At 44.1% G+C, this 144,179-nt stretch overlaps 2 protein-coding genes across 3 annotated transcripts in view; one reads left to right on the forward strand and one right to left on the reverse strand.

The window, feature by feature from the left end:
• Positions 1-2,655: 2,655 nt before the first annotated feature.
• On the reverse strand, positions 2,656-111,233 carry LOC117962945 (collagen and calcium-binding EGF domain-containing protein 1-like). 2 transcript variants are annotated; one of them, XM_058998393.1, is made up of 11 exons: positions 110,846-111,233; positions 109,554-109,634; positions 59,305-59,357; positions 36,810-36,944; positions 35,457-35,594; positions 31,583-31,698; positions 26,009-26,117; positions 25,181-25,320; positions 8,963-8,998; positions 3,562-3,597; positions 2,656-2,873 (listed from the first exon to the last, which is right to left on the reverse strand). In XM_058998393.1, exons 1-11 carry the CDS (start codon positions 110,950-110,952, stop codon positions 2,679-2,681), a joined length of 1,146 nt encoding a protein of 381 aa, XP_058854376.1. In that variant the 5' UTR covers positions 110,953-111,233; the 3' UTR covers positions 2,656-2,678. The 2 variants fall into 2 exon arrangements, with proteins under 2 accessions (XP_058854376.1, XP_058854377.1); XM_058998394.1 differs by lacking the exon at positions 35,457-35,594.
• A 22,517-nt stretch (positions 111,234-133,750) lies between these two features.
• LOC117429768 (paramyosin-like) overlaps positions 133,751-144,179 on the forward strand; it is a gene marked incomplete in the record, with an annotated part of 95,155 nt that continues 84,726 nt past the window's right edge. The window contains 2 exon segments of the mRNA XM_058999168.1: positions 133,751-134,286; positions 135,652-135,779.

Raw genomic sequence — 144,179 nt, forward strand, 5'->3', positions numbered from 1 at the left:
TGGCATAAAAGGAGGCCTCAGCCTCCCAGTAGAGGGAGAGTTCTAGAAGGAGAAGAAGCAAGAGTGTTTTTCTGTGTGTGCTGTTTCTGTTCATTTTTGGAAAACCAGTGAAGGCAACCAGCCTGGAAGCCGTATTTTTGTAAGTTTTGTTTTGTGCTTATTGTTTATTATTTCTGTTTAAAACCTTTTTGTTTGGCCCTCGTGCCGGTTTATTTTGTATTTTTGTGTATTAAAAAGCTTTATTTTTGAACTTCTCACACTGTCTCTGAGTCTCAACCTCTGTCATCCTGTCACACTTATATTGGTGACTCCATACAGTAGATCCCTTATATTGGTGACTCCATACAGTAAATCCCTTATATTGGTGACTCCATACAGTAGATCCCTAAGTGTTGGGGTCAAAGAATGTCAGAATCCATCACAACTGGATAAGCAGCGCTCTAGAGGTATCAGGGATATGATAAGCGGAGCTCTAGAAGTATCAGGGATATGATAAGCGGTGCTCTAGAGGTAGCAAGGATATGATAAGCGGTGCTCTAGAGGTAGCAGTGATATGATAAGCGGTGCCCTAGAGGTAGCAAGGATATGATAAGCGGTGCTCTAGAGGTAGCAGTGATATGATAAGCAGTGCTCTAGAGGTAGCAGTGATATGATAAGCGGTGCTCTAGAGGTATCAGGGATATGATAAGCGGTGCTCTAGAGGTAGCAAGGATATGATAAGCGGTGCTCTAGAGGTAGCAGGGATATGATAAGCGGTGCTCTAGAGGTATCAGGGATATGATAAGCGGTGCTCTAGAGGTAGCAGTGATATGATAAGCGGTGCTCTAGAGGTAGCAAGGATATGATAAGCGGTGCTCTAGAGGTAGCAGTGATATGATAAGCGGTGCTCTAGAGGTAGCAGTGATATGATAAGCGGTGCTCTAGAGGTATCAGGGATATGATAAGCGGTGCTCTAGAGGTAGCAAGGATATGATAAGCGGTTCTCTAGAGGTAGCAGGGATATGATAAGCGGTGCTCTAGAGGTAGCAGGGATATGATAAGCGGTGCTCTAGAGGTATCAGGGATATGATAAGCGGTGCTCTAGAGGTATCAGGGATATGATAAGCGGTGCTCTAGAGGTATCAGGGATATGATAAGCGGTGCTCTAGAGGTAGCAGGGATATGATAAGCGGTGCTCTAGAGGTAGCAGTGATATGATAAGCGGTGCTCTAGAGGTATCAGGGATATGATAAGCGGTGCTCTAGAGGTAGCAAGGATATGATAAGCGGTGCTCTAGAGGTAGCAGGGATATGATAAGCGGTGCTCTAGAGGTATCAGGGATATGATAAGCGGTGCTCTAGAGGTAGCAGGGATATGATAAGCGGTGCTCTAGAGGTATCAGGGATATGATAAGCGGTGCTCTAGAGGTAGCAGTGATATGATAAGCAGTGCTCTAGAGGTAGCAGTGATATGATAAGCGGTGCTCTAGAGGTAGCAGTGATATGATAAGCGGTGCTCTAGAGGTAGCAGGGATATGATAAGCGGTGCTCTAGAGGTATCAGGGATATGATAAGCGGTGCTCTAGAGGTATCAGGGATATGATAAGCGGTGCTCTAGAGGTATCAGGGATATGCATCTTCTGTCTGGGATTATAATGGTATTTCAGTGGTGTTTAAACTGTTCTGTAAGTTGTGTGCTTCCTCCATAACTATTAAAAACTCAATTCTGCTAAATTTAGAAATACTAAAAGAAACATAATCAACTCAGTAACAAACATTTTGACTGGAAGTCTTTTTCAATGTCTGTCTGTGATGGGCAAAGGGGGTGCAGTCTGTAATTCGATCTCCCAATGCTAGAGGGCACTGAGCCAGCCCAGGGTTTCCCTTACCAGGAATCGTGATATCTATCACACTTGGAGGCCACCATCTTGGTGAGGGAAGACAGCGCTAGTGTGCAGGTCTCTGCAACTCTAGGCAGCCATTATTATGGATACCTGCCTTCTCTGGGATTGGTGTTCGGCTGACTACAGGGGCAGAGCTCTGGGTACCAAAGGGAGTGCACTGTCTCACAGCCCTTAGCTCTTGGAGCTGGAAAGCAGCAGGAGACTACAGTGTGGGGCTTGTGTGTGCTGGGCTTGCTGTGCTTTGACTGCAGACTAAGCAGGTGGAAGGTACCTGTCGGACAGCAGGAAGCCACAGCGGAACCTTGTAGTGGTGACATAAACGAAGACAGGCCTCCACTTCACAAAGGAATGGCTTGGGGACCTTTTCTTTTTGTTTAAACCATCACACACCCGCCCTCACCTCGTCTGTCTGTGCCTATAATCCTGTTTGGTTTGGTTTGTTTCCTTTAAGGCTGTGTTGGACTTTGTTTATCTCTCTGCTCGTCCACCCACACTGTCATTGAATTTATTACATTTCTTTTATTTCTAAGTCTTGTGCTTCCTGTGTTTGCATTGGTGTTTGTACCTGCAGCTGCATTTTTTAAATTCCTCCTATATTTTGAAAGGAGAAAATTAATCTTAATATGTTACAAAATGAGAAAAACAAACACACTGAGAGTGCTTGAGAGAACTTGGGTAATATTACTCAGCTTTTGGGTCCAGTGTTGTAAAATTAACAGGCGTTTTACCTCTTCCAAAAAGTAGGAGCTGAACACTGGAGATAAAACTTTTGAAAATAAAGCACTAAGCCTCCCTGTCATGTGTTCAAACCAGACAGCAGTTTGTCCTGTCCTGAACCCCACTCGCTTGACCCCGCCTCCTTCCCAGCTGGGGGCATGGTCTCCAGTGCAATGCCCCACCTCCTCCCGAACGCTTTTTCTTGAAGGTCGATGATGTCATGGCGTATGTCGGCCATCATTAGTAGCAAGAAGTCGAAGGAGCCAGGAGGACCCTGGGAAAACAGAAAAGAAAGGGCAGCTCACTTAGCCTAGCCACACAGTCCGACTGCTTACACTTCCTGTGAACGGTGTGAGTTAAACATTGGACTAGCTGCATACCGTGCATACCCTAAAACAAACCAAGCTAAAATATTTGCTTACCAAATAGGAGGGGTGTGTCAATACTCATATTTTCAGAGTAATTCCCTTGTTTTAAGTTGTTAGGTATTCACTAAATGAAACAAAGCATGTTGATTACTCTGTTAATTCATTATTGACAACTTGACTAATTAATTAATTAAACAGGAATAAGTAAAGAGGCTGCAAGTACAAGAGGTCACAGAAAGGACAGCAGCGGTCAGCAGCTTTCTGGAAGATGTGAAGGCAGAGTTGTTAACCACAAAGATTCTTATGAAACAGGATTTCTCCTTTATGAAATTACGTTAAGGACTTCTACAGAACAAACTATATTTAGAAAAGGTCATTATAATTACAAAAGCAAAGACTCTTAGAACTAGAATTATTGCCTTATAAGGAAAGTGCACCACAGACCCCTACTTGTAAAAGACTATTTAAACCAAACAGAGCACAATGCTCTCAAACTGAGAAAAAACTTTCAAGCTCAGCTGTACATGTTAGTGTGTTTCTTTCCTTTCCAGGACAGGTTTGATTAGTGAAGTGCAATTTGAGAGTATGACTTACCGGCAGGCCTCTGGGACCAGGGAGCCCCCTTTCACCCTGAAGAAAATAGACAGACACCCGTCAGAAACAGCAGAGTCTGTAACCATCCTCCAGAGTAAAACCAGCCTGCTACACAGCTACCCACCCCCACAGACCTAGCCATTCCACCTCCTAATGAACCTGTCAGAAACAGCAGAGTCTGTAACCATCCTCCAGAGTAAAACCAGCCTGTTTACACAGCTACCCACCCCCACAGACCTAGCCATTCCACCTCCTAATGAACCTGTCAGAAACAGCAGAGTCTGTAACCATCCTCCAGAGTAAAACCAGCCTGCTTACACAGCTACCCACCCCCACAGACCTAGCCATTCCACCTCCTAATGAACCTGTCAGAAACAGCAGAGTCTGTAACCATCCTCCAGAGTAAAACCAGCCTGTTTACACAGCTACCCACCCCCACAGACCTAGCCATTCCACCTCCTAATGAACCCGTCAGAAACAGCAGAGTCTGTAACCATCCTCCAGAGTAAAACCAGCCTGCTACACAGCTACCCACCCCCACAAACCTAGCCATTCCACCTCCTAATGAACCCGTCAGAAACAGCAGTCTGTAACCATCCTCCAGAGCAAAACCAGCCTGCTTACACAGCTACCCACCCCCACAGACCTAGCCATTCCACCTCCTAATGAACCTGTCAGAAACAGCAGAGTCTGTAACCATCCTCCAGAGTAAAACCAGCCTGTTTACACAGCTACCCACCCCCACAGACCTAGCCATTCCACCTCCTAATGAACCCGTCAGAAACAGCAGAGTCTGTAACCATCCTCCAGAGTAAAACCAGCCTGCTACACAGGTCCCACCCCCACAGACCTAGCCATTCCACCTCCTAATGAACCTGTCAGAAACAGCAGAGTCTGTAATCATCCTCCAGAGTAAAACCAGCCTGTTTACACAGCTACCCACCCCCACAGACCTAGCCATTCCACCTCCTAATGAACCCGTCAGAAACAGCAGAGTCTGTAACCATCCCCCAGTGTAAAACCAGCCTGCTACACAGGTCCCACCCCCACAGACCTAGCCATTCCATCTCCTAATGGATTTAAAAACTTAGGTTCGGAAAGAAGGATTGCCCTCTATACACATTATGTCATCCATTTATGACCAGAGCCATATACAGTGCCTTGCGAAAGTATTCGGCCCCCTTGAACTTTGCGACCTTTTGCCACTTCAGGCTTCAAGCATAAAGATATGAAACTGTAATTTTTTGTGAAGAATCAACAACAAGTGGGACACAATCATGAAGTGGAACGAAATTTATTGGATATTTCAAACTTTTTTAACAAATAAAAAACTGAAAAATTGGGCGTGCAAAATTATTCAGCCCCCTTAAGTTAATACTTTGTAGCGCCACCTTTTGCTGCGATTACAGCTGTAAGTCGCTTGGGGTATGTCTCTATCAGTTTTGCACATCGAGAGGCTGAAATTTTTGCCCATTCCTCCTTGCAAAACAGCTCGAGCTCAGTGAGGTTGGATGGAGAGCATTTGTGAACAGCAGTTTTCAGTTCTTTCCACAGATTCTCGATTGGATTCAGGTCTGGACTTTGACTTGACCATTCTAACACCTGGATATGTTTATTTGTGAACCATTCCATTGTAGATATTGCTTTATGTTTTGGATCATTGTCTTGTTGGAAGACAAATCTCCGTCCCAGTCTCAGGTCTTTTGCAGACTCCATCAGGTTTTCTTCCAGAATGGTCCTGTATTTGGCTCCATCCATCTTCCCATCAATTTTAACCATCTTCCCTGTCCCTGCTGAAGAAAAGCAGGCCCAAACCATGATGCTGCCACCACCATGTTTGACAGTGGGGATGGTGTGTTCAGGGTGATGAGCTGTGTTGCTTTTACGCCAAACATAACGTTTTGCATTGTTGCCAAAAAGTTCGATTTTGGTTTCATCTGACCAGAGCACCTTCTTCCACATGTTTGGTGTGTGTCCCAGGTGGCTTGTGGCAAACTGTAAACGACACTTTTTATGGATATCTTTAAGAAATGGCTTTCTTCTTGCCACTCTTCCATAAAGGCCAGATTTGTGCAGTATACGACTGATTGTTGTCCTATGGACAGAGTCTCCCACCTCAGCTGTAGATCTCTGCAGTTCATCCAGAGTGATCATGGGCCTCTTGGCTGCATCTCTGATCAGTCTTCTCCTTGTATGAGCTGAAAGTTTAGAGGGACGGCCAGGTCTTGGTAGATTTGCAGTGGTCTGATACTCCTTCCATTTCAATATTATCGCTTGCACAGTGCTCCTTGGGATGTTTAAAGCTTGGGAAATCTTTTTGTATCCAAATCCGGCTTTAAACTTCTCCACAACAGTATCTCGGACCTGCCTGGTGTGTTCCTTGTTCTTCATGATGCTCTCTGCGCTTTAAACGGACCTCTGAGACTATCACAGTGCAGGTGCATTTATACGGAGACTTGATTACACACAGGTGGATTCTATTTATCATCATTAGTCATTTAGGTCAACATTGGGTCATTCAGAGATCCTCACTGAACTTCTGGAGAGAGTTTGCTGCACTGAAAGTAAAGGGGCTGAATAATTTTGCACGCCCAATTTTTCAGTTTTTTATTTGTTAAAAAAGTTTTAAATATCCAATAAATTTCGTTCCACTTCATGATTGTGTCCCACTTGTTGTTGATTCTTCACAAAAAATTACAGTTTCATATCTTTATGTTTGAAGCCTGAAATGTGGCAAAAGGTCGCAAAGTTCAAGGGGGCCGAATACTTTCGCAAGGCACTGTATATAGATTGGTAACTTATGGGTCAATTGATTCATTCGCATCCCTCCACCTACCCCAACTCCACCCTGGTATCTACCCCAACAAGGAGGTTTACTGTCTCATCCAGCAAGCCAGGTGATGGGCTCTCAAACCAACGGGTTTCAGGCAAGTATTAATATCTGTGCATCTCATAGGCATGAATACAATATCAATTATTCCAATTTCTGTTATGGGGGTGTCACAAGGCTGGCTGAGTGGTGACACGTCAGACCCGGAAGAAACAGACAGAGACAGCGAGGTTGGTGAAGCTGAGCGCTTGGTTGTGCTCAGCATTTAATAAACAAAACAAGAGAACAAAAAAACAGGACATGGCACTTACGCCAAAATAAATATATAAACAAAACGCACTAACACACAAAACAAGCAGACGAACATGTACCGTGCTGGCACTTCCAGCACGCTGTAGCAATTGTTATTTCACTTTAACTGTATTTCTCCTTTCTCTCTCTCCCGTTCTCCACTCTCGAACACCCAACCCCGAGTGAGTGAAAACATGCTGCTTTTATGCAGTTGTACCGAGACTCGATTGCTAGTCAATCATTCAATTGGAATCTCGGTACAACTGCACGTGAATTAATTAAGTGTACTCCCGTGACCACACATTACATTTTAACCAGCACGTGAAGTGATCTGTGCCATCCTCGTGCCTAAATACAATTATACATTTTTAAATACACGTGAAACACAGACCCGTTTATATCCCGTGTACCAATGACTATACACCAACATTAACACACGCACCATACAACACATAACACACAAATGCACACAGGGGCGGGGCACATTGCCACAGGGGGGTTGTCCTGATCTGCTGAATTCTGGTATGGCCATATAAATCACACCTATGTTTAGTGTACAACTGCTTCTTATAATACCATGCAGGGCAGTGAAGGCCTTTGCTTGAAGATACCCCGGGTTAGTGAACCTCATTGGGTAAGCAGGGTTCCTCTCAAGCACTGCCCAGCATTCTAGACTTGTGCCTGCTATACATTCACTAGGCAGACAGGGTGCCAGCATTGCCATTCCCTCACCTTTCACTGACACAAAGCCCATGTGTGGAAGGGTGGGGGAATTCACGGGAGACAGAAGATTCTACTTAAGAACACTGCACAGGTGTTATTTATTTATTTTAGCCCGCAGAGGGCGCTGTTGTCTGTGGCCTGTATACCGGCAACGGTAATCAGGTCCACAGGTTACCCACAGGTATATGCAGGCGCACTCACAGGTGCTCAAAAATAATAATGAAAACCAAAGGCAAAATGAAAAGGGAAAATAAAACACAGTAATAAAACTACAAAAGTGTTGCTTATGCAGTGCCCCCATTGCCGGTAAGCTGGTCAGCTCGGATCTCTGTCCTACGCTTCACAATTCACTATACACTGGGTGGCCAAGGTTCCCCTATCACTACACACGTCCCCTCGGGTACATAACGATATATTTTAATAAATGGTTTATTTAAGGCTGGCTGTCTTCCTCAGCCGTGCTTGTCTGATTTTATTCTCTCGCTCCCATCACTGGCGTTCCTGCCTGGTGTTTGTGTATGCTCGCCTCCTCATCTAGTGTCACTGGGTTTCCCCAGTCATGGCCACCCGAATGCACAACCAAGCTCAGTTCTTATGGGTCGAGCAACCCCCAAAGGCCCGCCTCTCAACCACTCAGAGAGAGGGAAAGCCAACACACCTTCCCCCCAACCTCTGTGTCATTACCATGATTGACAGGCAGATCTTACGAGGCTGCTGCCCCCTTCCTGCAGAACCACGCATGCGCCAGATTGTCAGCACAGATCTCCCCTGTTACACCATGTCTGTGCTGTACGTTCCTTACAGACAGACAGACACTTTAGAGGTTAGCACAGGCGTTGTTCTATCATACAGACTGTAGCTGGGGCCTTTAGTCTTTAAAGTGATTGTGTAGCAAACAAAAGAAATCCATAAACCTGCTGTGCTCTTCCATTCACTATATGAGTTAAATCTGCTATGCTCTTCCATTCACTATATGGGTTAAATCTGCTGTGCTCTTCCATTCACTATATGGGTTAAATCTGCTGTGCTCTTTCATTCACTATATGGGTTAAATCTGCTGTGCTCTTTCATTCACTATATGGGTTAAATCTGCTGTGCTCTTCCATTCACTATATGGGTTAAATCTGCTGTGCTCTTCCATTCACTATATGGGTTAAATCTGCTGTGCTCTTTCATTCACTATATGGGACTCAAATGTGCAATTCTGAAAGAAACATTTCATTTTCCTGTCAATACACAAGGTTAAAGAAATCTCTGTTTGCTTTCAGATTGTCTTACGCATTGCTGGCCTTTTCACCTGGAGAGTGAACTTGTCCCCCTCAGGACCTTCTTTCCTGTCATAAATGACTGGCTCCTTCCCCTTATGACTGATAGGTGATAAGATGTCCTTCCCCACCCCTAATGTAGTACCAGTGGTCATGTTTTAAAATGAAAATACATGAACATGAAAATACTGCACATTTGAGACCAATATAGCAACTGGGAGAACACAACATGGAAGATCTGTGAAATGATTTGTTAGTTACACGGCGGCTCTGTACAAACAAGACTTTTTACCTTCTGTCCATTTCCTCCCGGGGCCCCTGAAGATCCCTGCGGATAGAAGAGAATTTAATTTCCGTATCACTTCAGTATGAAATAGATGTTGACTCCGCCACTGAGCACACCCAGCATGTATTCAATTATTCACAAATGCCAGCCCTGCAGGTGTCTGCTTTGAGCTCACTGGACACAGGGTTGGATGTAGCTAGATTTCCTCCTTCTTATCCCGCGGGAGAGCCAGAGCCAATGCAGTGCTCCTTCTGGAGGCCCTAGTGAAGACTAAGCACCCCAACCTGTACTCCCCTGACTGTATGAGCCCCTGCACACCACATCGCTGTGCCTTTACCAGGGGAGACCCTCAGGGACCCCTGCACTCCCCTGACTGTATGACTTACCCTGAACACCACACAGCCGTGCCTTTATCAGGGGAGACCGTCGGGGACCCTTGAGCTCCCCTGACTCTGTGACTCACCCTGTACACCACACAGCCATGCCTTTACCAGGGGAGACCCTCAGGGACCCCTGCACTCCCCTGACTGTATGACTCACCCTGCACACCACACGGCCGTGCCTTTACCAGGAGAGGCCGTCGGGGACCCTTGATCTCCCCTGACTGTATGACTCATCTTGCACACCACACGGCCGTGCCTTTACCAGGGGAGACCCTCAGGGACCTCTGCACTCCCCTGACTGTATGACTCACCCTGCACACCACACAGTCGTGCCTTTACCAGGGGAGACAGGCATATTTTAGTATTTCAGCATTCAGTAATAAAATAAGCAGCCGTTTACAATTAACATAGTGCTTTGACCAGTCATCCCTCTCTACAATACTTATTTTCTTAATACATGCTTTTCCCCTAAAAAGGAAAACAAACTCTTCAACCACGACATGGAAGAAGATGAATTAAAGCAGGCTGCAGTCCTTGAAATTGTATTTCAATTAGTAATTAATTGCAATTAGACTCAATAAACAATTAGTAACCAAAGAACATACAAGTATATGAAAGTACTTTCCCTGTTAATGCTTAGTTTCCACTCCATGCGCTTTCAGAATGTCTCCTCCTTAACAGAAAGGGACACTGGAAAGCCTTACATTGCTGGAGATAAAGGGAGATTATAAGCGCACTGGTTTGGGGTCCTGTTTGAATCTTGGATGTAATTTGATCTTAAAATCCTCATCATACCAGTACTCATAAATAATCTCCACATGATCATATCCACCAAACATGACATTATGTTAAAGGAAACTGAAGAAATGGAAGTAAAAGTCAGAGAGGATGGTTTGCTTTCTGACAACTTGGTAAGGTAGTCAAAGATTAGGCCAATCAGGGTCTGTGAAACCAGTCAGTATGAAACCAAGCAGTGGTGGCTGCTGGCCAAAAAAAATGGGGAGGCAGAAAAAAGGCAGTTGATGTCCCCTTAAGCCTCCAGCAGCAGTAGAATCGTATTATTGTATTTTGACTGACAACACATTTCACATCATCTAACATTTTACCCCGATTTAGCAAGCCAGAAGAGAAAATAAAACAGTAGCCTATCATAGTTTATTGTAATAAACTTAACTGTTACACACTGCTAGCAAATGTTTAAAAATGCACTGCATGCAGCATTAATATAGCATTTCGATTTCACAGGGTGCGATTTGTCAAATTTCCAGGGGGGGGTGGGGGGTATAAAATACACAAACTATAAAAAAGTAGCAAAGCCTCTAGGCTATAGTAAAGATACATCACATTGATACAGCACTATTATGCTAACATCTGCCACCATGCTAATGTCATTGTCGTTTCACAGAATTGCTATACTGTATGCAACATGTTTGAATATCATGTACCAGGATGGCGTCAAGAATGAGACTCACAGTCAGAAAAAGCTGCAGCTTAAGTGCGGGTGCGCATGTTTAATTAACAAACAACAAAGACAAATAAACAGGGCCAGAGGGCCTAAATAAAGAGTCAAACAAGAACTTACAAGAGCCAGGCTGAGCTACATCTTCACTGGCTTTCCTTCTCCAAACACCACTCTCAAATAAAGGGTTTCTCCTTGCTTTTATACATGTGGCCACTCCCCAATTAGCATCATAGCTCCTGCCCTGCCACGTGCCTTCCCCTTGTGCAATGCACACATGGCCGCAATCTGCCACCTCCCCCCTTGAAACACCAACCCCTTCTCCCATTGTCTGGTTTTCTCCCTCTGGATTCTTGTGGGTGGGTTGGTGGGCCGGTTGGTTGGTTGGTTGTGGTGGAGGTGGTCCACTCGCCTCTTCCTTTGGCCATGGTGGTCCTGGGTGTTCTGTCAGGGGTGCCCGTTTAACCCCTCCTGTGACCCCTTGACTTTTGTAAGGGGATACGTTTAACTCCCGTGGTTACCCGAGCTTTTGTAAAGGGGTGCCCATTTAACCCTCTTGGCGAACCCTGAGCATCTGTGAGGGGGTGCCCGTTTAACCCCCTTTCTACCCCCTGACACTGGGCACTCCGGCGATGGCTCCCCTGCTCACCTTCCCCACACTGGAGATGGCAGTGGCTCCTCCCTCTTTGGCTCTGGAGATGGCAGTGGCTCCTCCCTCTTTGGCTCTGGAGATGGCAGTGGCTCCTCCCTCTTTGGCTCTGGAGATGGCAGTGGCCCCTCCCTCTTTGGCTCTGGAGATGGCAGTGGCCCCTCCCTCTTTGGCTCTAGAGACAGCAGTGGCTCCTCCCTCTTTGGCTCTGGAGATGGCAGTGGCTCCCTCTCTGGCACTCGGGTAGGCAGCACCTGCTTTGCTCACCTCCTCTTCACCCTGAAGGGGGCAGCACACCATAGGGTTGCCGAACTCTCCACAGACGAGGCACCAACCTTGGTCCTCCAGGCTACCAAATGTAGCAGGAAAAAAACTCTCTGGGCTCCTCCAATTAAAATCTGTGCTCAGATCATGTCATCTGCTACTGCTAGTACTGTGGTTAATAGCAGATAGAAGTTTATTTATAACTGAAACTTGCCTCCACGTACGCTCGCAGAGACATACTTTGTATTGCTAACATTGCTAAAAATACAAACGCAGTATAATATTTATTTTATATTAAGATACAACAAACCCTGTGCACACCAATCATTGTCAGTCTCCTAGGCAAAGAAACACCACACACTGAAGTATTATTTAACCATTTTATTCCATTCATTTGCATTTAGGTACCAAACGCTATTTGCATGCTGTATTAAGTTGGGCACTATTGGCCATCCGTTTAGCAATATTTTGAGATATGCGCATATGTCAGCTGTTAGAACATAAAGAATATAAGAAAGTTTACAAATGAGAGGAGGCTATTCGGCCCATCTTGCTCGTTTGGTTGTTAGTAGCTTATTGATCCCAGAATCTCATCAGCAGCTTCTTGAAGGATCCCAGGGTGCAGCTTCATTGCATTTTGTCTGTGTGATTACTTACACTATTATTAATGTATTTTTAAAATTGTAATCCCAAGGATGCCAGCCTTGCTTCGCCCAAGGATGCCAGCCTCGCTTCGCTCAAGGATGCCTGTAGCTCCGCATCGCTGGGGCTGCCTGTTGCTCCGCATCGCAGCAGGAAAAACTGTGGCCGGAACCCCACCAAGGGGAGCTGCCGGCCATGAAGAAGGGGAGGAGGTCGGGAGACCACCAACCCCAGCAGCATTTTCGCTGCCGGAGATCGTGGGGGAGGTCAGGAGACCTGCTCCCACTGCAGCAGTTGTGCTGCAGGAAGTGCTGTGGCCGGGGCCCCACGGGGGGGATCTGCCGGCTACGAAGAAGTGGGACGTCGGGGAACCACCTGCACCCGCAGCTTTTCCGTTGCCAGGACTGCCCTGGCTGAAGGTTATGCTGACAGCATTGCCAGTAGCAGCCTCGCTACTGGCAACATTGCCACCCATGAACCCCTTAAAGTCCCTGTTCTTGGCCCGGGACTTTGTGCTGGACTTTTGGGATTTTAAGGGGGAGGTGGCCGTTGAGGCCATGTGTGCTGCGCACAAGGGGGGGTATATGTGGCAATGTGTCCTGCCCCTGTGTGCATTTCTGTATTGTATGTTGCGTGGGATGTGTTAATGTTGGTGTATAGAGATGGCTGCACGGGATATAAATGGGTGTGTGCAGCACAAGTTATTTAAAATGTATAATTGTATTTAGGCACGAGGATTGCACATCACTTCACGTGCATTTAAAGTAATTAATATGTGAGCACGAGGTTGCACATAATTAATTCACGTGCTAGGATTCAAGTGAATAATTAATTAGTAATTGAATCCCGGCACAACAGCATATATAGATGCACGTTTCACTCACTCGGGGTTGTGTGTTCGGTGAGTGGAGAACAGGTGTGGAGAAGGAGAAAATAAAAAGTAAATATAAGTAAGTTTGACTCACCGTGTTTGTTTGTCTTTTCATCCACTGTTTTTGTTTGTCTATTTATTTTGGCCTCAAGTGCCGTGTCCTGTCTTCTGTTTTCTGTTTAAAACCTTTTGTTTGTTTATTAAAACACTGAGCGCTGCTGCAACTCAGTTACACACAGTACGTCTGTCTCTGTGATTCTTTCTGGTCTGAAGTCCTCCCTGCAGCTAGCCTGTCACAGAGACATATATATATATATATATATATATATATATATATATATATATATATATATATATATATATATATATATATTGTAGAAGGAATGCGGTATACAGAGGGTACAATAAAATAAATTAAGTAAAAAGAACGGTTGTACCATAACGAAAACGCTGAATAAGCGGGATGTATTAAGATGAATGTGTTGCTGGTTGTTTTTAAATCCCGTTGTGAGAAGTAAGGAATAGAGTGAACTACAGAACCCATAATCATTAGCGTGACCAGTCAATGCATACTGGGTAATTAACGCAGGTTTAAATTGACTGGCGAAGCTAATGAGAGGGGGGGTCGTAGGAACGGTGGAGAGTTCCGTGTTGATTGTAGAGACGGCGAAAGTCTACAGTATTAAAATTGTTGAAGTAGTTGGAGACGGCGTACGGTGGAAGATTTAAATTGAACAACGAAGCACAGTTCAGTTTATGAAGAAGGAAAGCTGTAAGCCTTCTTTTATTAACCTGAAGAGGCACTTCGGATTTATAAAAACAACCAGCAATTGAAACGTCTTTTAAGTTGGACGAAGTACAGAGGCTAGAAGGAAGGGTATGTAAAACCAGGTTTTGCATTGTTATTGATTCGCTGTTACCAGACAGACGGTCTGTGTTAATGTGGTAGAGGGAACTTGCATTCTATGTGGGACTGACTGTTACGTTTCCTTCGGTGCACCAACAACACTGAGGACACTGGTGGAAAATACCACACTGCTTGTGTACGCAGACAGTGCGCGTCTGTTCCTGTGGGACGTGAAGTAACAGCGTGTTTAATACTTTTAACTCAACGGAGTGGATTTACAATGCATATAAGTCAGTGACTGTTAAATCTCTGAGCTACGGGGAACAAAGGCTGAGAGGAGCAGAGATATTGGCGCACACGGTGAACAGTGGAAGGAAAACACCGTGTGCTTTATTTAAGTACTGTTTTATTAGTTGTAAGGATTGGTCCCTGGACGGTATACTTTTAACTTTAAGTCCTGCAGCATATGAAGGACTTCCACCAAGTACCAGGAGGGGCAGTCGTGTCCACCCTGCAGTGCAGGACCTCTGTAAACCAGGAGCAGCAGAGCTGAACCAACTTACTCACTGGAGGAGGGGTGGCCTGTCTGTACACTGCCTCTAGAGGGGACTTGAGGAAGTCTACGCAAAGCAGGAGTAAAGTAACTGTGGATTATAAGGGTTGGGAGTGCCCATTAGAAATCTGAACATACTCACCTTGCAGTTCCACGCCAGGAGGTTTAAGTGGACGGTGAGCGACGGACCTGAGACCAATCCTGAACTATATTACTTGTTGAGAACTTGACTGAGGGTCAGTCTCCAAAACTTGTATGATTTACTCCCTCAAGACTACAGGGACACTCTATGTTGTGTTGTGGATAAAGCAGAAAGAGCAGCAGCACAATAAAAGTCACTGTAGTTTTGCATTTCCTGTGTGGCATCCATCTGTTCACCCTGTTCTACACCTTCTGGCTATCCTACACATAATACGTAACTAATACCAACCGGTTACACGTGGTGGCAGCGGTGGGATTGCCAAAACTGCAGGATTCAACTACAGTACCCACCTGACCGTAGAACACCACTGAACCATGGCAAACATGGACGTCTTGCTACAGACCATGATAAACATGGCCAGTGCGCAACAGGAAGCTAACCGGTTGCAGACTGAACAGATACGTGAAGCAAGGGTAGAAAGAGTGGCTATTTTTCAACGCTTGGAACAAGTGGCTACAGCCCCTACTTCTTCTACTCCATCTGCAACCAATGCATCAATCAGGTCAACACATGTCCTGAACAAGATGACGAGCGGAGACGACATCGAGGCCTATCTCTTAGCCTTCGAGAGGACTGCAATACGAGAGGGCTGGCCACGTGATAAGTGGGCCGGAATTGTCGCACCTTTTCTGGTTGGAGAGGCCCAAAAAGCATACTTTGACCTGGCTCAAGAGGAAGCTGACAGTTACGACGTACTCAAAGCTGAGATCTTGGCCCGGGCCGGGATTACTACTGCTTTGAGAGCCCAAAAATATCATGCATGGAGTTTCAAGATGTCACTACCGCCAAGATCGCAAATGTTTGATCTCATCCACTTAGCCAAGCGGTGGCTAAAACCAGATGAGAACAGCAGTAACCAGGTTATTGATCTCCTGGTGATGGATCGATTTCTCAGAGCCCTTCCATCGCCTATGAGAAAGTGGGTGGGCCAAGGAGATCCAACTACACTGAATGAGTTTATCTCATTGGTGGAACGCCAACTAGCGGCCGAAGAGTTGGTGCGCACAACTGCGAACCCCAGTCCTAAAACTTCAGCGCCTGACCCGGTGGAAAGGAAGCAGCGAGTCTACTTCAAGACGGGTAAGCCCTCTACAAGGGGTAATGAAGAGCGGCATACAGTCGTGAAGGGACAAATGCAGGGGGCGGGGCGTGGTATAACATGTAAACGAGAGGGAGTTGATTACTCTTTTTACAAATGTTATAAATGCAATGCAATGGGTCACATTGCTAGGCACTGTCCGCAGACGGAAGAGCCTATGCAGTGCAATATGGGGCATCACTTTTGTGGTAGCATTGTAATACCAGGGAAGCTGGAAGGCAAAGCTCCCTATGTAGCAGAAGTAGGTATAAATGGAACCATAGTTAACGCTCTCATTGATACTGGTAGCTCATTAACTTTAGTAGCAGCAGATTTAATAGCTACAAACCAATTGGACAATAATTTCACCATAGGTATTACATGTATACATGGGGATGTGAAATGTTACCCCACCACTCTGGCTACTGTGTTATTTCAAGGGCAAGTGTACACTCTGAGAGTGGGTGTGGTGCGCAGTTTACCCCATCGTGTAATCCTTGGTAGAGATTATCCAGGATTCAAAGACCTGGTAACCATAAAGAGGGAATTGGCATGCCCAAAGCTAAAAGATACAGTAGGGAATACTACGGTTGAGAGTCTAGTAACATTGTTTCCATTTAGCGATGCATCCTTGTTTGAAGGGCCACGGCCCCATAAGATTTATAAGAGTCGTCGACAAAGACGCCTAGAAAAATGGAAAGTGTCACCAGGTAGAAATGTCTTGGTGGGAGAAGTTGGAAAAAGGGCGGGGAAAGGTGTAAGCACCCAGTGCTTCCCCAATGACATATTAGAGAAAACAGGTGAAGAGGTTGTGGAGATAAATGACAGTGGGGTAGATAATTGGTATGATACATTTTCTCCTTCAACCAGGAATTTTGGGCGGGATCAAGCGCAGGATCCCACGCTAATAAACATTAGAGAGAAAGTGGTTTCTATTAACGATGTGCCCGTGGAGAATGTAACTGTTAACCCACAGAGCATTATCTCATTAAAAATGACTTGTTGTATAGGGTTACGGTAATTAATGGTAATCAAGTAGAACAGCTGTTGGTACCCAAGGCATATCGTTTACTGGTGTTAAAATTAGCAAACAATCATTTGTTTGGTGCCCATTTGGGAAGTGAGAAAACATTACAACGTATAGTGCAAAGGTTCTATTGGCTAGGGATTAACAAAGAAGTAGAACGGTTTTGTAAATCATGTCCCGAATGTCAAAGAGCTAGCCCCAGACCTAGTTTCAGAGCTCCTCTACAGCCTATGCCTATTATAGAGGTACCCTTCGAAAGGATAGCTATGGATCTGGTAGGTCCGCTAAATAAATCAGCTAGGGGACATGAATATGTTCTGGTAATTTTAGATTACGCCACTAGATACCCTGAAGCGATTCCTTTACGGAACATGGCATCAAAAACCATTGCCAAAGAGTTAATCCAGGTATTTTCTAGGGTGGGAATCCCCAAAGAGATCCTGACGGATCAAGGGACCCCGTTCGTCAGTAAACTGATGAAAGATTTGTGTAAATTGCTGCAAATAAAGCCAATTAAAACATCTGTTTACCATCCACAAATGGATGGATTAGTCGAACGTTTTAATAAAACCCTTAAATCAATGTTAAGGAAGGTGATATCCAAGGATGGGAAAGACTGGGATTTACTGTTACCCTACTTAATGTTTGCAGTTAGAGAAGTACCCCAATCTTCCACAGGCTTCTCGCCATTTGAATTGTTGTATGGGCGTCAACCACGGGGAATATTAGACGTTGCCAGGGAAACGTGGGAGGAGCAAAACAAAGTAGGTAAAAATATAGTGGACCACATTATCCAAATGCAGGACCGGATAGATAGGGTACTCCCATTGTCACTAGTCACCTTAAACAGGCACAGAGGAAACAGGCAGTGCAGTATAACAAATTGGCTAAAGTTCGTCAGTTTAACCCTGGAGATAGAGTGATGGTCTTAGTCCCTACTCCAGAAAGTAAGCTCTTTACCCATTGGCAGGGACCTTATGAAATTATCGAGGCAGTGGGGCCAGTAAATTATAAGGTGCGCCAACATGATAAGCGTAAGAAGGAACAGCTATATCATGTTAATTTATTAAAGCCATGGGTAGATAGAGAAGCTTTAACAGTTGAAACTGGACAGGCAATTCGCAGTCCGGAGACACTCGTAGAAAATAATATGGAGAAAGATGGTAAAGAGGGTCAAATAAACTTAGGACCGGACCTTGCAGAAAAACAGGTACAAGAAGTACGTAGAATGGTACAACGGCACAGTGAAGTGTTCTCCTTAACACCGGGCCGAACAAGTGTTATAGAGCATGACATTGTGACAGCCCCGGGTGTTAAAGTTAGAGTCAGACCATAACGCATACCGGAAGCAAAGAAAGCAGATGTTCTGAAAGAACTAGAGTTAATGAAAACCCTAGACGTAGTCGAAGAGTCACATAGCCCATGGAGTAGCCCAATTGTCATGGTGGCTAAGCCCAATGGCACTTGGCGCTTTTGTAATGACTTCCGACAGTTAAACGCTGTATCAAAGTTTGATGCCTACCCCATGCCTAGGGTAGATGAGCTTATTGAGAGGCTAGGTAAGGCGAGGTATTTAACAACGTTGGACCTTACCAAAGGATATTGGCAAATCCCATTAACACCGGGTGCACGGGAGAAAACAGCTTTTTCCACACCGTGGGGATTATACCAGTATAAGGTAATGCCTTTCGGGTTGCATGGCGCACCGGCATCGTTCCAACGCCTAATGGATAAAGTTCTAAGACCTAATTTAGAGTATGCCTCTGCGTATATTGATGACATTGTCGTGTTTACAGAGTCTTGGGAAGATCATTTAAAAAAGGTGGAAGCCGTTTTGGGTAGCTTAAGGGACGCAGGTTTAACAGCGAACCCTGAGAAGTGTTATGTAGGCTTGAAAGAAGCAAAGTATTTAGGGTATGTGGTAGGTGGTGGTATTATCAAACCTCAGGTCAGTAAGGTAGAAGCCATAAAGAGCTGGCCAACCCCGCAAACGAAAAAGCAAGTGAGGGCATTTTTAGGTTTGGCAGGGTATTACAGGAGGTTTGTACCAGAATTCTCAACCATTGCAGCACCACTAACTGAGTTAACTAAAAAGTCAGCTTTGAATAAGGTTCACTGGACCACGAAGACGGAGGCAGCGTTCCGTGAGATCAGTAAAATATTGTGTAGTGAACCAGTATTAACGGTACCTGATTTTGCAAATAAATTTATCTTGCAGACAGATGCGTCTGAAATAGGACTAGGAGCAGTACTGTCGCAGATAAAGAATGGGGTAGAGCACCCAGTCATGTATTTAAGCAGGAAGCTCTTGCCTAGAGAGACTCGTTACGCAGTAGTGGAAAAGGAGTGCTTGGCTGTGAAGTGGGCAATTGAGTCCTTAAAGTACTATTTGTTAGGACGAGAATTCATCTTAGTCACTGATCACTCGCCGCTGAAATGGATGAAGGAAAATAAAGAACGGAATGCGAGAGTAACTAGATGGTTTCTAGCTTTACAGCCTTACAAATTCACAATTGAACATCGTAGTGGTAAGCAGAATGCCAATGCTGATGGCCTCTCTAGAATACATTGTTGGGGTAGTAAGGTCGCTCGAACCGGTAGGTTAGAGCTGAGTGGGAGGATATGTAGAAGGAATGAGGTACACAGAGGGTACAATAAAATAAATTAAGTAAAAAGAACGGTTGTACCATAACGAAAACGCTGAATAAGCGGGATGTATTAAGATGAATGTGTTGCTGGTTGTTTTTAAATCCCGTTGTGAGAAGTAAGGAATAGAGTGAACTACAGAACCCATAATCATTAGCGTGACCAGTCAATGCATACTGGGTAATTAACGCAGGTTTAAATTGACTGGCGAAGCTAATGAGGGGGGGTCGTAGGAACGGTGGAGAGTTCCGTGTTGATTGTAGAGACAGCGAAAGTCTACAGTATTAAAATTGTTGAAGTAGTTGGAGACGGCGTACGGTGGAAGATTTAAATTGAACAACGAAGCACAGTTCAGTTTATGAAGAAGGAAAGCTGTAAGCCTTCTTTTATTAACCTGAAGAGGCACTTCGGATTTATAAAAACAACCAGCAATTGAAACGTCTTTTAAGTTGGACGAAGTACAGAGGCTAGAAGGAAGGGTATGTAAAACCAGGTTTTGCATTGTTATTGATTCGCTGTTACCAGACAGACGGTCTGTGTTAATGTGGTAGAGGGAACTTGCATTCTATGTGGGACTGACTGTTAAGTTTCCTTCGGTGCACCAACAACACTGAGGACACTGGTGGAAAATACCACACTGCTTGTGTACGCAGACAGTGCGCGTCTGTTCCTGTGGGACGTGAAGTAACAGCGTGTTTAATACTTTTAACTCAACGGAGTGGATTTACAATGCATATAAGTCAGTGACTGTTAAATCTCTGAGCTACGGGGAACAAAGGCTGAGAGGAGCAGAGATATTGGCGCACACGGTGAACAGTGGAAGGAAAACACTGTGTGCTTTATTTAAGTACTGTTTTATTAGTTGTAAGGATTGGTCCCTGGACGGTATACTTTTAACTTTAAGTCCTGCAGCATATGAAGGACTTCCACCAAGTACCAGGAGGGGCAGTCGTGTCCACCCTGCAGTGCAGGACCTCTGTAAACCAGGAGCAGCAGAGCTGAACCAACTTACTCACTGGAGGAGGGGTGGCCTGTCTGTACACTGCCTCTAGAGGGGACTTGAGGAAGTCTACGCAAAGCAGGAGTAAAGTAACTGTGGATTATAAGGGTTGGGAGTGCCCATTAGAAATCTGAACATACTCACCTTGCAGTTCCACGCCAGGAGGTTTAAGTGGACGGTGAGCGACGGACCTGAGACCAATCCTGAACTATATTACTTGTTGAGAACTTGACTGAGGGTCAGTCTCCAAAACTTGTATGATTTACTCCCTCAAGACTACAGGGACACTCTATGTTGTGTTGTGGATAAAGCAGAAAGAGCAGCAGCACAATAAAAGTCACTGTAGTTTTGCATTTCCTGTGTGGCATCCATCTGTTCACCCTGTTCTACACCTTCTGGCTATCCTACACATAATACGTAACTAATACCAACCGGTTACAATATATATATATATATATATATATATATATATATATATATATATATATATATATATATATATATATATATATATATCTATATTGTGGGAACGCTTCCAGGTCAAGATCACGGACCAATGCTCTGTTGACATTCTCACAAGTACAACTATTAACCCAATATGGGTATACTCCTGAACAGTAACAGAGTTAGGTACAAACTTGGATCTTACTGCTTAAATTGTTGTTTTAATAAGAGAGATCTTTTAATTCAGCCTACACTTACTCTGTTTCAGTGAGTGGACTGGGAGTGCGAGTGACCTCATCATCACTCTGTTTCAGTGAGTGGATTGGAAGTGTGAGTGACCTCATCATTACTCTGTTTCAGTGAGTGGATTGGGAGTGTGAGTGACCTCATCATCACTCTGTTTCAGCGAGTGGATTGGCAGTGTGAGTGACCTTATCATCACTCTGTTTCAGTGAGTGAACTGGGTGTGCGAGTGACCTCATCATTACTCTGTTTCAGTGAGTGGATTGGGAGTGTGAGTGACCTCATCATCACTCTGTTTCAGCGAGTGGAATGGCAGTGTGAGTGACCTTATCATCACTCTGTTTCAGTGAGTGGATTGGGAGTGTGAGTGACCTCATATCACTCTGTTTCAGTGAGTGGATTGGCAGTGTGAGTGACCTCATCATCACTCTGTTTCAGTGAGTGGATTGGGAGTGTGAGTGACCTCATCATCACCCTGTTTCAGTGAGTGGATTGGGAGTGTGAGTGACCTCATCATCACTCTGTTTCAGTGAGTGGATTGGCAGTGTGAGTGACCTCATCATCACTCTGTTTCAGTGAGTGAACTGGGTGTGCGAGTGACCTCATCATCACTCTGTTTCAGCGAGTGGAATGGCAGTGTGAGTGACCTTATCATCACTCTGTTTCAGTGAGTGGATTGGGAGTGTGAGTGACCTCATCATCACTCTGTTTCAGTAAGTGGATTGGGAGTGCGAGTGACCTCATCATCACTCTGTTTCAGTGAGTGGACTGGGAGTGCAAGTGACCTCATCATCACTCTGTTTCAGCGAGTGGATTGGCAGTGTGAGTGACCTTATCATCACTCTGTTTCAGTGAGTGAACTGGGTGTGCGAGTGACCTCATCATCACTCTGTTTCAGCGAGTGGAATGGCAGTGTGAGTGACCTTATCATCACTCTGTTTCAGTGAGTGGATTGGGAGTGTGAGTGACCTCATCATCACTCTGTTTCAGTGAGTGGACTGGGAGTGCGAGTGACCTCATCATCACTCTGTTTCAGTGAGTGGACTGGGAGTGCGAGTGACCTCATCATCACTCTGTTTCAGCGAGTGGATTGGCAGTGTGAGTGACTTCATCATCACTCTGTTTCAGCAAGTGGATTGGGAGTGTGAGTGACCTCATCATCACTCTGTTTCAGTGAGTGGATTGCGAGTGACCTCATCATCACTCTGTTTCAGCCAGTGGATTGGGAGTGTGAGTGACCTCATCATCACTCTGTTTCAGTGAGTGGATTGGGAGTGTGAGTGACCTCATCATCACTCAGTTTCAGTGAGTGGATTACGAGCGACCTCATCATCACTCTGTTTCAGTGAGTGGATTGGCAGTGTGAGTGACCTCATCATTACTCTGTTTCAGTGAGTGGAATGGCAGTGTGAGTGACCTCGTCATCACTCTGTTTCAGTGAGTGGATTGCGAGTGACCTCATCATCACTCTGTTTCAGTGAGTGGATTGCGAGTGTGAGTGACCTCATCATCACTCTGTTTCAGTGAGTGTATTGCGAGTGTAAGTGACCTCATCATCACTCTGTTTCAGTGAGTGGATTGCGAGTGACCTCATCATCACTCTGTTTCAGTGAGTGGATTGGCAGTGTGAGTGACCTCATCATCACTCTGTTTCAGCGAGTGGATTGGCAGTGTGAGTGACCTCATCATCACTCTGTTTCAGTGAGTGGATTGGCAGTGTGAGTGACCTCATCATCACTCTGTTTCAGCGAGTGGATTGGCAGTGTGAGTAACCTCATCATCACTCTGTTTCAACAAGTGGATTGGCAGTGTGACTGACCTCATCATCACTCTGTTTCAGTGAGTGGATTGGCAGTGTGAGTGACCTCATCATCACTCTGTTTCAGTGAGTGGATTACGAGTGACCTCATCATCACTCTGTTTCAGCGAGTGGATTGGGAGTGTGAGTGACCTCATCATCACTCTGTTTCAGTGAGTGGATTGGCAGTGTGAGTGACCTCATCATCACTCTGTTTCAGTGAGTGGATTGGCAGTGTGAGTGACCTCATCATCACTCTGTTTCAGTGAGTGGATTGGCAGTGTGAGTGACCTCATCATCACTCTGTTTCAGTGAGTGGATTGACAGTGTGAGTGACCTCATCATCACTCTGTTTCAGCGAGTGGATTGGCAGTGTGAGTGACCTCATCATCACTCTGTTTCAGTGAGTGGATTGGCAGTGTGAGTGACCTCATCATCACTCTGTTTCAGTGAGTGGATTGCGAGTGACCTCATCATCACTCTGTTTCAGTGAGTGGATTGGGAGTGTGAGTGACCTCATCATCACCCTGTTTCAGTGAGTGGATTGGGAGTGTGAGTGACCTTATCATCACTCTGTTTCAGTGAGTGGATTGGCAGTGTGAGTGACCTCATCATCACTCTGTTTCAGCGAGTGGATTGGCAGTGTGAGTGACCTCATCATCACTCTGTTTCAGTGAGTGGATTGACAGTGTGAGTGACCTCATCATCACTCTGTTTCAGCAAGTGGATTGACAGTGTGAGTGACCTCATCATCACTCTGTTTCAGCAAGTGGATTGGCAGTGTGACTGACCTCATCAACACTCTGTTTCAGTGAGTGGATTGGCAGTGTGAGTGACCTCATCATCACTCTGTTTCAGTGAGTGGATTGCGAGTGACCTCATCATCACTCTGTTTCAGCGAATGGATTGGCAGTGTGAGTGACCTCATCATCACTCTGTTTCAGTGAGTGGATTGGCAGTGTGAGTGACCTCATCATCACTCTGTTTCAGTGAGTGGATTGGGAGTGTGAGTGACCTCATCATCACTCTGTTTCAGTGAGTGGATTGGCAGTGTGAGCGACCTCATCATCACCCTGTTTCAGTGAGTGGATTGGGAGTGTGAGTGACCTCATCATCACTCTGTTTCAGTGAGTGGATTGGGAGTGTGAGTGACCTCATCATCACTCTGTTTCAGTGAGTGGATTGGCAGTGTGAGTGACCTCATCATCACTCTGTTTCAGTGAGTGGATTGGGAGTGTGAGTGACCTCATCATCACTCTGTTTCAGTGAGTGGATTGGCAGTGTGAGTGACCTCATCATCACCCTGTTTCAGTGAGTGGATTGGGAGTGTGAGTGACCTCATCATCACTCTGTTTCAGTGAGTGGATTGGGAGTGTGAGTGACCTCATCATCACTCTGTTTCAGTGAGTGGATTGACAGTGTGAGTGACCTCATCATCACTCTGTTTCAGCAAGTGGATTGACAGTGTGAGTGACCTCATCATCACTCTGTTTCAGCAAGTGGATTGGCAGTGTGACTGACCTCATCATCACTCTGTTTCAGTGAGTTGATTGGGAGTGTGAGTGACCTCATCATCACTCTGTTTCAGTGAGTGGATTACGAGTGACCTCATTATCACTCTGTTTCAGTGAGTGGATTGACAGTGTGAGCGACCTCATCATCACTCTGTTTCAGCGAGTGGATTGGGAGTGTGAGTGACCTCATCATCACTCTGTTTCAGCGAGTGGATTGGGAGTGTGAGTGACCTCATCATCACTCTGTTTCAGCGAATGGATTGGGAGTGCGAGTGACCTCATCATCACTCTGTTTCAGTGAGTGGACTGGGAGTGCGAGTGACCTCATCATCACTCTGTTTCAGCGAGTGGATTGGGAGTGTGAGTGACCTCATCATCACTCTGTTTCAGCGAGTGGATTGGGAGTGTGAGTGACCTCATCATCACTCTGTTTCAGCGAGTGGATTGGGAGTGTGAGTGACCTCATCATCACTCTGTTTCAGCGAATGGATTGGGAGTGTGAGTGACCTCATCATCACTCTGTTTCAGCGAATGGATTGGGAGTGTGAGTGACCTCATCATCACTCTGTTTCAGCGAGTGGATTGGGAGTGCGAGTGACCTCACCATTGCTCCTCTCCGCCCCCTCTTGATGTGAGACAGGTCTGGGGTGGGTCCCATGGGTCCCATGTTTCCTCGTGGCCCCTGAGGGCCGGGCAGCCCCCTCACTCCAGGCTTCCCTCTCATTCCTGGTTCCCCTGGGCTTCCTGGAAAAGACAGAAAATGACCATGGTGAATGTACAGCTTTATACTACAGTATATGCACTCCCCTACACCAGTACTGAAATATGGCAATGCTATAGTGAAAGCATGGTACACCCAGGGATGGGCAAATAGTCAAGGAAACTATTTACATAGAAAATAGAGATACACAAATCAATGTCAAATGCAGTTCACTAAATTACAGATGTGTGTTACTGTAAATCTGTTAACCAAAATGACAGTATTTTTACTGGACGACAGCAGTAATGGAACTTAACTAAGAAAATCAAAGAGCACAGCTTAAGACAATAACTCGGGATTCAGAATAAAGAAAAGCTTGTTCACCTGAATTCCTGAGTGAACGAAGCAGAACCATGCATCTTGAATGTAGAACAGTTACTCATCAGGTAAATGCTCTGCCTGCCTCTGGTAATATGTACAGCATACTTGTATGCCAGACTCTCAAAGCTATTCAAATTGTCATTAGCGTGATTTTTTTCTGTAACAGATTACAGATTTACCATGGTTTTCCACATATGCTTTATCAATCTTCTCTGGACTTTACAATGCTTACCATGATTTTGCTATGCTTTATTACTGTTTGTTATGGTTTTGTTATGGGAAACTTTTCTAGGTGTAGCTTTGAGAATCTCGCCCCTATGTCTCTCCAGTGCCACAGCCTCCTGTTGGTACCTGGGGGTCCGCGGGGCCCAGGGGGGCCCTGTAGGCTCTCGGGACTCTTCCTGCTGTGTCCCCCCGAGATGGGCTTGCCACTGCTATTATCCATCCTGGGACACAGCATCTGCAGGGAGGGAGCTGCGTCAGCGATATTTGAAAATGATCACGATCATCACGGTTATCACCTCATCTGACCAGACAATTTCCAGAAACAACAACAGAAAACAATTGTTTTATTTAACAAACAAAATGTTGGAGGGAAAATGGACACTTGTGCTTTGTAATATTTGGAAACTTGGTTGTATTTCTGAAAAGAGAATCCGCCCCTCAATCAAATGGTAATTATCAAACCATATATATACCCCCTTTCATCCACGCCCTGTATCATTTGTTTTTGGTATTGTTTTGTTTGTTTGGTTTTGCGTTATGGGGGCATGTCGTTGTTCGTCTCTTACCTTTGCATTATGGATTTGACTTCTCCAATTGTAGACCCAACTCCATTCAGGCTGGTGTCCCGACAGGAATCATTTAACACGCAATCCATTTTACAACTCTGCAATCCTGCATTCTGCTGTGATCCTGCATTCTGCTGCGATCTTTCATTCTGCTGAGATCCTGCATTCTGCTGCGATCCTCCATTCTGCTGCGATCTTTCATTCTGCTGAGATCCTGCATTCTGCTGCGATCCTCCATTCTGCTGCGATCTTTCATTCTGCTGAGATCCTGCATTCTGCTGCGATCTTTCATTCTGCTGAGATCCTGCATTTTGCTGCGATCTTTCATTCTGCTGAGATCCTGCATTCTGCTGCGATCCTCCATTCTGCTGCGATCTTTCATTCTGCTGAGATCCTGCATTCTGCTGCGATCTTTCATTCTGCTGAGATCCTGCATTCTGCTGCGATCTTTCATTCTGCTGTGATCCTGCATTCTGCTGCGATCTTTCATTCTGCTGAGATCCTGCATTCTGCTGCGATCCTCCATTCTGCTGCGATCTTTCATTCTGCTGTGATCCTCCATTCTGCTGTGATCTTTCATTCTGCTGAGATCCTGCATTCTGCTGCGATCTTTCATTCTGCTGTGATCCTGCATTCTGCTGCGATCTTTCATTCTGCTGTGATCCTCCATTCTGCTGTGATCCTCCATTCTGCTGCGATCTTTCATTCTGCTGAGATCCTGCATTCTGCTGCGATCCTCCATTCTGCTGTGATCCTTCATTCTGCTGCGATCCTCCATTCTGCTGTGATCCTCCATTCTGCTGCGATCTTTCATTTTGCTGTGATCCTCCATTCTGCTGCGATCTTTCATTCTGCTGAGATCCTGCATTCTGCTGCGATCCTCCATTCTGCTGCGATCTTTCATTCTGCTGTGATCCTCCATTCTGCTGTGATCTTTCATTCTGCTGAGATCCTGCATTCTGCTGCGATCTTTCATTCTGCTGTGATCCTGCATTCTGCTGCGATCTTTCATTCTGCTGTGATCCTCCATTCTGCTGTGATCCTCCATTCTGCTGCGATCTTTCATTCTGCTGAGATCCTGCATTCTGCTGCGATCCTCCATTCTGCTGTGATCTTTCATTCTGCTGTGATCCTCCATTCTGCTGTGATCCTCCATTCTGCTGCGATCTTTCATTCTGCTGAGATCCTGCATTCTGCTGCGATCCTCCATTCTGCTGTGATCCTTCATTCTGCTGCGATCCTCCATTCTGCTGTGATCCTCCATTCTGCTGCGATCTTTCATTCTGCTGTGATCCTCCATTCTGCTGCGATCTTTCATTCTGCTGAGATCCTGCATTCTGCTGTGATCCTCCATTCTGCTGTGATCCTCCATTCTGCTGCGATCTTTCATTCTGCTGTGATCCTCCATTCTGCTGCGATCTTTCATTCTGCTGAGATCCTGCATTCTGCTGTGATCCTCCATTCTGCTGTGATCCTCCATTCTGCTGCGATCTTTCATTCTGCTGAGATCCTGCATTCTGCTGCGATCCTCCATTCTGCTGCGATCCTCCATTCTGCTGAGATCCTGCATTCTGCTGCGATCTTTCATTCTGCTGTGATCCTCCATTCTGCTGTGATCCTGCATTCTGCTGTGATCCTCCATTCTGCTGTGATCCTCCATTCTGCTGTGATCCTCCATTCTGCTGCGATCCTCCATTCTGCTGAGATCCTCCATTCTGCTGTGATCCTCCATTCTGCTGCGATCCTCCATTCTGCTGCGATCCTTCATTCTGCTGTGATCCTCCATTCTGCTGCGATCCTCCATTCTGCTGCGATCCTTCATTCTGCTGTGATCCTCCATTCTGCTGTGATCCTCCATTCTGCTGCGATCCTCCATTCTGCTGTGATCCTCCATTCTGCTGCGATCCTCCATTCTGCTGCGATCCTTCATTCTGCTGTGATCCTGCATTCTGCTGCGATCCTGCATTCTGCTGCGATCCTCCATTCTGCTGCGATCCTTCATTCTGCTGCGATCCTCCATTCTGCTGAGATCCTTCATTCTGCTGTGATCCTTCATTCTGCTGTGATCCTCCATTCTGCTGCGATCCTGCATTCTGCTGAGATCCTGCATTCTGCTGAGATCCTGCATTCTGCTGTGATCCTCCATTCTGCTGTGATCCTCCATTCTGCTGCGATCCTTCATTCTGCTGTGATCCTCCATTGTACAGTTTCCGGTTTAGACCAGCGATTACCAATCCAGTCACTATTGCCGACCATCCCTCGCTCCAGTAAAAAACATGCTCAAATTCATGAAGGTAGCAACGTAAATTTAGTCATATTCTTACTTTATTCCTTGTTTCAGCTTTAGTCCTTAGAGACAGCTCTGTGATGCATATCCAATGGGGCACCCTGCAGATCTCACTCTTTCATAAGCAGCTGTTTCAGCGAGAGGATTGGGAGTGCGAGGGACCTCACAATTGTACCTCTCCGCCCCCTGATGTGCGGCTCTGTGCCAGGCTTTGTTGTGCTGCGCTGCGCCTTGCTGTGATGTGCAGCATGACAATTTTGACGGCTCTCCAGCTCGTCAGTACGGAGCGGGCCTCCCTGAGTGGGGCCCGTTCTGCGGCCCATACGCTCTCCAGCCCGTCAGTACGGAGCAGGCATCCCCGAGTGGGGCTCGTTCTGCGGCCCATACGCTCTCCATCCCATCAGTATGGAGTGGGCCTCCCAGAGTGCGACTCGCTCTGCGGCCCGTACGCTCTCCATCCCATCAGTATGGAGTGGGCCTCCCAGAGTGCGACTCGCTCTGCGGCCCGTGACGGCTCACCAGCCCGTCAGTACGGAGCGGGCCTCCCCGAGTGGGGCTCGTTCTGCGGCCCATACGCTCTCCAGCCCATGAGTACGGAGCAGGCATCCCCGAGTGGGGCTCGTTCTGCGGCCCATACGCTCTCCAGCCCGTCAGTACGGAGCGGGCATCCCCGAGTGGGGCTCGTTCTGCGGCCCATACGCTCTCCAGCCCGTCAGTACGGAGCGGGCATCCCCGAGTGGGAGTCGCTCTGCGGACCATGATGGTTCTCCAGCACGAGACCCTGTACAGGTTTCATGCCCAATGTTCAAGGACCTCATCATGTACAAATCAAACACATATTTCACACATGTGTGACTTAGCATTCAACCTATATAGGTTTTCCAAACAATACGAGCATCCTATAATATGGTGTGGCAATTGTTATCAGATTCTGTACTCAATCATCCTTTCAGTCAGATCTCATACTGAAAATTCTACTATAGAATCTTTGCAATGCAATTTGCATCTCTCGTCACGTGAGCCGTTACTTAACAGGTTTATGATATCACTTTGTTAATCGCAGTTCAATCATACTCGATCACGTTTACTGAAAATTCTACTATAGAATCCATGACTCTTTGCGATCGTGTCTATGATACATTGTTGCTGATCAGGTCGACAATATCACCTTCGCTACTCGCAGTTAACGTTCCCCCTAACTCACTACCTCGGATACAAATGTCGCTGCGGGACATTCAAAGATCTGCTCCCAACCTTCATCTTCCAAACCACCTATCATAAAGGACTCTTGGAGTCCCTTGTCAACTTCGATGTCCGGATGCTTCTCCTCATTCAAGGATGTCCTTCTGGAAGCGACGTTCTTTTGCTACTGAGCATGGCAAAATCACCTCCTGAAACCAGCCCCTTGATCCATCCCCGGTCCTCTGCATCGGAGACTTCAAACTTAAATCTCAGGTCATGTATTCCTTACATTTAAAGCATTTTTAAAAAAAGATCACCTTTTTCCTCCAGTCACCTTGTGGGTAAGCAGGGTTTTTTTCCTTATCTGAGCGCCGGGTGGTTTAATTCTGCAAGGTGGCGGAGGCTTAGGAGGTTGTGTCCTTTTTTGGGGGAAGGTGGCCCTCAAGTGCCACTTGTCCTGCCTGCTTGCATTAGTTTTCATCTGATTTAAATACTTCATTCATCATAGTTTTGCCAGCATAGAGGCGGCTAACAAGCTCCAATGGGCAAGGCCATGGGCCAAATTCAAATAACCAATCATTTATGGGCATGTTTACCTGTCAATTCAACAAATCATTCATTTCATTCCATTGGTGGTTGTCTCCTTTTTGAAATAGAGAAAAATGTATGGGGTAGTTTGTGATATGAGAATTTAATGCCCACTCAAGGGGGGCCATTAAATTCTCATTTATCACACACTACCCCATGCAGTATTCTTTATAATCTCTGGTTTTATAATCTTTTGTCTGAGAAGCAAGCGAGAGAAGAAAGCAGCTATGTGAGGTATGGTTGGAATTCCTTTCAGTTTGACAGCTCGCGTTGGGGTCACTCTGTCGCTGGTGTTAATGGGTGTGTGTTTCCTGTATCAACCGTCCCTGTATTACAGGAAATATCAACCAGATGAACCCATTGAAACATTGCTCACTAGTTATTATACCCTAATACAGCCTTTCAGAGTTCAGGAACAACACTGAAATGAAATGTCAAAAGCTAGAAACGCAGCAGGGGTGATTGAATATGATTCACTGTAAATATCTTGTGCTGTCTCTGTTCCTGTATGCATCTCTCTGACCTGGCCTGTCTTGCTTTGTTCTCTGATCAGTGCTATACCTTGTTAGAAGTGTGGTTTTGTAATATTTTTCTCTTGTATATGTAGCTATGCTTTGTCTGTGTATTTCCTTCAATTCAATGTACAGGCAAGCTTGTGGAAAGTTACAAAAGAAAAAAAAATGTTGAAGAATGATGTAACCACAGGTTAAGTTTAAAAAGGCTTATTAGAGATCTCTGTTAGACTAGAGGAAGAAATGAGGACTGCACACTCTGCTGTCTCCGTAATTGGTAATTAAGCGCATAAAAATGTCCTTTTCACATCTGCATGCTGATTTTGATGTTTAATAAAGCATTACTCTCTATATTCCTCTCCTGGGTGACAGTGAGACAGTATCAGCCTGCTCCACACTCTCTGTATTCCTCTGCTGGGTGATTCAGAGGCCTCCGCTTCTGTTTGAGCTGTAGCAGGCTCTGCTTCATGCATTCCTCTTGAGGGACATTCATGGGCTTCACCTGTTTGAGCTGTAGCAGGCTCTGCTTCATGCATTCCTCTTGTAGGTAATTCATGGGTCTCACCTGTTTGAGCTGTAGCAGGCTCTGCTTTATGCTGGTGAACTCCTGGCAGGTGAGGGAACAGGACCCGGCGCTCATCAGGGTTTCCGACTTCCCAGGCGAGCCTTCCACAGCAGCACCTGGGGGATGGGAGAGAGCAGGCAGTTCAGGCACTGCAAATCACTGCAAATCACCTGCAAATCAATTCTCAGGTAAAACAGACCGATGAAGTAGCTTGCACTGTCACTATTCATGCTTTGCCTTGCGATGTACAATCTTTCCGTCTGTGGGCTTGTCTGGAACATTTTAACTGCCTCAAACTACCTTCTTCAAATCATGTAACAAAGTAACCTTTCAACTCCGTCAGCCCCGCCTACTCTCTCAGTGCTCCCTCTTAAGTGCACGATTGGACTTACACATCAAATCATCAAATACTGAAAACAGTGAACTATTGAAGGCCCTTCTACAGTAAAATACATGTGAATTAACAACATTTGTAAATGATCACATTGTAAAATATGAAGGCAGCAGTGTATATGTAGAATAAGTATGGCTAGCAGAGCTCAACAGTAACATTGTCTCTTGGTGTGAATGGAAAAAGGAAGGCAAACTCAAAGCCAGGTAAATGATTGCAAATCACATATAATAGCAATTTCAATTTGAAGCAATTTATTCTTCAACATTTTCAGAAAGTGTGGGGCATGTTCAACCCTTCCCTGGTGCAGAGCTGGGCTGCCTCCCCTCACTACAGCTGTTCCCTGGTGCACAGCTGCCTGCCTCCCCTCACAACAGCCCTTCCCTGATGCAGAGCTGGGCTGCCTCCTCTCACTAGAGCCCTTCCCTGGTGCACAGCTGGCCCTGCCTCCCCTCACTGCAGCCCTTCCCTGGTGCAGAGCTGGCCCTGCCTCCCCTCACTACAGCCCTTCCCTGGTGCAGAGCTGGCCCTGCCTCCCCTCACTACTGCCCTTCCCTGGAGCAGAGCAGGCCCTGCCTCCCCTCACTACAGACCTTCCCTGGTGCAGAGCTGGGCTGCCTCCCCTCAATGCAGCCCTTCCCTGGTGCAGAGCTGGCCCTGCCTCCCCTCACTACAGACCTTCCCTGGTGCAGAGCTGGGCTGCCTCCCCTCAATGCAGCCCTTCCCTGGTGCAGAGCTGGCCCTGCCTCCCCTCACTGCAGCCCTTCCCTGGTGCAGAGCTGGGCTGCCTCCCCTCACTACAGCCCTTCCCTGTTGCACAGCTGGCCCTGCCCCCCCCTCACTACAGCCCTTCCCTGGTGCAGAGCTGGGCTGCCTCCCCTCATTGCAGCCCTTCCCTGGTGCAGAGCTGGCCCTGCATCCCCTCACTACAGCCCTTCCCTGTTGCACAGCTGGCCCTGCCTCCCCTCACTACAGCCCTTCCCTGGTGCAGAGCTGGGCTTCCTCCCCTCAATGCAGCCCTTCCCTGGTGCAGAGCTGGGCTGCCTCCCCTCACTGCAGCCCTTCCCTTGTGCAGAGCTGGCCCTGCCTCCCCTCACTACAGCCCTTCCCTGGTGCAGAGCTGGCCCTGCCTCCCCTCATTACAGCCCTTCCCTGGTGCAGAGCTGGCCCTGCCTCCCCTCAATGCAGCCCTTCCCTGGTGCAGAGCTGGCCCTGCCTCCCCTCACTACAGCCCTTCCCTGGTGCAGAGCTGGCCCTGCCTCCCCTCACTACAGCCCTTCCCTGGTGCAGAGCTGGCCCTGCCTCCCCTCACTACAGACCTTCCCTGGTGCAGAGCTGGGCTGCCTCCCCTCAATGCAGCCCTTCCCTGGTGCAGAGCTGGCCCTGCCTCCCCTCACTGCAGCCCTTCCCTGGTGCAGAGCTGGGCTGCCTCCCCTCAATGCAGCCCTTCCCTGGTGCAGAGCTGGCCCTGCCTCCCCTCACTGCAGCCCTTCCCTGGTGCAGAGCTGGCCCTGCCTCCCCTCACTACTGCCCTTCCCTGGAGCAGAGCAGGCCCTGCCTCCCCTCACTACAGACCTTCCCTGGTGCAGAGCTGGGCTGCCTCCTCTCAATGCAGCCCTTCCCTGGTGCAGAGCTGGCCCTGCCTCCCCTCACTGCAGCCCTTCCCTGGTGCAGAGCTGGGCTGCCTCCCCTCACTACAGCCCTTCCCTGTTGCACAGCTGGCCCTGCCCCCCCTCACTACAGCCCTTCCCTGGTGCAGAGCTGGCCCTGCCTCCCCTCACTGCAGCCCTTCCCTGGTGCAGAGCTGGCCCTGCATCCCCTCACTACAGCCCTTCCCTGTTGCACAGCTGGCCCTGCCTCCCCTCACTACAGCCCTTCCCTGGTGCAGAGCTGGGCTTCCTCCCCTCAATGCAGCCCTTCCCTGGTGCAGAGCTGGGCTGCCTCCCCTCAATGCAGCCCTTCCCTTGTGCAGAGCTGGGCTGCCTCCCCTCACTACAGCCCTTCCCTGGTGCAGAGCTGGCCCTGCCTCCCCTCACTGCAGCCCTTCCCTGGTGCAGAGCTGGGCTGCCTCCCCTCAATGCAGCCCTTCCCTGGTGCAGAGCTGGCCCTGCCTCCCCTCACTGCAGCCCTTCCCTGGTGCAGAGCTGGCCCTGCCTCCCCTCACTACTGCCCTTCCCTGGAGCAGAGCAGGCCCTGCCTCCCCTCACTACAGACCTTCCCTGGTGCAGAGCTGGGCTGCCTCCTCTCAATGCAGCCCTTCCCTGGTGCAGAGCTGGCCCTGCCTCCCCTCACTGCAGCCCTTCCCTGGTGCAGAGCTGGGCTGCCTCCCCTCACTACAGCCCTTCCCTGTTGCACAGCTGGCCCTGCCCCCCCTCACTACAGCCCTTCCCTGGTGCAGAGCTGGCCCTGCCTCCCCTCACTGCAGCCCTTCCCTGGTGCAGAGCTGGCCCTGCATCCCCTCACTACAGCCCTTCCCTGTTGCACAGCTGGCCCTGCCTCCCCTCACTACAGCCCTTCCCTGGTGCAGAGCTGGGCTTCCTCCCCTCAATGCAGCCCTTCCCTGGTGCAGAGCTGGGCTGCCTCCCCTCAATGCAGCCCTTCCCTTGTGCAGAGCTGGGCTGCCTCCCCTCACTACAGCCCTTCCCTGGTGCAGAGCTGGCCCTGCCTCCCCTCAATGCAGCCCTTCCCTTGTGCAGAGCTGGGCTGCCTCCCCTCAATGCAGCCCTTCCCTTGTGCAGAGCTGGGCTGCCTCCCCTCACTACAGCCCTTCCCTGGTGCAGAGCTGGCCCTGCCTCCCCTCACTACAGACCTTCCCTGGTGCAGAGCTGGGCTGCCTCCCCTCAATGCAGCCCTTCCCTGGTGCAGAGCTGGCCCTGCCTCCCCTCACTGCAGCCCTTCCCTGGTGCAGAGCTGGCCCTGCCTCCCCTCAATGCAGCCCTTCCCTGGTGCAGAGCTGGTCCTGCCTCCCCTCACTACAGCCCTTCCCTGGTGCAGAGCTGGCCCTGCCTCCCCTCACTATAGCCCTTCCCTGGTGCAGAGCTGGGCTGCCTCCCCTCATTGCAGCCCTTCCCTGGTGCAGAGCTGGGCTGCCTCCCCTCAATGCAGCCCTTCCCTGGTGCAGAGCTGGCCCTGCCTCCCCTCACTGCAGCCCTTCCCTGGTGCAGAGCTGGCCCTGCCTCCCCTCAATGCAGCCCTTCCCTGGTGCAGAGCTGGTCCTGCCTCCCCTCACTACAGCCCTTCCCTGGTGCAGAGCTGGCCCTGCCTCCCCTCACTATAGCCCTTCCCTGGTGCAGAGCTGGGCTGCCTCCCCTCATTGCAGCCCTTCCCTGGTGCAGAGCTGGTCCTGCCTCCCCTCACTACAGCCCTTCCCTGGTGCAGAGCTGGGTTGCCTCCCCTCACTACAGCCCTTCCCTGGTGCAGAGCTGGGTTGCCTCCCCTCACTGCAGCCATTCCCTGGTTCAGAGCTGGGCTGCCTCCCCTCACCGCTGTTCCTGGTGGAGCAGGATCTTCCGTCAGGCTGCAGTCTGTACCCGGAGCGGCAGCGGCACCGATAACTGCCAGGCACGTTCTCACAGAGCTGCTCACACTGCGTGCCATTCCAATCCTCACACTCATCCACATCTGGGGAAATGCAGCCATGTAACACATTGAAAATGGCAGTGGGAAACTTTTTCTTCAAATACATGAACCTTTTTTAAACCTTACTCCTGTAAATTACCTTCTCGTCTGACAGTGCTCCATTGTAAAGACTAAGGGTGTGCCGGGTAAACATGTATCCGTAACGAGTATGTATGTGACAACTACAAGATTAATAGAAGTACTAAGTACTTAGCCCTGTCCACTACTCGTTATATAAATACACATTTGCACTTCAGAAGGAATCTAAATCAATTCTACATCCCTAGTAAAGACATTTTAAAAGGGTAGGCAGAGCCTTGGTTGGAATAGTTTACACAGGGTTATTGTAGGATTGCTCAGTATTGCTTTAGGGTTACGGTTTCACAAGGCAATTGAACTCCACAGCACAGCAACTTTTCTGAAAGCAGTACTTGCATACATTTAAATAATGATTGTGCAGAATGTCTTTAAGACTGCAGTTTATCACACTGACACGCCAATGACATCACAATAGTATGAACCAGAGCTGTCCAGCCTTTATAGCTAAAATACAGACCACTTCAGAGTTCTTAAAGTACTAGGAAAAGAAATCCCAAATCCTCAACCAATACACACTGCTGGCAATCCATTTCAGTAATGTAGTAAACATGAGTACCTGACAGCCAGTGTGCTATCAGCACCACCGTGCAACACTGCTCAAATCCATTGCATTGCCATCACCGTGCAACACTGATCAGACCCACTGCATTGCCATCACTGTAAAACACTGCTCAAATCCATTGCATTGCCATCACCATGCAACACTGCTCAAATCCATTGCATCGCCATCAATGTGTAACACTGCTCAAACTCATTGCATTAGCATTGCTGCTGATATCAGTGCTCAAATCAGTTGCATTGCCAACACCACGCAGCACTGCTCAAATCCATTGCATTGCTAACACCATGCAACACTGCTCAAATCCACTGCATTGCCATCACTGTGCACCACTACTCAAATCCATTGCATTGCTATTACTGCTGATACCAGTGCTCAAATCCACTGCATTGCCATCACTGTGCAACACTGCTCATATCAATTGCATTGCCAACACTGTGGAGCACTGCTCAAATCCATTGCATTGCCATTGCTGCTGATATCACTGCTAGGGTTTCTGTTGTGATTATAATAGGATCTCGTGAGGAGCTTGTGAGCGGCTGGGTGAGCAAGATACTGACCGAGGCAGTAGGGGTGCTGGTGGTTGCGATGACGTTCTCTGTCGAACCGATACCCGGGGTAGCAGGTGCACAGGACCTGGCCGAAGTTATCAGTGCACTGCTGCTCACAGGACGAGCCTGCACACACATCCACACCTGCACAGGGGAAAGAGATACCAATCAGGGTGCTGCACACAGGGGAGCCGGCACACACATCCACACCTGCACAGGGGAAAGAGATACCAATCAGGGTGCTGCACACAGGGGAGCCGGCACACACATCCACACCTGCACAGGGGAAAGAGATACCAATCAGGGTGCTGCACACAGGGGAGCCGGCACACACATCCACACCTGCACAGGGGAAAGAGATACCAATCAGGCTCCGCTGATCACAAACACAGGACAAAGCCACTGGTTAACCACCCAGCTGCTTATCCCACAAACTTCCACATGGAGCGAAGCAAGTTCAAATTTGTCACTCCTGTGAGAATAGTGTGTAGGGGGTTCTCTGTGCATTTGCAAAGTTTCTCATCTCTTTTTGGTGTGCTAGACTAAATGAATAGGCATTATATACACTGCTATAGTCTGCAGTTTTGTTTTTCACTGGCAGATGGCAGCAGTCCCTAAGAAATGTGCTTGACAGACCGGCTCATCCATAGACAGCACAGCTGAGAGTAGAAAATGGATGCCTGCATCTACAGAGAATGAGATGAGGAGATTTATTTCTTTGTTGGTGTTACAGGGGGTTGTAAGGAAACCTTGTCAGGATTGGTACTGGTCAAAACGACCGATTTATTCTGCGGATGAAGTAACCTACACTTCACAGATAATAATGCATATAACAGCAATATACACCCGTACATGAAACCGTGGAAGATACAGTATATGACGTGATTGAAAATTTGAGACGCAAGTTTTCTGATGTATATGTGCTAGACAAAGACATTAGCATTGATGAGAGTTTGAAGGGCATCTGCTTTGAAATCTATCACAAAAAAATATGTCTAAAAAGTGATGTGACTGCACAATGACTTACTGCCGTACTGTTATTATATGCTGCAATTGTAAAAAAAATATGTTGTTTATACTTATATAATGTTGCCATGTGACAGAGACAGAATGATTCTTGGTGATAGATCTCCCTCCCGACCTGTGAGGGCGCTGTGTAAAGGGAACAGAGTGCCCTGGACTGGATGGCAGGACAATTAATTCCCAGGGTTAGGTGGAAGTCGGCCATCTAGAAAGGGGGCAGAGCTACAGTACACCAAATCATCGACCCAGAAGGGAAGCGATGTGGCAGCTGCGGATTTGAGGAACGGTTGCAATCGTTAACCAAGGGGGCATGGCTGGCGGGGCATAAGGGGACATAGTGAGGTGATCTGTTCCTTTGTTATGGCTAAGCTTTGTCGTGTCTAAAAATCTACTTGTTTGTTGTTATTAGACCGCTAACACGATCCGGAGCTGTTGTAAAAGGCCAGCACTAACCCGAACAACACTGCACCATTGTACACCTCTAAATTGTATTTCACCATGAGCACTATAGCCCTCACTCTGGACTTGTGAACGTGTGTGTGTTCTACTGTGATTATTAATTACAAACTATGTCTATTATTTCAGGACTGCAATCTGTTGTTTTGAAACAGTGTAATACACATTACTGTATTATTCTTGGGATTATTCTTTGTGGTCACCAGACCAGGATTATAAAAATAAAACCTGTTTGGATCGTGAACTTTGTTGTCTGTCTTCTGTTTCCTAATCACATCACCACTACAGCTGCACACTGCAAATCACTTTGCCACATGCCATTAGAGGAAAAAAAATGCTACAATTGTAAACACATTGTTGTTATTTCAATTCTATTGAATTAATATATTTCTATTTTTCATAATAACAATAAAAAGTGTGTATTTTTAAAAATATAGCAAAAATTGCTTTGAAAACTGTCCAAATTGCTTATTTGAGGGATAAGAATGAAAAATCTGCAAAAAAAATAAATAAAAAGACATTTTTTAACATGGAATTTGCCAAAATAAATGGGCAGGCTGGGTGGTTAAAGAACTGTACTGAACAAACTAATACAATAACACATGCAGAAATGAATGGAAATGAAAACTAGAACTCACACTTAACCCTTTCAAGACCAAGCATGACCCGAGGGACCTTACAATACTGAACGTTGTGTTGAAAAATATTGATGTTTGGGACAGATTACAAGACATTGTTTCAACTGAGTGATTGCAATGACATAACACACGTTTATTCTCAGGGTCTTTATAAGCAATAATGGACACTACTCTCGATTTATTTTCTCAAAATAAATATTTATAAATAAAATAACAGTTATTAATTTCATTTGCCCAGCCTACAGTCGGTAGTAAACATTTGTTTAAACCTGTAATTTTTTCCCTTGTGCCTGTTTATTTGTTCCGGTATTTTCTTTGTTTTGTGTATTAAAAGTGTGCAGCAGTGCTTGAACTGCAGCTATTCCTGGCTCTGAGTCTCGTTCCTCACGCTACCCTGGTACAGCTAGGGACCAGTGAAATGTGTTTTGATTTGTGTGTCACCGCTGAATTTTCTCCTATGAATAGTTCACTACAGTTCATATTATGTTCATTTCTTCTTGGATTTATGAACATTTATTATGATTTCAGGTAAGCTTTGTACTTGTGGTCGACAAATCTATCTATTTATTTATTATATAATGGTTTATTATATAATTATTTACAAAGACTTTGATGCTCATTTGAAAAAAAATGACCCACTTGTCACTGCGTTGTATGCAATAACATCCATCCATCCATCCATTATCATTAACCGCTTACTCCTTTACAGGGTCGCGGTGAGCCGGAGCCTAACCCAGCATACACAGGGCGTAAGGTGAGACTACACCCTGGACAGGACGCCAGTCCATCGCAGGGCACCACACACTCACACACAGAGGGCAATTTAGAGTGACCAATCAACCTGGACAGCATGTCTTTGGACTGTGGGAGGAAACCGGAGTACCTGGAGAAAACCAATGCGAACACGGGGAGAACATGCAAAATCCACACAGACAAAGGGTTAAAGAAATCTCTGTTTGCAAGCCATGCTCCCAGACTGTCATTCCACCAGAGAGTGACATTGTCCCCAATTATTTTGCTATTGAAACCTGTGTATTCCAGACCTATAAAGTGAACCTAAGTGTACAACAGTGTATTCAAGACCTAGAGAGTGAATACAGAGTGCATGACAGTATATCATATATTCAATATCTATACAGTGAATACAAGGGCATGACAGTGTATTCAAGACCTAGAGAGTGAATACAGAGTGCATGACAGTATATCATATATTCAATATCTATACAGTGAATACAAGGGCATGACAGTGTATTCAAGACCTAGAGAGTGAATACAGAGTGCATGACAGTATATCGTATATTCAATATCTATACAGTGAATACAAAGGCATGACAGTGTATTCAATAGCTATACAGTGAATACAAGGGCATGACAGTGTATATATATACAGACGTGCTCAAATTTGTTGGTACCCCTCCACAAAAAACGAAGAATGCACAATTTTCTCTGAAATAACTGACAAAAGTAATTGGCATCCACCATTGTTTATTCCATATTTAATAGAAATCAGACTTTGCTTTTGATTTTTTATTCAACATAATATTGTAAATAAGAAAACAAATGAAAATGGCATGGACAAAAATGATGGAACCGTGTGGCAGGATGACAGAGGTTTGAGGCTCAGAGACAGTGGAAGGGGCAAAATAATGATCTTTATTCAACAAAAAATAATCAAATAAACAGGCACAAGGGCCAACAAAAAGGTTCAAACAAAATGCAGAAATGTAGGCTGGGCATTAGCCTTCACTACAGTTTCTTTCTCCAAAACTAAACAGCACAGCACACCAACAAACAAACTCACCCAAAACTCCTCTCTCTAACAAAGGGTTTCAGCTGTCTTTTATAGTCTGTGGCTGGAGCCCAATTAACTAATAATTAACAATTAAACACTTAAGGCTCCAGCCACATTCTCACATGCATTTTACAGGGAGGAATTTAACCCCCTCCCTGCCAATCCAAAACAAACCAAGAATCACAAAAACATAATGAAAACAGTACAAATAACAACAACAAAAAAACACAAATTATAGGGGCGAGCTGGCACCCCATCACAGACCGCTAACCTAATATTTTGTTGCACAACCTTTAGAGGCAATCACTGCAATCAAACGTTTTCTGTAGCTCTCAATGAGACTTCTGCACCTGTTAACAGGTAGTTTGGCCCACTCTTCCTGAGCAAACTGCTCCAGCTGTCTCAGGTTTGATGGGTGCCTTCTCCAGACTGCAAGTTTCAGCTCTTTCCATAGATGTTCAATAGGATTCAGATCAGGACTCATAGAAGGCCACTTCAGAATAGTCCAATGTTTTGTTCTTATCCATTCTTGGGTGCTTTTAGCTGTGTGTTTTGGGTCATTATCCTGTTGGAGGACCCATGATCTGCGACTGAGACAGAGCTTTCTGACACTGGGCAGTATGTTTCGCTCCAGAATGCCTTGATAGTCTTGAGATTTCATTGTGCCCTGCACAGATTCAAGGCACCCTGTGCCAGGCGCAGCAAAGCAGCCCCAAAACATAACCGAGCCTCCTCCATGTTTCACTGTAGGTATGGTGTTCTTTTCTTTGAAAGCTTCATTTTTTCGTCTGTGAACATAGAGCTGATGTGACTTGCCAGAAAGCTCCAGTTTTGACTCATCTGTCCAAAGGACATTCTCCCAGAAGGATTGTGGCTTGTCAATATGCATTTTAGCAAACTCCAGTCTGGCTTTTTTTATGTTTTTCTTTCAAAAGTGGAGTCCTCCTGGGTCTTCTTCCATGGAGCCCACTTTCGCTCAAAAAGCGACGGATGGTGCGATCAGAAACTGACGTACCTTCACCTTGGAGTTCAGCTTGTATCTCTTTGGCAGTTATCCTAGGTTCTTTTTCTACCATTCGCACTATCCTTCTGTTCAATCTGGGGTCGATTTTCCTCTTGCGGCCGCGCCCAGGGAGGTTGGCTACAGTTCCATGGACCTTAAACTTCTTAATAATATTTGCAACTGTTGTCACAGGAACATCAAGCTGCTTGGAGATGGTCTTGTAGCCTTTACCTTTACCATGCTTGTCTATTATTTTCTTTCTGATCTCCTCAGACAACTCTCTCCTTTGCTTTCTCTGGTCCATGTTCAGTGTGGTGCACACAATGATACCAAACAGCACAGTGACTACTTTTCTCCATTTAAATAGGCTGAATGACTGATTACAAGATTGGAGACATGTGTGATACTAATTAAAGAAACTAATTAGTTTGAAATATCACTATAATCCAATTAGTTATTATCTTTTCTAAGGGGTACCAACAAATGTGTCCAGGCCATTTTAGAATATCTTTGTAGAATAAGCAATAATTCATCTCTTTTCACAGCCTCTTTGCTTTATTCTATGACATACCAAAGGCATGCAAGTATACATGATAAAATAGCTTTTAATTTCATCACTTTTCAGGAGGAATGAAGCATTATTTCAATGAGCTGTAAGGGTACCAACAAATTTGAGCACGTCTGTATATATATATATATATATATATATATATTTTAGCTCAAAGAGCCAGCTGCCCAATGTTTCGATATGTTGTACATATCTTCCTCAAGGGAGCCTGTGTTTGAATCAAAACATTGGAGGTATTTATAGGGTTTTGACGGCATGACAACTACTTGTTATTGTTTACATTCAAATCCATGATTTATTCTTACATGATGTAATGGTGTTCTATATATTGTGACATCATTTTTACTTCTATCTTTGAATCTGTATTAATTCTAATTAACACTACTTTATATAAACTTATATTTTTATTATATCATGCAATGCTGGCTCTGAGGATCAGTCTAGATTTGGCCTCCCCAGCGCATCAGCATGCACAACTTTTGAATGAATTTTGTTTATTTATTTAAATGTTATATATTTATTGAAGTTAATTAGTTCATTCTTTTCTGTTGAGTCCCGCTGGCATAATCGTGTTCAGTCTATTTATCCATTTACTTTCTTTTATTCTTCTATATTTACATCATTTATGTCATGTCCCTGACTGGTGAAGTGCTGTACTATTTGTTCATTCATTTTTTTATTTCTAATTAATGAAAGGTGGTTCTGAATTATTTTATATAAAGTAGTTCCAGTCTCTCCAACATATTTGATTTCATCACATTTTTCACAGGCTATTCCATAAACAACATTGCTATTTTTACAGTAGGTATTAGTTTTTAGTGGATATGTGGTGTTCTTATGTTTGATTATATTTTTACTTTTGTCTATGTATTTACACACTTTACATCTACTAGTGCACATGTTCGTAGAACCTATTTTGTCAATTATTCTTTTATGTTTACTGTGAACTAAAATATCCCCTAAATTAGCTTCTCTTTTGAATGCTACAACTGGGGCCTTAAGAAATACTTTTTTTAATTTTTCTGAATTATGTAGAATCCGCAAGTGTTTCCAAACTATTTTAGAAATATTGGGCAAAAGTTTAGAGTAAGTCACTATTAATGGGACTCTTTTGACCTTTTATCTCTATTTTTATAATCTAGTAGATCATCTCTTTTTAGTTTATCCACTTTTCTTAACTCCATCTCTATAATTCTTTCTTTGTATCCTCTTTTTTATATATATATCAATCTTTATTTTATCAATCTTTATTTTATATAGCGCCTTTCATAGTGAACCACCATCACAATGTGTTTATATATACAGTTAATGCAAGTGCACGACAGTTCATGGAATAATTTTGTAAGCTATAATACATAATCTAGGTTTGTTTCTTTCCAAAAGGAAATGATTTTCTAGCCCACAGCTCACATGTTTTAATGATATACAGCAGAGATTATACACAACCTTCATTCCTATAAATGTAGTGTCACGTTTATTTAAGCAGCATTGTGTGCAGCAGAGCTTGTGATTTATGACGTGTGAGGAGGAAGAGGTATGGAAGATCTGGGAAGGAAACCAAATTCTTACAATGGAGCTGATGAAAAGGCCCTGATGACAACTTTGACAGCTGCACATCCCCTTTGATACCATCCATCATTTTAACATCCTCTCCCTCTCCCTCTCTCTCTCTCTCTCTCAGTGACAGGCCTGTCAACACTGCCACTCTCATAAATCTTTATTAAGCAGATGACTCCTATCTCTCTATCACTGATGCGTTTACTTTAGTCATGTCAGGTATTTAAACAGGTAGGGAGCTCGGCTCAGATGACTCCTATCTCTCTATCACTGATGCGTTTACTTTAGTCACGTCAGGTATTTAAACAGGTAGGGAGCTTGGCTCAGATGACTCCTATCTCTCTATCACTGATGGTATTTAAACAGGTAGGGAGCTCGGCTCAGATGACTCCTATCTCTCTATCACTGATGCGTTTACTTTAGTCACGTCAGGTATTTAAACAGGTAGGGAGCTCGGCTCAGATGACTCCTATCTCTCTATCACTGATGCGTTTACTTTAGTCACGTCAGGTATTTAAACAGGTAGGGAGCTCGGCTCAGATGACTCCTATCTCTCTATCACTGATGCGTTTACTTTAGTCATGTCAGGTATTTAAACAGGTAGGGAGCTCGGCTCAGATGACTCCTATCTCTCTATCACTGATGCGTTTACTTTAGTCACGTCAGGTATTTAAACAGGTAGGGAGCTCGGCTCAGATGACTCCTATCTCTCTATCACTGATGCGTTTACTTTAGTCATGTCAGGTATTTAAACAGGTAGGGAGCTCGGCTCAGATGACTCCTATCTCTCTATCACTGATGCGTTTACTTTAGTCATGTCAGGTATTTAAACAGGTAGGGAGCTCGGCTCAGATGACTCCTATCTCTCTATCACTGATGCGTTTACTTTAGTCATGTCAGGTATTTAAACAGGTAGGGAGCTCGGCTCAGATGACTCCTATCTCTCTATCACTGATGCGTTTACTTTAGTCACGTAGTATTTAAACAGGTAGGGAGCTCGGCTCAGATGACTCCTATCTCTCTATCACTGATGCGTTTACTTTAGTCATGTCAGGTATTTAAACAGGTAGGGAGCTCGGCTCAGATGACTCCTATCTCTCTATCACTGATGCGTTTACTTTAGTCACGTAGTATTTAAACAGGTAGGGAGCTCGGCTCAGATGACTCCTATCTCTCTATCACTGATGCGTTTACTTTAGTCACTTCAGGTATTTAAACAGGTAGGGAGCTCGGCTCAGATGACTCCTATCTCTCTATCACTGATGCGTTTACTTTAGTCACGTAGTATTTAAACAGGTAGGGAGCTCGGCTCAGATGACTCCTATCTCTCTATCACTGATGCGTTTACTTTAGTCACGTAGTATTTAAACAGGTAGGGAGCTCGGCTCAGATGACTCCTCTCTATCACTGATGCGTTTACTTTAGTCACTTCAGGTATTTAAACAGGTAGGGAGCTCGGCTCAGATGACTCCTATCTCTCTATCACTGATGCGTTTACTTTAGTCACATCAGGTATTTAAACAGGTAGGGAGCTCGGCTCAGATGACTCCTATCTCTCTATCACTGATGCGTTTACTTTAGTCACATCAGGTATTTAAACAGGTAGGGAGCTCGGCTCAGATGACTCCTATCTCTCTATCACTGATGCGTTTACTTTAGTCATGTCAGGTATTTAAACAGGTAGGGAGCTCGGCTCAGATGACTCCTATCTCTCTATCACTGATGCGTTTACTTTAGTCATGTCAGGTATTTAAACAGGTAGGGAGCTCGGCTCAGATGACTCCTATCTCTCTATCACTGATGCGTTTACTTTAGTCACGTAGTATTTAAACAGGTAGGGAGCTCGGCTCAGATGACTCCTATCTCTCTATCACTGATGCGTTTACTTTAGTCACTTCAGGTATTTAAACAGGTAGGGAGCTCGGCTCAGATGACTCCTATCTCTCTACCACTGATGCGTTTACTTTAGTCACATCAGGTATTTAAACAGGTAGGGAGCTCGGCTCAGATGACTCCTATCTCTCTATCACTGATGCGTTTACTTTAGTCACATCAGGTATTTAAACAGGTAGGGAGCTCGGCTCAGATGACTCCTATCTCTCTATCACTGATGCGTTTACTTTAGTCACTTCAGGTATTTAAACAGGTAGGGAGCTTGGCTCAGATGACTCCTATCTCTCTATCACTGATGGTATTTAAACAGGTAGGGAGCTCGGCTCAGATGACTCCTATCTCTCTATCACTGATGCGTTTACTTTAGTCATGTCAGGTATTTAAACAGGTAGGGAGCTTGGCTCAGATGACTCCTATCTCTCTATCACTGATGCGTTTACTTTAGTCACGTCAGGTATTTAAACAGGTAGGGAGCTCGGCTCAGATGACTCCTATCTCTCTATCACTGATGCGTTTACTGATGCTCAACTCAGCGGTTCATTCACATGAGTCAGGTGCTTTAGTGTTTACATAATGATACATATAGATTTCAAAATAAAACACTGTAGATGAGTGTGGCAAAGTGCCCCGCCCCTGTGTGCATTTGTGTGTTCTGTGTTGTATGTTGCGTGCGTGTGTGTGTTAATGTTGGTGTATAGTCATTGGTACACAGGATATAAACGGGTCTGTGTTTCACGTGTATTTAAAGTGTAGATTTGTATTTAGGCACGGGATTGCACATCACGCACGTGCATTTAAAATATAATATGCGAGCACGGGGTTGCACAGAATTAATTCACGTGCTGGGATTCAAGTGAATAATTAATTAGTAATTGAATCCCAGCACAACAGTATATATAGAGACACATTTTCACTCACTGGTGGTTGGGTGTTCGAGAGTGGAGAACGGGTGAGAGAGAAGGAGAACGTAAAATAGTAAAGTAAAAATAATATCTAGAAGTGTTTGTACTCACCGTGTTTGTTTGTCCCTCCGTGCACCGTTTGTTAAGTGTTTAGTAGTACGTTTTGTTTGTCTTTTTATTTTGGCTACCAGTGCCGTGTCCTGTTTTTGTCTGTTCAAACCTTTTATTTTCTGTTCTGTTTATTAAATGCTGAACGCGATCACGCGTTCAGCCTCACCAAAACCCCATCTCTCTGTCGTTTGTGTTCCTGTTTCTGGTCTGACGCCACCCACTCCGGCCGTCTTTGTGACAATGAGTCACAGCCTAAAAGATTTTTTAAATGATTTTCATTTACAAGAAATTGAACTCCCAGAAGCAACTCTGGCAGTTTTGATGCTGACTGTGTGCAGCATTGAAGAGAGCTCTCTCATTTTCCACCGAAGTCTGTCATACTCCTCAAACCATTCCAGCAATTCTGTCACGATGGACTGGTGCTTTATTGTCTTGAAATGGGTACAAGTGGAGCATTGCTGTGTGGATTTGATCTGCAATGATTCTTAAGCAAACAACAGCATTGGTTTGCTTTACAGAGGAGATCATGCCCCACACCAGGGTGATGCCAAATCCAATCAGGTAGGCAGGTCCTAATGACCAGGCAATACAATCCAATCAGGTAGGCAGGTCCTAATGACCAGGCAATCCAATCCAGTGGAGTTGCGTGGGAGAAGCGAGGCAAAGAGAACACCAGGTGAGCAGCGGAGTTCTGGATGAGCTGCAGCGGATGGGTGGCGGATGCAGGGAGGCCAGCCAGGAGGGAGTTGCAGTCGTCTAGGCGGGAGAGTACCAGGGCCTGGACCAGGAGCTGGGTGGCGTAGTTGGTGAGGAAGGGTCGGATTCTTCGTATGTTGCTCAGGAAGAAATCGGCAGGTGCGTGCCAGAGTGGAGATGTGCTGAGAATAAGAGAGGTAAGTGCGGTTGGAGAGGTAGGAGGAGAACCAGGTCAGAGCAGTGCCAGAGATTCCCAGGTCAGTGAGAGAGGATAGTAGAATAGAGTGATCGACAGTGTCAAATGCAGAAGAGAGGTCGAGGAGAATTAGGACAGAGGAGAGAGAGGCAGCTCGGGCAGAGTTTAGTGAGTTGGTGACAGACAGGAGGGCAGTGTAAGTTGAGTGAGCAGAGCGGAAGCCAGATTGGAGAGGGTCGAGCAGAGAGTGGTTGGACAGGAAAGCAGAGAGCTGGCGGTGTACAGCCCGCTCGAGGGTTTTGGAGAGGAAGGGTAGGAGGGAGACAGGACAGTAGCTCTGGAGGGAGGTGGGGTCGAGGGTAGGTTTTTTGAGGAGGGGAGTGATAGAGGCTTGTTTGAAGGCAGAGGGAAAGAGACCAGAAAGGAGAGAGGTGTTGAGAAGGGAGGAGATGAAGGGAAGTAGAGCAGGAGCAGCAGCTTGAAAGAGATGAGTGGGGAGGGGGTCCAGGGAACACATGGTGGGTTTGTGACCCTGGAGGAGGGAGGAGAGGTCAGAGTCTGAGAGGGGAGAGAAGGTGGGGAAGGAGGGTGAGTTAGTAGGGGATGCAGTGGGTGTAGGGGTTGGAGCAGGAGGGGGTGCGGGGAAGGGAGAGGTGTTAAAGAGTTTGCGGATATCTGAGATTTTAGAAGAGAAGAAAGAGGCAAAGTCATCAGAGGAGATAGAGGAGGGAGGAGGAGGGGGGAGGGTTTAGGAGGGAGAAGGTAGAGAATAGTTTACGTGGGTTGTTAGTGGAGGCTTGGATTACAGATTGGAAATAAGTACATTTAGCAGAGGAGAGAGTAGAGGAGAAGGAGGAGAGGAGAGTGCGGTAAAATGATTCTATTAGTATGACATAAATCATGTTATCATTTATAATATATACTCTTTTTAAAGGCACGTATAACTTTAAGCTCTTAGTCGTAAGAATTACTAGTACTAAAATACAGTAGTTTAGACACATTTCAACAAGAAGTCTTTCACAGTGTATTACAGATTCGATCAGAGAATGATAACTGACAGAAAACTTCTAATCCAACCCCTGAATTAACCCACCTGTCCCAAAAGGGATGTATTGTTTTATATCATTAATATCAAAACCATGTCCAACAGCAGTGCTCAAAGAGAAGTCTGATTGGGGATTGTGACAGAGATTGAATGAGATCTCCCTCCCGACCTGTGAGGCAGCTGCATAAAGGGAACAGAATACCCTGCACTAAATGGCATGACAGTTTATTCCCAGGGTTAAGTGGAAGTCATCTAGTGAGGGGGAAAAGCTACGGAATAAGAACTCAATGACCCGGACAGGAAACGGCCTGGCATCTGCGGATTGGAGGAGCGTGAGTGTTTTGTTTGTTTTTGTTTGTCGTTAATATTATTGTTTGTAGGGGGCTCCCGAGTGGCGCATCCAGCAAAGGCGCTCTGCGTGGAGTGCAGGATGTGCCCTATAGTCTGGGCGTCACGAGTTCGAGTCCAGGCTATTCCACAGCCGCCCGTGGACGGGAGCTCCCAGGGGGCGGCGCTCAATTGGCTGAGCGCCGCCCGGGTGGAGGGAGGGTTAGGTCGGCCAGGGTGTCCTCGGCTCACAGCGCACCAGCGTCCCTTGTAGTCTGACCGGGCGCCTGCAGGCTTGCCTGTAAACTGCCCAGGGCTGCATTGTCCTCCGACGCTGTAGCTCTGGGTGACTGCATGGTGAGTCTGCAGTGTAAAAAAGCGGTCGGCTGACGACACATGCTTCAGAGGACAGCGTGTGTTCGTCTTCGCCGCTCCTGAGTCAGCGCAGGGGTAGTAGCGGTGGGCTGAGCATAAAAATAATTGGACATTACTAAATTTAAAAAAAAGGAAAAAAAATAATAGTATTATTGTTTGTAATTATTTGGACGGCTAACACGATCCGGAGCTGTCACCAAAGGCCAGCACTAAACCCGGATCAACAACACTGCACTTTTGTTGTCACTAAAGAACTGTATTCACCACGAGCACTAGAGCACGCACTGTGGACTGGTGTTTGTGTTTGTGTATGTGTTACGTGTGGGTGAACTGAAACGTTATTATTTCGGGGCAAAACCTCGGATTATAAATAAGCAATACTCTCTGCTGTATTGCTTCATTAACATTGTGATTGTTTACTGCCGTTAGCCATCAGGCATTGGATTATACAATTAAAACTTCATTGCACCTTGTGACAGGGTAGCGTCGTGGGCCCAGATGTTAATCGACACGCAGAGAGACTCGGAAACCAGGAAACTGCAGTTAAAGTGCTTCTGCGCGGTTTAATAAACAAAAGTAAATAAAAAACTGGAACAAAACTCTGCTCACAGAGCAAAAATAAAAGGTCAAACAAAAACAAATCTCGCACACAATAAACACTTACAAAATAACTGACACAAGGGCCAAAACAAAAGTTTAAACAAAACTGTTCAGGCTGGGCAGAGCCTTCACTGAACTTTGTCACACCAAACTAATGTAGCAACACAGTAACACACTGTTCACTCACCCCAAAACACCTCCCCCAAACAAAAGAATTGACCCTTTTTTATACCATGTGGCTGGAGCCTAATTATCAGTGATTCAATTAGCTCCAGCCACATTCTCACATGTATTTTGGCAGGGACAGGAAATTAACCCCATCCCTGCCAACCACCACCAAATCACCACACAACAATATCATTTACAGGCAGGGCCCTGCCCTGCTACACACCTGGATTAACGTTGTTTGTCTGATTACTGGTCACCTGTATTTTTAAGAATAATTATAAAATGTAGAAAATAACCGTTAGCAATTGTAAATACATGAGCTATTGAGAGGTTCTGTTGTAGTTTGACCTAAGAACATTATTAAACAGCTTGAGCAAAAGCCAGGGTCCAGGGCCTAGCCATCAATAAAACAATGCTGGCTTCTAACCAACAGTTAAATAAGGTGCCGTCCACAACCTCTTTGACACGCAAGGGGATTCCCTCCCTGGAGTACGAGACAAAGGAAGGGGGAAGGCTGCTCACATTGGCAAGTCAGGAGGGTAACTGGGCCCTGATTTAGAAGCCCAATCAAATCAAATCAAACTTTATTTATAAAGCACCTTTCGTGGTAGAGCCATCTCAAAACACTTAACAGAAAACAACAGTTCAAAACATCAACAAAACTGCAAAAACCATAAAAACAGAAATAAAACTAGTACATAAAAAATAAACAGTAAAATCAGCAAAACAGTAAAATAAAAATGACAGTCTGATTAAAATGGAAATGATAGATCATAAAAATAGGTTTTTAATCTTGACTTAAAATTGCTATGGTTGAGGCCTCTCTTACAGAGCCATGGAGAGCATTCCACAGCACAGGGACCCGCAACTGAACGCTCTATCTCTTATAGAGCCAGGGAGAGTGCTCCACAATACAGGGGCCCTACAACTGAACGCTCTATCTCTTATAGAGCCATGGAGAGCATTCCACAGCACAGGGGCCCTGCAACTGAACGCTCTATCTCTTATAGAGCCTGGGAGAGTGCTCCACAATACAGGGGCCCTACAACTGAATGTTCTATCTCTTATAGAGCCAGGGAGAGAGTTCCACAGTACAGGGGCCCTACAACTGAACGCTTTATCTCTTATAAAGCCAGGGAGAGCGTTCAACAATACAGGGGCCCTACAACTGAACGCTCTGTTGTTCTTAAAAGCTCTTGGGACAGTAAGCAGCCCAGCCCAGCATCCTTTTAGTCCCTTATATTCCGCCCAATGTAGGGCTTCTAGCAGAGGGGAAATATGTTCAGTTTTTTTTTGTTCTTGTTAAAACCCTGGCCGCGGCATTTTGTACAAGCTGCAAACGGGATAAAACATAGCTTGGGATACCTAAAAACAGGGTGTTGCAATAATCAAGCCTAGATGATACAAAGACATGCATCAATCTCTCAGCATCCAGCAGCAAAAGAAAGCCTCTTACTTTAGCAATATTTCTAAAGGTGAAAAAAAGACCCGTTGGTTACATTCCTAATATGCATTTCAAATGAAAGATCAGGGTCAAAAATGACACCCAAGTTCAGCTTTCAGTGAGTATGAGAAGCTGTCTGATAGAAAAACACATGGATTTGTATTGTTAAGTTAACTCTTTGATCCCAAAAGGATTACCTCTGTTTTATCTGAATTTAACAAAAAAAAGTTGTCCGACATCCATAGCTTAATATCAGCCAGAGCGGTAGTCAGATTATTTGAAGATAAAGTAGAGACAAATATAGTTGAGTATCAGCAGCATATCAATGAAAATTGACCTCATGTCTACAGACAATATCGGCCAAGGGCAGCATGTATAAGGAAAATAAAATTGTTCTGAGAAGAGAACCCTGGGGGACGCCACATGTAACTTCAGATAGAAAGGGAGAACCTTCCTCTATTTTAACATACTATAGCCTATTTGAAAAACAGGATTTAAACCAGGACAGGACACTACCTGACAATCCTATGAGCCTGGAGACGTTCAATCACAATTGCAGGATCAATAGTGTCACATGCTGCACTCAGATCTAAAAGAACCGAGGGGGAGCCCATATCTGATGACAAGAGCACATCATTACCACTCTAAGAAGAGCAGTTTCAGTACTATGACCCGGGAGGAAACCTCACTGAAATCTCACATATATATCATGTACTGCTAGGAAGGTATTACAACTTTAGATAGAAAGGGGAGATTAGAAATAGGACTAAAGTTCTGAAGGATTTGGGGATCCAGAGTAGGTTTTTAAGCCATGTGTGACGGGGTACTGCCCCGTCTTTATGATCAATGTTGGGACTGGCAGGGAGGGGGTTAAAATTCCTCCCTGCCAGAAAAACATGTGAGAATGTGGCTGGAGCCCTAATTGACTAATCAGTAATTATTGAATAATTGGGCTCCAGCCACAGGGGATAAAAGCCAGGGGAGAGGCCCTGGCTAGGAGAGAGAGTTGAAGGAGAGATCTAGAAACAAGAGTGTGTTTGTATGTGTTGTTTTTCTGTTCCAGTGAAGGCAACGCCCAGCCTGGAAACCTTTATTTTTGTAAGTTTTGCTTTTTGCTTTGTGTGTATTTTGTGTTTAAAACCGTTTTGTTTGGTCCTTGTGCCTATTTATTTTGTATTTTTGTTTATTAAAAACTTTATTTTTGAACTTTACACTGTCTGAGTCTCAAACCTCGGTCCATCCTGTCACAGTTGGTGTCAGAAGAGGGATAGCGCCACCTGGAGGCTCAGAGCAGTAATTTTTTTTTTTTTTTTTTTCTTGAATTTTGGGAGTTTTTTTTTTTTTTTTGATAAATGGGGAAGAAGAGCAGACAGCGGCAAAGGCAGGAGAAGCAGCAGCCGAAGAAATGTAGGCTGCTGCAACAACAGCCACCCCAGCTGGAGGACCCAGCCAGTCTTTTCCCCTGGTGCTCCTGGTGCGGGAAGGTGGATCACCGGTGGAGGTCCTGTCCAGATGGGCCACCAGCTGACTGGTGTGGGCGCTGTGAGGTGGATGGCCACAACTGGGCAGGATGCCCCCACAATCGGGACCAGGAGCAGCTGCAAACCCCGTCCTCGGCAGCCACCCCACCACTTCCTACATCACCGTCTTCACCACCATCCCAGGAAATATGGGACTGGTTGATGCACCCTGAGGCAGACCTCTCCCACGACCTCCCCATAGTTGTCAACACGCTGTGGCGTCGAGATGGGGGGAGGTGGGAAAAGTGGGAGGAACAGCATCACCCGGCGTCCTTCGCAGAGCTGGCCCTGATGGTCATTAATTACCTGGCGGTAGATATGGGAGACGCCCCAATCATTCCAATAAAGAAGGTGGAGCTGTCGTCCCGAGAGCCAGAGAGGGGTGAGCCATCGTCCCGAGAGCCAGAGAGGGGTGAGCCATCGTCCCGAGAGCCAGAGAGGGGTGAGCCGCTGTCCCGAGAGCCAGAGAGGGGTGAGCCGCTGTCCCGAGAGCCAGAAGGGGAGGAGCCGCTGTCCCGAGAGCCAGAAGGGGAGGAGCCGCTGTCCCGAGAGCCAGAAGGGGAGGAGCCGCTGTCCCGAGAGCCAGAAGGGGAGGAGCTGCCGTCCCGAGAGCCAGAAGGGGAGGAGCTGCCGTCCCGAGAGCCAGAAGGGGAGGAGCCGCCGTCCCGAGAGCCAGAATGGGGGCCGCTGCCGTCGCCCAGAGAGGGGGAGCCGCTGCCTTCGCCCAGAGAGGGGGAGCCCGAATGTCCACAGCCCGAGAGGGAGGAGCCCGAACGTCCACAGCCCGAGAGGGAGGAGCCCGAACGTCCACAGCCCGAGAGGGAGGAGCCCGAACGTCCACAGCCCGAGAGGGAGGAGCCCGAACGTCCACAGCCCGAGGGGGAGGAGCCCGAGCGGGAGGAGTCGGTGCGTCCACGGCCCGAGAGGGAGGAGTCGGTGCGTCCACGGCCCGAGCGGGAGGAGTCGGTGCGTCCACGGCCCGAGAAGGGGAAGCCCACAGGCCTAGGGCTGAAGGGACCTGTAGAGGGAGACGAGTTGCCGTTCCCGCCTCCGCCAGCAGAGGGAGACGAGTTGCCGTTCCCGCCTCCGCCAGCAGAGGGAGACGAGCTGCCGTTCCCGCCTCCGCCACTAGAGGGAGACGAGCTGCCGTTCCCGCCTCCGCCACTAGAGGGAGAGGGGCCGCCGTTCCCGCCTCCGCCAGCAGAGGGAGACGAGCCGCCGTTCCCGCCTCCGCCAGCAGAGGGAGACGAGCCGCCGTTCCCGCCTCCGCCAGCAGAGGGAGCCGGGCCGCCGTTCCCGCCTCCGCCAGCAGAGGGAGAGGGGCCGCCGTTCCCGCCTCCGCCAGCAGAGGGAGACGAGCCGCCGTTCCCGCCTCCGCCAGCAGAGGGAGACGAGCCGCCGTTCCCGCCTCCGCCAGCAGAGGGAGCCGGGCCGCCGTTCCCGCCTCCGCCAGCAGAGGGAGCCGGGCCGCCGTTCCCGCCTCCGCCAGCAGAGGGAGCCGGGCCGCCGTTCCCGCCTCCGCCAGCAGAGGGAGCCGGGCCGCCGTTCCCGCCTCCGCCAGCAGAGGGAGCCGGGCCGCCGTTCCCGCCTCCGCCACCAGAGGGAGCCGGGCCGCCGTTCCCGCCTCCGCCACCAGAGCGAGCCGGGCCGCCGTTCCCGCCTCCGCCACCAGAGGGAGCCGGGCCGCCGTTCCCGCCTCCGCCACCAGAGGGAGCCGGGCCGCCGTTCCCGCCTCCGCCACCAGAGGGAGCCGGGCCGCCGTTCCCGTCTCCGCCTCCCGAGGGTCCGCTGCTGCTGCCGTCGCCTCCCGAGGGTCCGCTGCTGCTGCCGTCGCCTCCCGAGGGTCCGCTGCTGCTGCCGTCGCCTCCCGAGGGTCCGCTGCTGCTGCCGTCGCCTCCCGAGGGTCCGCTGCTGCTGCCGTCGCTTGGGGTCTTCGGGGATCCTGCTTCGCCTGGGGTCGCTACACTATGGCCGGAGCCCCACGGAGGGGAGTTGCTGGCCATGAAGAGGGGGAGGGAGGTCAGGAGACCAGCTCCCCCAGCGGCACTTTCGCGGCAAGATGGTGTGTGGCCGGAGCCCCGGAAGAGGGAGCTGCTGGCCACGAAGAATTGGGTGGTGCCGAACGTCCCACCATGGCCACCCCCATGGACACTGTGCTTCCCCCTCTTCCGGGACTGAGACTGAGGGGGGAGGTGGCCATTTAGGCCATGTTGTGCTTGGCACAAGGGGGGGGATATGTGACGGGGTACTGCCCCGTCTTTATGATCAATGTTGGGACTGGCAGGGAGGGGGTTAAAATTCCTCCCTGCCAGAAAAACATGTGAGAATGTGGCTGGAGCCCTAATTGACTAATCAGTAATTATTGAATAATTGGGCTCCAGCCACAGGGGATAAAAGCCAGGGGAGAGGCCCTGGCTAGGAGAGAGAGTTGAAGGAGAGATCTAGAAACAAGAGTGTGTTTGTATGTGTTGTTTTTCTGTTCCAGTGAAGGCAACGCCCAGCCTGGAAACCTTTATTTTTGTAAGTTTTGCTTTTTGCTTTGTGTGTATTTTGTGTTTAAAACCGTTTTGTTTGGTCCTTGTGCCTATTTATTTTGTATTTTTGTTTATTAAAAACTTTATTTTTGAACTTTACACTGTCTGAGTCTCAAACCTCGGTCCATCCTGTCACACCATGGTTGTACTACAGCAGCCTTGAAGGATTTGGGAACAGTACCAGATGAAAGCGAGCTATTAACAATATTTAAAGGGGTATTATTAATCCTAGAAAAACTTCTTTAAGCAGTTTAGTAGGAATGGAGTCTAAAGCACATGTAGTGGATTTTGTCGTACTAACTAGGTCAATAAAATCTAGCTGATTAATGGAGGTGAAAGATTCAAAGGTTTGTTCAGGTGTAGCAGGGCCCAGAGAAGTAGTTTTGTCAGTGTTGTACGACGGCTTGTTTAAATTGTCTGTACTATTAGATATCTGATTTCTTACATGTCCTGTACTATTAGATATCTGATTTCTTATATCAGGGATTTTTTAAATATGTGTTTTCACAGTGAAAGTGCATGTTAGAGTGGATTATTTGTGTGCACATCATTCCATGACTTCTAGTTTCTTTGTTTCAGTGTTGGATCTTTTTTCATTGAATGTTAGTGTTGTATAACTTTTTCTTTTGAAACTGGTCAGGTGTGATGCATGCTTTATTGTACGGGAGGGGTGTGTTTAGTCCCTGTTTGTATTGAAACTGGTTAGTTGTGGTCCCTGCTTTCTTCAATTTCCTAATATCCTTTTTTTTGTTTAACTGTTAGTGGATTAATATTATATTATCAATATTTTGTGATGAGGCTCCAGCCGTGGTGATATTGTAAGATTTTTCAATGGGAGGCACGTGTGATTGACGAATCAGAAAGTAGCACCTCTGCCTGCTGTTTTATAAAGGACTATATTTGTACACGTGCACACCGACGTAGATTTAGTTAGGGACGGTAGGGACATGTCCGTTGAATTACCAATAATTTTGATAAATCTGAAACGTCTTTTGTCAAGTCATTTTATCCGCTCCACAAAGGGTTAACTCTCTCAAGATCCCCTCGTTGCTCCTCCCTCCTCCAAAAAAAAAAAAACGCTAATTTGATTGGCTTAGGCCTTAGGTTCTCAACCGGGGGGGCCGTGAAACCTTCCAGGGGGGTGCGGTGAACGTTTGAATAATAACGTACTAGTAATAATAACAGTGACGTGCCCAACGATACTCCCGATTTCACCATTTGAGTTATTAAAGAGAGAAAAAGAGATACCGGTAGCTTTAAAAAGAATGGCACCCTGGGATTTGTAGGTGTTTGGTGGGGTTTTGGGGTGTAATTAGCAGACAAGAAAACTACAAATTCCATAATGCATCACTGTAACACAGACTCAGTGCGCGGCTGACGTCAGGGACCAAGCAGAGTGTGTTGTTTTCATTGAGGCGCGAAAGTGCACAAGGACTCGGGAGTGAAAGGTCATGCTCCGGGTTTAAAATTTAAAAAAATCTAGTCATTCTTAAACGGTGTATATTGTGCCACAATTTTCACATTTATTTTTTAAAATAAGAATAAATATAATCAGTTTAATTCGATATTTGTGTTTGTTGGTTAATGCGTTGTCACATTATTTCTATCCTCCTCCTTCCTCCCTTTGTAACTAACTTACTCCTTGCTAGATATTTTTGTATTGTGTGTGTAAAAAGCGAACACGAACATATGTATTTGATTGAATGGACAGTGTGATTATCCAGGCGGCTAAATAAACGCACTATATATATGCAGTAATAAAAAAATACATTAAAAAGTCAAATTAACCGGGGGGGGGGGGGGGGAAACAGATATAAAAATTAATTCCAGTGGGGCGTGAGTAAAACAAGGTTGGGAATCGCTGGCTTAGGCTGGACTCTGGAAAGACGCTCATCTGAAGCTGCCGCTTGCCAGTCAGTCTGATATGAGTGTGAGCCACTGACTGAATGAAAGCCAGGTACCGGGGCTGAAGGTATTGTCAGCTCGTCAGCAACATAGTTTGAGTGAATAAACCTGCCGACCTACCTAATGGGTAGGTAAGTAGGTTTATTACGTTAGCTACCCATTGCTAGCTGCTAACCCCACGTCCTTGGTGGCTAGCTAGCTTGTTTCACAGCTAAATCATTGTGTGTGTTTGTGTGTGTGTTTGTGTTTGTGTGTGTGTGTGTGTGTGTGTGTGAGAGACAGAGACAGAGACAGAGAGAGAGAGAGAGAGAGAGAGAGAGAGAGAGAGAGAGAGAGCATGTTTTGATATCATTAACCAACTAAGGTTATCTAATCACTTAAATTTGGCTTTAGGTGACTAAAGCATAATGGCAGTCAAAAAAAGAAAGATGGACGTAAGGAAGTTTTTTTTTTTTTTTACAAAAAGTCAAAGTGTAAGTAGGAAGATGTCGTTAAAGTAATAAACACAGTTGATAATGATTCTCATAGCAAATGTAAAAATAATTTACTAATGAAGTTAGCAGAGTCATACTTTCTCTCTGAACAGCATGCATCAATTTATCATTTTATCAGGTGAATGAAGCAGTGAAACCTGGTAAAAGCAGTACAGAGGCAGGTGGAGCAACAGGGTCGCAGGTGAGGTCTGTAATGACTTGGTGATTATAACAGTGAAAGTGTTAGACTCAGTTTTGAGATATGCTATTGTTTGAGGCACATTGTGATATGATAGTAGGCTAATGCTGTATAGTAATACTCAGCAAATAAAGTTAGCATAGCCATATATTATCTCTCTATATGGCATGCATTAATTTATTATTTTATCAGGTGAATGAAGCAATGCACCCAGGTACGAGCAGCAGCACAGACACAGGAGAGGCAGGCCACGTAAGCGTGCATGTGCTCATTCTTGTAGCGCCAGGGGTATTGGTAGCTTACAGTAAGGCTGGGATAGGTTATAATTCAGGTTATTAGTAATTCTATAGCAGGGATGTCAAACCAGCTTCCAGGAGGGCCACTTTATCATAGTGTTTTAAGTGTATACCAGCCAACTTCATGTCAATCAGATTGTCTTCGATTCATGTCCAGCATTCATTTCAAGCCACCAGATGTGACCATTTAACAGCTGTCTCCTAAAAAAAATTTCTCAGGTGGGCATGCCCCCGAACCCCCCTAGCGACTGCGACTCCACCCCCCTAAATAATTGTGTCCCCACCAATGTTCAAACCAAACCTACGCCCTTGTACGTGCACATACATGAACATGAAGAATACAAGGGTATCTTTATTGCAATAAATAGAGGATACTGAATGATCGCTCATTTCCTTATTCGAGGATATCCCAGTAAATCACAAGCCTCACCAGGACCTCCACGAATAAAAACCGTACACCCCGAACGATCATTCAGTATTCTGTATATATATGAAATAAACAGCAATGAAAAGACCGCTGTGGCATTCAGGGTGTTTATTTCTTTTCTGAGCAGATCACACTCCCTCCTGCTGGTTTTCTGTTCCCACAACACGCCTCTCAGTTACTAACAGCAGAGGAAATGTATCTAAAAGCCAGCTAGAGGCCTACAATAATATGATTGTAAGCATGTACTGTATGTAAGAGGAAGTAATACAACATGCGAATTGGTATTCCTAGCTAATTTAACCTTAACAAGCATAATTCCTGTAGTTTGCTGTTCAGCACATGGTGCGTTTACCTACTTTCTGAAATGCATTGGCCCATCACAAACCTGTAGCCTTCACAGCATTTCTTCCTGCAAGACACAAAACAAAGCAAACCATCAAGAGAACTGCTTAGAATCGGATCAAACCAAACAAACTAAGCTGCTTTATAAATCAGGACTCTAATCTAATCGCCACATTTAAGAACATTTCAGTAGCTCTTATTTTGCCATAAGTGGGCCAACTGACACCAATTCTAAAGGAATGAATAACAATGCTAACCATGCACTGTGTTCTGTTAATATCGCTTTGCAGTCCTCTTGCTCATGAGAAGGCACTCTCATATGATAAGAGACAGTGTTAACTGTACAACTTATGCTACAGCACAGTCTTCTATCATAAGAGACAGCATTATTAACTGTACTGTAGCACCTGCTACACCACTGTATCATAAGAAGCTTTGCTGCTGAACTTAATTGAGTGGCACAATACCTGGCCAGGCTATTCCAATCCGTTTTAGATAATTTCTAAATAAGCAATAGTGTTTTTTCATAATTAACAGAGGGCTAATGTAAGTTTTATTCAGGTAGAACGGGCAGGCTAATAGAACTCCATTGTAAGTCTCGTATGTTTTCCTATCTCTGTACTGGCCGTTTATGTATGTGCGGTTTATTTCTATATAAGGCAGACTCCATGACATTTCTGTAAAGTTAGAGCCTGTGAATTGGTTGATAATCTGCAATTAGTTCTCATTGCTTAATGAATTCAATCTGTGTCTAATTGAGGGGTCTTTAAATACTTCCTGTCTCTCTGTTACAGGGGTTGGTAGTTGGAACGTGAAGACTGGGGTTGTGTACTTGTTTGAAGCTCAGGAGTGTGTGCAGTGAGCAGAGCGCTCCAGGGCATTACGTGGCTTTTCCTATTGAACGATGCACACGCCGCGAGTGTTTCCTAACGAATCAAGATTTTTGCACATGGCTGACAGCTGTGCCACTGACCTAGACTTAAGGGCTATGCACACCAGGAGCGAAGCAAACAACACGAATACAGCACGAGTACATTAAACACACACATACACACACACACACACACAACTGTAGCTAGTTGTAACCCACTATTACAATGAGTCACATTGAGAATTAAGTTCAGGGAAAATATATGTGAATTCTGGAGATCTCTCTCTAATGCTGCGTATACCCTTCTTAAGAAAATGTACTTTACGTTATACAGTTGCCTTAATATATTTATACCAGGTTACTTTATTATAAAGAATCACTCAGCAACAACAAATATGCTTTATGAAAAGAAAATATTTATAAAAGTAATATATATGTAGCAATTAAAATTGTTACAATATTGTTCACAGTAAAAAAAAAAAACATTGGAAATAAAAATATAGAATAAAACAAAATGTTTCTATCAGTTGTGCACAACGACTAAAGTACCTCCGGAGGACTTAAAAATATATAAAAAAAACAAGTCCTTCTGCTGAACTGTACAGTCCCGCTGCAATACAAGCCGTCTCGGTAGATGCAATGGATCGAGTCCTCCACTCTTCGTAATCTCCGGTCTCCACGAACTATTAATAAAATATAATAGCAATGCAGGACAGTGAAGATAGAGCATATAGAAATTTCAGATGTATTCCTAGGACGGTAGCTCTAGCACTCGTTTGCACATTGGAAATTAACATGCAGGCAACTGACTGTGTAAAACACAATACACACATGGTGCATTAATTAAAAGGAAACTTATTTAAAGTGTATTTTTTTTTTAGTAACCATACAATACAAATGTACTATATAAATGACAAATATATATTTGGAACATCTTAAACACATATTATAAACCGTTCAAGTTTTGAACTATATTTAACTGCAGTTCAGTCAAAATGGCGGACGAATGTATAAACAATATTCTCTTTTTTTTTCTATTTACCGAGTAAAATGGGAAACACAACTCCCTCTTTAAATAACAGAAATCACTCAAATATAAAAAAATATATTATTCTTTTATAAGTATTAGAATATAGCCACTTCAAATATTTATTTGCAAAGCTGTATTGAACAGAATCATCCACATGGCGGCCACACTACTTATTTATTTATTTAAAGTTTTACTTAAAGCTTTATTACAGCAAATCCTGCTATTTTTAATCAATAAAAAATCAAAAGTAAGGAGAAATCGCTTACCTATTAATAAAATATAATAGCAATGCAGGACAGTGAATTTCAGATGTATTCCTAGGACGGTAGCTCTAGCACTCGTTTGCACATTGGAAATTAACATGCAGGCAACTGACTGTGCACGTGTTTATTGCGGGCACAGAAGGGGGGGGGTCGTGTTAAAGAAACAGACTCACTGATACCCATATTTGGAAACAGGAAGCATGGGGGTTACATTCTCCCTCCCTAAAAGCTATCGTCCTTGATAGTAACACCCACCAAAAATATCCATATATTTATTTAATCATCTTCTATATGCTAATGCGAAATCAAAGCCTGAATCAATAGCTCGGTCTGTTTATGCAACTGTTCCAATATCATTTTGTTTTGCTGTTGTACACAGGAAACAATTTGTGAAACAGCTCTATTGTAATCGTGTTTCTTGTCAGAAGTTATCTTTTGAGAAGTTACTTCAAAATCTTTGAACTTAGATGGCAGTTTCCTCTCTCTTTCTGATCGTCTTAACACTTGGGGATCTATGGTCTCCCTAGGCTCAGTTTTGGAACTTTGTTGAAGTTCACCCAGTGCTGATTCTGAGATTTCCTCGGTTATTTCTCTTTCAATAGTAACCTCAGTTACTGGTCCCGTCACGTCGTCTTCATGCAAAGAAGAATGGAGTGGAGGATCTTCATCAGTCATTGGCAGGTAAGTACAGAACTCAGGAGCTTCTGGATTCAATCCAGAACCAGCAATATTCTGTTCTTCTTCAGAAGGAATTACCGATTGATCTGTATCATCCTCATCAGAATTTCTAGTTTCATCCAAGGTCCCTGCAGTCTGCCTCGTCCTCGTACGTCTTGCCTTCTCAGGTACTGTGCCATCATCAACTCCCTCTTCAGCCGATATGAATCCACAAGGACGCAACATGTCTCTGTGCAATGTTCTCTCAGGTCCATCATCTTTCTCTGGTCTAATCACATAGACTGGCAGCTCTTATCTAGCCTGCCGTACGACAATGTAAACAGCGTGTTCCCAGCGGTCAGCTATTTTGTGCTTCCTACGCAAATTTACATTCCTAACCAGGACTCGATCTCCTTCCTCCAAGGATGATGCTATGACCTTCTTGTCCCATCTCTGTTTATTGGCCAGCTGTCTTTTCTCTGCTTCCTTAGTGGCTCGCTCGTAGGCATATTTTAGCCTCTGACGAAGTTCCTTCACATATTGCTGATGAGTCTTATGGTCATGTCCAACAGGACTGATGCCAAAGCACAAATCTATAGGCAATCTTGGCTGCCTACCAAACATGAGGAAGAACGGAGACTCTCCAGTAGTGTCGTTACGAGTGCAGTTATATGCATGAACGAGAGGGCGAACATACTTCCTCCAGTTATCTTTCTTCTTCTCAGAGAGTGTACCCAGCATGTCAAGGAGGGTTCTGTTAAATCTTTCAACTGGATTTCCTCTAGGATGGTAAGGTGTAGTTCTAGATTTAGTGCCACAAATTTTACAGAGCTCTGAAATGAGTTCAGACTGAAAATTTGCACCTTGATCGCTATGAACTCTCTTGGGAAACCCGTAGTGGCAAATTACATTCTCCCACAACAGATTGGCTACAGTCTTGGCAGTCTGGTCTTTAGTTGGATATGCTTGCGCATATTTTGTGAAGTGATCGGTTATAACTAGTATGTTCCGAATATCTTTGGAATCAGGTTCTAATGATAAAAAATCTATGCAGACAAGCTCCATGGGAGCATAAACATTTATATTGACCATTTTTGCAGCCTTCTCTGCCCTTGCTTTTCTGCGTAAGCACCTCTCACAAGTTTTGCATTTCTGTTCCACATCCCGGGTCATCCTTGGCCAATAGAAGCGTGCTCTAGCCAAATCCAGAGTCCTCTCATAGCCAAGATGTCCAGTTTCATCATGTACTCCTTCCAAAGCTCTAGCCTGGTGACTTTGTGGAATCACCAACTGATCGTATAGTTCTTCATTCCTCATCACCCGCCGATGTAGAACACCCTCTTTAAGGAGAAGTTTAGGCCACTCTTTTAAAAGTAATCTTACTTCAGGGGTCTCTGACTTTCTGAATTTTTCTTCAAGCTTTCTGCCTTTCCCCAACAACTGAATGACTCTGGACAGATTAACATCTCTGTTTTGAAGAACTTTCCAGTTTTCTAAAGTTAATCCAGGAAGTAATGGTTGCCCTGGCCATGGTTCTGGAAATTCAAAATCATCTGGAATGGCACCCTCTCCACTAGGCAAAGCTTCTACAGCGCTAGGTTTGTTCCCGCTCACTTCTATCTCTGGATTCTCTTGCTCACCAGGCTCTTCTGATTCAACTTCCTGTGCAAGTACTACTACTTTATGCCTCAGGAAAGCAGCCTTACACACATCTGACTCCAGGGTGTCAAAATCAGGGTCTTGTCTGGTCCTGGACAGCATTTTAGCAATTCTCTCCACTTGCTTCAGGGAGTCATCATCATCTGCAGCAGGTCCATTTGGCCTTCGGGATAAGCCATCTGCATCCATATCAGTTTTTCCAGATCTGTAGCTTATGTCAAAGTCATAGATAGACAGGGCTGACAACCACCTATGTCCTGCAGCATCCAATTTCGCAGTTGTGAGAACATATGTCAGAGGATTATTATCTGTCACTACTTTGAATTCTGTCCCATATAAATAGTCATGAAACTTTTCACTTATTGACCATTTCAAAGCTAAAAATTCCAATTTGTGAACAGGGTAGTTTCGTTCACTTTTGCTAAGTCCTCGACTAGCATATGAGATAACTCTCATTTTACCATCCTGGACCTGGTAGAGTGCTGCTCCCAGGCCTGTGATACTGGCATCTGTGTGCAAGATATAATGGAGTTTCCAGTCTGCAAATCCTAACACTGGCGATGTAGTGAGCTTCTCTTTGATGCATTCAAATGCCCTTTGACAATCTGCTGTCCATCGATCACCCAAAGACTGTCTTGCTTTTATTCGCCAAGATGCCCCTTTCTTTCTGTTTGAAGCTTCGCCCACCAACAAATCATTTAATGGCCTAGCAATGTTTGCATATTTTTCCACAAAACGTCTGTAATACCCTGCGAAGCCGAGAAAAGACCTAACCTCTCTGATGTTCTTGGGCGTCGGCCAATCTATTATAGCTGAAATCTTCTGGGGGTCAGGGCAGATTCCCTCTTCCGAAATCTTGTGTCCCAGATATGCCACCGAATTCTGGAAGAATTTACATTTTGAAGGAGAGAGCTTCAAGCCATACTGAGCAATGCGATGCAGGACCTTCATTAGACGTTCCTCGTGTTGTTCAAGAGTGTCTGAAAATATAATTAGGTCATCCAGGAAAGCAACCGCTTCCTGTAGATTAATTCCTGACATCACCCGCTCCATTGTTCTCTGAAATGTAGCTGGGGCATTGGTTAAACCTTGAGGCATCATTTTGAATGGCCAATTACCAAATGGCGTTGTGAATGCAGTCTTGGCACGGTCAGACTCTTCTACTTCAATTTGATAATATCCGCTTTTTAGATCTAGTACTGAGAACCATTTTGAGCCTGAAAGAAGAGCAAAAGTCTCCTCTATTCTAGGAAGTGGGTATGCATCCCGCCTGGTTATTATTATTATTATTATTATTATTTATTTCTTAGCAGACGCCCTTATCCAGGGCGACTTACAATTGTTACAAGATATCACATTATACATTATTTCACATTATACAGATTTCACATTATTTTTACATACAATTACCCATTTATACAATTGGGTTTTTACTGGAGCAATCTAGGTAAAGTACCTTGCTCAAGGGTACAACAGCAGTGTCCCCCACTGGGGATTGAACCCATAACCCTCCGGTCTAGAGTCCAGAGCCCTAACCACTACTCCACACTGCTGCCCGACGATTCAGTCTTCTGTAGTCCACAACCATTCGTAGGGATCCGTTTTTCTTTCTAACCAAGACAACTGGAGATGCATAGGGCTGTCAGACTCTTCAATAATCCCAGTAGTCAGCAACTCATGAAGGTGACTTCTCAGGTCTTCAAAATCAGCTGGAGAGACACGACGGGTGCGCTCTTTGAATGGAGTGTTGTCTGTGAGCACTATTTTGTGTGTTATCCCAGGAGCATGTCCTATGCCGAGATCATGGAGGGAGAATGCACTGCCTACTTCTTTTTCTATCCTAGTAGTAATATCTTTCTTGAAATCGTCATAAACTGGTGAGTTATCAATATCCAACTCCAGCCTTGTTGTATTACTGGGACCGAACTTTTCTCCCTCTCTCAATACTGCAGTAGCACTAGAACATCTGGACTCCATCAGATTTAATTTGGAGACATCTAATGCCCTTATCCACTCCACTGTTTCCCCTGCAGCAACAACACTTCTGGGTTGTAAGGTGATATCATGATCAGAGGCATTTTTGACCATGACTCCAATCTTGGTACGATTTTGAGGGTCTCCTTCTAGCAGCTGATTGTAAACCAGTAATCCTCCTGCAATGGGACGTCCTTCAGATGCTTCTATAAGTATATTGCATCCTTTGCTATAGATATTCTTACTCAGCATACATTTCAGCTCTTTAGACTCGTTCTTGGGAACAGTAACAGGTGTTTTACTGGCTAATCTCACTTTGGTAGTTTTTGCTTTTGCATTGGCTTCACCAATTGTATTTGTATAGGCAGCAGCCCAGTCGCAGCGGATAGCCAGCCTCTTCAAGTATTGCGCACCAGCCTTCTCCTCACACTCACGCATGAGATGCCTAAGTACATTTGTTCCCACTAAGAGAGGTACAGTAGTATTACATTGATTGTCAGGGCAAACAAGAACTAACACATAAAAGCTGTTTTCTGTGCCACAAACATCTTCAGGAAATTGCACATTAACTTCTATGAATCCTAGATAAGGAACAGTACTACCTCCCGCACCAACAACACAGAGTAAGTCTTGTATCGAGCTTAACTTGAGATGTGACAAATACTGACGGTAAAATGACTCAGATAGGCAAGTTACCTGTGATCCAGTGTCTACCAAACAGAGGCAACGAACACCATCAAGAAAAGCAACAGTGTGACACGACTCAAAAACAAGACCAGGAGGTACGCCCTGTAAACTTTTATGAAAACTGGGTATATTGTGCTTTTGAGTTGTTTTGGGACTGGGTGTACATGAATTCAGTGCCTCTATCTGTCCCTTATAGAGACACCCATCTAGTTTAAAGGATGCAATGGAGTATAAGCTTCTCTGCGCTGTGCAGCCCTGTTCTCGCATCTATTCCTGAGCTTTTGCTGAACCAGCACTGCATTCACTGGATTAGAGCACTTTTCCATTGTGTGTCCATCTTTGCCACAATTATAGCAGAATGCCCCCATCCTATTGGGTCCCTTCTTAACTGTGGTTTCTGACCTTTCTCTTAATTCAGCAGAGCTGCTCCTATTACTTGCAGTATCTGGGGCTCCACTAGCATTTGACACACCATGTGTACTTGAGGATACCTTTGCTTTTTTCCAATCCTTTTCTAGCTGTAGGACCCTTTGGGCAAGCTCTTCTTCTCTGCTGGTTGAACCGGGAACTGTATGGGATACAGTACTAATATTATCACCAACACCAACAGACTTGGCAGAAACCGTGGGCTGTGTTGCACCAAGATGACGCTTTTTTCTTGTCTCTTTTGACTCTTTCTCCTCCTCAAAAGCTCGTACCTCAAATAAAACCTTTGAGTATGATAAGCACTGCTCAGAAATGTCACTCAGAAAGTCCTTCAAGTGCAAACGGTCTATTAACGTATCATCCCAACAACCCCTGATAAATTGCTCCAACTAAACCATCCCTTTCCATTACTCGTTGCAGGACAGCATGGAGTCTACGAAGATAGTCTGATGCTTTTTCAGTTGCATTTTGATGTGTCTCAATAAACTGTATAAAGAGCTCCTCGCCACTTGCTACACTGCCATAAGCCTTCTCTAGCTCTTCAAAGTACTGCTCAGCAGTTGCGTCTTCTCCTGCATATAGGGCAACATTCAAAGCTGGGGGTAAAAGACTTTCCAGTAACTTGCGTCTTTTTGCATTAGCAGTGAGATCAACATCTTTAATTACCTGGCGAATCTGAATGCGCCATGTTTCATAGTCTGCTTCACTACTTGGCTTACTGGCAGTGCCCGAAAAACACTTGAGCTTGTAACGGACATTGTTAAGAAATGCACCTTCACTCGCAGTTTTCACTACATGCTCTACTACAACTTTCTGTACATCACTAGGAATAGAGATAGGTGTGGACTGGTTGCTGTACACATTTGGCTGTTGAGAGGGTGAAGAAAAGGTTTCAAAATGTTCTGAGAATGTCTGCTTAGGAGTGAAAGCATTTGAGAAATCAAAAGACACCTTGGGCAAGGGACTAACCCCTTCAGAGTCTTTATAGCTTCCACTAAGTTTATCAGACAGCAGCTTGGATGCCCTCTTTTCTAATTCTTTAGCATCAGTGCCATGTTTGATAGCTATTGCTGCCAACTGCTCCTGAAAAGTATCAGTCACATCTAACAAAATGGCATCCAGTAACATAGCTGTGGACATTACATTGGTGCTAGTGTTGCTAAATCTAACTTGATCTGATAAAACAGGCTGTACTGTCCAGCGACTGCTGAAGTCATGACTAACATGCTCATCATCTAACAGAAACACAGACAAACCTTCCTCAAACTCACAAAGTACACTTTCAGATACTTGTCCAACTAAACGCTGAACTTTAGTAACAACACCAACTGGACTGAATGCATTCTTAATGTCAGCATAGGTGACTCTTTGATCTACATGACCTAAAAGTATGGACCTATCAGCGCAAAACTCATACTGCTTGCACAATTCCATTACTTATAGAAATTAAACTTATTGCATATATATTTCAAAACAAATTTTAATTGTTGCTGAGTAATTTAAACATGAATGATTACTAGAAGGGGCGCAGCCCCGCGTTTTGGGCGCCAAGTTTTTCTACTTATGTAACCCACTATTACAATGAGTCACATTGAGAATTAAGTTCAGGGAAAATATATGTGAATTCTGGAGATCTCTCTCTAATGCTGCGTATACCCTTCTTAAGAAAATGTACTTTACGTTATACAGTTGCCTTAATATATTTATACCAGGTTACTTTATTATAAAGAATCACTCAGCAACAACAAATATGCTTTATGAAAAGAAAATATTTATAAAAGTAATATATATGTAGCAATTAAAATTGTTACAATATTGTTCACAGTAAAAAAAAAAAAACATTGGAAATAAAAATATAGAATAAAACAAAATGTTTCTATCAGTTGTGCACAACGACTAAAGTACCTCCGGAGGACTTAAAAATATATATAAAAAAACAAGTCCTTCTGCTGAACTGTACAGTCCCGCTGCAATACAAGCCATCTCGGTAGATGCAATGGATCGAGTCCTCCACTCTTCGTAATCTCCGGTCTCCACGAACTATTAATAAAATATAATAGCAATGCAGGACAGTAAAGATAGAGCATATAGAAATTTCAGATGTATTCCTAGGACGGTAGCTCTAGCACTCGTTTGCACATTGGAAATTAACATGCAGGCAACTGACTGTGTAAAACACAATACACACGTGGTGCATTAATTAAAAGGAAACTTATTTAAAGTGTATTTTTTTTTTTAGTAACCATACAATACAAATGTACTATATAAATGACAAATATATATTTGGAACATCTTAAACACATATTATAAACCGTTCAAGTTTTGAACTATATTTAACTGCAGTTCAGTCAAAATGGCGGACGAATGTATAAACAATATTCTCTTTTTTTTCTATTTACCGAGTAAAATGGGAAACACAACTGCCTCTGTAAATAACAGAAATCACTCAAATATAAAAAAATATATTATTCTTTTATAAGTATTAGAATATAGCCACTTCAAATATTTATTTGCAAAGCTGTATTGAACAGAATCATCCACATGGCGGCCACACTACTTATTTATTTATTTAAAGTTTTACTTAAAGCTTTACTACAGCAAATCCTGCTATTTTTAATCAATAAAAAATCAAAAGTAAGGAGAAATCGCTTACCTATTAATAAAATATAATAGCAATGCAGGACAGTGAAGATACAGCATATAGAAATTTCAGATGTATTCCTAGGACGGTAGCTCTAGCACTCGTTTGCACATTGGAAATTAACATGCAGGCAACTGACTGTGCACGTGTTTATTGCGGGCACAGAAGGGGGGGGTCGTGTTAAAGAAACAGACTCACTGATACCCATATTTGGAAACAGGAAGCATGGGGGTTACATAGTCATGAAAAGAAAATACTGTCTGCTTTTGCTCCTTTTGTGGAGACAAAATAGTCTGGGGACACCACACACACAAAAAAATGACATTTAACAGTGAATGTTTTTTGTGATCTGGTTTAAAATCATTAAAAAATAATACATCTATACATTTTTTTGTAACTACTGGGAAAATTAGTTTAATATACCTTTTTTTTAAATTGATTTTCAGTTGTAATAACATCTTCAATTGGTGTGTGAATGGGATTATTATTATTGATCAACATTGTTAAAACAAAGAAGCGTCATTTTACAGAAATTCAGCTTTAATTCGACTTTAATAATTACATTCCCATTGATGTCCATTTCTCTTTTATAGTCGAGAGAAGTTTGTCAGACCAAACCATTTGTTCACTCCCTGTGAGCTGGGTTATGACTAAACGGCTTTTGTTTATTTTTTGCTAGATTACAGTGCTGGGCCAAGGATTACGCTATCAGTGTTAAACGAGCGCCCTGTATAGAAGTCTCATTTATATAATTATGTATCAGTGTTAAATGAGCGCCCCTTACAGAAGTCTCATTTATATAATTATGTATCAGTGTTAAACGAGCGCCCGTACAGAAGTCTCATTTATATAATTATGTATCAGTGTTAAATGAGCGCCCCTTACAGAAGTCTCATTTATATAATTATGTATCAGTGTTAAACGAGCGCCCGTACAGAAGTCTCATTTATATAATTATGTATCAGTGTTAAACGAGCGCCCTGTGTAGAAGTCTCAGGAGGTTTCGTTTTCTTTTATTGTTTGCATGCCAATTGGCTTGGTTCTGGACCTTTGAGAGATTTTTTCTGACGTTTTTTGGAAAGACTATTTTGTGCTTTAGCAAAGGACATAGATTTTTGGAACTTGTCGGGTGACTGAAACACACAGGACTCAAAACAGTAATGACTGCATACCCTGTTGTGTGTGTCTGTGTGTGAATTGTGAGCAATTCTGTAGGGGAATTGTGGCAATGTGCCCCACCGCTGTGTGTATTTTTGTGTTATGTTGCATGTAGTGTGGTAATGTTGGTGTATTGTAGTTGGTACACGGGATATAATGTGGGTAATGAGCATGAGTGTTTAAAATGTATAATTGTGTTTAGGCACGGGGATTGCACTTCACGTGCATTTAAAGTATTTAATAGTATGTGATCACGGGGTTGCACAGAATTAGTTCACGTGCTGGGATTCAAGTGAATAATTAATTAGTAATTGAATCCCGGCACAACAGTATATATAGATGCACGTTTTACTCACTCGGGGTTGTGTGTTCGGTGAGTGGAGAACGGGTGTGGAGAAGGAGAAAAAGACAAGAAAAGACAAGAAAAGAAAAGTTTCTTTGACTCACCGTGTTTGTTTGTCTGTTCGTTCGTCTGTTTACTGTTTTGTCGTTTTGTTCGTCTATTTATTTTGGCCCAAAGTGCTGTGTGCTGTTTTTGTTTAAAACCTTTTATTTTGTTAATTATTAAACATGCAACAATGCAATTCACATTTCACTTTGAAGTACTGTGTGTTTCTTCCGGGTCTGACGTCACCACTACAGCCTGCTTGTCACAGTCATTCATCTATGTGAATTGTCCAAAACAAAAAGCACAATATGTATGGTTTAAGCACACACTATTTATGATATGAATATATGTTTAATTGTTTTCTCTTTGCATTGCTTTCATTTACAGGTTGTTCCCAGGTTTTGCAGCTGCTGAGATTGCATAAATATAGCTGTGTGACGGGGTACTGCCCCGTCTTTATGATCATGGTTGGGACTGGCAGGGAGGGGGTTAAAATTCCTCCCTGCCAGAAAAACATGTGAGAATGTGGCTGGAGCCCTAATTGACTAATTAGCAATTATTGATTAATTGGGCTCCAGCCACAGGGAATAAAAGCCAGGGGAGAGGCCCTGGCTGAGGAGAGTTGTAGAGAGAGAGTGGAAGAAGAGAAGGAGTGTTTTGTTTGTGCTGTGTTTTCAGTTTGTTTTTCTGTTCCAGTGAAGGCAACGCCCAGCCTGGAAACTTTTTATTTTTGTAAGTTTTGCTTTTTGCTTTGTGTTTGTTTTATGTTTAAACCTTTTTTGTTTGGCCCTTGTGCTGGTTTATTTTGTATTTTTGTTTATTAAAAACTTTATTTTTTGAAATTTATACTGTCTGAGTCTCAAACCTCGGTCAATCCTGTCACAAGCTGTTTAATGTTTTGTTGTGTATTTGGGAACAATATTTATAAATGTTATTTCTTTTGTGCTATCTGTATTTATGTGAACTCTGCACATTTAAAATATACCTTTTTGTTATAGTTCCATCTGATGTATTCTGAATTCTTGGCTCTGTTGCTCAATCCTGCTTCCCTTGGTATTCACATTATTTCAGGGAAGTTATATTCATTTTCAGTCACCAATAGCTTTTGCTATCCTTTGCGTTACGATTGCTGATTGTTACAGTACACCCATACTACAGGACAATCCTATCATAGAGACAGCAGAACACCCCATACTACAGGACAATCCTATCATAGAGACAGCAGAACACCCTATACTACAGGACAATCCTATCATAGAGACAGCAGAACACCCAATACTACAGGACAATCCTATCATAGAGACAGCAGAACACCCCATACTACAGGACAATCCTATCATAGAGACAGCAGAACACCCTATACTACAGGACAATCCTATCATAGAGACAGCAGAACACCCAATACTACAGGACAATCCTATCATAGAGACAGCAGAACACCCAATACTACAGGACAATCCTATCATAGAGACAGCAGAACGCCCCATACTACAGGACAATCCTATCATAGAGACAGCAGAACGCCCCATACTATAGGACAATCCTATCATAGAGACAGCAGAACGCCCAAATACTACAGGACAATCCTATCATAGAGACAGCAGAACACCCATACTACAGGACAATCCTATCATAGAGACAGCAGAACACCCCATACTACAGGACAATCCTATCATAGAGACAGCAGAACACCCCATACTACAGGACAATCCTATCATAGAGACAGCAGAACACCCCATACTACAGGACAATCCTATCATAGAGACAGCAGAACACCCATACTACAGGACAATCCTATCATAGAGACAGCAGAACACCCCATCCTACAGGACAATCCTATCATAGAGAAAGCAGAACACCCCATACTACAGGACAATCCTATCATAGAGACAGCAGAACGCCCCATACTACAGGACAATCCTATCATAGACACAGCAGAACACCCCATACTACAGGACAATCCTATCATAGAGACAGCAGAACACCCATACTAGGACAATCCTATCATAGAGACAGCAGAACATCCATACTACAGGACAATCCTATCATAGAGACAGCAGAACACCCCATACTACAGGACAATCCTATCATAGAGACAGCAGAACACCCATACTACAGGCAATCCTATCATAAGAGACAGCAGAACACCCCATACTACAGGACAATCCTATCATAGAGACAGCAGAACACCCCATACTACAGGACAATCCTATCATAGAGACAGCAGAACACCCATACTACAGGACAATCCTATCATAGAGACAGCAGCACCAGTACAACCCTATACACATTAAAATACACAGTGTAACAATTTTTTTTTTTTTTGTTCCTGGGTAGTAAGTGTTATTTCCTAATTGCTTATGCCTCAAAAGTATAGAAAATGGCTTTTATTCCCCACAAACTTTGCTTTTGTGACCAGGACAGTGATATTTTGAAATTTACCTATTTTCCAGAACATTCCAGATAGATTCAGTGCTGAGTAAACTTGGAGTAACTTCTAGAACTTTCTAGAACTTTCCAGTACTATAAATAGTAGTATAAATACAGGGGCCTTAAGCCCAACCAGTTCAGTTTAGTTCCAGCTGCCTAAGTGGATACATATCTGCATTTTTCTGAGATGGCATCAAGGTCATAGGAGACTTCAAAATGGTGGCATTCCTGATGGGTCTCCAAGGTGGTTTTACCAAGTTTCCCTGCTATCTTTGCCTTTGGGACAGCAGGGACACCAAGGCGCACTACCACAGGCGGGACTGGCCACAGCAGACCGAGTTCTCTGTGGGAAGGAACAACGTCAAGTGGGAGACACTGGTGGACCCCCGGAAGGTGCTGATGCCACCACTGCACATCAAATTGGGCCTTATGAAACAATTTGTCAGAGCTCTAGATAAGGAGTCGGCAGCCTTCAAGTACCTTCAAGACTTCTTCCCTAAGCTGTCTGAGGCAAAGGTCAAAGCCGGTGTCTTCGTCGGACCACAAATAAAGAAGATCCTGGAGTGCAATGAATTCCCCAAGAAGCTCGCTAGTAAGGAGAAAGCGGCTTGGAACAGCTTTGTCGCAGTGGTTCGGGGCTTCCTGGGCAATCACAAGGCAGAAAACTATGTGGAGCTGGTTGAGACTCTGGTGAAGAACTACGGCACAATGGGCTGTAGGATGTCCCTCAAAGTCCATATCCTTGATGCTCATCTTGATAAATTCAAGGAGAACATGGGAGCGTACTCGGAGGAGCAAGGCGAGCGCTTCCACCAGGATATACTGGACTTTGAACGCCGCTACCAAGGACAGTATAACGAGAGACTACATTTGGGGGCTGATTCGTGAAAGTGATTTACAGTATAATCGTAAATCTCGAAAAACTACTCGCTTCTAAATCTTTTGTAGTCATTTTTGTATTACTTTAGTATAAATACATGTTAATTTGGATTCATATGTTGTTTTTTCTGACTTTATGTGAACGAAAAGACACAAATTCGCCCGTTTTCTCATTGAAAATAGGTACATTTCAAAATATCACTGTCCTGGTCACAAAAGCAAAGTTTGTGGGGAATAATAGCCATTTTCTATACTTTTGAGGCATAAGCAATTAGGAAATAACACTTACTACCCAGGAAGAAAAATTGTGTTACATAGTGATATCATTAATGGCAGGTCATTCTGTTGTCTTAGCCTCTCTTGCTTCTCACAAACAGCCTTTACCCTATCAGTCTCATGTATTCACCAAATATTGGAAATCTGATTGCAATATCAAGGTAAATGCCACCCTCTACTAATCATTCCCACATGATGAACTGTCCCAGACAGAATATAATGGCAGACATGGGGACAAGCTCCTGATAATGGCACTCACATTATGGTTCTGTTAACATTTCTTGTCAATTGTCTGAGAGCCAGCATATTCAATACAGTACAAGATAGAGAACTCAGTACTGTGGATCTGAGAGTCAGCACATTCAGCACATAGTATAGAGAACTCAGTGCTGAGGATCTGAGAGCCAGCACATTCAGCACATAGTATAGAGAACTCAGTACTGTGGATCTGAGAGTCAGCACATTCAGCACATAGTACAGAGAACTCAGTACTGTGGATCTGAGAGCCACCACATTCAGCACATAGTATAGAGAACTCAGTACTGTGGATCTGAGAGCCACCACATTCAGCACATAGTATAGAGAACTCAGTACTGTGGATCTGAGAGCCAGCACATAGTATAGAGGACTCAATACTGTGGATCTGAGAGCCAGCACATTCAGCACATAGTATAGAGAACTCAGTACTGTGGATCTGAGAGCCACCACATTCAGCACATAGTATAGAGAACTCAGTACTGTGGATCTGAGAGCCAGCACATAGTATAGAGAACTCAGTACTGTGGATCTGAGAGCCAGCACGTTCAGCACATAGTATAGAGAACTCAGTACTGTGGATCTGAGAGAAAGCACATAGTATAGAGAACTCAATACTGTGGATCTGAGAGCCAGCACATTCAGCACATAGTATAGAGAACTCAGTACTGTGGATCTGAGAGCCAGCACATAGTATAGAGAACTCAATACTGTGGATCTGAGAGCCAGCACATTCAGCACATAGTATAGAGAACTCAGTACTGTGGATCTGAGAGCCACCACATTCAGCACATAGTATAGAGGACTCAATACTGTGGATCTGAGAGCCAGCACGTTCAGCACATAGTATAGAGAACTCAGTACTGTGGATCTGAGAGCCAGCACGTTCAGCACATAGTATAGAGAACTCAGTACTGTGGATCTGAGAGCCACCACATTCAGCACATAGTATAGAGAACTCAGTACTGTGGATCTGAGAGCCAGCACATTCAGCACATAGTATAGAGAACTCAGTACTGTGGATCTGAGAGCCAGCACGTTCAGCACATAGTATAGAGAACTCAGTACTGTGGATCTGAGAGCCACCACATTCAGCACATAGTATAGAGAACTCAGTACTGTGGATCTGAGAGCCAGCACGTTCAGCACATAGTATAGAGAACTCAGTACTGTGGATCTGAGAGCCACCACATTCAGCACATAGTATAGAGAACTCAGTACTGTGGATCTGAGAGCCAGCACATTCAGCACATAGTATAGAGAACTCAGTACTGTGGATCTGAGAGCCAGCACGTTCAGCACATAGTATAGAGAACTCAGTACTGTGGATCTGAGAGCCACCACATTCAGCACATAGTATAGAGAACTCAGTACTGTGGATCTGAGAGCCAGCACGTTCAGCACATAGTATAGAGAACTCAGTACTGTGGATCTGAGAGCCACCACATTCAGCACATAGTATAGAGAACTCAGTACTGTGGATCTGAGAGCCAGCACATTCAGCACATAGTATAGAGAACTCAGTACTGTGGATCTGAGAGCCAGCACATTCAGCACATAGTATAGAGAACTCAGTACTGTGGATCTGAGAGCCAGCACATTCAGCACATAGTATAGAGAATTCAGTGCTGTGGAAATGAGAGTCAGCACATTCAGCACATAGTATAGAGAACTCAGTACTGTGGATCTGAGAGCCACCACATTCAGCACATAGTATAGAGAACTCAGTACTGTGGATCTGAGAGCCAGCACATAGTATAGAGAACTCAGTACTGTGGATCTGAGAGCCAGCACGTTCAGCACATAGTATAGAGAACTCAGTACTGTGGATCTGAGAGCCAGCACGTTCAGCACATAGTATAGAGAACTCAGTGTGGATCTGAGAGCCAGCACGTTCAGCACATAGTATAGAGAACTCAGTACTGTGGATCTGAGAGCCACCACATTCAGCACATAGTATAGAGAACTCAGTACTGTGGATCTGAGAGCCAGCACATTCAGCACATAGTATAGAGAACTCAGTACTGTGGATCTGAGAGCCAGCACGTTCAGCACATAGTATACAGAACTCAGTACTGTGGATCTGAGAGCCAGCACATTCAGCACATAGTATAGAGAACTCAGTACTGTGGATCTGAGAGCCACCACATTCAGCACATAGTATAGAGAACTCAGTACTGTGGATCTGAGAGCCAGCACGTTCAGCATATAGTATAGAGAACTCAGTACTGTGGATCTGAGAGCCACCACATTCAGCACATAGTATAGAGAACTCAGTACTGTGGATCTGAGAGCCAGCACATTCAGCACATAGTATAGAGAACTCAGTACTGTGGATCTGAGAGCCAGCACATTCAGCACATAGTATAGAGAACTCAGTACTGTGGATCTGAGAGCCAGCACATTCAGCACATAGTATAGAGAACTCAGTGCTGTGGATCTGAGAGCCAGCACATTCAGCACATAGTATAGAGAACTCAGTACTGTGGATCTGAGAGCCAGCACATTCAGCACATAGTATAGAGAACTCAGTACTGTGGATCTGAGAGCCAGCACATTCAGCACATAGTATAGAGAACTCAGTACTGTGGATCTGAGAGCCCGCACATTCAGCACATAGTATAGAGAACTCAGTACTATGGATCTGAGAGCCAGCACATAGTATAGAGGACTCAATACTGTGGATCTGAGAGCCAGCACATTCAGCACATAGTATAGAGAACTCAGTACTGTGGATATGAGAGTCAGCACATTCAGCACATAGTATAGAGAACTCAGTACTGTGGATCTGAGAGCCACCACATTCAGCACATAGTATAGAGAACTCAGTACTGTGGATCTGAGAGCCAGCACATAGTATAGAGAACTCAGTACTGTGGATCTGAGAGCCAGCACGTTCAGCACATAGTATAGAGAACTCAGTACTGTGGATCTGAGAGCCACCACATTCAGCACATAGTATAGAGAACTCAGTACTGTGGAACTGAGAGCCAGCACGTTCAGCACATAGTATAGAGAACTCAGTACTGTGGATCTGAGAGCCAGCACGTTCAGCACATAGTATAGAGAACTCAGTGTGGATCTGAGAGCCAGCACGTTCAGCACATAGTATAGAGAACTCATTACTGTGGATCTGAGAGCCACCACATTCAGCACATAGTATAGAGAACTCAGTACTGTGGATCTGAGAGCCAGCACATTCAGCACATAGTATAGAAAACTCAGTACTGTGGATCTGAGAGCCAGCACATTCAGCACATAGTATAGAGAACTCAGTACTGTGGATCTGAGAGCCAGCACATTCAGCACATAGTATAGAGAACTCAGTACTGTGGATCTGAGAGCCACCACATTCAGCACATAGTATAGAGAACTCAGTACTGTGGATCTGAGAGCCAGCACGTTCAGCATATAGTATAGAGAACTCAGTACTGTGGATCTGAGAGCCACCACATTCAGCACATAGTATAGAGAACTCAGTACTGTGGATCTGAGAGCCAGCACATTCAGCACATAGTATAGAGAACTCAGTACTGTGGATCTGAGAGCCAGCACATTCAGCACATAGTATAGAGAACTCAGTACTGTGGATCTGAGAGCCAGCACATTCAGCACATAGTATAGAGAACTCAGTGCTGTGGATCTGAGAGCCAGCACATTCAGCACATAGTATAGAGAACTCAGTACTGTGGATCTGAGAGCCAGCACATTCAGCACATAGTATAGAGAACTCAGTACTGTGGATCTGAGAGCCACCACATTCAGCACATAGTATAGAGAACTCAGTACTGTGGATCTGAGAGCCAGCACATTCAGCACATAGTATAGAGAACTCAGTACTATGGATCTGAGAGCCAGCACATAGTATAGAGGACTCAATACTGTGGATCTGAGAGCCAGCACATTCAGCACATAGTATAGAGAACTCAGTACTGTGGATATGAGAGTCAGCACATTCAGCACATAGTATAGAGAACTCAGTACTGTGGATCTGAGACCAGCACATTCAGCACATAGTATAGAGAACTCAGTACTGTGGATCTGAGAGCCAGCACATAGTATAGAGAACTCAGTACTGTGGATCTGAGAGCCAGCACGTTCAGCACATAGTATAGAGAACTCAGTACTGTGGATCTGAGAGCCACCACATTCAGCACATAGTATAGAGAACTCAGTACTGTGGATCTGAGAGCCAGCACGTTCAGCACATAGTATAGAGAACTCAGTACTGTGGATCTGAGAGCCAGCACATTCAGCACATAGTATAGAGAACTCAGTACTGTGGATCTGAGAGCCACCACATTCAGCACATAGTATAGAGAACTCAGTACTGTGGATCTGAGAGCCAGCACATAGTATAGAGAACTCAGTACTGTGGATCTGAGAGCCAGCACGTTCAGCACATAGTATAGAGAACTCAGTACTGTGGATCTGAGAGCCAGCACATTCAGCACATAGTATAGAGAACTCAGTACTGTGGATCTGAGAGCCAGCACGTTCAGCACATAGTATAGAGAACTCAGTACTGTGGATCTGAGAGCCAGCACATTCAGCACATAGTATAGAGAACTCAGTACTGTGGATCTGAGAGCCACCACATTCAGCACATAGTATAGAGAACTCAGTACTGTGGATCTGAGAGCCAGCACGTTCAGCATATAGTATAGAGAACTCAGTACTGTGGATCTGAGAGCCACCACATTCAGCACATAGTATAGAGAACTCAGTACTGTGGATCTGAGAGCCAGCACATTCAGCACATAGTATAGAGAACTCAGTACTGTGGATCTGAGAGCCAGCACATTCAGCACATAGTATAGAGAACTCAGTACTGTGGATCTGAGAGCCAGCACATTCAGCACATAGTATAGAGAACTCAGTGCTGTGGATCTGAGAGCCAGCACATTCAGCACATAGTATAGAGAACTCAGTACTGTGGATCTGAGAGCCAGCACATTCAGCACATAGTATAGAGAACTCAGTACTGTGGATCTGAGAGCCACCACATTCAGCACATAGTATAGAGAACTCAGTACTGTGGATCTGAGAGCCAGCACATTCAGCACATAGTATAGAGAACTCAGTACTGTGGATCTGAGAGCCAGCACATAGTATAGAGGACTCAATACTGTGGATCTGAGAGCCAGCACATTCAGCACATAGTATAGAGAACTCAGTACTGTGGATATGAGAGTCAGCACATTCAGCACATAGTATAGAGAACTCAGTACTGTGGATCTGAGAGCCAGCACATTCAGCACATAGTATAGAGAACTCAGTACTGTGGATCTGAGAGCCAGCACATAGTATAGAGAACTCAGTACTGTGGATCTGAGAGCCAGCACGTTCAGCACATAGTATAGAGAACTCAGTACTGTGGATCTGAGAGCCACCACATTCAGCACATAGTATAGAGAACTCAGTACTGTGGATCTGAGAGCCAGCACGTTCAGCACATAGTATAGAGAACTCAGTACTGTGGATCTGAGAGCCAGCACGTTCAGCACATAGTATAGAGAACTCAGTACTGTGGATCTGAGAGCCAGCACGTTCAGCACATAGTATAGAGAACTCAGTACTGTGGATCTGAGAGCCAGCACATTCAGCACATAGTATAGAGAACTCAGTACTGTGGATCTGAGAGCCAGCACATTCAGCACATAGTATAGAGAACTCAGTACTGTGGATCTGAGAGCCAGCACATTCAGCACATAGTATAGAGAACTCAGTACTGTGGATCTGAGAGCCAGCACATTCAGCACATAGTATAGAGAACTCAGTGCTGTGGATCTGAGAGCCAGCACATTCAGCACATAGTATAGAGAACTCAGTACTGTGGATCTGAGAGCCAGCACATTCAGCACATAGTATAGAGAACTCAGTACTGTGGATCTGAGAGCCAGCACATTCAGCACATAGTATAGAGAACTCAGTACTGTGGATCTGAGAGCCAGCACATTCAGCACATAGTATAGAGAACTCAGTACTGTGGATCTGAGAGCCACCACATTCAGCACATAGTATAGAGAACTCAGTACTGTGGATCTGAGAGCCAGCACATAGTATAGAGAACTCAGTACTGTGGATCTGAGAGCCAGCACGTTCAGCACATAGTATAGAGAACTCAGTACTGTGGATCTGAGAGCCAGCACATAGTATAGAGAACTCAATACTGTGGATCTGAGAGCCAGCACATTCAGCACATAGTATAGAGAACTCAGTACTGTGGATCTGAGAGCCAGCACATAGTATAGAGAACTCAATACTGTGGATCTGAGAGCCAGCACATTCAGCACATAGTATAGAGAACTCAGTACTGTGGATCTGAGAGCCACCACATTCAGCACATAGTATAGAGGACTCAATACTGTGGATCTGAGAGCCAGCACGTTCAGCACATAGTATAGAGAACTCAGTACTGTGGATCTGAGAGCCAGCACGTTCAGCACATAGTATAGAGAACTCAGTACTGTGGATCTGAGAGCCACCACATTCAGCACATAGTATAGAGAACTCAGTACTGTGGATCTGAGAGCCAGCACATTCAGCACATAGTATAGAGAACTCAGTACTGTGGATCTGAGAGCCAGCACGTTCAGCACATAGTATAGAGAACTCAGTACTGTGGATCTGAGAGCCACCACATTCAGCACATAGTATAGAGAACTCAGTACTGTGGATCTGAGAGCCAGCACGTTCAGCACATAGTATAGAGAACTCAGTACTGTGGATCTGAGAGCCACCACATTCAGCACATAGTATAGAGAACTCAGTACTGTGGATCTGAGAGCCAGCACATTCAGCACATAGTATAGAGAACTCAGTACTGTGGATCTGAGAGCCAGCACGTTCAGCACATAGTATAGAGAACTCAGTACTGTGGATCTGAGAGCCACCACATTCAGCACATAGCATAGAGAACTCAGTACTGTGGATCTGAGAGCCAGCACGTTCAGCACATAGTATAGAGAACTCAGTACTGTGGATCTGAGAGCCACCACATTCAGCACATAGTATAGAGAACTCAGTACTGTGGATCTGAGAGCCAGCACGTTCAGCACATAGTATAGAGAACTCAGTACTGTGGATCTGAGAGCCAGCACATTCAGCACATAGTATAGAGAACTCAGTACTGTGGATCTGAGAGCCAGCACATTCAGCACATAGTATAGAGAACTCAGTGCTGTGGATCTGAGAGCCAGCACATTCAGCACATAGTATAGAGAACTCAGTACTGTGGATATGAGAGTCAGCACATTCAGCACATAGTATAGAGAACTCAGTACTGTGGATCTGAGAGCCACCACATTCAGCACATAGTATAGAGAACTCAGTACTGTGGATCTGAGAGCCAGCACATAGTATAGAGAACTCAGTACTGTGGATCTGAGAGCCAGCACATTCAGCACATAGTATAGAGAACTCAGTACTGTGGATCTGAGAGCCAGCACATTAAGCACATAGTATAGAGAACTCAGTACTGTGGATCTGAGAGCCACCACATTCAGCACTTAGTATAGAGAACTCAGTACTGTGGATCTAAGAGCCAGCACATAGTATAGAGAACTCAGTACTGTGGATCTGAGAGCCACCACATTCAGCACATAGTATAGAGATCTCAGTACTGTGGATCTGAGAGCCAGCACATAGTATAGAGGACTCAATACTGTGGATCTGAGAGCCAGCACATTCAGCACATAGTATAGAGAACTCAGTACTGTGGATCTGAGAGCCAGCACATAGTATAGAGGACTCAATACTGTGGATCTGAGAGCCAGCACATTCAGCACATAGTATAGAGAACTCAGTACTGTGGATATGAGAGTCAGCACATTCAGCACATAGTATAGAGAACTCAGTACTGTGGATCTGAGAGCCAGCACATTCAGCACATAGTATAGAGAACTCAGTACTGTGGATCTGAGAGCCAGCACATAGTATAGAGGACTCAATACTGTGGATCTGAGAGCCAGCACATTCAGTACATAGTATAGAGAACTCAGTACTGTGGATCTGAGAGTCAGCACATTCAGCACATAGTATAGAGAACTCAGTACTGTGGATCTGAGAGCCAGCACATTCAGCACATAGTATAGAGAACTCAGTACTGTGGATCTGAGAGCCAGCACATTCAGCACATAGTATAGAGAACTCAATACTGTGGATCTGAGAGCCAGCACATTCAGCACATAGTATAGAGAACTCAGTACTGTGGATCTGAGAGCCAGCACATAGTATAGAGAACTCAATACTGTGGATCTGAGAGCCAGCACATTCAGCACATAGTATAGAGAACTCAGTACTGTGGATCTGAGAGCCACCACATTCAGCACATAGTATAGAGGACTCAATACTGTGGATCTGAGAGCCAGCACGTTCAGCACATAGTATAGAGAACTCAGTACTGTGGATCTGAGAGCCAGCACGTTCAGCACATAGTATAGAGAACTCAGTACTGTGGATCTGAGAGCCACCACATTCAGCACATAGTATAGAGAACTCAGTACTGTGGATCTGAGAGCCAGCACATTCAGCACATAGTATAGAGAACTCAGTACTGTGGATCTGAGAGCCAGCACGTTCAGCACATAGTATAGAGAACTCAGTACTGTGGATCTGAGAGCCACCACATTCAGCACATAGTATAGAGAACTCAGTACTGTGGATCTGAGAGCCAGCACATTCAGCACATAGTATAGAGAACTCAGTACTGTGGATCTGAGAGCCAGCACATTCAGCACATAGTATAGAGAACTCAGTACTGTGGATCTGAGAGCCAGCACATTCAGCACATAGTATAGAGAACTCAGTGCTGTGGATCTGAGAGCCACCACATTCAGCACATAGTATAGAGAACTCAGTACTGTGGATATGAGAGTCAGCACATTCAGCACATAGTATAGAGAACTCAGTACTGTGGATCTGAGAGCCACCACATTCAGCACATAGTATAGAGAACTCAGTACTGTGGATCTGAGAGCCAGCACATAGTATAGAGAACTCAGTACTGTGGATCTGAGAGCCAGCACGTTCAGCACATAGTATAGAGAACTCAGGACTGTGGATCTGAGAGCCACCACATTCAGCACATAGTATAGAGAACTCAGTACTGTGGATCTGAGAGCCAGCACGTTCAGCACATAGTATAGAGAACTCAGTACTGTGGATCTGAGAGCCAGCACGTTCAGCACATAGTATAGAGAACTCAGTGTGGATCTGAGAGCCAGCACATTCAGCACATAGTATAGAGAACTCAGTACTGTGGATCTGAGAGCCAGCACATTCAGCACATAGTATAGAGAACTCAGTACTGTGGATCTGAGAGCCAGCACGTTCAGCACATAGTATAGAGAACTCAGTACTGTGGATCTGAGAGCCACCACATTCAGCACATAGTATAGAGAACTCAGTACTGTGGATCTGAGAGCCAGCACATTCAGCACATAGTATAGAGAACTCAGTGCTGTGGATCTGAGAGCCAGCACGTTCAGCACATAGTATAGAGAACTCAGTACTGTGGATCTGAGAGCCAGCACATTCAGCACATAGTATAGAGAACTCAGTACTGTGGATCTGAGAGCCACCACATTCAGCACATAGTATAGAGAACTCAGTACTGTGGATCTGAGAGCCAGCACATAGTATAGAGAACTCAGTACTGTGGATCTGAGAGCCAGCACGTTCAGCACATAGTATAGAGAACTCAGTACTGTGGATCTGAGAGCCACCACATTCAGCACATAGTATAGAGAACTCAGTACTGTGGATCTGAGAGCCAGCACGTTCAGCACATAGTATAGAGAACTCAGTACTGTGGATCTGAGAGCCAGCACGTTCAGCACATAGTATAGAGAACTCAGTGTGGATCTGAGAGCCAGCACGTTCAGCACATAGTATAGAGAACTCAGTACTGTGGATCTGAGAGCCACCACATTCAGCACATAGTATAGAGAACTCAGTACTGTGGATCTGAGAGCCAGCACATTCAGCACATAGTATAGAGAACTCAGTACTGTGGATCTGAGAGCCAGCACGTTCAGCACATAGTATAGAGAACTCAGTACTGTGGATCTGAGAGCCAGCACATTCAGCACATAGTATAGAGAACTCAGTACTGTGGATCTGAGAGCCAGCACGTTCAGCACATAGTATAGAGAACTCAGTACTGTGGATCTGAGAGCCAGCACATTCAGCACATAGTATAGAGAACTCAGTACTGTGGATCTGAGAGCCACCACATTCAGCACATAGTATAGAGAACTCAGTACTGTGGATCTGAGAGCCAGCACGTTCAGCATATAGTATAGAGAACTCAGTACTGTGGATCTGAGAGCCACCACATTCAGCACATAGTATAGAGAACTCAGTACTGTGGATCTGAGAGCCAGCACATTCAGCACATAGTATAGAGAACTCAGTACTGTGGATCTGAGAGCCAGCACATTCAGCACATAGTATAGAGAACTCAGTACTGTGGATCTGAGAGCCACCACATTCAGCACATAGTATAGAGAACTCAGTGCTGTGGATCTGAGAGCCAGCACATTCAGCACATAGTATAGAGAACTCAGTACTGTGGATCTGAGAGCCAGCACATTCAGCACATAGTATAGAGAACTCAGTACTGTGGATCTGAGAGCCACCACATTCAGCACATAGTATAGAGAACTCAGTACTGTGGATCTGAGAGCCAGCACATTCAGCACATAGTATAGAGAACTCAGTACTATGGATCTGAGAGCCAGCACATAGTATAGAGGACTCAATACTGTGGATCTGAGAGCCAGCACATTCAGCACATAGTATAGAGAACTCTGTACTGTGGATCTGAGAGCCAGCATATTCAGCACATAGTATAGAGAACTCAGTACTGTGGATCTGAGAGCCACCACATTCAGCACATAGTATAGAGAACTCAGTACTGTGGATCTGAGAGCCAGCACATAGTATAGAGAACTCAGTACTGTGGATCTGAGAGCCAGCACGTTCAGCACATAGTATAGAGAACTCAGTACTGTGGATCTGAGAGCCAGCACATAGTATAGAGAACTCAATACTGTGGATCTGAGAGCCAGCACATTCAGCACATAGTATAGAGAACTCAGTACTGTGGATCTGAGAGCCAGCACATAGTATAGAGAACTCAATACTGTGGATCTGAGAGCCAGCACATTCAGCACATAGTATAGAGAACTCAGTACTGTGGATCTGAGAGCCACCACATTCAGCACATAGTATAGAGGACTCAATACTGTGGATCTGAGAGCCAGCACGTTCAGCACATAGTATAGAGAACTCAGTACTGTGGATCTGAGAGCCAGCACGTTCAGCACATAGTATAGAGAACTCAGTACTGTGGATCTGAGAGCCACCACATTCAGCACATAGTATAGAGAACTCAGTACTGTGGATCTGAGAGCCAGCACATTCAGCACATAGTATAGAGAACTCAGTACTGTGGATCTGAGAGCCAGCACGTTCAGCACATAGTATAGAGAACTCAGTACTGTGGATCTGAGAGCCACCACATTCAGCACATAGTATAGAGAACTCAGTACTGTGGATCTGAGAGCCAGCACGTTCAGCACGTAGTATAGAGAACTCAGTACTGTGGATCTGAGAGCCACCACATTCAGCACATAGTATAGAGAACTCAGTACTGTGGATCTGAGAGCCAGCACATTCAGCACATAGTATAGAGAACTCAGTACTGTGGATCTGAGAGCCAGCACGTTCAGCACATAGTATAGAGAACTCAGTACTGTGGATCTGAGAGCCACCACATTCAGCACATAGTATAGAGAACTCAGTACTGTGGATCTGAGAGCCAGCACGTTCAGCACATAGTATAGAGAACTCAGTACTGTGGATCTGAGAGCCACCACATTCAGCACATAGTATAGAGAACTCAGTACTGTGGATCTGAGAGCCAGCACATTCAGCACATAGTATAGAGAACTCAGTACTGTGGATCTGAGAGCCAGCACATTCAGCACATAGTATAGAGAACTCAGTACTGTGGATCTGAGAGCCAGCACATTCAGCACATAGTATAGAGAACTCAGTGCTGTGGATCTGAGAGCCAGCACATTCAGCACATAGTATAGAGAACTCAGTACTGTGGATATGAGAGTCAGCACATTCAGCACATAGTATAGAGAACTCAGTACTGTGGATCTGAGAGCCACCACATTCAGCACATAGTATAGAGAACTCAGTACTGTGGATCTGAGAGCCAGCACATAGTATAGAGAACTCAGTACTGTGGATCTGAGAGCCAGCACATTCAGCACATAGTATAGAGAACTCAGTACTGTGGATCTGAGAGCCAGCACATTAAGCACATAGTATAGAGAACTCAGTACTGTGGATCTGAGAGCCACCACATTCAGCACATAGTATAGAGAACTCAGTACTGTGGATCTGAGAGCCAGCACATAGTATAGAGGACTCAATACTGTGGATCTGAGAGCCAGCACATTCAGCACATAGTATAGAGAACTCAGTACTGTGGATCTGAGAGCCAGCACATAGTATAGAGGACTCAATACTGTGGATCTGAGAGCCAGCACATTCAGCACATAGTATAGAGAACTCAGTACTGTGGATATGAGAGTCAGCACATTCAGCACATAGTATAGAGAACTCAGTACTGTGGATCTGAGAGCCAGCACATTCAGCACATAGTATAGAGAACTCAGTACTGTGGATCTGAGAGCCAGCACATAGTATAGAGGACTCAATACTGTGGATCTGAGAGCCAGCACATTCAGTACATAGTATAGAGAACTCAGTACTGTGGATCTGAGAGTCAGCACATTCAGCACATAGTATAGAGAACTCAGTACTGTGGATCTGAGAGCCAGCACATTCAGCACATAGTATAGAGAACTCAGTACTGTGGATCTGAGAGCCACCACATTCAGCACATAGTATAGAGAACTCAGTACTGTGGATCTGAGAGCCAGCACGTTCAGCACATAGTATAGAGAACTCAGTACTGTGGATCTGAGAGCCACCACATTCAGCACATAGTATAGAGAACTCAGTACTGTGGATCTGAGAGCCAGCACATAGTATAGAGGACTCAATACTGTGGATCTGAGAGCCAGCACATTCAGCACATAGTATAGAGAACTCAGTACTGTGGATCTGAGAGCCAGCACATTCAGCACATAGTATAGAGAACTCAGTACTGTGGATCTGAGAGCCACCACATTCAGCACATAGTATAGAGAACTCAGTACTGTTAATCTGAGAGCCAGCACATAGTATAGAGAACTCAGTACTGTGGATCTGAGAGCCAGCACGTTCAGCACATAGTATAGAGAACTCAGTACTGTGGATCTGAGAGCCAGCACATAGTATAGAGAACTCAATACTGTGGATCTGAGAGCCAGCACATTCAGCACATAGTATAGAGAACTCAGTACTGTGGATCTGAGAGCCAGCACATAGTATAGAGGACTCAATACTGTGGATCTGAGAGCCAGCACATTCAGCACATAGTATAGAGAACTCAGTACTGTGGATCTGAGAGCCAGCACATTCAGCACATAGTATAGAGAACTCAGTACTGTGGATCTGAGAGCCACCACATTCAGCACATAGTATAGAGAACTCAGTACTGTGGATCTGAGAGCCAGCACATAGTATAGAGAACTCAGTACTGTGGATCTGAGAGCCAGCACGTTCAGCACATAGTATAGAGAACTCAGTACTGTGGATCTGAGAGCCAGCACATAGTATAGAGAACTCAATACTGTGGATCTGAGAGCCAGCACATTCAGCACATAGTATAGAGAACTCAGTACTGTGGATCTGAGAGCCAGCACATAGTATAGAGAACTCAATACTGTGGATCTGAGAGCCAGCACATTCAGCACATAGTATAGAGAACTCAGTACTGTGGATCTGAGAGCCACCACATTCAGCACATAGTATAGAGGACTCAATACTGTGGATCTGAGAGCCAGCACGTTCAGCACATAGTATAGAGAACTCAGTACTGTGGATCTGAGAGCCAGCACGTTCAGCACATAGTATAGAGAACTCAGTACTGTGGATCTGAGAGCCACCACATTCAGCACATAGTATAGAGAAATCAGTACTGTGGATCTGAGAGCCAGCACATTCAGCACATAGTATAGAGAACTCAGTACTGTGGATCTGAGAGCCAGCACGTTCAGCACATAGTATAGAGAACTCAGTACTGTGGATCTGAGAGCCACCACATTCAGCACATAGTATAGAGAACTCAGTACTGTGGATCTGAGAGCCAGCACGTTCAGCACATAGTATAGAGAACTCAGTACTGTGGATCTGAGAGCCACCACATTCAGCACATAGTATAGAGAACTCAGTACTGTGGATCTGAGAGCCAGCACATTCAGCACATAGTATAGAGAACTTAGTACTGTGGATCTGAGAGCCAGCACGTTCAGCACATAGTATAGAGAACTCAGTACTGTGGATCTGAGAGCCACCACATTCAGCACATAGTATAGAGAACTCAGTACTGTGGATCTGAGAGCCAGCACGTTCAGCACATAGTATAGAGAACTCAGTACTGTGGATCTGAGAGCCACCACATTCAGCACATAGTATAGAGAACTCAGTACTGTGGATCTGAGAGCCACCACATTCAGCACATAGTATAGAGAACTCAGTGCTGTGGATCTGAGAGCCAGCACATTCAGCACATAGTATAGAGAACTCAGTACTGTGGATCTGAGAGCCAGCACATTCAGCACATAGTATAGAGAACTCAGTACTGTGGATCTGAGAGCCACCACATTCAGCACATAGTATAGAGAACTCAGTACTGTGGATCTGAGAGCCAGCACATAGTATAGAGAACTCAGTACTGTGGATCTGAGAGCCAGCACATTCAGCACATAGTATAGAGAACTCAGTACTGTGGATCTGAGAGCCACCACATTCAGCACATAGTATAGAGAACTCAGTACTGTGGATCTGAGAGCCAGCACGTTCAGCACATAGTATAGAGAACTCAGTACTGTGGATCTGAGAGCCAGCACGTTCAGCACATAGTATAGAGAACTCAGTGTGGATCTGAGAGCCAGCACGTTCAGCACATAGTATAGAGAACTCAGTACTGTGGATCTGAGAGCCACCACATTCAGCACATAGTATAGAGAACTCAGTACTGTGGATCTGAGAGCCAGCACATTCAGCACATAGTATAGAGAACTCAGTACTGTGGATCTGAGAGCCAGCACGTTCAGCACATAGTATAGAGAACTCAGTACTGTGGATCTGAGAGCCAGCACATTCAGCACATAGTATAGAGAACTCAGTACTGTGGATCTGAGAGCCACCACATTCAGCACATAGTATAGAGAACTCAGTACTGTGGATCTGAGAGCCAGCACGTTCAGCACATAGTATAGAGAACTCAGTACTGTGGATCTGAGAGCCACCACATTCAGCACATAGTATAGAGAACTCAGTACTGTGGATCTGAGAGCCAGCACATTCAGCACATAGTATAGAGAACTCAGTACTGTGGATCTGAGAGCCAGCACATTCAGCACATAGTATAGAGAACTCAGTACTGTGGATCTGAGAGCCAGCACATTCAGCACATAGTATAGAGAACTCAGTGCTGTGGATCTGAGAGCCAGCACATTCAGCACATAGTATAGAGAACTCAGTACTGTGGATCTGAGAGCCAGCACATTCAGCACATAGTATAGAGAACTCAGTACTGTGGATATGAGAGTCCGCACATTCAGCACATAGTATAGAGAACTCAGTACTGTGGATCTGAGAGCCAGCACATTCAGCACATAGTATAGAGAACTCAGTACTATGGATCTGAGAGCCAGCACATTCAGCACATAGTATAGAGAACTCAGTACTGTGGATCTGAGAGCCACCACATTCAGCACATAGTATAGAGAACTCAGTGCTGAGGATCTGAGAGTCAGCACATTCAGCACATAGTATAGAGAACTCAGTACTGTGGATCTGAGAGCCAGCACATAGTATAGAGAACTCAGTGCTGAGGATCTGAGAGCCACCACATTCAGCACATAGTATAGAGGACTCAATACTGTGGATCTGAGAGCCAGCACGTTCAGCACATAGTATAGAGAACTCAGTACTGTGGATCTGAGAGCCAGCACGTTCAATAAAAAGAGCTCCATGCTGAGAATCTTTGCATCAGAATACAGGAAATGGATCAGTTAGAGCTGAACTTTCAATGTCTGCCGTGATCTTGGAAATGATATAACAAAGGCCTTTGTCAAATGTTTCATCTCGAAGTCTTCCTTAGTGTCTTCAAGGTCCATAACCTGTGTTAGGGACCTGGAGGTCAGTCAGTAGGAAGCAGTGAGGGACCCCGTAATGCAACTGGTAAGGGTGAGTCGTACAGTAAGGGGAGTGTAGGGCAGTCACCTGGCTGTATGAGGGAGAGTACAGCTATGGCCAAATGTTTTGCATCACCTAGAATTTTAGGATTGAGACATAATTATATATATATTTTAGATATTTTATTTAACATCATGTATTCAAAGAAACTACAAAATGATATCACAAAACATCTACCAGAAGCCATAATGGTATTATAGTATTTCATGTTATATTTTTCAATTTTTGTCAGTTTTTCATTAAGTACATGGAGAATTACAAAGCAGTATGTACTTCAATATGTTAACACAATATTATTCAGCAAGTTTCCATTCAAAAATAATGAGTAACCTCTGGGATAAAATAATTGGGCAATCGAAATGAATAATAAAAGGGAGCAGTCAGGGATTTGACCACACAGACCCACCAGTGACGTCCTGCAGCATTTCCTGTGCAGCCCTGGCACACCATGCATTGAGAAGCATCTCCCCTCCGGACTGAGAAGCAAAGCCCTGTGTTGCAATCTGTGGTCTAAAACAACATGCAGCCTTCAGCCCACAGAAAGCCCATTGATCCTTGTCTCAGGCAGATGTTCTGCAAGAAGGAGGGGAAGTGGAGCCCAAAAAGGGGTCACAGACCCCCCGCAATACACAAACAGAGACAGCATCCACTTCCACTCAGTGTGTGTGTGCCTGTGTATGCGACAGCTGCTGTACTTGTGATGCTGTGTGACACTCTTAAAGATGCAATGAAAAGGGTTCACAATATTAGTTCATTTCTTCACCTATGTATCACCGTATTGTGCTCATTAAAATCGTCTGCATGTATATGAAGATGGGGCAATTATCTATTCAGGGATACCAAGATATTTAGTGAAAGCAAGATGTGGTTAAATGGGCAGCAATATCCCTGCCCAGTCATTCTGCATTTACTCATCTGTCGATCCGTCCCCATTATCCAGAACGGTGTGCATGAAGTTCACTCCAGATGTGTTGATGTACTCAAACATTCAGCTGGACAGAGACACAGAACACACTGACGGATACTTTGGAGAAATGTACAGAGACAAGCAAATGAAACAGAATTCAGACCCAAGGGAGTTCACAAAAGGGTTAAATGATAAAAACAAAATATTGATTTCAGGATATTTGTCCAAAACGTCCTGAAATCACTTATTTTTTAATCATGTAAACCTTTTGTGTCCATTTTTTCATTTTTATTTTTGTACACTGCAGTTATACCTCCTTTCAAACCTATATCTATTCAGTACTATCAAATGCAGTAGATGGGATGGGTTTTCACGAGACTGCAAAAGACACAGCTTTAGTATGTTTGTGCTTATTAAACATGTGTCATGTTTTACCACTGCTTCAATGTATCTGCATCCTAACAGTCTTTTCAAACCCATTAAAAGACTCTCATGGGGGGCTTCTCTTGTGAATCAGAAGAGCCACTTTGGAGAGCTCAATGGCCCATTCGTTGGGCTGCACTGGTTTACTATTTGCACATGAAGATACTACATGTGCCTTATCACACTTTCAAATGATTTCACCATGATGTATTAGCTAAACTTTTATGAGAGACCATTCTCAATTCTCCATACGCCCCCTGTACCCCACTGTTTGCAGTGCGTGTCCCCACCACCTGGGCCCCACTGTTAGCAGTGTGTGTGTCCTGTCCTGCACCCCCCATACCCCACTGTTTGCAGTGTGTGTGTCCTGATCCCCCCTGGACCCTGCTGTTTGCAGTGTGTGTGTCCTGATCCCCCCTGGACCCTGCTGTTTGCAGTGTGTGTGTCCTGCTCCCCCCGTACCCTGCTGTTTGCAGTGTGTGTGTCCTGATCCCCCCCGGACCGTGCTGTTTGCAGTGTGTGTGTCCTGCTCCCCCCGTACCCCGCTGTTTGCAGTGCAAGTGTTGGTGTCGGTGTCCCCGGACCCTGCTGTTTGCGGTGTGTGTGTCCTGCTCCCCCCGTACCCCGCTGTTTGCAGTGCGAGTGTCCTGCTCCCCCCGTACCCCGCTGTTTGCAGTGCGAGTGTCCTGCTCCCCCCATACCCTGCTGTTTGCAGTGTGTGTGTCCTGCTCCCCCCGTACCCCGCTGTTTGCAGTGCGAGTGTCCTGATCCCCCCTGTCCCTGCTGTTTGCAGTGTGTGTGTCCTGCTCCCCCGTACCCCGCTTTTTGCAGTGCGAGTGTTGGTGTCAGCGTCCCCGGACACTGCTTTTTGCAGTGCGAGTGTTGGTGATTCACTCCAGTCTCAAAGGGAGGGGTATCTCTACCATTCAGTTTGATTCATAAAATCAAACCCTGCATTGCATTCCCCTCTGCTGGCATCGAGGAGCTCACAGCTGGGATTTGATAAACAGAGGATTAATTGTATTATGCCTTGTATACAGGGAAAGGTGCCGTAGCGGGCTGACTCACTAGACTCTCATGCCTTTAACATCTGGACTCCTGGACTCCAATCTGAGTGAAGGTCTAGACTGAGGTGCACTCTATCCCTTGATTGGAGAGCTGTAGCCAGTTGTATGGAGGAAAATCTATGTGTGTATATTTATATATATAAATACATATATATATATATATATATATATATATATATATATATATATATATATATATATACACACACAGAGAAATGCCTGTGCTCACTGAGCACAATACAATTACACGGCCACGCCCAGATTTGTACATGCCCATTATAGTGAATTTACACTGCTTGTCTGGACTTTGAGAGGGAATTAATGTGTTGTGTATACCAATCACGGCAAGACATATATTAAGTATATTCAGCAAGCAACAGTATTACTGTTCACCTTTGTGTTTCCAGCTGATTTCTTTTAACTAAAGCGTTTGGCCAGCTCTGCCTTCAAGGATGAATATTCCTCTCCTGACCCCCAGTGGTGTAGTCAAGCCGGAACGGATAAGGCACATATAGTATCATGTGAGTCGTCCTTGTGATGGAATAAAGAGAACATTAGGTACTTTTATTACAAACTACAGTGCTACTTTAAGAGGCTGTGTGGTCCAGTGGTTAAAGAAAAGGGCTTGTAACCAGGAGGTCCATGGTTCAAATCCCACCTCAGCCACTGACTCATTGTGTGACCCTGAGCAAGTCACTTAACCTCCTTGTGCTCCGTCTTTCGGGTGAGACATAGTTGTAAGTGACTCTGCAGCTGATGCATAGTTCACACACCCTAGTCTCTGTAAGTCGCCTTGGATAAGGCGTCCGCTAAATAAACAAATAAGAAGAAGAAGAAGGCGGCAAACTCATTTCTTTGTAAAAATGCTGATGAAGAAGACAGCAAAAGTGCATCCTATGACTGTGGCCATAAACACAGGTTTAAAGCTGCTTTATATATCGGTCAGTGCAGAGACCAGGGGTTTGGAATGAACGACTGCTCTTGCTTATATGATTTAATATATATATATTACAAAAGCATAAATAAGTGCTACACATTTACTTAAAATTAAAAAAAAAACCTGGTAAGTAATGTTATAAACTATTTATTTATGTACCTGTCTTGCTGTTTTTTAATCTGATGAGATCAAATGCAGTAGAGCCAGAGAATAAAACTAAGATATTCAGAATGTAGTGTAGAATTACAGAAAAGTGCAGAACTGTCAGCAGATAGTCTGTAAAAATAAACTCAAAAACTATTCTAAATTGTACTGATACAGTTCTTAAATTGGTGACAAATAAAAAATAACCGAACGTTTGTGTGATTCGTAAGTGTATCATGTCCTCCCCCCAGAAAAGATGGGGGGAGGATGTGATACACTATACAGGGCATAGTGGTGACTGAAGTTCTGCCCTGGAGATGACTTCATAATCAAAAGGAATAGAAAAAAACAACCAAATCACCAAAGACAACATTTACTCGCTAATGCTTTCAAAACAAGCCAAATGTGGCTGGAAGCACTGATCAAGGAGGAGTAGCCTAGGAGCTCACGATTGGCGCATCACAAAGTGGAGTGCAGGATGCGCCCTATAGCCTGGACGTCGCCGGTTCAAGTCCAGGCTATTCTATTACTGACCGTAGACGGGAGCTCCCAGGGGGCGGCGCATAATTGACTGAGCTCCGACCAGGGAGGGGGGGATTAGGTCGGCCAGGGTGTCCTCGGCTCACCGCGCACCAGCAACCCCAGCAGCCTGTAAGCTGCCCAGAGCTGTGTTGTCCTCCGACGCTGTAGCTCTGAGGTGGCTGCACGGTGAGTCTGCAGTGTGAAAAGTGGTTGGCTGACGGCACACGCTTCAGAGGACAACGTGTGCTCGTCTTCGCCGCTCCCGAATCAGCGCGGGGGTGGTAGAGGTGAGCTGAGCTTAAAAATAATTGGATATTCCAAATTGGGAGAAAATAATAAAATAATTGGTGATTACTAAATTTATTTAAAAAAAAAAAAAAAGAAAAAAGAGGGAGTAGCCTAAAAGTCGAATGCGAGACGAATGCATTAACTATTAAATGTAACCTCAAGTTCAGTGTACAAATAAAATGTGAATTTTTATGATTTGGGTTAGAAAGATCTGTATTTGAACTGGTGTTCCAGTACTTTTTGTCACTACACCATTGCTGACCCCGCAGTATCGGAGTTGAAAAGCTCTGCCTTCAAGGCTCAATATTCCTCTCCTGACCCTGCAGCATTGGTTGGAAAGCTGTTCACTGAGTCAAACCCAATCACAATGCAGTGATATCCATGATGACCTCACCCAATCACAATGCAGTGATATCCATGATAACCTCACCCAATCACAATGCAGTGATATCCATGATAACCTCACCCAATCACAATGCAGTGATATCCACGATAACCTCACCCAATCACAATGCAGTGATATCCACGATAACCTCACCCAATCACAATGCAGTGATATCCATGATAACCTCGCCCAATCACAATGCAGTGATATCCATGATAACCTCGCCCAATCACAATGCAGTGATATCCACGATAACCTCACCCAATCACAATGCAGTGATATCCACGATAACCTCACCCAATCACAATGCAGTGATATCCACGATAACCTCACCCAATCACAATGCAGTGATATCCATGATAACCTCGCCCAATCACAATGCAGTGATATCCACGATAACCTCGCCCAATCACAATGCAGTGATATCCACGATAACCTCGCCCAATCACAATGCAGTGATATCCACGATAACCTCGCCCAATCACAATGCAGTGATATCCACGATAACCTCGCCCAATCACAATGCAGTGATATCCACGATAACCTCGCCCAATCACAATGCAGTGATATCCACGATAACCTCGCCCAATCACAATGCAGTGATATCCACGATAACCTCGCCCAATCACAATGCAGTGATATCCACGATAACCTCGCCCAATCACAATGCAGTGATATCCACGATAACCTCACCCAATCACAATGCAGTGATATCCACGATAACCTCGCCCAATCACAATGCAGTGATATCCATGATAACCTCACCCAATCACAATGCAGTGATATCCATGATAACCTCGCCCAATCACAATGCAGTGATATCCACGATAACCTGATAACCTCACCCAATCACAATGCAGTGATATCCACAATAACCTGATAACCTCACCCAATCACAATGCAGTGATATCCACAATAACCTGATAACCTCACCCAATCACAATGCAGTGATATCCATGATGACCTCGCCCAATCACAATGCAGTGATATCCATGATAACCTCGCCCAATCACAATGCAGTGATATCCACAATAACCTCACCCAATCACAATGCAGTGATATCCACGATAACCTCACCCAATCACAATGCAGTGATATCCATGATAACCTCGCCCAATCACAATGCAGTGATATCCACGATAACCTCACCCAATCACAATGCAGTGATATCCATGAAAACCTCGCCCAATCACAATGCAGTGATATCCACGATAACCTCGCCCAATCACAATGCAGTGATATCCACGATAACCTCACCCAATCACAATGCAGTGATATCCACGATAACCTCACCCAATCACAATGCAGTGATATCCATGATAACCTCGCCCAATCACAATGCAGTGATATCCACGATAACCTCACCCAATCACAATGCAGTGATATCCACGATAACCTCACCCAATCACAATGCAGTGATATCCATGATAACCTCGCCCAATCACAATGCAGTGATATCCATGATAACCTCACCCAATCACAATGCAGTGATATCCATGATAACCTCGCCCAATCACAATGCAGTGATATCCACGATAACCTCACCCAATCACAATGCAGTGATATCCACGATAACCTCACCCAATCACAATGCAGTGATATACATGATAACCTCGCCCAATCACAATGCAGTGATATCCATGATAACCTTGCCCAATCACAATGCAGTGATATCCACGATAACCTCACCCAATCACAATGCAGTGATATCCATGATAACCTCACCCAATCACAATGCAGTGATATCCACGATAACCTCACCCAATCACAATGCAGTGATATCCACGATAACCTCACCCAATCACAATGCAGTGATATCCATGATAACCTCGCCCAATCACAATGCAGTGATATCCATGATAACCTTGCCCAATCACAATGCAGTGATATCCACGATAACCTCACCCAATCACAATGCAGTGATATCCACGATAACCTCACCCAGTCACAATGCAGTGATATCCACGATAACCTCACCCAATCACAATGCAGTGATATCCATGATAACCTCGCCCAATCACAATGCAGTGATATCCACGATAACCTCGCCCAATCACAATGCAGTGATATCCACGATAACCTCGCCCAATCACAATGCAGTGATATCCACAATAACCTCACCCAATCACAATGCAGTGATATCCATGATGACCTCGCCCAATCACAATGCAGTGATATCCATGATAACCTCGCCCAATCACAATGCAGTGATATCCACGATAACCTGATAACCTCACCCAATCACAATGCAGTGATATCCATGATAACCTCGCCCAATCACAATGCAGTGATATCCATGATAACCTCACCCAATCACAATGCAGTGATATCCATGATAACCTCACCCAATCACAATGCAGTGATATCCATGATGACCTCACCCAATCACAATGCAGTGATATCCACGATAACCTCACCCAATCACAATGCAGTGATATCCATGATAACCTCACCCAATCACAATGCAGTGATATCCATGATAACCTCGCCCAATCACAATGCAGTGATATCCACGATAACCTCACCCAATCACAATGCAGTGATATCCACGATAACCTCACCCAATCACAATGCAGTGATATCCACAGTAACCTCGCCCAATCACAATGCAGTGATATCCACAGTAACCTCGCCCAATCACAATGCAGTGATATCCACAGTAACCTCGCCCAATCACAATGCAGTGATATCCACAGTAACCTCGCCCAATCACAATGCAGTGATATCCACGATAACCTGATAACCTTGCCCAATCACAATGCAGTGATATCCACGATAACCTGATAACCTCACCCAATCACAATGCAGTGATATCCATGATAACCTCGCCCAATCACAATGCAGTGATATCCATGATAACCTCACCCAATCACAATGCAGTGATATCCACGATTACCTGATAACCTCGTCCAATCACAACGCAGTGATCTCCACGATAACCTCACCCAATCACAATGCAGTGATATCCACGATAACCTGATAACCTCACCCAATCACAATGCAGTGATAGCCACAATAACCTCGCCCAATCACAATGCAGTGATATCCACGATAACCTGATAACCTCACCCAATCACAATGCAGTGAGATCCACGATAATCTTGCCCATTATTCTATGGAATGATGTCTGTGGCGTGCTATTCTATGGAATGATGTCTGTGGGGTGCTATTCTATAGAATGATGTCTATGGTGTGCTATTCTATGGAATGATGTCTATGGTGTGCTATTCTATGGAATGATGTCTATGGTGTGCTATTTTATGGAATGATGTCTGTGGTGTGCTATTTTATGGAATGATGTCTGTGGTGTGCTATTTTATGGAATGATGTCTATGGTGTGTTATTCTATGGAATGATGTCTATGGTGTGCTATTTTATGGAATGATGTCTATGGTGTGCTATTTTATGGAATGATGTCTATGGTGTGCTATTTTATGGACTGATGTCTGTGGTGTGGTGTGCTATTCTGTAATTTACTGCACTTTGCCATGATTTCACCTGTAACTGAAGCTAACCAAATAATGTAATAATTTATAATAAATCTTACCCTTTTTGCTCTTCCATTAGCTGGAAACATCTAAAATGTGCAGTTTTGAAAGAAACACATGTTATAGCACTCATTTGTTTTCTTTTTAACACATGATGTCTGGTATTACTGAAGGTTAAAGAAAGCTCTCTGTTTTATGCCTTCTTTTTTGGGGTTATCTGTTTGCACTTGCACTTCCTGGGTCATTTCACTTCAGCAGTGTCTTCTGGGTCAAAGCATGCTACTGGCTAGAAGGATGTCAGTCAATAAGGGAAGCTGCTAATTCATTCATGACAGGAAAGAAGCCACTGAAGGGGTGGGGACAATGTTACCCTCCAGATGGAATAACTGAAAACTTGATTTGCAAACAGGGATTTCTTTATCCAAGTATAGTACCATATGTCATGCTTTAAAATACAAATAGAAGTTTACTATAGCTTAGTTTAGTTTATTTACTAAAACAAGTTCACCTCAAAACGCAGATGATGCTGAACAGCAGTTTTAAACCCGGAGAGGCTTGACAATGACACAATGGAATCTGGAAGGGCATTCCAGAACCCCAAGGCTGTTCCAAAGAAAGAATAACGACACAACTGAAGAGATAAGGACTGATGGTCAGAGCAGCTCTGTGGACACCTCTCAGCCCAGGCCCAGAGGCAGAGCACAATGAATGCAGAACCTTATAGAAGTGAACAAGAATAAAATAGGACCTTCTACCACTTACTGGTTTAAGAGAAGAGCGACTGAGAAGGCTGTCATGAACAGAACCCCAATTCCAGTCATTCAATACAATCCTACAAGCACATTGCTACACAGACTCAGGGTTCTTAGCATTGTATGTTTGAAATGGGTCCCTGTGACAGAAATACAATGAGTTTTGGTTGTAAATCTCCCTCCCGACCTGTGAGTGCGCTAAGTAGTGAAATTAGAGTTCTTTGGACGTGCTGGGACGGGATTGTTTCAAACACTGTGCTTTCCAGAGCAGCTGGGACTGATCATACTGATCCCTGATATACTCCCTCCCCAGCACGCTTAATAAGAAACGGGCGGAAGTGAAAAAGCAGCTGATAGCGTGTTTATTCCAGACGCACTGGGGTTTATTAGATCATCTCAGTGCTCTGTGGAACACCAGACTGTTCTCTTCAGCATGCCACACGTATGAGCTGCTCTAGAGGAAGTGGTGCCCCTACTGTGATATAGAAACTCTCCTGGAGGCAGAATGGAAGGGCAATGGCATGTTGATGAAATGATTGTACAAGTAAAATCTGTATGATGATAGAATCACATGACATCGGAATACTATACTATACTTCTTATTTCCATTTCCTGAGCCCCTTTCTTCACAGCACCAGCTACATTATCATTGGTTCTTTGATATACTTTAATTTGGAATATGCAGATATTTAAAATGCAATACTATAGCTTGAAATATATGTACAGCTATATTAAAAAATCAGAACTTTCATCTACCAATCAGTTAGCTCCATTGCAGGGCACTGCCACATTGTAGTTGACCACAAAACATTCAGATAGAACGTCAAGCCTCAACAAGGCCAAACGGAAGGGAAACACTGATGAGCTAAATAAATGTGTAACTTAGAATACCAGTCAGATCACTGCTTCCCAGTTTCTAATCCCAGTAAAGCCCTGATCACCATTCCAGTGCCCGATAGTGTCTGAATGGTACACCCCTGGTGTGCTGAATACCAGCCGGCCATGCCCGCTGTTCAGGGTTCTGTTGCTTAAATCACTCTCTACTTTAATTGTTTCCAAAAATGAAAAACAAGCAAAGATACTGGGGAGGAGGCTACACATGTTATAACAAGTAAGCCCAAGATCTGAAGAGAGGGGCTGATTACTCTGTGCATATCTTACATGGCAACATTCCTCAATGTAGTTTCTGTTTGGTCTCTTCACAGCTCGTCTCTGTCCTCGCACCCTGACTGCAGACCCAGTGACTCACACCACCTGCCAGTCTGTGTGTGGAGGAGACAGACAGCTTTAATTAAGTGTTGGTCCCCCAGAACACACAGCCTGTGTTTATACAGTGACTGTCTCCACTGAATTATACTCCATTCCAGTCTCTCTCCTCCCACCAGAACTGACTTAGTTCTACTCTTCATAGAGACTTTGGCCCAGACTTTCAGATAATAAAATGCATTCTCACATTTTCTTGCTTCTGCTTAACCGATTCCAGTAGAATTCATTTGATTCCAGGGGTCCGTCGGTTAAAATATCACATCTCAGAGGGAGTCATTACACTACCTTGCAGTTGCATTATCAATGTTGTGGGATTATAAATTAACAATGTCAGGTTCATCAGTGTGTCTAAAACAGCACAGTACAGTACTGCACATGCAATCTACAAAGAATTATATCTGTGAAAATGACTGCAAAAAAAGCAGTGGCATACAGTGTGGAGTAGTGGTTAGGGCTCTGGACTCTTGACCGGAGGGTTGTGGGTTCAATCCCCAGTGTGGGACACTGCTGTTGTACCCTTGAGCAAGGTACTTTACCTAGATTGCTCCAGTAAAAACCCAACTGTATAAATGGGTAATTGTATGTAAAAATAATGTGATATCTGTATAATGTATAATGTGATATCTGTATAATGTATAATGTGATATGTTGTAACAATTGTAAGTCGCCCTGGATAAGGGCGTCTGCTAAGAAATAAATAATAATAATAATAATGTAACAAAGCCACGATTTACAATCAGTTCTCGTGCTTTCTTTCTCAGCCATGTCAAAGCAAACCGACAGCTGTTTTGTTTTTGTATCACATGTGCATTTTAAGACAGAAAAAGACAGCACAAAAGGTACGCACACAAACACAAACTTTGTTTCAGCTTTTTAACAGTACACTAATTATCCCTTGATTTTTAACAATACAGTATGTATCCCTTGCTTTAACAGTACAGTTAGTATCCCTTGCTTTTTAACAGTGCAGTAAGTATCCCTTGTTTTTTAACAATACAGTAAGTATCCCTTGCTTTTTAGCGGTGCAGTAAGCATCCCTTGCTTGCTTGCTTTCTTACTTGTTTTCTTTTATTATGGTTAAACTGGGCAGCTTGTTTTACATGTAAACAGTGAAACCGAATTCTCAAATGCAGGTTTTTTTTTTCGTTTTTTTTTTTTACTGCAACTGAATCCATTCTGTCTTGCTAAAAGCTGATTTAATGTTTTAGACCCATAATAAAATGTGCATTCATCAGTTTCCAACTGTACCTCTGAGTTGGTAGCAGTGTGTGTAAATGACACATGTCAGCGGTCCATCTGTAAACAGAGGGTATGGGACAATATCATACAGGCTCTACTGTAAATACTATGACAGTAGAACTTGGGCTTGTACAGATGTGCATTCAGGTTATTTGGCTTCCTAATTTGTATTAACCATTTTGAATGGCTGGCTTCACTAAGATTCATGGCTTTGCCAGTATAACATGCCCAGCAAGGGATATAGACCGGGCCAGTATAACATGCCCGAGGGATGGAGACCAGGCCAGTATAACATGCCCAGCGAGGGATAGAGACCGGGCCAGTATAACATGCCCGAGGGATAGAGACCGGGCCAGTATAACATGCCCAGTGAGGGATAGAGACCGGGCCACTATAACATGCCCAGCGAGGGATGGAGACGGGGCCAGTATAACATGCTTGAGGGAGACTGGGCCAGTATAACATGCCCAGCGAGGGATAGAGACCGGGCCAGTATAACATGCCCAGCGAGGGATAGAGACTGGGCCAGTATAACATGCCCAGAGAGGGATGGAGACCGGGCCAGTATAACATGCCCAGCGAGGGATGGAGACCGGGCCAGTATAACATGCCCGAGGGATAGAGACCAGCGAGGGATGGAGACCGGGCCAGTATAACATGCCCGAGGGATAGAGACCGGGCCAGTATAACATGCCCAGTGAGGGATAGAGACCGGGCCAGTATAAAATGCCCAGTGAGGGATGGAGACTGGGCCAGTATAACATGCCCAGCGAGGGATAGAGACCGGGCCAGTATAACATGCCCAGCGAGGGATGGAGACCAGGCCAGTATAACATGCCCAGTGAGGGATGGAGATCAGGCCAGTATAACATGCCCAGCGAGGGATAGAGACCGGGCCAGTATAACATGCCCAGTGAGGGATGGAGATCAGGCCAGTATAACATGCCCAGCGAGGGATAGAGACCGGGCCAGTATAACATGCCCAGCGAGGGATGGAGACAGGGCCAGTATAACATGCCTGAGGGATGGAGACCGGTTCAGTATAACATGCTTGAGGGATGGAGACCGGGCCAGTATAACATGCCCAGCGAGGGATGGAAACCGGGGGCACTTCAAGTCCTTGCTAATCAAATCGTTCTCACCTTCACCAGAGTGTGTTAGCCGCTGACCAATGTTTCATTGGAAGTACACAGGAATTCCACAGATCCAGCAGCTCTCAGAAAGGCTTTCACTTTAATCACCCAGGTATTTGCTTGCAGGTGTCGCAGGGAGTCTCTGCATATGTTGCTTAGCTACTTCCCCATTCTTTTAAACAATTATTAAATGCTCTGTATTTGTAACTGAACGTGGTTCTGTGTTGTTACTCTGATACATATTTAAAGCGACTGTGGATCCCATATCTAATTGGTGCTCTTGGTTTGTTTTTGTTTATGTTTAAAACTATTATGTTAATAGTGTGTGTCTGTATTTTGCTTATCAATTTGGTTTCAATTGGGTTTTATAAATGTGGTAAATTGCTATTTTTCATAAATGAACAATTTTGTTTCAAGTTATTTCATATAGTAGTTAACTCCACAGGACCTTGGTAATAGTTAGAACATAAGAAAGTTTACAAACGAGAGGAGGCCATTCGGCCCATCTTGCTCATTTGGTTGTTAGTAGCTTATTGATCCCAGAATCTCATCAAGAAGCTTCTTGAAGGATCCCAGGGTGTCAGCTTCAACAACATTACTGGGGAGTTGGTTCCAGACCCTCACAATTCTCTGTGTAAAAAAGTGCCTCCTATTTTCTGTTCTGAATGCCCCTTTATCTAATCTCCATTTGTGACCCCTGGTCCTCGTTTCTTTTTTCAGGTCGAAAAAGTCTCTTGGGTTGACCATTTTTCTATTAAATGTCATTTACCATGTGTCTGCCCAGTTCTGATTGCTGTCTAGATCACTTTGAATGATCTTTGCTGCTGCAACAGTGTTTGCCACTCCTCCTATTTTGTGTTATCTGCAAATTTAACAAGTTTGCTTACTATACCAGAATCTAAATCATTAATGTAGATTAGGAATAGCAGAGAACTTAATACTGATCCCTGTGGTACACCACTGGTTACCTCGCTCCATTTTGAGGTTTCTCCTCTAATCAGTACTTTCTGTTTTCTACATGTTAACCACTCCCTAATCCATGTGCATGCATTTCCTTGAATCCCTACTGCATTCAGTTTGAGAATTAATCTTTTATGCAGGACTTTGTCAAAAGCTTTCTGGAAATCTAAATAAACCATGTCGTATGCTTTACAATTATCCACTGTCAATGTTGCACCCCAAAAAAATCAAGCAGGTTAGTCCTTTCCTAAAACCATGCTGACTGTCTCTCAGGATACTGTTATGGGTAATTTTCCATTTTGGATCTTATTATAGTTTCCGTAAGTTTACATACAGTGGTTTGCAGAAGTATTCACCCGCCTGCAAAGTTTTCACATTTTGTTGGCACCTGAGTGTGCTCCACGATGCTTTCAAATTAACAAATTTACATGTAGAATCTACACAAGCTGCTCGACATTGATAATGTTAAAAAATGCATTTAGAATATAAATAAGTAAGATTTACAGAGAAAAACAGATTAATCTCAGTTGCATAACTATTCAACCCCTTTGCTACTGCAGCCCTAAATCAGCTCAGGTGCAAATGATTTGTTTGAAAGGTCACAAAATTAGTGAAATGGTTTCAGCCTGTGTGTACTCAAAGTGGTTTAACTTGTAGATAATTTCCCTCAAGTATATAAAGACTTTCAAGCTGCAACTCACATAGTGATCCAACAAAGCAACCATGAAGACCAAGGAGCTTTCGAACAAGTCAGGTATAAAGTGGTAGAGAGGCACGGAGCAGGAGAAGGGCACAAGAAAATTTCAAAGGCGCTGATTATCCCTCTCAGCACAGTGAAGTCCATCATTAAGAAGTGGAAGATGCATCATACCACCCAGACACTACCCAGATCAGGTTGCCCTCCTAAACTGAGCAGCCAACAATGACCTTAAGAGATCTGCAAAGTTCTGTGTCTGAGATGGGAGTCAGTGTTCACACATCAACAATAAGCCGGTCCCTACACAAAGCTGGCCTGTATGGACGGGTGGCAAGAAAGAAGCAATTACTCAAAAAGCCTCATCTTAAAGCACGTATGGAGTTTGCAAAAAAGCATGTAGATGATACTGCAGACATGTGGGAAAGGTTTTGTGGTCAGATGAGACAAAAATTGAACTTTTCGGTCTACATTTTAAGCGTTACATCTGGTGCTAGCACCACACTGCACATCACCCAGTCAACACCATCCCAACTGTCAAGCATGCTGGTGGCAGCATCATGTTATGGGGATGCTTCTCTTCAGCAGGGACTGGGAAGCTTGTCAGGATAGAGGGGAGAATGGATGGTGCAAAGTACAGGCGAATCCTTGAGGAAAACCAGTTTGAGTCAGCCAAGACTCTGAAACTGGGGAGGAAATTCACATTTCAGCAGGACAATGACCCGAAGCACAAAGCCAAAGCCACATTGGCGTGGTTGAACAAGAAGAGAATTAATGTTCTTGAGTGGCCCAGTCAAGTCCTGACTTGAATCCAATTGAAAATTTATGGCGAGACTTGAAAATTGCAGTCCATCGACGATCCCCAACAAACTTATCAGAACTGGAACAATTTTCCTGTGAAGAATGGGCAACAGTTTCACCATCCTACTGTGCAAAGCTAGTGTAGACCTATCCAAAAAGACTCATAGCAGTAATTGCTGCAAAAGGTGCTTCTACCAAGTACTGACTTAAGGGGCTGAATACTTATGCAACCAGTAACTTTCATTTTGTACATTTTCTTTGCAAGTTTTGCTGACATTTAACCTCCTCCTCATATAACAGTGTTCAGTTTAACCACTACAGCTTTGAATAAAAAATGTTTTTTTGAAAAACTGTGCATACATTATGTAATTCAACAAAATGTGACATTATTGGTAGAGGGTGAATACTTCTGCAAACCACTGTATAATAGAAGTCTGTCGGCTTATTGGTCTGTAGTTACCTGGTTCGGTTTTGTCTCCCTTTTTGTGGATCGGATTACGTTTGCAATTCTCCAGTCTGTCGGTACAACCCCTGTGTCAAGAGACTGTTGCGTGATCTTGGTTAGCGGTTTGTAAATAACTTCTCTCATTTCTTTGAGTACTATCGGGAGGATCTCATCCGGCCCAGGGGATTTGTTTATTTTAAGAGCTCCTAGTCCCTTTAACACTTCTGCCTCTGTTATGCTAAAGTTATTTAAAACTGGATAGGAACAGGTTAACATGTGGGGCATATTGTCCATATCCTCCTTTGTAAAAACCTATGAAAAGTAATCATTTAATATATTTGTTATTTTCTTCTCTTCATCTATGATTTTGCCATTTGTGTCTCTGAGACATTTTACTTCCTCCTTGAATGTTCTTTTGCTGTTGTAATATTGGAACAACTTTTTGGAACTGGTTTTAACCCCCTTGGCAATGTTCATTTCTATCTCTCTCTTGGCTTTTCTAACTTCCTTTTTGACTTGCGTTTGCAGTTTCAAGTACTCTTTCTGTGTACTTTGTTCTTGGTCCCTTTTAAACGTTCTGTAAACTTCTCTATACTAATACAGTAGGTTATTGGAAGATGTAAAAAAATGGAACCGTGGTGCGTATTGTGTTAAATTCAAGTGCAATGCAGGTTTCATCCGGGGCTGTAGTGTGACAGCATGGCTATAATCACACGTTCAGCAGTGTGACAGCATGGCTATAATCACACGTTCAGCAGTGTGACAGCATGGCTATAATCACACGTTCAGCAGTGTGACAGCATGGCTATAATCACACGTTCAGCAGTGTGACAGCATGGCTATAATCACACGTTCAGCAGTGTGACAGCATGGCTATAATCACACGTTCCGCAGTGTAACTGCATGGCTATAATCACACATTCCGCAGTGTAACTGCATGGTTCAGGATATATTTACATGCTTTGGATCAGATTTGTGCTGTAGCTCCATATTAAATTAATGACTATCTGTGCTTGCATTGGCTGAAACAACCTTGAGTGCTGTATAAATATCACTATGATAGACAAGCACCTCCACCGCAGTGTATCCTTGTTACTGGGGATATGCCTCTCTTAAGGGCTAGTGTATTGACAATGTGAATGGGATGCACTGGAAATGGAAAAGTTCACTTTGATATAAGGCACTGTTTAACCCTGGGACCACGTACACTTCAGAATGTTTTGCTTAATAAAAGAATGACTTTTGGTTCTCCAGTCTAACAATAACTGTACTGTATCTCTTCTACATGAATGGACTGTGAACGGGAGAGAAGCAATCTGCGCTGCAAATACACCTCCTGACCTGGGAGGGCGCTAAGAATGGAATGTGAACAGGAGAGAAGCAATCTGTGCTGCAAATACACCTCCTGACCTGGGAGGGCGCTAAGAATGGAATGTGAACAGGAGAGAAGCAATCTGCGCTGCAAATACACCTCCTGACCTGGGAGGGCGCTAAGAATGGAATGTGAACAGGAGAGAAGCAATCTGTGCTGCAAATACACCTCCTGACCTGGGAGGGCGCTAAGAATGGAATGTGAACAGGAGAGAAGCAATCTGCGCTGCAAATACACCTCCTGACCTGGGAGGGCGCTAAGAATGGAATGTGAACAGGAGAGAAGCAATCTGTGCTGCAAATACACCTCCTGACCTGGGAGGGCGCTAAGAATGGAATGTGAACAGGAGAGAAGCAATCTGCGCTGCAAATACACCTCCTGACCTGGGAGGGCGCTAAGAATGGAATCTGAACAGGAGAGAAGCAATCTGCGCTGCAAATACACCTCCTGACCTGGGAGGGCGCTAAGAATGGAATGTGAACAGGAGAGAAGCAATCTGTGCTGCAAATACACCTCCTGACCTGGGAGGGCGCTAAGAATGGAATTTGAACAGGAGAGAAGCTATCTGTGCTGCAAATACACCTCCTGACCTGGGAAGGCGCTAAGTAAGGCTGGTGGTACACCTTCACAGGGATGGGCTGACTCAATGGTAGGACAGAACCGGAAGTCGGCCATCTTGGTGAAAGGGCGTAGCTGTAAGACTGCTGAAAAGCTCTACTGTGATCAGCTGTGGTGTGCGTGGCGATTCCTGCACCACTCACATTCTGACATGGACAATGAAAAGAAATGCCTGTTTCAGATATTTCACATATGGCCGGGACTTTCTGCCAATATGAAAAACACACACATGCTAAAGAAGCATACTGACTTTCATTAAGACATTGGGCAATGTGTTTCAGTTTGATTGAAAACTCAGATGGAATTTCAATATTAGAAAATGAAAACAGCATTGGAAAAGAAATGGGTTTGAGTAGCTCGGTGGTTAGAGTGCACGGCTGCAGTGTGGAAGGCAGTGGGTTTGAGTAGCTCAGTGGTTAGAGTGCAGGGCTGCAGTGTGGAAGGCAGTGGGTTTAAGTAGCTCAGTTGTTAGAGTTCTGGGCTGCAGTGTGGAAGGCAGTGGGTTTGAGTAGCTCAGTTGTTAGAGTTCTGGGCTGCAGTGTGGAAGGCAGTGGGTTTGAGTAGCTCAGTGGTTAGAGTGCAGGGCTGCAGTGTGGAAGGCAGTTGGTTTGAGTAGCTCAGTGGTTAGGGTGCAGGGCTGATGAGTGGAAGGCAGTAGGTTTGAGTAGCTCAGTGGTTAGAGTTCTGGGCTGCAGTGTGGAAGGCAGTGGGTTTGAGTAGCTCAGTGTTTAGCGTGCAGGGCTGAAGTATGGGAGGCAGTTGGTTTGAGTAGCTCAGTGGTTAGCGTGCTGGGCTGCAGCGTGGAAAGCAGTGGGTTTCTCAAAGACTCTTACCTGAAGCAGATGCCCTTCTCCCCCCCTGCCTTGGCACAGGGGTACTCGATGGTCACAATCTTGTTGTCTGGACAGCCTTCTCTGTGAAAAAGATAATCAGGCTCAAACTGGCTCAAACAAACTGAACTGGAGGCCCTGACCATGTCCTACAATACGCTAAGCTATAGCTCTGTGGCTTTAGGAGACTTGCCTTCAGAAATGTGGTTCTGGACACATTAGTTCTCACTGGCCATACCCATTGTCCCCAAGGAATAGATATTTCCCCAGCTTCAAGTCCTCTGTACTGAGAGTGGTTTTGCCATGTTCTGGAGTTGAACTTGCTTACCAGGATTACTAACTCCCTTTTCAGCTACTGTGCCTCCTTTTCTAAAGATGAACATCTGAAAGTAGGTGTTTCAAAAATGACAACTAGAGGTCCGCTGGTAATTCCTGCACCCCCTGCTCAAAACTATAGATTTTCCATTTACTAATTCATAATTGCAGAAGGGGACAGTAATTACAGCTGCTACTCAAACCCACTGCATTCCCCACTGCAGTTCAGCACTCTAACCACTGAGCTACTCAAACCCACTGAAGCACTGCACTCTAACCACTGAGCTACTCAAACATACTGCCTTTCACACTGCAGCCCACCACTCTAACCACTGAGCTACTCAAAGATACTGCCTTCCACACTGCAGCTCAGCACTCTAACCACTGAGCTACTCAAACATACTGCCTTCCACACTGCAGCCCACCACTCTAACCACTGAGCTACTCAAACCCACTGCCTTCCACACTGCAGCCCACCACTCTAACCACTGAGCTACTCAAACATACTGCCTTCCACACTGCAGCTCAGCACTCTAACCACTGAGCTACTCAAATCCACTGGCTTCCACACTGCAGCCCAGCACTCTAACCACTGAGCTACTCAAACACACTGCCTTCCCCACTGCAGCCCTGCACTCTAACCACTGAGCTACTCAAATCCACTGGCTTCCACACTGCAGCTCAGCACTCTAACCACTGAGCTACTCAAACACACTGCCTTCCCCACTGCAGCTCAGCACTCTAACCACTGAGCTACTCAAATCCACTGGCTTCCACACTGCAGCCCAGCACTCTAACCACTGAGCTACTCAAACACACTGCCTTCCCCACTGCAGCTCAGCACTCTAACCACTGAGCTACTCAAACACACTGCCTTCCCCACTGCAGCTCAGCACTCTAACCATGAAAATATTCTCTGGGTTCAAACAGTTTAATGTTCTGATCAGAGTTGTACAAAGGCAGGGTTCTTTCTCTCTTACCTCTGAAATCCTGGTCCTGTGTGGTTGTATGAAGCAGTGACAGTAGAAACACATGGGACTAGGAATAAGGTGAGAAAAACCGAGAGGCGAGCTTCACAAATCTCCATCTCTCTCTCTCTCTCACTTTCTGAATCTGTGAGAAAAAAAGCAGCACTCTATCCAATGTGCTCAACAGATCAGAACCGTCTTGCTCAGGACTTTTGGAAGTGCTTACAATGAAATCCAGCGTGACCTTTGCCTGGTTAAGGTTTCATTAACCCTGTGTCCACTTTGTGAAATATCCTCCACCACCCTTTTAAATTGCGAGTGTCTTCTTGTCTGACCTGCCTGCTGCTGTAGCTGCTTTGATATCCACAGCCCTGAGGGTGCTGGTGAGCTGCACGCACGCCGCGCATTCGGCTGCCTGCTTGTTCACTTTCCTGCTTCAGACTTCTTCGTGTTTTCCACGGAAAGCTAGCTGAATGTCGCCCTCCTGTGGCACAAACCCACACCTCTCTCTTTTTGTTTTTGTTCTTGATCTTAAAATGTTAATGAATACTTGTTTCAGTTTATTTGTTAGACTTTATTGTTTGATATCATTCACAGCTTCAAGCACTCAGAATTCCAGTCTATTTCAAACATATCACGTATTTTTTTCTAAAATAACCATGCCCCAATAGACCTATTGAAAAATACTGTAATGCCAGACTAAGTGTTTTCTGAAAGGTCGGCGGCGAGAATAACCAGGCAGAAATAAATAAATAAATAAATCTTCATCGACACTGTGTGTGCAACGCCACTTTTTACAAAACAGTGTAACAAATTAACCCCTGGGCTTTACCAAATCCTTTTTTTTTATTATTTTACATTCTAAATTACGTAAGAACATACATTACGATATATTTCCCTAGCTTTAGGGGCAGCAAAGTTCTTTATCAAATCTGAGTATTCTAAATTCTTGGCAACTTCGGTCTCATTTGACAGTATGGCTAAATTTGACATTTTTTTGTGTCAGCTGTGACGCAAATATCTCGATGAATTTCAGCCTGGAAAAGCTGCGCTCGCCAGAAGCAGCCGTCGCTGGATATGGAGGATAATTTGTGCCAAAATTAAAAAATAAATAAATAAATAAATAAAAATCGAAATAAATAATTAAATAAATAAATAAATAAATAAAAAACGAAATAAATACATAAATAAGTAGAAACTGAAATATATTTAATAATTTATCAATTTATTTCTTTATTCCGTTTTTTATTTCGTTTTTTATTTCTTTATTTCTTTCGTCTTTTCATTTTGGCACAATCTTTTCGAGCTACCGTCAATCATGCTCGATGGGCGGGACAATAAGTGAATCGGTGATCTCCTAACTTTGCCTGGTAGTAGTGCGGAGAGGTGTGCAGTCAGGGCTACAACGACGTTGTTGTACAGTTTCAATGCTGTGAATATTCCATACGTTACAAATGTGTGCAATATGACTTATAGGAGTCTTATCCTAGAAAAGATTAGGGAGCTTTTATCAAGTTGAATGTGGGTCGGTAAATGGCGACTTTATTTTGTGTCGAGTAGATTGGCTGTTGGAAAGAATAGGGCAGATATTGGCATGTACTGATGAACATATTGATGAAGGTGTAAGAACTAACTTGCAGATAATTCACCATCAAATTCTACGCAGTACCAGTGATGACAGTGCAGTACCAGTGACGACAGTATAGCAGAAGAGTCTGCAGCGTTAGGCCAAACTGGGACGGGAAAATCTGGACGTCCCAAGATATTTTTACGAAGTGAGTCCTCTCCGCACTAGTGATGTGTAGCTCGTGAACGAATCGTTCTTTTTGAACGACTCATTAAGGTGAACGATGGGAATCGGATCAGAGTCCCTATTGAATCGGTTGTTTTGATTCACCCCATGAACAAGCTGCGTGGCGCAGGAGTCGAGTTACCAGCCTATCAAAAGTCATGAAATGATTCTTTACCTCTCGAGTCTGGCTGATTTGTTCGTTGTAACAAGGAAACTGGGTTGTCTCTCAAGTCGTTGAGTGTTATGAGTGTTTTTTTTTTTTTTTATGTGCCATGTTGGATCCAAAATCCCCCTTACTTAGCGCATGATAAGAACTCTGTGTGAGCCAAAATGGCGTCAGTTACATCCTCCAGACCATAGCTATGTATCTAGGTTCCAGACGGTGTGTACTTTCTAGAGTGCTGCTTCACGCTGTCAGAAACTCAGATTACACGTTTGTGCACCATAATTTTATTTGTTTTTCTTACAGTTCTTCTTAGTTTACTATGTACGTAACCTTGTGTAAGTCTGCCAAACAAATAAATAATAAAATGAATCACTACTAGTTGTAGCCTATGTGTATTTTTTTATACACATACAAAATTAATCATATCTATAGTTAACTATTTTGCACAAATTATGATTAATACTTCTAAGTCATCTTGAGTAAATTCAGCCAAATTACTTAATAATAATAATAATAATAATAATAATAATAATAGAGATATACACCTCATTTCCAAAATAAATAAATACAAACATCTACTGGTATTGTAACATTATTGTACCCATGGCTTAATTGTATACTTGTGATTACATATTGTGATTACAAAGATTACATGACGATTTACAACTACGGTTAAATATTTTACAATTTAATAATGATGGCGATTCACCGTCCTTAGTCCACAAGGTGACACGTAGTATCAGCTACGATACAACCACCTTTTAGGATGATATTGCATATGCATGACATTCTTAAGCGTCTATTATATTTTACATTATTAAATACAGACGTGCTCAAATTTGTTGGTACCCCTCCACAAAAAACAAAGAATACACAATTTTCTCTGAAATAACTTGAAACTGATAAAAGTAATTGACATCCACCATTGTTTATTCCATATTTAATAGAAATCAGACTTTGCTTTTGATTTTTTATTCAACATAATATTGTAAATAAGAAAACAAATGAAAATGGCATGGACAAAAATGATGGGACCGCTAACCTAATATTTTGTTGCACAACCTTTAGAGACAATCACTGCAATCAAACGTTTTCTGTAGCTCTCAATGAGACTTCTGCACCTGCTCCAGCTGTCTCAGGTTTGATGGGTGCCTTCTCCAGACTGCAAGTTTCAGCTCTTTCCATAGATGTTCGATAGGATTCCGATCAGGACTCATAGAAGGCCACTTCAGAATAGTCCAATGTTTTGTTCTTATCCATTCTTGGGTGCTTTTAGCTGTGTGTTTTGGGTCATTGTCCTGTTGGAGGACCCATGACCTGCGACTGAGACAGAGCTTTCTGACACTGGGCAGTAAGTTTCGCTCCAGAATGCCTTGATAGTCTTGAGATTTCATTGTGCCCTGCCAGGCGCAGCAAAGCAGCCCAAAAACATAACCGAGCCTCCTTCATGTTTCACTGTAGGTATGGTGTTCTTTTCTTTGAAAGCTTCATTTTTTCGTCTGTGAACATAGAGCTGATGTGACTTGCCAAAAAGCTCCAGTTTTGACTCATCTGTCCAAAGGACATTCTCCCAGAAGGATTGTGGCTTGTCAATATGCATTTTAGCAAATTCCAGTCTGGCTTTGTTATGTTTTTCTTTCAAAAGTGGAGTTCTCCTGGGTCTTCTTCCATGGAGCCCACTTTCACTCAAAAAGCGACGGATGGTGCGATCAGAAACTAACGTACCTTCACCTTGGAGTTCAGCTTGTATCTCTTTGGCAGTTATCCTTGGTTCTTTTTCTACCATTCGCACTATCCTTCTGTTCAATCTGGGGTCGATTTTCCTCTTGCGGCCGTGCCCAGGGAGGTTGGCTACAGTTCCATGGACCTTAAACTTCTTAATAATATTTGCAACTGTTGTCACAGGAACATCAAGCTGCTTGGAGATGGTCTTGTAGCCTTTACCTTTACCATGCTTGTCTATTATTTTCTTTCTGATCTCCTCAGACAACTCTCTCCTTTGCTTTCTCTGGTCCATGTTCAGTGTGGTGCACACAATGATACCAAACAGCACAGTGACTACTTTTCTCTATTTAAATAGGCTGAATGACTGATTACAAGATTGGAGACATGTGTGATACTAATTAAAGAAACTAATTAGTTTGAAATATCACTATAATCCAATTATTTATTATCTTTTCTAAGGGGTACCAACAAATGTGTCCAGGCCATTTTAGAATATCTTTGTAGAATAAGCAATAATTCATCTCTTTTCACAGCTTCTTTGCTTTATTCTATGACATACCAAAGGCATGCAAGTATACATGACAAAATAGCTTTTAATTTAATCACTTTTCAGGAGGAATGAAGCATTATTTCAATGAGCTGTAAGGGTACCAACAAATTTGAGCACGTCTTTATACATTTTCTAAATATTATTTTACTGTGGTAAATACTAAATATATACACGTTTAAACTTTGTTTATATAAAATGTACATGTTGCGGTTATGGGTGTGCTTCAACGTGTGATTGATCACATGACTAATCCCAAAGGTTTACTGGATAGAAGAGGAATTGGGCAAAAAGCGTTTTGCTCTGTGCTGAATAAATACCACGGATTAGTTCCACAAATACCACTCGTTCGAGTCTCTCTTTTTTGTTGTTGTAAAAAACAATGGGTGACTCCAAATGTATAGATAAAAAAAACACGTAAGAAATGCAACTGACTTTTTTTTTTTAAAGATGAAATTAAATTAGATTGATACTGATGGCTAATCAATGCTAATGGTTCAAACTGTTATGTTATCTCTAGGATTGTGTGTGTGTATATATATATATATATATATATATATATATATATATATATATATATATATATATATATATATATATATAATCCTGTACTTCAGAATACTGTAATCTGCCAAGGTTTTTAACCTGTAGTACTTTGTATTTACTCACATCCTGATGTAACTATCACTATTTAATCATATCCTGATGTAACTATCACTATTACCTGCTGTATTATTGAATTGTGGTTTGTCAAACTTGTACTTTACTTGAACAAAAGTTATTTTATTTCTTGCTCTTATTGTATTACTTGTACTATAACGCTTGAAATGTTTTTGCTTACGATTGTAAGTCGCCCTGGATAAGGGCGTCTGCTAAGAAATAAATAATATATATATATATATATATATATATATATATATATATATATATATATATATATATATATATATATATAGTCAAACTATATTAATGTTTATGAACCCAGTCAACCAAATATAGATTGTCCCTATTTTTTGTGATGTGCAGTTCGTGAACAACTCGTTCTTTCCGGTTCAAATAAACCTACCTAAACAATCTTAATGCGGTCTCAAATGAATCGATACACTAAAAGGAATCGAACTGCCCATCAGAAATAAAAAACGAAAGAAATAAAGAAAGAAATAAAAAACGAAAGAAATAAATAAAAACGAAATAAATAAATAAATAGATAAATTATTAAATATATTTCAGTTTCAACTTATTTATGTATTTATTTATTTTTATATTTATTTATTTATATTTGTATGTATTTATTTTGTTTTTTATTTATTTAATTATTTATTTCGAATTTTATTTATTTATTTTTTAATTTTGGCATAAATTATCCTCCATAGCTGGAATGTATGGCGTGAAATAGCTATCAAAAATCCGTGAGCGCAGAAATGCAGACTGTAATTGTAAAACGCAGTTTGTAACTGTAAAACTAAGTTTGTAACTGTAAATGGGAAAATAAATACAATTACGGTTGTAATTTACACTTACGAAACTCAGTCTACGCTTAGAAATCTGCTTTCTGCTTGCTCGCCACTTCTGAGAGTGAAATTGCTATAAAAAATACGAGCGCGCAGAAATTACTGTAAAATGAAAAAAAATACAACCTCTCGATTTTTTTTCACTTACGGTTCTATTCTGCGCGCGCTCGAGTCCCTTTTCACATTTACATTTTTTTCTGTGCACACACGAAACTCAGTCTACGCTTACAAATCTTTTTGAGAGTGATTTCACGCTCCAAAAAAAAAAAAAAAAAAACTGCAAATGTCAAGCTCAGGCCTGATGGGCAGTTCGATTCCTTTTAGTGTATCGATTCATTTGAGACCGCATTAAGATTGTTTAGGTAGGTTTATTTGAACCGGAAAGAACGAGTTGTTCACGAACTGCACATCACAAAAAATAGGGACAATCTATATTTGGTTGACTGGGTTCATAAACATTAATATAGTTTGACTATATATATATATATATATATATATATATATATATATATATATATATATATATAGCCTAGTTTGTTGATTGTCGGCACTGTTTATCACAGCCAACATGGCGGATGATGGGTAAAAGCCAGAACAAGACGGAACGGACCGGAACGGTACTTTAATGAATTCAGTTGCTTTAAAAAACAGCATTAAAAGTTACAGACATATGAGGAGAATATTATAACAATCAGAACCGATTAATAACGCGCTGTCATTAACCCGTTCCGGGCCAGAACCCTCTTTTTATCACCAAAAAGCTCCCGGAACACTGGGTTCCGAAGGTGCAAAGACGACGAAAATTATACACACAATACAACTAAGTGAGAACAACATAACACTACTGAAAAAACCCACCGAACCCACCTTTAACTGCCCATTCCGGGTAATAAAACTGTATTTATTTTGTTTTTATATGATCTCTCTCTCTCTCTCTCTCTCTCTCTCTCTCGGATTGTGGGAGGAGCCACGTGGTGAGTGGAGCGCGGGAGTTGTGATTCAGGAGAGTAAGCTTTTGCAATTATTTATTTATATATATTTATATTTTTGTGTTTTATGTAAAATTTGTTTGTTGGTTTATCGTAATAGTTTTAGTATATTTGTGAGTCATTGTTGTTTGTTCAGCTGATCGTAGAGCGGGAGGACGAGCAGCCCCCGGAGCCAGCAAAGCCCGAGGCAGCGGTGCCTGAAGCAGCACAGCGTCAGCCGTGCCTGAAGCCGAGTCGACACCACAGCTAAGAGACACAGCCAAGCACAGACAGCCTCAGGGCAAGAGAATGGACAAAGCCAAGAAGAGTTTGAAATGGTGGCGAAAAAAAAGAAAAAGGATAGCCCAAGCGAGACCCTGGGTTAGTGTTTGTGGGCAGCGGGGAGAAGACTCAGTCCCCCGGCGTGAAAGTTGCGTAGAGCGGAGGCGATCCCCAACAGATGCCTGAAGAGGAACTGACGTCTTCCCCGGAGGCTGTGACACCTTGCCCTGAGGAAGAAGGCACAAGCAGAGAACTGCCCCAGTCTGACTACGAGACAGGTAGCGAGACAGGGGGCACCGAGGCTGAAGCTGTGGCTGTGGAGAGCGGCGAGGCCGCTGAAAAAGACGGGGCAGACGGCGAGGAAGACGAGTCGAATGACGAGGGGCTCTCTGATTCCTCGTTAATCTCGGACGTCCCTGACAGCCAACCCGTCAGGAAAAAACTCTATACACTTCAGTACATTTGCAACTTTCTTGACAGTACCAAAGGTAAGAGGGGAGTGGACATTAAAAGTTTTTTTCCCGATTTAAAATTGTTTTTACATTCTGCGCATGTAGTCTCCAGGAAGTCCACACTTGAGGAGCTAGATCAGCAGAAGAGATACCATTTAAAAAAAGTAATACAGACGGTAAAGAAAATGATATGTTCAAAAACATTATTTTAAAATTGATTTTTTTAATACGACTTTTTTATTTTTATTTTTTAGTGTTTGTTTTAACTTGATGGTCTTAAATATTTTAACCACCATGGAAAACTCTATTTTTATTTCCTTTAACGTTAATGGCTGTAGACAGTCTTTTAAAAGAGCACAGTTATTTGATTTTTTAAAGCAGAAAAGGGCTGGGGTTGTGTTGCAGCAGGAGACGCACTGAGCAGGAGAATGAGGCGGTCTGGCGGTCAGGTGGGGAGGTCAGTGTGTGTTTAGTCACGGCTCCAGCACCAGCGCAGGAGTAGCGGTGCTTTTTAAATCAGACATGGCTGTCAGTGTAAAGCAAGTAGAAGAGATTGAGAAAGGGCGGCTTTTAAAAGTACAAACACAAATAGCTGGTTTTAACTTTATTTTTATAAATATTTCTGCACCAAATACAGGAAGAGAAAGAACTGTATTGTTTAATAAGTTGAATCATTTTAAAATGCAATAATAATGACGTATTAGTGGTTGCGGGTGATTTTAATTGCACTGTAGATTTTACAAAGGATAGGAATACTGAGGAGCCACATCCTCAATCCTCCAGAGAGCTGACTGCAGTTTTACAGTCCAGTGACCTGGTTGATGTATGGAGGTGTCTGCACCCTCATGCCCGACAGTACACCTGGCCCCAGTCTTGTAATAATTACACATCTAGAGCACAACTGGACCAGCTTTATTCATTCCGTTGTCACCTCAATTTTTTTGTAGGGGCAAGTATCATTCCTAATAGTCTGTCAGACCACCACTGCCTGTTAGTTAATGTACTTATTCCAACCGAAGCACACAAATCTTCTTATTGGCATTTTAACATTCAATTATTAAAAGACTGTAAATTTGGAAATATTTTTAAAGAGTTTTGGAAAATCTGGCAAAAACAAAAGAACAATTATCAAGATTTAAGGCAGTGGTGGGACATTGGGGAAAAAACAAATTAAATTTTTTTGTCAGCAGTACACCCTGGAGGCAACCAGGTCACTAGACAAAGCAGTCAGGGAGTTAGAGAGAGACATTCTTAATTTAGAAAATAACGAAGATCACTCTAATGAGCAAACCTTCCAAAAAATAAAAGAAAAAAGAAATGTGCTGGGCAGCTTGCTGGAGAAGGTGGTGAAGGAGGCGTTGGTGCGTTCTCGCTTTGTGGAGCTGAGGGACATGGATGCACCCACTTCCTTCTTCTTTGTCTTGGAGAAAAAGAGAGCATGCAGCCAGCAGCTGAGGTGTGTGCGAACGCCCTGCAGCAGAGAACTACACAGCAGAGAGGAGATCAGTGAGGCAGCTGTGCAGTTCTACAAGCAGCTATTCACTAAAGAACAGTGTGATCCTGATGACACAGAGACCCTGCCCCCACACTGCCTCAGGCCCTGCAATGGGACAGAGCTGGGATTAAGGTGTTGGGGGTGTTCTTTGGGACAGAGCTGTTCATGCAGAGGAACTGGGAGGGCCTGGTGGATAAGGTGAAGGGGCGGCTGCACAGCTGGCAGGGGCTGCTGACTCAGCTGTCATTCAAGGGGAGGGTCCTGGTCATCAATAATTTGGTGGCCTCAATGCTATGGCACAAGCTGACGTGTCTGGACACCCCCACGGGGAATGGTAGAGGAGATTCAGAGGATATTGCTGGATTTCTTCTGGAGCAGGAGACACTGGCTGAGGCCGGCAGTTCTGTACCTCCCCACTGATGAAGGGGGGCAAGGCCTGGTCAGCATTGCCAGCAGGGTGGCAGCCTTCAGACTGCAGGCAGTGAAAAGGCTCCTGTATGCTGAGGAAGGTGCTCACTGGAGAGATATAGCCTTTTATTTTCTGAGAAGAGTAGGAGGAATGGGGTTAGATCGGAACCTGTTCTTAATTGATTTTTCCAGGTTAGATAAGACAGGTCTCCCTTCTTTTTATGTTAATGTTTTTAAAATGTGGCAAACAGTAAGAGTGGAGAGGGAGGAGGGGTCACTAGAGGAGCCCCTCTTCTTTAATCCTTTTTTTCCCATTCTTTTTTTTCAGTCGGAGGTGCTGTGTGCCAGTTTTGTTAAGGCCGGTATAACCCGACTGGCCCACCTGATCGTGTCAGGCCACCCCTGTTTGATCTCAGCGGCTCAGCTGGCCGGACAGCTGGGCTGGCGCTCGGAGAGGCTGGCTGAGAGAACGATTAATGAGCTGAAGAACTCTCTCCCCCCGAAACTCAAGGAGGCTTTGGGGGAGGGGCTAGCTGGGGGTCAGATCAGGGAGGGGACCCCTTTTTCCCTGTAGTTTTTTTTTATCCCCAGGTTTAGGTGAGGAAGAGGGCGGGGAAGGAATGAGAATAGGGAAAGTGGAGAGAGTAAAAAATATAGCTCTCCACACAGCAGAGGGGAAAAAACTATATGAGCTGCATGTTAAAACAGTCCAGTCCAAGCAGCTAAAAGGGCTTGTAGACACAAAGTGGAGAAGCCATTTACAGGTAGCAGAAGAAAGAGAGCCAGTGTGGAGGGTGTTGTACAAACTGCCCTTAACTAAAAGAGTAGGGGACCTGCAGTGGAGGATCCTGCACTGCACCGTGTCAGTGCGGAGTGCTGTTTCTGTGGGGAGGAGGAGACAGTGTTCCACACCTTCAGTGATTGTGTCAGGCTAGGGTCGTTCTTTCATCTCTTGCAGGGGCTCCTGCAAGCTTTTGGGTGATTTTTAGCAAGAACATTTTTATTTTTGGGTTCCCCTATAGTTTTAAATCAAGGAATAGGAGTGTTTTAATTAACTTTATTTTAGGGCAGGCAAAATTGGCCATTTTAAAATCCAGGAAAAATAAGATTTTAGAGGCAGGACTAACAGACGTTGTCCGATTGTTTCGTATTTTAGCAATCAGCTGGGTAATGGTGGATTTTAATTATTTTTAAATGGTCAGTAACCTGGAGGGCTTTCAGGAGAGGTGGTATGTGGGAGACGCCTTGTGCTCATTGAGTGAGGAGGGAGAGCTGCTGTTTAACTTCTAGTTTTAATTTATATATTTTTTTATTGTTTTTACAGTGTTTTTATTACTTTACTATTAATCTGTTTTTACAAAGCCATTTCTAAGGCTCTGGTGTGCCACCGAACCACAGTCAGAGCCATATGGAGAAAGTGTGGGACAGTAGTGAATCTTCCCAGGAGTGGCCATCCTGCCAAAATCTCTCCAAGAGCAAGATGTAAAATCATCCAGGAAGTCACAAAGAACCCTAGAACAACATCCAGGGATCTGCAGGCCTCTCTCGCTTCGGCTGAGGTCAGTGTTCATGACTCCACCATCAGAAAGACACTGGGCAAAAATGGGATTCATGGTAGAGTAGCAAGGTGGAAACCATTGCTCACTAAGAAGAACATGAATGCTCATTTCAAGTTTGCCAAAAAGCACCTGGATGATCCTCAAGAGTTCTGGAACAATGTTCTATGGACAGATGAGTCAAAAGTTGAACTTTTTGGCCGACATGGGCCCCATTATGTCTGGCGAAAACCAAACACTGCATTCCACAGTAAGAACCTCATACCAACGGTCAAGCATGGTGGTGGTAGTGTCATGGTTTGGGGATGCTATGCTGCATCAGGACCTGGATGCCTTGCCATCATTGAAGGAACCATGAATTCTGCTCTGTATCAGAGAATTCTACAGGAGAATGTCAGGCCATCCGTCCGTGAGCTGAAGCGGAAGCGCAGCTGGGTCATGCAGAAAGACAATGATCCGAAACACACAAGCAAGTCTACATCAGAATTGGTTGAAGAACAAGAAATTTAAAGTTTTGGAATGGCCTAGTCAAAGTCCAGACCTAAACCCCATTGAGATGTTGTGGCAGGACCTGAAACGAGCAGTTCATGCTCGAAAACCCACACATTTCACTGAGTTGAAGCAGTTCAGCATGGAGGAGTGAGCCAAAATTCCTCCACGGCGCTGTGAGAGACTAATCAATAACTACAGGAAGCATTTGGTTGCAGTTATTGCTGCTAAAGGTGGCATAACCAGTTATTCAGTCTAAGGGGACGATTACTTTTTCACACAGGGGTATTGGGTGTTGCATAATTTTCTTTAATAAATAAATGAAATATGTATCAAATTTTTGTGTTATTTGTTCACTCAGGGTCCCTTTTATCTAATATTAGGTTTTGGTTGAAGATCTGATAACATTCAGTGTCAAAAATATGCAAAGATGCAGAAAATCAGACGGGGGCAAATACTTTTTCACGGCACTATATATATATATATATATATATATATATATATATATATATATATATATATATATATTTGTATTATTATTTTAGCAGAACCATATTGATTAACATTGTTTTTCCCTTTTCTTTATAGTGGAATATAGTGAGGCCTTCTTTCTACTTTGCAGGGAAGGAGGTGATAAAGTAACAGCATTTGCACAAGTAGAACAATTAAAAAGGTCTGGAATTGCTGGCAGCCCCTAACTGTAACAGTTATATGTGATTTAAAAAAATAATAACACGTATATATAGCTGCAACAGTTTCACAACATTTATTTTTTGCACAACATTTTTTTGTTCTTCTTACTTCAATAATAAAAAAATGTCTTTAAATGTATTTAACATATTCATATATGTACATAGGCCTATATTTGATACAAAATGGATACAATGCAATTACAGTGCAAAGGCGGGACGTTGTAAAGAATTGTGGGAAATGTGGGATCAGGCATAGAAGCAAAGGTATATTTCAAGGTCTTAAAACGACATTTCCCACAATTCCTTTCAACGTCCCGTCCCTGCCTGTTGGCTGAGCGTCGCAGAGCAAGCAGGGGCGGCGCATTCAAATTTAAAACTGTACAGACAGACACGGAGCATTTCGCTTATTTGTTTTTAAGTTACTAACTGTCTCTGTTGAACCGAATACTGTTTTGTTTTTAGCCGTATTTTTATTTTCATCGGCAGATGTGCTCTGGATGCAAGCACAGTGCTGACATATCATTTCCTAAAATTGAAATGAATGGACTATAGCATAGTCTTTTTTGTAACAATGTAATTGGTTTAAAAGCAAACAAGATTATCCATAAACTAATGTTAACAGAAAATACATATAAAAAGAGAATTTCGACAAAAGCTGCCGGGAAGCACTGTCGCTGCAGATTGGTTGTTTCTACACGCTTTGAAAAGGGAGTCTTCTCTTCCAGAATATCACTTACAATGTGCACCATCAAAAATAAAAATAAAGTTTCTAAAGAAGATGATTTCAGCAAGCTAAAACACCACACGAACAATTGTCATGTGACACTTTCTATATTGGCTTGCTGGCTTGCAATTGGCTGCTGGTCCGTGATGGTGTGGCACTGAGCGCTGGTTTAACGTGTTACAGGTGTTATACACCAGCGCCAGTAGCCACTGAGCGCTTTTCACCTCCAGCGACAGTGTGTCACTGATGCTGGCATGCGTATCGGGTGGGTGTAGACGGCTACCATAAATTATGTTTTAAACCCAGTTTAGCCCTCACTACAGTATGACCTTTCTTGCTAATAAGCAGCGGAATGTTTAGTCACCAACGTGGTATTTACTGTTGAAGTCTAAATTGAATATATGGCTTTCAAATGTGGAGCCATGCACAAAACCTGTGATTTTTAATCAATTTGCATGGCTTTTCAGTATTAGAAGGCTATATAGATTAGAACCCCTGGGGTTTATTTTTGAGTTTTAGGGTTTTTTATTAATCCTTCGAGATGTCAATGTTTATTTCTGGTTGTTTAGCCTGCTGTTTTAAAACGGTTCTTTGTATACTATTTGGAACCCCTGAAATACGGTTTCTTGGAATAACTTTTTCAAGAGTGTAAGATTTTTAAACCTCACGAATGTTTTAGAATATTCCCGGAAGGTATTAGTAATAATCAGACACTTAACGCAAGTGTAGCCCATCAATCAACAAAACCTTTATTTAACTTCCAGTACAGTACCAAACAATATTAAGCCATAGCAGTCAAAACGAATGGTTATTACCTGTTCTCAATGGGAAGTTGGGCGATGTCTGGAGTCTCTGCGTCAAGCAGTTTTGTCTCTTAATTATTCATTATTATTAATTAGTCATTTTAGAAGACGCTTCTATCCAAAGCGACTTCCAGAGACTAGGGGTGAACTATGTATCACAGTAACCTCCAATAGGACCTCGGTTTTACGTCTCAAGGATGGAGCTCAAGGAGATTAAGTGATTTGCTCTGGGTCACACACAGTGTGAGTTGGGATTTGAACCGGGAACCACCTGGTATGAAGCCGGGATTTACAAATGACTTTTATTTGTATTACCTTTTTCTTATTAATTTAATAAACACTGGCTTGAGATGTGTTGTAAAAAACAATCTGCCATTCTCCGCCTCATTCGTACCCACAGGGGTTGTATCTTACATTAAAGGCTTATGAAACCCCAATCTCATCATGCCCAACAGATAGGCCTACCACGTTAAAAATGAGATACAGTTTAACAATCCGACCGACATCTCACTTGTTTACATTTGTGACAGGATGGACCGAGGTTTGAGACTCAGAGACAGTTTTAAGTTCAAAAATAAAGTTTTTAATTCACAAAAATCCAAAATAAACAGGCACAAGGGCCAAACAAAGAGATTTAAACACAAAATACAAACAAAACAAAAACTTACAAAATAAAGTTTCCAGGCTGGGCCTTGCCTTCACTGGAACAGAAAAACACCACATACAAACACACTCTTGCTTCTGGAACTCTCTTTCTCCTACTCTCCAACTCTCTCCCCTAGCCAGGGCCTCTCCCCTGGCTTTTATCCCCTGTGGCTGGAGCCCAATTATTCAATAATTCCTGATTAGTCAATTAGGGCTCCAGCCACATTCTCACATGTTTTTCTGGCAGGGAGGAATTTTAACCCCCTCCCTGCCAGTCCCAACCATGATCATAAAGACGGGGCAGTACCCCGTCACATATCCCCCCCCTTGTGCCAAGCACAACATGGCCTAAATGGCCACCTCCCCCCTCAGTCTCAGTCCCGGAAGAGGGGGAAGCACAGTGTCCATGGGGGTGGCCATGGTGGGACGTTCGGCACCACCCAATTCTTCGTGGCCAGCAGCTCCCTCTTCCGGGGCTCCGGCCACACACCATCTTGCCGCGAAAGTGCAGCTGGGGGAGCTGGTCTCCTGACCTCCCTCCCCCTCTTCATGGTCAGCAACTCCCCTCCGTGGGGCTCCGGCCATAGTGTAGCGACCCCAGGCGAAGCAGGATCCCTGGCAACCCCAGGCGACGGCAGCAGCAGCGGACCCTCGGGAGGCGACGGCAGCAGCAGCGGACCCTCGGGAGGCGACGGCAGCAGCAGCGGACCCTCGGGAGGCGACGGCAGCAGCAGCGGACCCTCGGGAGGCGACGGCAGCAGCAGCGGACCCTCGGGAGGCGACGGCAGCAGCAGCGGACCCTCGGGAGGCGACGGCAGCAGCAGCGGACCCTCGGGAGGCGACGGCAGCAGCAGCGGACCCTCGGGAGGCGACGGCAGCAGCAGCGGACCCTCGGGAGGCGACGGCAGCAGCAGCGGACCCTCGGGAGGCGACGGCAGCAGCAGCGGACCCTCGGGAGGCGGAGACGGGAACGGCGGCCCGGCTCCCTCTGGTGGCGGAGGCGGGAACGGCGGCCCGGCTCCCTCTGGTGGCGGAGGCGGGAACGGCGGCCCGGCTCCCTCTGCTGGCGGAGACGGGAACGGCGGCCCGGCTCCCTCTGCTGGCGGAGACGGGAACGGCGGCCCGGCTCCCTCTGCTGGCGGAGACGGGAACGGCGGCCCGGCTCCCTCTGCTGGCGGAGACGGGAACGGCGGCCCGGCTCCCTCTGCTGGCGGAGACGGGAACGGCGGCCCGGCTCCCTCTGGTGGCGGAGGCGGGAACGGCAGCTCCTCCCCTTCTGGCTCTCGGGACGGCAGCTCCTCCCCTTCTGGCTCTCGGGACGGCGGCTCACCCCTCTCGGGCTCTCGGGACAGCGGCTCCTCCCCTTCTGGCTCTCGGGACAGCGGCTCCTCCCCTTCTGGCTCTCGGGACAGCGGCTCACCCCTCTCTGGCTCTCGGGACAACGGCTCACCCCTCTCTGGCTCTCGGGACGATGGCTCACCCCTCTCTGGCTCTCGGGACGATGGCTCACCCCTCTCTGGCTCTCGGGACGATGGCTCACCCCTCTCTGGCTCTCGGGACGACGGCTCCACCTTCTTTATTGGAATGATTGGGGCGTCTCCCATATCTACCGCCAGGTAATTAATGACCATCAGGGCCAGCTCTGCGAAGGACGCCGGGTGATGCTGTTCCTCCCACTTTTCCCACCTCCCCCCATCTCGACGCCACAGCGTGTTGATAACTATGGGGAGGTCGTGGGAGAGGTCTGCCTCAGGGTGCATCAACCAGTCCCATATTTCCTGGGATGGTGGTGAAGGCGGCGATGTAGGAAGTGGTGGGGTGGCTGCCGAGGACGGGGTTTGCAGCTGCTCCTGGTCCCGATTGTGGGGGCATCCTGCCCAGTTGTGGCCATCCACCTCACAGTACCCACACCAGTCAGCTGGTAGCCCATCTGGACAGGACCTCCACTGATGATCCTCCTTCCCGCACCAGGAGCACCAGGGGAAAAGACTGGCTGGGTCCTCCAGCTGGGGTGGCTGTTGTTGCAGCAGCCTACATTTCTTCGGCTGCTGCTTCTCCTGCCTTTGCCGCTGTCTGCTCTTCCCCATTTTCCAAAAAAAAAAAAAAAACTCCCAAAATTCAAAAATAAAAATTACTGCTCTGAGCCGCCAGGTGGCGCTATCCCACTTCTGACACCAAATGTGACAGGATGGACCGAGGTTTGAGACTCAGAGACAGTTTTAAGTTCAAAAATAAAGTTTTTAATTCACAAAAATCCAAAATAAACAGGCACAAGGGCCAAACAAAGAGATTTAAACACAAAATACAAACAAAACAAAAACTTACAAAATAAAGTTTCCAGGCTGGGCCTTGCCTTCACTGGAACAGAAAAACACCACATACAAACACACTCTTGCTTCTGGAACTCTCTTTCTCCTACTCTCCAACTCTCTCCCCTAGCCAGGGCCTCTCCCCTGGCTTTTATCCCCTGTGGCTGGAGCCCAATTATTCAATAATTCCTGATTAGTCAATTAGGGCTCCAGCCACATTCTCACATGTTTTTCTGGCAGGGAGGAATTTTAACCCCCTCCCTGCCAGTCCCAACCATGATCATAAAGACGGGGCAGTACCCCGTCACAACATTGCAATCTTAATAGCACACATTTACTACTGCCGCTTTTGCATCTCACTTTAAAAACAGTCTCATCAACAAAACCAGCTTGTTAAAGTGAACAATCAACAATTTCTATGTGGTTACGCAGTCAACATCTTAAAAGTACACACACATTTTTCTTATATTATGACTCTTAAAATATGTACATCTAGTAATATGGACGAATTCTCTCTATTAGTGATGCATGGACCAAGAAAAAGCACATGAGAACTCAGGAGCAAGTTGATGTTCTCTAACCCCTATATTCTCATCATTCGGTCTACAACAACATCCAGTGTATGGAATGCGCAGTTAAAGGTGGGTTCAGTGGTTTTTTTCAATAGTGTTATGTTGTTCCCACTTAGTTCTATTCTGTGTATTATTTTCATACTCTGTGCAGCTTCGGAACCCCGTGTTCTGGTCGGTTTTGTCTATACAGCTGTTTATTGCACGGAATGGGCAGTTAAAGGTGGGTTCGGTGGTTTTTCTCAATAGTGTTATGTTGTTTTCACTTAGTTGTATTGTGTGTATAATTTTCGTCGTCTTTGCACCTTCGGAACCCAGTGTTCCGGGAGCTTTTTGGTGATAAAAAGAGGGTTCTGGCCCGGAACGGGTTAATGACAGCGCGTTATTAATCGGTTCTGATTGTTAAAATATTCTCCTCATATGTCTGTAACTTTTAATGCTTTTTTATAGCAATTTCACTCTCAGAAGTGGCGAGCGAGCAGAAAGCAGATTTGTAAGCGTAGACTGAGTTTCGTAGGTGTAAATTACAACCGTAACGTAATTGTATTTTTTTTTCCCATTTTACAATTACAAACTTAGTTTTACAGTTACAAACGGATTTTTGATAGCTATTTCACACCATATCATACTTGCGAGGTGCCGACTTGATGAGCTGTAGCTAAAGCGCGCCCCCTTAATGAGTTTTCAGTCTTGTTCTGTGTTACAGTAAACAATTTTAACAAAATGTACGCCATCTCTCATCTCACCCATATTTGTAATATTTCTAAAAAAGGGAATTCTGCCACATCTCTCCATGGCAAGACTCATAGCAGCCTCTAATATTATTTTATTTGATGTAGTTTAATTGTCAATATTATCATTATATTATTCCATTCAGGACTTTTACTTGGTAAAAAAAAAATCTAACAAAATGATGAACGGTATTAGAAACAAACGTGTGGTATATTTTATTGTTAATGTTTTGAACTGTTGTTTTCTGTTAAACGCCATGAGGTGTCTGCTATGAAAAGCGTTATACAAATAAAGTTTGAGATATATACAGTACTGTGCAAAAGTTTTGAGATATATACAGTACTGTGCAAAAGTTTTGAGATATATACAGTACTGTGCAAAAGTTTTAGGCAGGTGTGAAAAAATGCAGTAAAGTAAGAATGCTTTCAAAAATAGACATGTTAATAGATTATATTTATCAATTAACTAAATGCAATGTGAGTGAACAGAAGAAAAATCTAAATCAAATCCATATTTGGTGTGACCACCCTTTACCTTCAAAACAGCATCAATTCTTCTAGGTACACTTGCACAAAGTCAGGGATTTTGTAGGCATATAGTCAGGTGTATGATTAAACAATTATACCAAACAGGTGCTGATGATCATCAATTCAATATGTAGGTTGAAACACAATCATTAACTGAAACAGAAACAGCTGTGTAGGAGGAATAAAACTGGGTGAGGAACAGCCAAACTCAGCTAACAAGGTGAGGTTGCTGAAGACAGTTTACTGTCAAAAGTCATACACCATGGCAAGACTGAGCACAGCAACAAGACACAAGGTAGTTATACTGCATCAGCAAGGTCTCTCCCAGGCAGAAATTTCAAGGCAGACAGAGGTTTCCAGATGTGCTGTCCAAGCTCTTTTGAAGAAGCACAAAAAAAGGGCAACGTTGAGGACCGTAGACGCAGTGGTTGGCCAAGGAAACTTACTGCAGCAGGACACATCATGCTTACTTCCCTTCGCAATCGGAAGATGTCCAGCAGTGCCATCAGCTCAGAATTGGCAGAAAACAGTGGGACCCTGGTACACCCATCTACTGTCCGGAGAAGTCTGGTCAGAAGTGGCCTTCATGGAAGACTTGGCCAAGCGACTCAACTATGCACGAAAAACACAGGAACTGGGGTGCAGAAAAATGTCAGCAGGTGCTCTGGACTGATGAGTCAAAATTTGAAATATTTGGCTCTGCTATAGTTTGTTCGCCGAAGGGCTGGAGAGCGGTACACGAATGAGTGTCTGCAGGCAACAGTGAAGTATGGTGGCGGTTCCTTGCAAGTTTGGGGCTGCATTTCTGCAAATGGAGTTGGGGATTTGGTCAGAATTAATGGTCTCCTCAATGCTGAGAAGTACAGGCAGATACTTATCCATCATGCAATACCACCAGGGAGGCATCTGATTGGCCCCAAATTTATTCTGCAGCATGACAACGACCCCAAACATACAGCGAAAGTCATTAAGAACTATCTTCAGCGTAAAGAAGAACAAGGAGTACTGGAAGTGATGGTATGGCCCCCACAGAGCCCTGATCTCAACATCATCGAGTCTGTCTGGGATTACATGAAGAGAGAGAAGCAACTGAGGCTGCCTAAATCCACAGAAGAACTGTGGTTAGTTCTCCAAGATGTTTGGGCCAACGTACCTGCCGAGTTCCTTCAAAAACTGTGTGCAAGTGTACCTAGAAGAATTGATGCTGTTTTGAAGGCAAAGGGTGGTCACACCAAATATTGATTTGATGTAGATTTTTCTTCTGTTCACTCACTTTGCATTTAGTTAATTGATAAATATAAACTATTAACATGTCTATTTTTGAAAGCATTCTTACTTTACAGCATTTTTTCACACCTGCCTACAACTTTTGCACAGTACTGTATGTATGTGTATATATATATATATATATATATATATATATATAATGGTTTGCATAAGTGTTCACCCCCCCTACCAATAATGTCACATTTTGTTGAATTGCAAATAAGTTTTGCAGTTTCTCAAACAAACTTTTTTTATTCAAAACTGTAGTGGTTAAACTGAACACTATTATTATTATTATTATTATTTATTTCTTAGCAGACGTTAACGTGCAAAGAAAATGTACAAAATGAAATTTACTGGTTGCATAAGTATTCAGCCCCTTAAGTCAATACTCGGTAGAAGCACCTTTTGCAGCAATTACTGTGATGAGTCGTTTTGGACAGGTCTCTACTAGCTTTGCACAGTAGGATGGTGACATTTTTGCCCATTCTTCACGGGAAAATTGTTCCAGTTCTGATAAGTTTGTTGGAGATCATCGATGCATTGCAATCTTCAAGTCATGCCATAAATTTTCGATTGGCTTCAAGTCAGGACTTTAACTGGGCCACTCAAGAACATTAATTCTCTTCTTGTTCAACCACTCCAGTGTGCCTTTAGCTTTGTGCTTCGGGTCATTGTCCTGCTGTAATGTGAATTTCGTCCCCAGTTTCAGAGTCTTGGCTGACTCAAACTGGTTTTCCTCAAGGATTCGCCTGCACTTTGCACCACCCATTCTTCCCTCTATCTTGACAAGCTTCCCAGTCCCTGCTGAAGAGAAGCATCCCCATAACATGATGCTGCCACCAGCATGCTTGACAGTTGGGATGGTGTTGACTGGGTGATGTGCAGTGTTGGGCTTGCGCCAGACGTAACGCTTGGTTAGACCGAAAAGTTAAATTTTTGTCTTGTCCGACCACAAAACCTTTTCCCACAGGTCTGCTGTATCATCTACATGCTTTTTCGCAAACTCCATACGTGCTTTAAGATGAGGCGTTTTGAGTAATGGCTTCTTTCTTGCCACTCGTCCATACAGGCCAGCTTTGTTATAGGAACCGGCTTATTGTTGATGTGTGAACACTGACTCCCATCTCAGACACAGAACTTTGCAGATCTCTCAAGGTCATTGTTGGCTTCAGAGTGACATCCCAAACCAGTTTCCTGCATGCTTGGCTGCTTAGTTTGGGAGGGCGACCTGATCTGGGTAGTGTCTGGGTGGTATGATGCATCTTCCACTTCTTAATGATGGTCTTCACTGTGCTGAGAGGGATAATCAGCACCTTTGAAATTTTCTTGTACCCTTTCCTGCTCTGTGCCTCTCTTCCACTTTATCCCCGACTTGTTTCGAAAGCTTCTTGGTCTTCATGGTTGCTTTGTTGGATCACTATGTGAGTTGCAGCTTGAAAGTCTTTATATACCCAAGGGAAATGATCTAAGTTAAACCACTTTGAGTACACACAGGCTGAAACCATTTCACTAATTTTGTGACCTTTCAAACAAATCATTTGCACCTGAGCTGATTTAGGGCTGCAGTAGCAAAGGGGTTGAATAGTTATGCAACTGAGATTAATCAGTTTTTCTCTGTAAATCTTACTTATTTATATTCTATATGCATTTTTTAACATTATCAATGTGGAGTAGTTTGTGTAGATTCTACATGTAAAGTTTAATTTGAAAGCGTCTTGGAGTACCCTCAGGTGCCAACAAAATGTGAAAAATTTGCAGGGGGATGAATACTTCTGCAAACCACTGTATGTATGTATATATATATATTATATACAGTATATATATATATATATATATATATATATATATATATATATATATATATATATATATATAGTCACAGACAAAAGTACTTGGGAAAACCACAAAGAATGTTATTTCGATCATTTCTAATTGTTCTATTGAACGATATAAATTAAAGTAGAGATTCAGCTTTATAATAAAACAAAAAATTAATACATAACATGCATACAATGAAAAATAACATGCAAAAACAAATGTCATACTTTGACAAAAGTATTTGGGCCCCCTTACATTCGTATTTTGTGTGCCCACCCTTTGCTTCCTTTACAGGTTGCAGTCTTTTTTTGTATTTTGAAACCAGTTCCTGGCATATTTTTACCCATTATTCAACACATACAGCTTTTAGTTCTGCAATCGACTTTGGTTTCCTTTTTGCGACAGCAGCCTTCAGTCAATCTACAACATCTCAATGGGATTCAAGTCTGGAGACTGAGATGGCCAATCCATGCTATAATCTTCTTTGTTTTCATAAAGTCCTTTGTAGACTTCGCAGAATGCTTAGGGTCACCTGCTGGAATACAAACATCCATTCAATAAGCATTCTAGCATTCATTGATCCTTCTACAATACAAAGGTCGACAGTGCCTGAGGAAGAAAAACAAGCCCATACCTTCACACAACCTCCACCATGTTTAACACTGGGGAACGGGAGGTTAGAGACAGGGCGACAGTTCTGGGCAGAGGACGGGTCAAGAGAAGGTTTCTTAAGAATGGGATGTCGCGAGCACTTTTCATATCTGCAACAGCAAGTGCTACTGGCACCATTGACAGAGTGGCTGTCTCGCTGCCACGCCCTGCTGACAGTCAATTTTACGGGCAGGCTGTAGCGTAAGAAAAAAATATCATTAAAACACAAACAAGCTTGGAGTAATATTTTAGTGAGAAATCTTTTCTGTTTTTTAATTCTGAAAGTTAGTCAGTAGAGTGCAAAACTTAAATTCAAGATGGCAACCGGGCAGGAAATATAGTCGAATTTGGTGTGTAAAAAATATTGATAATAACCCATTTTGGGGTTTCTTTGTTGAAATCTAAAAATATGTTTGACTGCCCTGGTAAAGCCCAGAGTAAAATAAATACAATCAAAACATGGCATAACATGTTAAACTATAGTGAATCCACAGTGTATATCCATGGGAAAAGCATGGGAATTGGGTATATATTCTGGAATAATACCGTGGCACACTCTTATAGGTGCTAAACAGCCATGAGAATAAAAACATTACTGTAAAGTGGATCTGTGAGAGAATGTGTAGCTGAGGCATTTTCTTTACGTACTGCTGTTATCAAATACCGTACAAAAACAACCACAAAAATAATACATGATTGAAAAAGACTTGTATTTAGTTCAGTCAAGTTCAAATAATAAACAGCAGGTGGCAGCAGTAAACCTCATTTCTGTTCAGCAGCCACTGAACACGAAGAATTCGGTTAATTATTGCTGGTTTGAGTTTCCCGCTGCAGTGGCCGCCTGTTCTAATGCAGCGCACGGGCGCACCTGCAACTAGCATGTAGACAGTCTGGAGCAGGCGCGTGAGTTTGGGTATAATTAACAAAATACTGTACAAACTGACAGCACATGACATGGGAGAAAGAGAACAAAAACAGGGAGAACGTGTTCAAGCTGACCACGTCAAACTGACAAGGGCTGGGGGTAATTCAGGGACTCATGGAAGCCTGCGTGCAGCACAGTAACCTGGACAGATTGTTGCCACGGATCTGGACTTTCCTTAGCAATCAAAGCTGAGGACTGTTTGCTTTGCAATCACAATTTATACGCGGTGATTGTATGCGTGTCCCTTTTCAAAGATAAAGGGCATGTTTTCTTTAAATAATAAATTCGGTGCTTTACACATTTACTGGGATTAAGGAAGTTTACCACAAGTTTGCAGACGTGATTCAGAGGACGCTGCTGTATCAATTGAACTGGTGGGTCAGGAATACGCTTGAACGGTAAGATTAGTAACCCACCTCGTTTAACTCTTCTTTCGTTTGACATCTGTAGTGTAGGCCTTCAGTGCAGTTTTACAATACAGTGAGGTGTTTGTGGTTATTTTGCAATATGCCGTCACAACGTCCAAATACTGTTTTCAGTACTAGAGTTTCTTCACTGGGGGAGTGACGCCTTTAAATCGGGGGGGGGGGGGGGGGGGGCATTTAAATCGGCTTTGGTGTTTTGCTGGTGAATGGTTTTGTAATTGGTCCATCTTCATCACAGACGGGATTGAAAGAGTAGGCGAAGGAAGTAACGTTATTATTAGAACGCTAACTGTATTAAATAGATCCATTTAAAGTAGTTCTAAATGAATATTACATTTTTTATGACATTGTTTTCTGTGACATTCTGGCTGTTTCTGTGCGCGAACTTCCCAGAAGTTGGCAGTATGATGTAGTTAGTTTGTTTCCATTCTCCAAGGTAGTTTAGTTGTATAGACACAAGTCCCTCCCACCTCCCCAGGTAAATCCGCTTACCATTGTGGCATTGTGTTACTTACAGCCGTTCAGGAAATATGACAAATAAAATAAAATGAACCTGTAACACTAAATAGCCCTAATGTAAATGTTTCTTTTTTCATTTGAATGTTAATTTTTTCTTCGTTAGTATTTTATTGTTGCTTTGTTGTTATACTATCTAGAATGTTGTTGCTCCCGTATCCCAGCATTTGGAACCCCCTGAATTAGGGTACATAATAAATGAAATAATATTTATCATAAATGAAATGTCATAGATCGGTGAGCAAAACTGCATTTGAAAAACATGGTGTTAGTTATACTGATAGCTGTAAACCAGAGTTTACATGCATCCCTTTCAAAGCGTCACGCAATGCTGGCAAATCAGACACTCATTGCATGTTTGAGTTATCTCTGTTGGGTCATTCCTGCCCAAGTAGACTTACGTCAATTATGTTATTATTGGTTGGAAAGGCCATCTAAATGGCCATTTGTAATGACCCTTTTGTAAAAATAGCAGCACTGATAAGAAAAGGCAGGACTTTCAGGGCATGTCCACATTCCAGACAGATTACAATGGGTCAGTTGAAAAAAACACAAGCAAGTTCATGGAAGAGAATTTGTGGGCTTATTCTTTGTCTTGAGGTTTTATTTGAATCAGTACAAATTAGTATTCGAAGTCCCATATCATATGGAATTGTAGTGATAGTCTACCCCAGACACATTCATTATAAACACTTCTACAGTAACTTGGTTCAAATATAATGTTCCTGCCCCTTATATATTTCAATTGTGTTTGCAATCATTCTGAGCTGATCTTGTTGCTAATACCCACATATTGTTTTTGTGACCTTTAAACTCTTCCAGTCCTACTTGCTGTCTGTGTCTGTGGAAATGTAGAGCAGAGGGGTCTGGTGTATTGTCACATGATCTGAATGGAATGAGGCACTGCCAACGCTTTCTAGACAAGCTCATAGAGAAAACTCAATATTGTGGTAAGAGAATGCAGAACCAATATAATTTACTATCTACCATAAAGTAATAAAGACAACTTAAAACAATTGAAATTACATGTTGTCCTACTGACTCAAGTAAAGTAACAAGATTGTGGAAGACATTAGAAAGTGTTGTTTGCTGACCCTGTCTGAAGCATTGTGGCTCAGCTATTATTATTTTATTATTTATTTCTTAGCAGACTCCCTTATCCAGGGCACTTACAATTGTTACAAGATATCACATTATTTTTACATACAACATTATTTTTTTTACACATTATTTTTACATACAGTTACCCATTTATACAGTTGGGTTTTTACTGGAGCAATCTAGGTAAAGTACCTTGCTCAAGGGTACAGCAGCAGTGTCCCCCACTGGGGATTGAACCCACAACCCTCCAGTCAAGAGTCCAGAGCCCTAACCACTACTCCACACTGCTCCAGCCCCTCCCATTCACTGCACTCAGCTGGCATGCCTGTGGTTTCTGTCGATTAGCACTGAGAGTGACTCCGAGTCTGACTCTCCAAACTGTGTTCATTGGTTACCATGGTCACAGTTTTCTAACTGTGGAGTGTAGCAAGATTTACTGCAGCACTGGGAGAGCCACACACTATTCCAATGGGATTCCTGTGCATATGGAGCTAATGCAAAGGTAGGCTTGTGCTCTTGTTTTACTGGAGGTTACACGTGACATGCAATTTCCCATTTGTTTTTAATCCTGCTTAATGTTAAGGCTGAAGGGGTCATTTAAACAGCCTGTCTAATGGCTTGGGGACCCATCTTTGTGGAGTGCATTCATTGCAGTGTCACGCTGTGGTATGTAAAGCCATTAGTGTATCCTCAAAGTCTTACTAGCACTGAAGTATCAACGCAGTAAACCCCTCCAAGCTGAACTTGTGTGTGCTGCTCATTGTTGGAGGACGAACATGGGAGCTTCTATTACAGTCACAGTTTGTCACAAACATGTTTTTCTTTGTTTCAAAAAGAAACTTGGATTAAAGCAGTACTCACCAAGGATTTAGAAGCATTTCTCTTGCGTCTTATGAGAGCACTAGCAATATTGTCACTAGCCCACCTGTATCTTAGATTTCAAAGGCAACGCTATAGGCAGTGCTGCACAAAGTTACTGATACATTCTGGATCGAACTAATTTAACTTCTGTTAACTCGTAATTCAACACATTGCTCCTGTTCTTCCCCTGACATGGCTCATGTAGAATTGAAGTGCAGCAGCTCAAGCTGGGCGTGGGGGAGCTCTGTGTGGAGGTCCATTTGCTAAAGTTTTGAAATTGTTAGTGTGTGTATATCTATATCTATATCTATATCTGTATCTGTATCTATATCTATATCTATTTTAATGCAATAACTTGTGCTTTAAATGAAGACATATACAGTATAGAATTGAAATGTGATATTTAATGGTATGTAGCATTCACACATTGGACAGTCTTGAGGATTTAGATTGACCTTCAAACCCCTGGCCAGTGAAGGACCCAGTTAGATTTGTTTGTCTACCTCATTGTACCTGGAAGATCTATGCATTCTGAATAAAATAAGCAAAACAACTAAAGAAACTAAATATCTTTTACACAAGGAAAGTGGGAGATAATGCTGCTAAAGGTAATAAGTGGTGCAGTAGGAAGTGTATTTAAAACCTTGGTTAGCATTTCTTTAAGTATGTTGTCAGCGGTGTTATCCAGCATAGAGTTAGAATCATTTATTATGAATTGTGAAATGAGAAGACACTCCTAAGAGACAGGGTCAACAGTACAGATTCATTTAGTATAAATCAGCTTCTAATTAAATTAAAAGAACCCAGTACATAGTTAATACCATTATTCAGGTCCTTATAATCTTTCAGTGTTTGTTTACTGTGCACAAGACAACTTGAGCACTAGACCACACTGCCTCCCAGTCCCTCAGCTCAAACCACTAGACCACACTGCCTCCCAGTCCACCTGCTCAAACCACTAGACCACACTGCTTCCCAGTCCACCTGCTCTAACCACTAGATCACACTGCCTGTCCTAGCCCCTCAGCTCTAACCACTAGATCACACTGTCTGTCCTAGTCTCTCAGCTCAAACCACTAGACCACACTGCCTCCCAGTCCCTCAGCTCAAACCACTAGACCACACTGCCTCCCAGTCCCTCAGCTCAAACCACTAGACCACACTGCCTCCCAGTCCACCTGCTCAAACCACTAGACCACACTGCCTCCCAGTCCACCTGCTCAAACCACTAGACCACACTGCCTCCCAGTCCACCTGCTCAAACCACTAGACCACACTGCCTCCCAGTCCACCTGCTCAAACCACTAGACCACACTGCCTCCCAGTCCACCTGCTCAAACCACTAGACCACACTGCCTCCCAGTCCACCTGCTCAAACCACTAGACCACACTGCCTCCCAGTCCACCTGCTCAAACCACTAGACCACACTGCCTCCCAGTCCACCTGCTCAAACCACTAGACCACACTGCCTCCCAGTCCACCTGCTCAAACCACTAGACCACACTGCCTCCCAGTCCACCTGCTCAAACCACTAGACCACACTGCCTCCCAGTCCACCTGCTCAAACCACTAGACCACACTGCCTCCCAGTCCACCTGCTCTAACCACTAGATCACACTGCCTGTCCTAGCCCCTCAGCTCTAACCACTTGACCACACTGCCTCCCAGTCCACCTGCTCAAACCACTAGACCAGGAGTCGTCAATAGGCGCACTGTGGTCCAAATTCGGACTGCCAGAACTTTTTTACTGGCCCGCCAATTTATATGTCAATCTGTGTTTTTACTTGCATTCACTTTGGAAATGCTGTGAAATTTTGACACCACATAGTTCTCATGAGAGTGTGGAGCGCGAGGGTACAGGAAGGTTAGGGTTAGGGTTAGTTCTTAGGAGAGTGTGGAGCATGAGGGTACAGGAGGGTTAGGGTTAGTTCTTATGAGGGTGTGGAGCGGGAGGGTACAGTAGGGTTAGGGTTAGTTCTTATAAAAGTGTGGTACGGAAGGGTACAGTAAGGTAAGGGTTAGTTCTTATGAGAGTGGTGGGCGAGGGTACAGGAGGGTTAGGGTTAGTTCTTATGAGAGTGTGGTACGGAAGGGTACAGTAGGGTTAGGGTTAGTTCTTATAAGAGTGTGGTACGGAAGGGTACAGTAAGGTTAGGGTTAGTTCTTATGAGAGTGGTGGGAGAGGGTACAGGAGGGTTAGGGTTAGTTCTTATGAGAGTGTGGTACGGAAGGGTACAGGAGGGTTAGGGTTAGTTCTTGTGAGTGTGGTACGGAAGGGTACAGTAGGGTTAGGGTTAGTTCTTATGAGAGTGGTGGGCGAGGGTACAGTAGGGTTAGGGTTAGTTCTTATGAGAGTGTGGTGCGCGAGGGTACAGTAGGGTTAGGGTTAGTTCTTATGAGAGTGGAGCGCGAGGGTACAGTAGGGTTAGGGTTAGTTCTTATGAGAGTGGAGCGCGAGGGTACAGTAGAGTTAGGGTTAGTTCTTATAAGAGTGTGGTACGGAAGGGTACAGTAGGGTTAGGGTTAGTTCTTATGAGAGTGTGGTACGGAAGGGTACAGTAGGGTTAGGGTTAGTTCTTATGAGAGTGGTGGGCGAGGGTACAGGAGGGTTAGGGTTAGTTCTTATGAGAGTGTGGTACGGAAGGGTACAGGAGGGTTAGGGTTAGTTCTTGTGAGTGTGGTACGGAAGGGTACAGTAGGGTTAGGGTTAGTTCTTATGAGAGTGTGGTGCGCGAGGGTACAGTAGGGTTAGGGTTAGTTCTTATGAGAGTGTGGTGCGCGAGGGTACAGTAGGGTTAGGGTTAGTTCTTATGAGAGTGGAGCTCGAGGGTACAGTAGGGTTAGGGTTAGTTCTTATGAGAGTGGAGCGCGAGGGTACAGTAGGGTTAGGGTTAGTTCTTATAAGAGTGTGGTACGGAAGGGTACAGTAAGGTTAGGGTTAGTTCTTATGAGAGTGGTGGGCGAGGGTACAGTAGGGTTAGGGTTAGTTCTTATGAGAGTGTGGTGCGCGAGGGTACAGTAGGGTTAGGGTTAGTTCTTATGAGAGTGGAGCGCGAGGGTACAGTAGGGTTAGGGTTAGTTCTTATGAGAGTGGAGCGCGAGGGTACAGTAGAGTTAGGGTTAGTTCTTATAAGAGTGTGGTACGGAAGGGTACAGTAGGGTTAGGGTTAGTTCTTATGAGAGTGTGGTACGGAAGGGTACAGTAGGGTTAGGGTTAGTTCTTATGAGAGTGGTGGGCGAGGGTACAGGAGGGTTAGGGTTAGTTCTTATGAGAGTGTGGTACGGAAGGGTACAGGAGGGTTAGGGTTAGTTCTTATGAGAGTGTGGTACGGAAGGGTACAGTAGGGTTAGGGTTAGTTCTTATGAGAGTGGAGCGCGAGGGTACAGTAGGGTTAGGGTTAGTTCTTATGAGAGTGGAGCGCGAGGGTACAATAGGGTTAGGGTTAGTTCTTATGAGAGTGTGGTACAGAAGGGTACAGTAGGGTTGGGGTTAGTTCTTATGAGAGTGGAGCGCCAGGGTACAGTGGGGTTAGGGTTAGTTCTTATGAGAGTGGAGCGCGAGGGTACAGTAGGGTTAGGGTTAGTTCTTATGAGAGTGGAGCGCGAGGGTACAGTAGGGTTAGGGTTAGTTCTTATGAGAGTGGAGAGCGAGGGTACAGTAGGGTTAGGGTTAGTTCTTATGAGAGTGGAGCGCGAGGGTACAGGAGGGTTAGGGTTAGTTCTTATGAGAGTGTGGTACGGAAGGGTACAGTAGGGTTAGGGTTAGTTCTTATGAGAGTGTGGTACGGAAGGGTACAGTAGGGTTAGGGTTAGTTCTTATGAGAGTGGTACGGAAGGGTACAGTAGGGTTAGGGTTAGTTCTTATGAGAGTGTGGTACGGAAGGGTACAGTAGGGTTAGGGTTAGTTCTTATGAGAGTGGAGCGCGAGGGTACAGTAGGGTTAGGGTTAGTTCTTATGAGAGTGTGGTGCGCGAGGGTACAGTAGGGTTAGGGTTGGTTCTTATGAGAGTGGAGCGTGAGGGTACAGTAGGGTTAGGGTTAGTTCTTATGAGAGAGTGGAGCGCGAGGGTACAGTAGGGTTAGGGTTAGTTCTTATGAGAGTGTGGTGCGTGAGGGTACAGTAGGGTTAGGGTTAGTTCTTATGGGAGTGGAGCGTGAGGGTACAGTAGGGTTAGGGTTAGTTCTTATGAGAGTGTGGTGTGCGAGGGTACAGTAGGTGTGTCGCTGTGATAGTAAGTAGCAGATACAGTGAACGGCATGATTGAAACCAAATGTACAACGGTATTAGAAGCTAAAGTAAAGTGAAGGTGTGTGTGTTGCTGCTGTCGCCTGTTTTTCAAGCGTCAAGCTTTCCAGCTCTAATGCCAATAATCGTCATGTGGATTTAAAAAAAAAAAAAAAAACTTAATTTAGTTGCAATTTTCATATATTATGGTTCGAGTTTAGAAAAAGCCAATTTTTAAGTACAGACGTGCTCAAATTTGTTGGTACCCCTCCACAAAAAACGAAGAATGCACAGTTTTCTCTGAAATAACTTGAAACTGACGAAAGTAATTGGCATCCACCATTGTTTATTCCATATTTAATAGAAATCAGACTTTGCTTTTGATTTTTTATTCAACATAATATTGTAAATAATAAAACAAATGAAAATGGCATGGACAAAAATGATGGGACCGCTAACCTAATATTTTGTTGCACAACCTTTAGAGGCAATCACTGCAATCAAACGTTTTCTGTAGCTCTCAATGAGACTTCTGCACCTGTTAACAGGTAGTTTGGCCCACTCTTCCTGAGCAAACTGCTCCAGCTGTCTCGGGTTTGATGGGTGCCTTCTCCAGACTGCAAGTTTCAGCTCTTTCCATAGATGTTCGATAGGATTCAGATCAGGACTCATAGAAGGCCACTTCAGAATAGTCCAATGTTTTGTTCTTATCCATTCTTGGGTGCTTTTAGCTGTGTGTTTTGGGTCATTATCCTGTTGGAGGACCCATGACCTGCGACTGAGACAGAGCTTTCTGACACTGGGCAGTAGTTTCGCTCCAGAATGCCTTGATAGTCTTGAGATTTCATTGTGCCCTGCACAGATTCAAGGCACCCTGTGCCAGGCGCAGCAAAGCAGCCCCAAAACATAACCGAGCCTCCTCCATGTTTCACTGTAGGTATAGTGTCCTTTTCTTTGAAAGCTTCATTTTTTCGTCTGTGAACATAGAGCTGTTGTGACTTGCCAGAAAGCTCCAGTTTTGACTCATCTGTCCAAAGGACATTCTCCCAGAAGGATTGTGGCTTGTCAATATGCATTTTAGCAAACTCCAGTCTGGCTTTTTTATGTTTTTCTTTCAAAAGTGGAGTCCTCCTGGTTCTCCTTCCATGGAGCCCACTTTCGCTCAAAAAACGACGGATGGTGCGATCAGAAACTGACGTACCTTCACCTTGGAGTTCAGCTTGTATCTCTTTGGCAGTTATCCTTGGTTCTTTTTCTACCATTCGCACTATCCTTCTGTTCACTCTGGGATCGATTTTCCTCTTGCGGCCGCACCCAGGGAGGTTGGCTACAGTTCCATGGACCTTAAACTTCTTAATAATATTTGCAACTGTTGTCACAGGAACATCAAGCTGCTTGGAGATGGTCTTGTAGCCTTTACCTTTACCATGCTTGTCTATTATTTTCTTTCTGATCTCCTCAGACAACTCTCTCCTTTGCTTTCTCTGGTCCATGTTCAGTGTGGTGCACACAATGATACCAAACAGCACAGTGACTACTTTTCTCCATTTAAATAGGCTGAATGACTGATTACAAGATTGGAGACATGTGTGATACTAATTAAAGAAACTAATTAGTTAGAAATATCACTATAATCCAGTTATTTATTATCTTTTCTAAGGGGTACCAACAAATGTGTCCAGGCCATTTTAGAATATCTTTGTAGAATAAGCAATAATTCATCTCTTTTCACAGCTTCTTTGCTTTATTCTATGACATACCAAAGGCATGCAAGTATACATGATAAAATAGCTTTTAATTTCATCACTTTTCAGGAGGAATGAAGCATTATTTCAATGAGCTGTAAGGGTACCAACAAATTTGAGCACGTCTGTAGGTTTTCCAAGACAATGAAACGTAACATAATGTTTTTTTAAAACACCTTATGTAAATAGTAACAACACATGGGAACATGTAACACAATAAAATAAAAAGGCCTTATGTGCCCTTTAAGCGATATGTGTGCTGGTATTCGTTCTCCGGACTCTGGAAGGCACACAGTATTTAAGTGATATGTGTGCTGGTATTCATTCTCTGGACTCTGGAAGGCACACAGTATTTAAGTGATATGTGTGCTGGTATTCATTCTCTGGACTCTGGAAGGCACACAGTATTTAAGTGATATGTGTGCTGGTATTCATTCTCCGGACTCTGGAAGGCACACAGTATTTAAGTGATATGTGTGCTGGTATTCATTCTCTGGACTCTGGAAAGCACACAGTATTTAAGTGATATGTGTGCTGGTATTCATTCTCCGGACTCTGGAAGGCACACAGTATTTAAGTGATATGTGTGCTGGTATTCGTTCTCCAAGATGAACATTATTCATGTTGTCAGTATTAGTGTTCTGTTATGACGGATGCATGTCTTTGCACCTCTGCATTGCTCTTACTGAGCTCACATGTAACTCAAACCCCTTGAGGACCTGCCTCTTATGTTACTGTGAGTATTAGCCAATTAGAAATGTACTGAATATAAAATTACTATATTTTTTATTATTTGTAAGCAACGGTCCAGATAAGCTTCATCCCTGTCATTTTTATGCATTAAAAAATCTGAAATACACACTAAATTTTAATTTAATGCGTAAAAATATGCAAAATAGCAATTTTGCTGCACAGCTTGTCTGCCTCCCCTAAACCTTCCATTAGCAACTACATCTCCCAGAATACAATGTCTTCAGTTACTAGGAAACTGTACACAAGAAAAAACAACCAAACCAACACTATCCAATCTCTGGCTACCCAGCTGTCTGCAGCCAATCACAGTAAGAATAAGAAAAATTTGAAGCTGCACAGGTTGAAGAGTAAACACCCCAGTCCAGCTACAAATCCAACTGGAACCACTGTCAGAGGCAGCCTCTAAAAAAAGGTGCCTATAATATTAAACAAACTGTTTTATAGCTTATTAATGCATTTGCTTATTTTATTTATCTGTATGGCTTTATATTGAAGTTTTAACATGTTTAAGAATTGAATCTTATAATCTAAGTAACATAATTAATTTGCAGAGTCAGTGTGATACCTCGAGAAAAGTGCACTGCGCCGATAAAGAACCTTGTAGAACACACGCGTGGTTGTACAGGAGTTCAAAGTAACACTGCAGTTCAAATGGAAGGCTCTT

This window comes from Acipenser ruthenus, chromosome 24, assembly GCF_902713425.1.
Source record: "Acipenser ruthenus chromosome 24, fAciRut3.2 maternal haplotype, whole genome shotgun sequence".
Lineage (NCBI taxonomy): Eukaryota > Metazoa > Chordata > Actinopteri > Acipenseriformes > Acipenseridae > Acipenser > Acipenser ruthenus.

Excerpts from the sequence above, each read along its gene's own strand:
- LOC117962945 (XM_058998393.1), bottom strand. The coding sequence starts at position 110,952 with ATGGAGATTTGTGAAGCTCGCCTCTCGGTTTTTCTCACCTTATTCCTA. Across the intron at positions 31,699-35,456 it reads CTGCTCCACCAGGAACAGCG|GTGCTGCTGTGGAAGGCTCG; the intron begins GTGAGGGGAGGC and ends CCCATCCCCCAG. Across the intron at positions 8,999-25,180 it reads GGGGGCGGAGAGGAGCAATG|GGATCTTCAGGGGCCCCGGG; the intron begins GTGAGGTCACTC and ends TTCTATCCGCAG.